At 43.7% G+C, this 144,179-nt stretch overlaps 3 protein-coding genes across 7 annotated transcripts; 2 read left to right on the forward strand and 1 right to left on the reverse strand.

Annotated features, from left to right (window-relative positions):
- Nucleotides 1-453: 453 nt before the first annotated feature.
- Nucleotides 454-19,508, reverse strand: GORASP1 (golgi reassembly stacking protein 1). Of its 2 annotated transcripts, none has more exons than XM_045003639.1 (9): nucleotides 19,353-19,508; nucleotides 10,980-11,060; nucleotides 8,530-8,733; nucleotides 5,578-5,664; nucleotides 5,087-5,217; nucleotides 4,085-4,232; nucleotides 3,246-3,390; nucleotides 2,642-2,797; nucleotides 454-1,561 (listed from the first exon to the last, which is right to left on the reverse strand). In XM_045003639.1, the coding sequence occupies exons 1-9, from the start codon at nucleotides 19,413-19,415 to the stop codon at nucleotides 1,299-1,301; spliced, it is 1,278 nt and encodes a 425-aa protein (XP_044859574.1). In that variant the 5' UTR covers nucleotides 19,416-19,508; the 3' UTR covers nucleotides 454-1,298. The 2 variants fall into 2 exon arrangements, with proteins under 2 accessions (XP_044859574.1, XP_044859575.1); XM_045003640.1 differs by lacking the exon at nucleotides 19,353-19,508 and adding an exon at nucleotides 9,230-9,362.
- A 124-nt stretch (nucleotides 19,509-19,632) lies between these two features.
- On the forward strand, nucleotides 19,633-83,425 carry TTC21A (tetratricopeptide repeat domain 21A). Of its 4 annotated transcripts, none has more exons than XM_045003635.1 (30): nucleotides 19,649-19,767; nucleotides 23,111-23,240; nucleotides 25,322-25,435; nucleotides 34,654-34,820; nucleotides 36,385-36,507; nucleotides 37,101-37,258; nucleotides 38,067-38,151; nucleotides 39,077-39,175; nucleotides 40,469-40,664; nucleotides 46,448-46,545; nucleotides 47,516-47,716; nucleotides 47,970-48,099; nucleotides 49,892-50,049; nucleotides 50,713-50,928; nucleotides 54,354-54,592; nucleotides 56,370-56,442; nucleotides 56,647-56,757; nucleotides 56,926-57,064; nucleotides 57,381-57,484; nucleotides 62,308-62,496; nucleotides 64,040-64,150; nucleotides 68,061-68,142; nucleotides 68,635-68,785; nucleotides 72,192-72,353; nucleotides 72,884-73,079; nucleotides 74,499-74,723; nucleotides 75,382-75,502; nucleotides 75,880-75,941; nucleotides 82,412-82,479; nucleotides 82,564-83,425. In XM_045003635.1, exons 1-29 carry the CDS (start codon nucleotides 19,741-19,743, stop codon nucleotides 82,436-82,438), a joined length of 3,894 nt encoding a protein of 1,297 aa, XP_044859570.1. In that variant the 5' UTR covers nucleotides 19,649-19,740; the 3' UTR covers nucleotides 82,439-82,479; nucleotides 82,564-83,425. The 4 variants fall into 4 exon arrangements, with proteins under 4 accessions (XP_044859571.1, XP_044859570.1, XP_044859572.1 ...); XM_045003637.1 differs by lacking the exon at nucleotides 75,880-75,941 and adding an exon at nucleotides 20,291-20,512 and having other exon boundaries at nucleotides 19,661-19,767; nucleotides 23,111-23,272; XM_045003636.1 differs by lacking the exon at nucleotides 75,880-75,941 and having other exon boundaries at nucleotides 19,633-19,767.
- Nucleotides 83,426-84,170: 745 nt separating this feature from the next.
- On the forward strand, nucleotides 84,171-117,974 carry LOC123364556 (chymotrypsin-like elastase family member 1). The gene is made up of 9 exons (XM_045006775.1): nucleotides 84,171-84,254; nucleotides 97,542-97,609; nucleotides 99,442-99,545; nucleotides 104,382-104,491; nucleotides 106,191-106,322; nucleotides 106,776-106,912; nucleotides 107,541-107,686; nucleotides 112,020-112,169; nucleotides 117,839-117,974. The coding sequence occupies exons 2-9, from the start codon at nucleotides 97,585-97,587 to the stop codon at nucleotides 117,863-117,865; spliced, it is 831 nt and encodes a 276-aa protein (XP_044862710.1). The 5' UTR covers nucleotides 84,171-84,254; nucleotides 97,542-97,584; the 3' UTR covers nucleotides 117,866-117,974.
- Nucleotides 117,975-144,179: the final 26,205 nt, after the last annotated feature.

Genomic DNA, 144,179 nt, shown 5'->3' on the forward strand with positions numbered 1-144,179 from the left:
AGTTATTCCCAATCAACACCTGTATGAGAAGAGGATTGGAACCACTCCATTGTACTTAAAAATGTCAAAGAAGTTGCCACCTAAGTAATGAGAAGGATCCCATGTTGGTAGCTTGACAATTGGCTGAACAGTAAAAGCAAAATAAGTGTTTAAAAGTATAGGAAATGTTTGAAAACAAAACATATAAAAGCAGTACAGATTATTACACATGTTCTATTCCAGTGTTTTACACCTATAGATTTATATTAAAAATAGCTAAGAAATGGGAAAATACACACTAGATTAATAAAAACCAGTACCAAGACTATTCACTGTCAACCCATTACCTCTAACAGAATATTCATGTCTATTTAAAATTTTAGTCATCCCAGAATCAAACCATGTGCTTCATCTTAAAACCATAGTCTGATTAAACAGAAATCAATTTAGTTAATTTTTAACGCCACAAAAACGTTTCCCTTACAACTTCTTCATTTAAAAAAGTTCTTTGTAAAAGACCACCATCCAGACCAACGAACAATCTATTGAATGCCAATCACAGCCACTTGCAGTTCTGTATCACCCAGTATATGATGCACTTTCTAATGTACACTATTTCCTGCAAAAATAACTTTACTGGAACCAATAAATTCACTCCCATTGACTCCCTAAATGAAAGGCAGTGGAACACTTAGTTCCAAAACAAGTTAAATGAAGTTTGCATTACTTTCATGTTAATTAAGAAGTCTGTATAAAACAAAGTTTCTTTTGGAACTATATGATCTAAAAAATGTGATGTGTTTGTTCAGGAAAATTGAGTCAAGATGTAAAAATTGTTTTCTGGAAAGTCAAAATTATGACTAGCATTTTTCATAAATGCTGTAAAAGATACCAGGGAAATATAGTCATTAAAATGTAGCTTATTCTTTACATAAAGGCAATTATGCCTTTGGATCAACAAATTAAAAACAATTGTAATAATGCTTGTTAATAGAGGAAAAATTAGTGTGTTTTTCTAATCTCCAGCAGATTATTCAATTTTTAAAAACTGATATTTTTGAAAGGACAAATAGATGCATGATCAATAGATTAATCTGAGTTTGCATAACATTTAAATAAAGTTCCATCTAGCAAACAATGCTGAGACGAGATAACAAGAGCTGCGTACGGGACCTGTACACTCTTACAGCATTGCCTATGTTAACAAAATAGAACAGTTGTAATTATCATTAGAGATCAAAAAGCCAACATTCGAGATGTAGCATGACAGCATATGGCAGACTGCAGATTGACGACTTAAGGAAGTGTCCTTTTTAGTGCTAGTCTTGTATAGCTTCTTTCAGTTCATGTGTCTTTTCATCGCTGTCAAGTTTCACTGGGTTAGTGGATGGTGAGGCCTCAAGGAGTTCAGTTTCTGGAGCATAAGAATCTGTTCTTACTGTTGCCTTTGAAGAAATATCATTAGGAAGAGCAAAGGATGGTAAAGGGGACAGTGAAGGCATTAAATGGTCCAACTGCGACTGTGTAACTGAGCCCTCCGCGTATGTGGTCAGATCTGCAGGGACGGAAGCCGGGGCATGCTCTGAGAACATAAGAGTAAGTTAAACAAACAAACCAAAACTTGTCGGACACCTACCAGAGACTAATTTTGTGGCTGTATTTCTATAGCATAAGCTTGGATGCACTGCAGCCAATGGACTACTCTAATACACCGCAATACAGTGGGTTTCTGATCTAGGACTAGATCTCCTTGGCACTAAGGTAATACACAAGGCTTGCTTAATGATTCTTCTAAAGCTTTATCATCAACCTTCAGAAATTAAGACCCTTTTGTGTTCAGATGCTGAGCACCCATAACTCCCATTGAAGACGAGTGAGCTGGGAATGCTCAGTACTTCTAAAATTCAGACCCTCAGAAGATACATCTCAATATTTTAAGATTAGAAGACATGCAAAATTAAAATATTTTAGTTTACTTTGTTGACATTTTAGCCTCACTACAAAGGGCCCAATTTTGTTTTTATAAGCTAAAGTCTTGTCTTTATTCTTGGAATGTCCCCCCAGACTTAAAAAAGGGAACAGTGTCTTTCTACAAAGAAATTTTCCTTTAAAATAAAAAGTGAAATACTCTTGAATATTTTTAGTTACATTTTTGTTCATTATAAATAGACAGCCTTGCTAAAACAACAGTTTTCCAGCTCTGTGAAAACTGGGCTGCTTTTTATGAAAATCTCCTTGCAGCAAAGATTTACAAGATCTGTATGTTAATTCTCGCATCAGGAGGACCTAAGTGCTTGAATGGGGATCCTCACATTTACCACACTCTGAAAATAAATGTCTCAAAGAGCAAACCATATTCCTGAGATTAAAAAAACTAAATAAATAAACCCTTATGACATTGCCTTATCAAATTTGGAATCCACTGGCTTTAGCTAACCCATTCATGCTTGGCTACCATTTTCCTTGCCTTTTGTATCCTAATTCTATCTCCCTCTCATTTTAGCTGTGCTTTCTGTATGATTTTTCAGCTAGAAGGTTTTCCTAAGAATAAGATATAACACATCCCCAAAAGCTTGACTCTGTAGTTGGGTCATGTACCGCACAGTCTCCTAAGTGGTCACCAATATCAAGCCAACAGGCTGACAATTTTAAACAAACTCACCAAAATAAGTAGTTGTTCCATTGTTAGGTATTAAACTTTCAGTCCCTGCCAAAGATTCTGCAGCTGACATGTTGAAGGGGGCAGAGGAAGGTAAGTTAAGGCTTTTCGTTAAGTCAACAATTTCAGGAAATGAAACACCAGACTCATCTAGAAAACCTGAAGGAAGAATCAACAATGTTCCTTTAAACACAGTATGAAACTCTAGACCATCAAGAAAAATGACACCCAGATTCCTGGAATCAGTGGATTTTTCTCCCTCCTGTATACACCCTTCTCCCTCCTCCCCCCTGAGTAAATGCAAGCAATAGAGCTATTAAAGCACCAAGAAAGAATTCACAGAAGGTACCATTCTGATATAGGGCTTGCTCCAAAGTCCACTGAAGTCAATGTAGAAACTCCCATTGATTTCAGTGGATTTTGGATCAGGCCCATAATCAACACCTGAGTGTTAAAGTTCTGCCAGATTTCTAGTAAGAACATCAAAGGCCACACTTATTCCATATTTAAATAAAAAATGGTGGACTGGAGGATAGGGGATGTGAGAATTAAACTGCAATCATGAATTTAACTGTATGTTCTGAAGAAGAATAACTGAAGTGCTTACCTGGATCCATAACTCTTTGGACAGGAGGAGGAGGGAGAAGTGCGTTTTCCATTGAATACATATTCATTTCTTGACCTGTGGATTCATCCAAGTTCATAACTTCTTCAGAGCTGTCCCTTTGGGAATTAGGTGCCAACAATGGAGCCTAAAATAACAGAGAAGGTTCCCGTTCATACCATTTCTGGTCAATCTGACAAAGGCCTGTCACTGTGAAGGCTCTGCCCCACTGTTCCCAAAAACACAAATTCAGGGGGTGCCAGCTTGAGTATCTCAGCAGCTCTAACTGCTAATAAGAGAGGAGAGAGATTGGTTCCAACATGCCCCAAAACCAAAAAGGGCATTAAATAATCATGATCAGCACCTTGGATTGGGTTTAGAAACCAACTGGAAGCTGGTGTATTCTCTGGAGAACAGGCATAATATGTAGCACACAAGATGCATTGCTAAGTGGGCTGAAACTTCTGACAGAATGGTCCTCAGGGGTAGACTCATGTGAAGCACATTAGCCTCAGTTAGATGGATAACTGGCTATGTTTATACACAAAGAAAGCTCGCAATTTCTTCACCAACTGCAGATGAAACATGAAGTATTCATAGTACAGTGAATCCAAGAGGATCTGAGCTTGCAATCTTGAGTGATAAAAGGCCCAGCTCGATGGAATCTCCTCTGTTGTCATATCCCCCATTCTAGCAGTATCACTTCTCATTTGGCTTGGTCTTCACCAAGCCCACTTTTACTCAAGCCCTTAGCTCATGGAACCTCACCTGTTAGACATTCATAAAAACCCCAAAATAACCTCAGAAGGTACCCTGCAGATATGAACAAATTTTTTATGTACCTCTATGTAGCCATTTATAGATGGCACAGGGGATCGGTCTTCCAATGGCAAAGGTGAAGGTGGTTTGATTTCTTCTTGCTTCTTCTTTGGCATAGCAGCATGTGTTGGAATTCTGTGCAAATAGCCATATCCAATACCACATCCTAAACTGCACGAGAAAAGCAAAGTAAAAGAAACCTGATCGACTACAGTGTGCTTTTCTACAGCTGACTTTGTAAGTGTTTTAAGTTAGGAATCTCTAAGCAGAAGCCTGGTAGAGATTTAGTTTTCTTAACTTATGGGAAAAAATATGGCATTGCAGGAATTGTAGTCATGATTAAGGCCAGATCCACGCTACAAATTTACATCGACGCAGCTGCACCGCTGTAGCACATCTGGTGAAGACAATAAGCAGACAGGAGAGAGCTCTCCTGTCAGCTTTATAACTCCACCTCTGCGAGAGGTGGTAGCTATGTCAGCAGCGGGTTAAGGTCAGTATAACTACATCTCTCGGGATGTGGATTTTTCACACAACTGAGGTGATACTTATTTGGGTATAACTGTATGTTGTGTAGACCAAACCTAACTGTAGCAATACTGAGGCCACGAAGTACTTTGCATCTCAGCTTTAGTCTTGTGTGACTCAAAAACCTCAAGTGCTTCATTTCCACCATCCTTACAAAATGCAGGAGCTGAGAGCAGGAAAACCCCCAAATTAATTCCAAATGAGACACTATTGCAGGGCATAAAGGGTCCACTCCTGTTACTATTGAAGTCAATAGGAATTTTATCATTGGCTTCAACGGGAGCAGGATTAGACCTACGTTATGCCAAATTCACACTCCACAGCTGTTCTCCATTATTTAAAACCTCAGAGCAGAGAAATTGTATGTGAGAATGTTGAGGAAAATAAGACTCAACTGAAAAGTGGAAAGCTATAACAACTGGTGATGTTATTTTACAGAGGAATTTATTTACAAAACGTACCCTATAATCAGGCAGAGACTAATCACAAATCAATACCTTCCTTCTCCACCCCAGGCTCCATTGGGAGTTACGAATAGCTCTCGGCAGGAATCAGTTTCCGTGTTATACACCATCAGCTTCAATGGCTTCCCCTCATGGGATTCAATCAGTGAGAAGAAATCCTCTGACTGATCAAAAAAAGATAGCGTGTTAGCTCTTAAAACAGGTTATTTTATCACCAGCTCCCCACTTTGCAGATATAAGCAGTTATCAATGAAGAGAAAGATCACACTCACTACTCCAAAGGATTAAAGAAGACGACTAAATTGCTGGTGACATTTGATCTTGAAAGGCAGCTAATTTCATTGTCTGGTATAAAGAGGTAATGACTAAGTTGGTCATAAAGAGGTGGCTGTCATTGCCTCCTCCCAGAGCTACATAAATTTGAGGGATGTATAACCAATTAAAGCAGTTGCAATTCACACTTCACAGCATTCGCACAAAGAACTGCAATAGTTAGATCCAAAAAAAGGAAAACTATGCTCTACCTCCTGAAGTATCTGATCTGATCCAACAATGTAGTCCGTGTGGGGCTGCAGACCAGCCAGAGCTGCAGGGGAAGCGGGTTCTACGTCCTGTAAAAGAACGATACAGGTCACCGGCATTCACAGCTGGATAAACAAACTGTCCAACAATTAGAGTAAAAAATTTAACTCAGGAAAAAACGCAAAGTAAAATGATTTGTGTTTAGATTAGAAAAATACCTGAGAACGCTGCATTTAAGTACAATTATCTGTACACTTGAGTACTCAAGATTCATAAAGACCAAACTTAAATTTCATCAGTTCACCACCCAATCCTTGTTTTAATCCAAGTGCAATCTCTCGCTAACCCTCAGACATCTCAACAGGAGAAGTCAAAGATTACGAGATGAAACTAGTTTTTGCTGGAGACCCTTCCCAGACTCTTTTGGCCCACTCCCTAAACCAATATTGACATTTACTTTAAAAATAAAGCTTTTCTGTGCTCTTCTAGCTCCATATTATTTTGATGAGGGTCAGTCAAGCTACAGAGACCAATCCAATTGGAATGCATTTACTTTGCCAGGAATTCTTTACCTGCCAATAAAGTGACAAACAAGAAAAAAAATGTTCAGCATCCAGAAAGAGGATCTTGGGCTAAGACATTAATAACTGCCTACATTCGTGTTCCCTAGCTCAAAAGAAGTCCCTCTCACTGAAAAATTGCTGAAAAATTATATTTGCTTAGGCAAATTTTTAGGACAGTTCCTCTTCTTCTCTTAGCTGACTTCAATGGTGTTAGTGCTTTTGCATGCAAAAATGAACGGAAAATTAAATGTTCCATGTATCGGGAGCACTAAGCGACTAAGTGGCATCTCCAGAGTCTTGAGGCTTCACTCTCCTAACGAGAGTCCTATGGTCGCGAGCATATTTTACCGCATCTTTCAGGTTGACAACGACACTCACATTCCCATCCAGAGAATGCTCGTGAAGACGCTCCTAGCATTTATCAGAACAAGCACCCACTAGGCCCCTAGAAATCAAAGTGGCACATTTTATCTGAAAGTAAATGAGAAATGATATCACTGCTTTAAAGCAATGCCAGGGATTTGCCTTCAGGAAATTTACTCCATCGATGATAACTCCATGAGAAGGGAAACTATGTCAGTGTCTTGCAGAAAGCTTTAAGGCAAAGGTTCTTTAAACTGTGGTACACGAACTTGTAGGAACTGATAGACTGCCTTCTTACAGTGTGTCTCCTTTAAGGGGTTGTGGGATCTAGAACTGACCAATCTGTGTTCTATGGCTTTTAAGGAAACAGGAATTCAATGGAGCAGTACGTTACCTGGTGTTAATCAGGTAGCTACCTCCTTCAAAGGATAAAACCCAGGAAAAAAGACATACTGGAGAGGGAATTACAGGGGAGTATCAAGTCAGGAGAGAGGTTTCCTTGGGTGTAAACTAGAACAGAGACAGGTGGGCTGGGGAACCTCCCTGAATTACAGCCCAGCCCCAGGAAGGAGGGCTGAGGAGCCCTGGAACCAAGGAGAAGAAGTGTGTGAGTCCAAGGATCAAGGGAGGCTCCATGGAATCAGAACATATGAATTGCTATACTGGGTCAGACCAATGGTCCATCTAGCCCAGTATCCTGCCTTCTGACAGTAGCCAGTACCAGAGTTTCAGAGAGAGTGTACAGAACAGGGCAGTTAGAGTGATCCACCCTGTCTTCTCCTCCTGTCTTCTAGCAGACAGATTTAGGGTCACCTGGAAGCATGGGATTGCATCCCTGACCATTAATGGACCTGTCCTCCATAAAATTACCTAGTATTTTTTTAAGCCAGTTATACTTTTGTCCATCACAACATCTTATGGCAATGAATTCCACAGGTTAATTGTGCATTGTGTGAAAGAGAATGGAGCAAGAACTTGGATTCTGGTGGTCTGGGCTGGCGAAACCTGCTTGAATCACAGCACAGACCCATGAAATGGCTGCAGAATCCCTTAATCAAGAGAAAAGTGAGTTGTGAGTCCAGGGGCTGAGGCAGGAAGAGTACTGTGGGAAAGACTCTCCAGAGGCCAGGGGATGCAGTGGGAATGGCAGAGCTCCCTGGCTCAGAAGAAATGAGACAGACACTGGCAACAAGGGTGAGTTGGTCCTGCTTTGAGCAGGAGGTTGGACTAGATGACCTCCTGAGGTCTCTTCCAATCCTAATCTTCTATGATTCTATGAACTGAAGCTGCCTGGTGCCCAAGTTACACAACCTCCCCCCACACCCACCCATGCAGGAAATGTTTTTTCTGTCTCATGAAACTTCCGCATCCGGACAAAGTGGAGACATACATTTTTCCACATGAGGAAAAGACGCGTGTGTGTGTTTTTGTTCTGAAGCAGGCACATCAAGGACTTGAATCTATGTCTCTTAAAGCTGGCATGTTCCAGTTTCAACAAATCAGCATTTTCTGATGAAAACCAGTTTAGTTGAAAAATTCCCACCCTGCTTTAAACATCATGTCCTCTAACCTTCCCACCTAGATTTTCCCCAACCAGACTCCCTTCTCTTCTAACTCCTCCAGGCAGAACTCCACCAGCCAAATTCAAAACTTATTTTACTCTGAGTCCATAAATATTTAAGTTAAGCCTATTAAAGCCTAAAATAAATATGCACAAAAAGAAGAAATATGCATGAGGTAATTTAAACATTAATAACATTTGGGAACTGCTGCATTAAGGCACCAAGTTTATATGCTGAATTGTTTTCATACAGTAAGTTGTTCTTCAAATGAGTGCACATATCCATTCCACTTCAAGCATAGGTATGCCCAATGCAGGCCTACACTGGTGCACTGGGTGTGCACACACCTGAAGTGGAATGGACATGCACAACACATCTCGAAGAACAAGTGACAGGACAGGCCAGTAACCATTTTTACTAAGCTTAAAGCACACAGCCTGAGTACACAGATGTTTCTCTTGCTCACCAGAACATGCCACACGTGTTCATTGGCTCCTTGGAAAGTGCAGAACCTCACACTGGCTCCGAGAAGCCCTTGCCCGCCCCACATGTTGCTAGGGATCACCTCCACCTCGCGCACTTTCATCGATTTGATGTTGTACACCTCCAGCTTCACTGCCTTCTCAGCATTTGCCTTCAACAGATCTTTCAACATGGTGTTTTCTTTATTCTGTGAAACACAGAAAAGGAAAGATTTGTTTCTGACAGTGTCTAGCTGGATCTGGAATGCAAAAACATCAATGAAGAGGCAGGATTTCAATATCTAGAACAAACTAAGCTGGAGACCTAACTTCTACCCTCCATAAAAACCCCACCAGCACTACTTCCTTTGGATACATGAACTAGTGTAACTGATTCTAATCCTGGGTAAGGTTATTCACTACTCGCATCTATTAGTGTCACTCCCGCCACCCCCTTCTTTTGTAATGCTGTTATAACAATTTTGGTCAGTTATACCAGTTCTAAACTGTGTCTACATTACAATAAATAGCTATACTTCATGTAGTGACCTTGATCTTTTTCCTTACCTCACTAATGAAACAATTTTGAAAGTCTTGAAGTAGAATTCTTAAAAGAAATTAGTAGTGACTAAGTTATAACTTAGCTAAACGTTTACTATAGAAGAACAGATGGGATTTTTAAGAACAGTTTTTAGAAATATCTACCAGAATTTCACTATTTCCACATGGTTAATGCAGTGCTTGGGCCGTCACTGGAAGGAGACATTGTACTGACTGTTTCCAATAGAAGATCCAGTCTGATGTAGGTAAGACAGACCTAAAAAGACTCAGCTTCTGTCTGAATACAAGAAAGCAAAGGATCTTCAAAATTGCGAGGGATTTATTTAAACTTATTTGTTGATTTTAATGGTAAAACTGATTTTAAAAATAGAATTCTCCCCACAACAGCTTTGAAAGTCTCCTCTTTCTTCAGGCATTCAAACAGGAACTGCATTCCCTGCATGAGACTGGCTACATGGCAGCTTCCCACTTGTTAATGATTCATTTTCATGTTCATATTTAACCAAGTGTTTACATTTGTTTAACCAAGTGTCGAGTTCTAACAACCTAAAAACTGGGTCTTTCATCTGGTGCCAGAAAACAGCTAGAGGAGATGCCAGAGGATACTCTACCAGTCCTTCAGGGAGTCAAGAGGCACAGAAGATGGGCGACACAGGATCCAAGGGGACAGCTAGAATGGCGCATGGGGAAGATTTTTAAATGTTATTTTAACTTTTATATAGGCTCAGGTTTACAATGCGGGGACTTTGTTAAACAGTTTACTACACAGGCAGATAGTAGTAGCAATTTATGGGGCTTATAGGACAATGAACTACAACTCCACCTCATAAAGACCCCTGAGTGGAAGGACTCAATAGATACCAAATAAGCACACCAAGGAGTCCGAGTCCTATAAAACAGGGAAGGGAAACAAGAGTAGGAGGCTCTCCTGAGAAGTTATTTTTCTTCATTGTTTTAGAAATATGTGACAGCCTGATCCAAGTCCCATTAAAGTCAAAGGAAAGGCTCCCCTGATTTCAGCAGGAGTTCGATCAGGCCTTGACTAAGGCCTGGGTTTGCCTCAGGTAGTTCTTCTGAGTCACTAGAAGAAACAGAGGTTTCTATAAAAAACAGCATGACAAAATAATTCAGGCAAAAACACCCAGTTCCTCTCCTGTTCGCAAATCTAGTGAAAATACACAAAATTTTTCACTGGTTTCTCTTCTGCTCTAGTGAGGATTGCTCAGTGGAGGAACAGTGATAACTCCCTCCACAATCAGCACATTCATTTACTTCCCAGGGCAAGAAAGATTTCACAACTGTCACTACACTGCACCTGGAAACAACTCTGTCAGAAAAAGCAACAGCGATCTGTTCTTTCGAAACAGGAGTATCTAGGTTCTATCCCTATTGCTGATATCAAGTTTCAAGCAGCCATAAAATATGTAGTCTGGCGGGAAGTCCAAGGTGATCATAGATTTCTTACAATATTTTTACCCTGCATTTCAGGCTGTGTGAGATGTTTACACCAGTGCTACAGTGTTAGATCAGATTTGCTAGTCAAGAAGAGACTAATGAATTCAGAAGAAATGGGGTTGATGGTCTCAATCTAGCTTCCCGTGGACATGTGTCCACATAGTGAAAAGCAGACACATTTGCATCAGTTGGCACTCTCAGCATGAAGGCCAAGGATGGAATGAGCCCTCAGACCAAACAATAACTTCACCCACAGCTGATCCCTCTGGGCCAGGTTTTCGACACATTGGCAAGAAAGTGTAGGGAAGCTTGCATGGCTGCCATTCTGACTAAAGACAGCATCAATCTCCCAGAGTCAAGTAGGCCAGCACCTTTTAAGACCACAAAATTAAAATAAAACAATTACTTCATTGAAAATGACTTGTCTTTAGCCACTTACTAGCCTGGTGTGTCCTATTGTGATGATAAAGTCAAAGAAAGGTTCCAACCCGGCCTGCTGAGCTGGAGAGTTTTCTTGAACCTGCAAAATTACACATTTTAAATTACAGTAAGAAAAATCTATACTAAATATCACCAAGTGACAGTGTTGTAAATACTGGATTCAAGAATAAAGTACATTCAGGATTGAACCAAAAGTCCCAATTAAGAGACCTTGAAAGGGTTCTCAGAAATTTGAATTCCCTTTCCTCAATTGTCCGAGCCATGAAATCCATATGTGCCACCTGTGCAACAGTCCTACTAGACAGCAGGTGTCAATTAAACCTCAGCAGGTGAAACTGAGACATTGTATTTTCTACAACTTTAATGGCATTGTAGCTGACAAAGTGCAGGTATATTCTGGCCAGCATTCTTCTATGGTACACTCTTTAAACCAAGGGAATGAGAAGATACACCAGGTACTTTCCAGCACTGGATAATGTTTCCTGAATGTACCTGGTACTATCTGCTGTTTGCAGCAAAAAGGTTAACAAAGTGCTGAATACAGTGCTGTATACACTACTAAATGAATCCAGTTCTTTGGCCTGTGTTGAGCTGGTCAGACAAGATGCTCTACATTCCTTTTGGCCTTAACATCTATGAATGAAACAACCTTTTTGTAGTATTGATATATCCACTCACTCAGTGCTTAGGACAACTACATGTTAAGAATTGCAGAACCGACATCCATGGTGCTTTACAATTGGGCAACATGCCATACAAAGGACAGAAACCCTGCCCTATGAAACTTACAAACTAAGGCCCTGATTCTGCAACTGGATCCCTGTATCCATGCAGCGACCCACTGAAGGCAAGGGAGCTCTCAGCAGGGGTTTATCTGCATGGAGCAGGTTGCAGGATCAGCACCTAAGGGCTGCTCCTCCAGCCACTAAAGATATAGTAACTCCTCACTTAAAGTCGTCCCGGTTAACGTTTCGTTGTTACATTGCTGATCAATGCTTGTTTAAAGTTGCGCAATGCTCCCTTCTAAAGTAGTTTGGCAGCCGCCTGCTTTGTCTACTGCTTGCAGGAAGAGCAGCCTGTTGCAGCTAGCTGGTGGGGCTTGGAACCAGGGTGGACCGGCAGCCCCCCCATCAGCTCCCTGCTCCTCTAAGTTCCCTGTGCAGCAGCTGCCCAGAAGGCTAGCAATTGCAGCTGTCCCTCCTCCCACTGCCATGTGCTGCTCCTGCCCTCTGCCTTGGAGCTGCTCCCCAAGACTCCTGCTTGCTGGGGGCGGAAGGGGAGGAAGAAGGGGGCTGTCAGGGTGTCCCCCTCCCCCCTGCTCCTGCACCCCGCTTGCTGCATCTTCCATAGAGCAGGGGGACACAGGACAGGGCTCAGGAGGGAGCTCAGCAAGCTGATCTAATTAACAAGGCAGTGTACTTAAAGAGGAAATGCGCATCTCTCTCTCTCTCTCACACACACACACACACACACACAGTGTCTGCGATGCTGTCTCCCCTCCTTCCATTCCTGCTGCCTTGTAGAGTGTGAGAGTTAACCCTTGAGTGCTCAGCCAATTGCTAGTTCATCATTTAGCAGTAAGGCATTCCCTGGGAAATATCCCACCCTCTTCCTTCCTCTGACTTCACCACCTCAACCAAGCTTCACAATCATCATTGCTGTGTACAGTATTAAATTGTTTGTTTAAAACTTATACTCTGTGTGTGTGTGTGTGTATATAAACTTTTGTCTGGTGAAAAAAAATTCCCTGGAACCTAACCCCCTCATTTACATTAATTTTTTATGGGGAAATTGGATTTGCTTAACATTGTTTTGCTTAAAGTCGCATTTTTCAGGAACATAACTACAACATTAAGTGAGGAGTTACTGTAGCAAGAGCAGGCCCTTAAGGGCTGACAGTACAGTATACAGAAGCGCCGCAAAGGGGAATGAGTGGTACATGGTCACTGAACACTTCACAGAATAGGTTGATGTTCAGTAGCTTTTTTGCAATTAATAGCTTGTGTGTATCAAAAAGTAAAAAAGCCATAGTCATGTTCATTCCGCTTTAGATTAGAAACATGGATAAAGAGATGATCATGGACACATAAGCGCTCCTAAGTTCTGACCCAAAGAAGTTAATGAATCGCTGTAAGCTATAGTAAAGAAAGCATGAAAGAAGTTACAGCATGTTGATTTTCAACATCTGTACATGCGAGAGAACAAAACAGATTTGTAATATAAAACAAAACCCCTATAGATTATTTATCAATTCAGACAAGGCTACAAAAGAGCAAAATTGACATTAAACGGAGCATCAAAACCTAGAATATATAGGTACATCGGATTGAAAAAATATTTCCACTTAGATGTATGATTAGTTTAAGGTAAAAATGCAGTGTCATATCAAGGTTGCCATGGCAACATTGCTTATATGTGAACAGAAAAGTAAACAGACAGATAAGTCACATGCCCCGTTGATTCTGAGGTCACAATTCCTCTGGAACAAAAATAACCGCCACCCTTCTTACTTTACATTACACCTAAGGCCTGTGAAACCATGGTAGCTCTATTTCCTCTCTAAAACAAACACTACCAGGCTGCTTACAGTAAAACTTAGCTCTAGTCCAGAGGTTCTCAAATTGCGGTCAGTGGACCACCCGTGGTCCGTAAGCTTAGGGTGACCAGATGTCCCGATTTTATAGGGACAGTCCCGATTTTTGGATCTTTTTCTTATATAGGCGCCTATTACCCCCTACCCCCATCCCGATTTTTCACACTTGCTGTCTGGTCATCCTACGCGAGCTCCATTCAGGTAATCCACGGATGGTTCCCTCTAAGGTGCACGCCTAGGCGGCCACACGCAAGAGAATGAAGGGCCACCAAACTAATTAGTGGAGCCTAGGTGCCTGGACCCTGGAGAAGACGCACATGTAAGGTGAGGTGGTGGCCTTGGGGGGGAAATAGGGGGTAGGTGGGAGGGAACAGTGGGGTGAGAGGAGGGGGGAATTTGGGATGTGCAGGGCTGCGGCGGCCAGAGAAAGAGGCGACTTTCCCCAGCTCCAGGGCTGCGGCTGCTGGAGAGAGACAGTCCTCCTTCCCAGCCTCAGCTCTGTGGCTGCTGTGGTGGGGGAGAGACCCCCCTCCTTCCCAGCCCCAGGTCGGGGGCTGCCGTGGGGGGGGACAGAGAGCACATCCATCGCATTAGAAAGGTAAGACAACTGATATTACAATATGAGTTGTGTGCTTTTATTTGTAGAACAAAAAAGTTTATTATTATTAAGGGTTTTTTTATATAGCGCTTTTACCCAAAGCACTTTACAATAGTTAGCTAACCGTACAAACAACATTTGGAAAGATCATTAAGTGGTCCACCGAGACCCTCAGCAATTTTCAAGTGGTCCACGAAAAAAAAGTTTGAGAACCACTGCTCTAGTCTACACTTAAAAGCTTTGCAGCTTTAATTATGCTAGCATAGTAGATGCAGTGATACCACTACAGAAGTGCTTATACAGGTAAAGCTTATTCTGGTTCAGTATAACGAAATAAGCTGTACTGATATAAAAGCACCTTATGTAACTGGGATAAGTGAGTCTACACCAGGGCTTTTACTGGCATAAATGTCACTAAAAAAAGCAAGCCACCAGAAACATATATTTTGAATTGATAGCACATTTGTTGACAGATAGACAACTCAGGGCTGCGTCCCCTAGTCTCCGTGGATCAGCTCTCTCATTTCTCTGAGAACACCCACATGAACCAAAAGATCCTTCAGTTACAACAGGATACGTTGTGGTCACAGGCAGTTTAACTTACATTTTTACGGTTGGGGCTTTTGGGGCTCCCAATTCTGCCTCTGAGGAGCTCAAGAGCAAACAGCATGCCATCTGGTAATGGATCGCCCTCTTTAACATCTTGATGGTGGATGGATACGCTTGATGTTTCCGGCTGATGCTGCCATGGTAGAGTGGCTACATCATTTACCGGACATCTAATTCATTGCTCGTGCTGTCAGTAGCCATATACCAGAAGATGCAGCAACACAATTATGCCAGTAAAACATTTTAAGTGTAGTTCCCGGCCTTACGAATATGCAATAATTAGCCAAGGTATGTCACTTTTAGCCACCATGACAGCAGAGGAACTAGCAGCCTTCAAAATGATGTCAGGGTTTGTGTACTGCTGAAGTGGGCAAGGCTGTTTACCATGAGGGGTTTAAGTTCTAAATACAGTATAAGGAGTCTCAATTAAGGCCCATTCAGCTGGTGTCATATGCTAGCTATTTAACAGTACAGTAAACGCTAAGAAGTGCACAGAAGTGAGTAAATGGAAATGTACACATTTCAAGATGCACTGTTCAGCCTGTCACTTAATGACAAAACTCTACAATATTTATGGGTCAAAAAGGTGCCACTGTAAAATACGTGCCCGTCTTTTTGCTAAAGTTCTGTATGTCCAGCTAGTAGCAGTCACATCAGCACACAGACCAGTGGCGGCTGGTGAACTTTGGGGCCAGTGGGGTGATTTATCAGATCAGCAGGGAGGAGCTGGTGGGATAACAGAAGGAGCTGAGAGGAAGATCTAGGCAGTGGAGGAGCTGGGGGAGGCCCAGAAGAGCAGGGGCCACCCCACAGAGCCCATCCTGTTCCGATCTGCTCCTCCCTGTGGGGGGCCCCACTACCTGGCTTCAGCTCCACACCAGGCTTCCAGCAGCTTCGACTCCCACATTCCCCTTCCTAGTCCATGCTCCCTCTGCACTGACCCTCCGCTGAGTGCCCCCTGCCCAGGCCCAGCACAAGGGATTGGGGGGAGTTCTCAGTCAGCCCGGGCCTCTCCAGTGGAAGAGGAGAGGCGGGGAGGGGAGGGTGAATTCCCATCTGGGTCCTTTCCCATCAGAAAGACCAGGATTGGATGAGATCTCCACCTCGCCTCCATGCCTGCTATGGTCAAGGAGGGGCCTGCCTCACTCCCTTTGTTGTGCCACTAGATCCACCTGGGCCATGAAGTCTGTGCTGGTGACTGGACTGTGTACATTTACTCCCGAGGGGATTCTGCACCAAAAAAATTAAAATTCTGCACACAATATTTTAAAATTCTGCAAATTTTATTTGTCAATAAATAAATGTGGAGGCTCTAGCATGGCAGGTAGCACAGGCCACTGGTTGTGCTGAGGTGGGAGATCACCCTGCACCCCTGGAACATGGACTTGGCTGTGAAGCTGTTGTACTCAGTCCTGACACAGCACAAGGGCCAGACCTGCCTCAGAAACTCCCCAGGGCCCTATCCCTCTGCTCCAGAAATACCAGGTGTGAGCTGGCAAGCTCAGCCCAGCAGGATCAAAGTGTAGAGGGGCTTAGTGTGGGCAGATCTACCTACGTGTGGGGCGAGAGGGTTCTGTGTGGGGCAATCTGGATGTGAGCAGCCCAGTGGGGGGTTCCAGGTGCACGTGCAATGGGACTCTGCGGCGGGGGGAGGTGTCAATGTAAAAGTGACTGGAGCTCAGCAGAAGAGGTTCTGGGTCTGGGGGGATTGGGCTCTGCAGGGGCTCTGGGTGCTGGGAAGTGGGGCTTGGTGGGTTGGGGGTCTGAGTGCAGCTGGTTGGAGCTCATCGGGGGGGGGGTTGGGTACAGGGGGGCCTGGTGCAGAGTGGTAGGGCTCAAAACGGGAGGCCTGGAGGTGAGGTGGGGCTTGGCGGGGGGGGGGTGTATTTAGGAATGGGGGGTCCGGATGCACAGGGGTTGGGCAGACAGGGGAGCAGCTTCCCATACAGTGACCCCTCCCCCCTGTGGCTGAGGAGTGATGGGGAAAGAAGGAGTGGGGGTGCAGAGCCAGGGAAGGTTTCTGGAGGGTGGTCTGACCCAAACCCAGCCCCTCCATGCAGAGGAAGTGCATTCCTTCACCACCCCCAGCCCAGCCAGGACTAGCAGCTGAGTCCGGTGCAGGATAGGATCCACTGGCCTAAACATCCCCAGCCCTGTGTGGGGACACTTTAGCATGTGCTACATTCACCACAGCCTGCAGCTTGGGGTGATGAATTCTGCCTGTGCTACAAGAACATCCTGCTGTTAAATATGAATCGCAGCATATTTAGTCTTGCACTCTCTCTCTCATACACATTTTATCTATAGAGCATGTGTATGTCACTAAATATGCTGTGATTCACATGTACACACACACATCCGTATATATACAAATTAAAAAATACAAAGTGTGCACTTGCCTACTTTGTTGGGGGCAGTGCTATAACACCCTCTATACACCAGTCACCACTGACACAGACTATTCACAATAAGGAGCCCTCCTATTTATCTGCTCTTGATGGTAAAACAACATTGAAAGTTCTGCTCTATTTGTTTCCTGGGTACAGACTGCTTTTGTCTCCTCTACAGGGGAGAGCACTTTGTTAATGATTAATAAATGATATTCGTGTTTGAGATTAGGAGGCTCAGAATCATGTTATTCCTGATATAAGGAGGAGTTGAATAAACATACATTTGTTTTTATTCCATCCAGAAATGTGCTCCAGGAGCCAAGGCCCCTCCAGATTCCATAAACACAGCAGAGGACAAAGGCAAAACAGATTATATACAGATAGTTAAGACAGGCACAGTGTTATGCAAATTAGCCTATCAACAACATCTTTGCCTGACATTTATGCTCCAAGACACACATTCAAAACAACACATGTGCTGGTATCATGCCATACAAAATAATTGTTAAGGACTGCCGGGAGGAAACTGATCTCCTCAAATGTATTATCTTATGGTCTGAGCAGAGATTAATTCCTGTCTAGAACGGTTCATCTTTGTAATGTTAAAAAGAATTAGTGCCACTTAATGACTGATTCTGAACACCATGACAGGAGGAATGAAGAGGATATTAAATGACTAGACAGAAGTCAAAGCTCATATCAAGGTAATTTTTAAGATTACCTGTAACTCAGGAACCATTTGAAGAAAATTCATCAAAATTTATGTAAACATTCTCCTTCGCTTTCAGTGTAAATCCAACAAATTTCAGGCCAAGCCTATTTTCCAATCCATAGTTATAGGGAAGCAAAACTAGACTTTTATAATTAAAGTTGATTGCAAGGATAATGGAGAGACATTACTGCCCCTCAGTATATATAGCAATAATAATATATATATAGTGCATCTCAAAACAATTCAGATGTCCTAACTTTGCCTGGAGAGTTAAATAGGAAGATCAGGCCAAACCCCTCCTTTAACTCCAATAAATTTAAGGTGTACAAACATCCAGCTGATGCCTTAAAATTGAGTTAAATGATTGGTCTTCCTCCTCCTCTGTGTCCTGGCACTTCCAGAGGAAGAAGGGAACAGGTGGAGGGTCGGAAGATGATGGGAGAGATGCCAGCACAAGCCAACATGGCAAATATTTAACATGTCTGCAAAGTCTGACAACGTTTAACGCTCAGTAGCATGTTGAGGTGGAACCTGCCTGGGTTATTTCCATTGCCGCCCTCCCGCCCAGTCCTGTATAACGTGGGCCACAGGGGCAGGCTTATTCCCCATGAACCCTTAACCTGGGGCTGAGCCTTCCTGATACAGAACGTATGTCCAAAAGGGAACGGCATGACCGGGCGGTCGGACCCTGAAGCCTCGGGGCGGTGATGCGCGGACATTTCCCAAAGATCCCTATCATCGAAGCCAGGGAGATGCCTCATCTCCTTCACCCCTGCCCCAGGCGCTGCACAATAGGAGGGACGTATCACAGCACGGATCTCCATCCCTTCCATGGGGCTGTTCCCCAGGACGGAACCCATGCTCCTCAGGGTCTTACCCCCACCCACCTCCTTGGGATGGGTCCAGTCCCAGTCCCCCCAGCCCCTCCCCGGGACCAGATCCGGGTCCCCGCCGAGCCCCTCCCCGGCGCCAGATCTCGGGTCCCCCCGGCCCCTCCCCGGCGCCAGATCCCGGCCCGGGTCCCCCCAGCCCCTCCCCGGCGCCAGATCCCGCCCCCCCCCAGAGCCTCCCCGGGGCCAGACTCCGGGTCCCCCCGGCCCCTCCCCGGGGCCAGATCCCGGCCCGGGTCCCCCCGGCCCCTCCCCGGGGCCAGATCCCGCCCCCCCCCCAGAGCCTCCCCGGGGCCAGACTCCGGGTCCCCCCGGCCCCTCCCCGGGGCCAGATCCCGGCCCGGGTCCCCCCGGCCCCTCCCCGGGGCCAGATCCCGCCCCCCCCGAGCCCCTCCCCGGGGCCAGATCCCGGGTTTCCCCCAGTCCCTCCCCGGGGCCAGACCCCGGGTCCCCCCGGCCCCTCCCCGGGTCCCCCCCGAGCCCCTCCCCGGCGCCAGACCCCGGGTCCCCCCCAGCCCCTCCCTGGGGCCAGATCCCGGGCCCCCCAGTCTCTCCCCGGGGCAGATCCCCGATCCTCACCCCGTGCACATGGAAGCCCTCAGCGCCCCCGTCGGGGATCTCCGAGCTAGAGCCCAGCCCCATCGCCGCACTCCGGGAGCGGGGGGCGCGCAAGGCTCCCGGGCCGCCAGCTCCGCACTGCCAGCACCGCAGACCCGATCAAGCGAGTGCCGAAGCGACCGAGCTGAGCGGCTGCTCAAGCCTGGGTGGAGGGTGGGGCTCTACTCTGGTCGCTGATAGGCTACGACCTTGTCGCGTGACAAGAGACGCGCTAAGTAACGGGGCGGGGCTAGTGGTAGCTCAGGACGCGGCTGGTGGCGGTTGGAGCCGTTCGGTTTCAGCGAGTCTCACCAGCCCCCCGCCCCCCTCGGCTGCCCCAGCCAGGAGCCCGCGCTGTCCCGCCGCCGCCATGACCGAGCGCGACCCCCAGCCCATGGTACAGGCCGCGCCCCGGGGCACTGGGCCGGGGGCGATGGGGAAGGGGCCGGCAGCTGGGAGGGGCGCGCGCGAGGCGCGGCTGAGAACCAGAGACAGGCAGGGGCGCGGGTGCTGCTGAGCCCGGGGACTGGGCGGCGGGTGTGGTACGCGGGGGATCGGGTGCGGGGGTCTCTCCCTCCCTCCCTCGCCCATCCGAGCTTCTTCCTCCCCCCGTCCCGCCTGACCCGAACAGCCCTGCTGGTGTGTGCCCCGCACCCGAGTCACGCCGCCCTTGGATCCCCTCCCTGGCAAAAATTCATGCTCCTCAACCCCACCTATAAACTTGCATAATCCTGCGTGCGTCCCGTCCCCCCTGGCCAGCCCCACTTCTCTACTCCGTCCTGCTTCCGCAGGGCTCTTCTCTTCCCTCCCCCTGCCGACCCGCCCGCCCGCAGCCGCCGGCTTTCTACCCTGCTGCCCCCAAGGCCGCAGAGACTGGCTCTGTGCCGGCCGGCCAGGTGCTGTCCTGTCTTCTCTTCCAGATCCCTTCCCAGGGAGCATTTCAGGCCTGATTCTTCTCCTCTGAGCCTGGTGTGCGCAATCATAGAATCATAAAAGTCTAGGACTGGAAGAGTCTTCAAGAGGTCATCTAGTCCAATCCCCTGCAGTCAAGGCAGGACGATGTAATAACAGACCATCCCTGGCAGGTGTCCAACCAGTTCATGGAAAAACTTCCAGTGATGGAGATTCCACAACCTTCTTAGGTAATTTGTTCCAGGGCTTTACTACCCTGACAGTTTTGAAGTTTTTCCTAATGTCCCACCTAAACTTCCCTTGTTTCAATTCAAACCCATTGCTTCTTGTCCTATCCTCAGAGGTTAGGGAGAATAATTTTGCACCCTTCTCTTTGTAATAACCTTTTACGTACTTGAAAACTGTTGTCATATTGCTGTCCTCCAGTCATTTGGTACAGAAGCTCATTTAAGTGGTAGGTTACAGATGACAGTAGTCCTGCAGTTTCACATTTGATTGAGTTCCTTCAGAACTCTTGGGTGAGTACCATTAGGTCCTGGAGACTTATTACTGTTTAGTTTATCAATTTGTTCCAAAACCTCCTCTAATGACACCTCAGTTTGGGACAGTTCCTCAGATCTGTCACCCAAAAAGAATGGCTCAGGTTTGGGAATCTCCTTCACATCCTCAACAGTGAAGACCGATGCAAAGAATTAATTTAGTTTTTCCCTTATCATCTTTGAGTGCTCCTTTAGCATCTCATTCAGTGGCCCCACTGGTTGTTTATTAGGCTTTCTGCTTCTGATGTATTTAAAAAAAATTGCTATTACTTTTGGAGTCTTTGGCTAGCTGTTCTTCAAATTCTTTTTTGGTCTTTCTAATTTTATTTTTATACTTCATTTGCCAGAGTTTATGCTCTTTTTTATTTTCCTCATTAAGATTTATCTTCCACTTTTTAAAGGATGCCTTTTTGCTTCTCTCTGCTTCTTTTACTTTGTTGTTTAACTATGGTGGCTCGTTTTTGGTTCTCTTACTATATTTTTTAATTCGGGTATACATTTAAGTTGAGCCTCTATTATGGTGTTTTTAAAAGTTTCTACACAGCTTGCAGGGACTTTACTTTTGGTACTGTACCTTTTAATTTCTGTTTCACTAACCTCCTCATTTTGGTGTAGTTCCCCTTTCTGAAATTAAATGCTACAGTGTTGGGCCACTGTGGAGTTTTCCCCACTACAGGGATGTTAAATTTAAGTATATTATGGTCACTATTACCAACCGGTCCAGCTATATTTGCCTCTTGGACCTGATCCTGTGCTCCACTTAGGACTAAATCAAGAATTGCCTCTCCTTGTGGGTTCCAGGACTAGCTGCCCCAAGAAGCAGTCATTTAAGATGTCAAGAAACTTTATCTCAGCATCCCTTCCTGAGGTGGTATGTACCCAGTCAATATGGGAATAGTTGAAATCCCCCATTATTATTATTATTATTGAGGTTTTTTTTTATTTTAATAGCATCTCTAATCTCCCTGAACATTTCAGAGTCACTAACACCATCCTGGTCAGGTGGTTTGTAATATAGCTCTACTGCTATATTCTTATTTTTCAAGCATGGAATTACTATCCATAGAGATTCTATAGTACAATTTAGTTCATTTAAGATTTTTACTTCATTTGATTCTACGCTTTCTTTCACATATAGTGCCATTCCCCCACCAGCATGACCTGTCCTTCCGATATATTTTGTACCCTGGTATTACTGTGTCCCATTGATTATCCTCATTCCACCAGGTTTCTGCATTCTCTTTTTACTCCCAAAGCCTGTTCCCTTGTTGGTGCTTTGTTTTTATCAAGTGGTGTTTTGACCTTTAAGTGCAAAGAATATTAGGTGTATCTAGCCCCTGCTCACACTCCCCCCCCCCCCGTGAACTCCCTCGCCAAACTTCCTTGTTAGCCGCTCCTGTTTGCTAGCTCCTCTGGTCGCTTAGGAGCAGCTTTTTAGTCTTCTTGTCTCCAGTCAGTCTTCTTGTCTCCAGACTAAACAAACCCATTTTTTTCAATCTCTCCTCATAGGTCATGTTTTCTAGACTTTCAATCCTTTTGTTGCTCTTCTCTGGACTTTCTCCAATTTGTCCACATTTTTCCTGAAACATGGTGCCCAGAACTGGACACACTACTCCAGTTGCGGATTTATCAGTGTGGAGTAGAGCGGAAAAATGAATGAATAATTCCATTTACACACTGAGAGCTGATTACTAGCCAACAGAGGAGACTGATATAAATTTAGTGATTTCTGTCTGGCTTCCAGTTGACAGGCGTCATGAAAACCAACACATTTACACTGTTAGGCTCCCTTTTTGCTAGACTAACCAGAAACATCAAGGATTAAATGGGCCTGAAACTCAAATATATCCTCATCCTGGAGAGGGTTTACAATCTGTGAACCTGATCTAGCATCCATTAAAGTAGATGGAAGGACTCATGTTGGCTTCAGCAGTGCTAGATCTGGCTTTAAGTCCACAAACTGGAAAAAAAAACAAAAAAACCCAACCCCTCCACCCCCGAGCAATAAGTGTCTTTGGGGTTAGCATTTAGCCTTTCTTGCATTAACGAATTATGTAAAGTATGACTTTTACAAATATTCTGTGCCCTTTGTAGCCATTTCTCTGCTGTCATAGTGATACCTTAATATCTGGTTTTCAGTTTATGAATTAAGGATCTTAATATGATGAATAATCAGCAGCAACTCCCTTTCTTTAGTGAAAGAATTTCCTCATTTCAGATATTTTTCAAATGAAAAAAATGCAATTACTTAAATAAAAAATAATTTTCCTGCTCTCTTCCTCCCTCCAGGCTTATATTCTATATTATGCTCAAGAAAAATATTTCAACCATGTAAGGCAATTTGCAAATTTAGAACTGGACAAATACATCAATGATCCAGTGTTTCAGTTTTTCAAGGCATATGGAACCTTACATTTAGGTAAATACAAAGAAGAGGTGATTGTTATATTGGTAAGGAAAAGCAACAATTGAACTTACTTTACTTTCCACCTGTGTTTTTTATTCTCTTGTTTAAAATGGATTATTTTACTTTTAGGTAACAGAAATGTTTAGGAAGAGATTATGGCCCACTAGGTTTAGCTTAAACCACTTCCAAAGTGATAAACTAAACTAGAAAAAGGTACTGTTTATACCGGAATAACTATGTCCACACAGGGAGTTATATAGGTATAACTATAGTGTCTTAAATTCACACATTGCCTTATATTGGAATATATGGTCTTCCTGTGTAGACAGTCCCTAATTCTCAAATTCTGTTTCCAGCACAGTCCCAAGCTGGTGTAACTGGGCAGGGCATGTTAGTGGGGTCAGGAGAGAGACCATCTTCTCCCAAGACAATCAGTCTGCAGTTGCTACTTCAGCCTCACAGCTGAACAAGGCTCTGTGGTTTCATATATAGGTGGTTTGAATACCAGCTCATCCATATGTCTCCTACTGTTTCATATTGGTACCTAAAAAAGAGCAGCTAGAAAAGAGAGATACTATCCCCAGTCAATATTAAATATGTATGTTACTGTATCAGACTCTAAGTTTCTTAACAGTTTATTAGCTGTTTACACTCTTAAATCATTTCTGTAACTAGCCTTACCCCAAACAGAGTTCCAGGTGTTATTAAAGGAGCCTTTTATAATACCCTTCCCAATATTATCTCTGGGACAAGCTTGCAGGCCTTCACATATATATCCAAGTTATTGCTCAGTGTAATATAAGGCACCAGAATACAACAAAACAGTTCTATGAGCCAGCAAAAGCCAATACTATACTAATATTCAATCATATCTATAGCGCACTCATACCAAGTTTCCTGCTACATGTACTGCATCATTTATCCAAGAATCAGTCAGATAATTATATTGTATCTTAATTTCCACCCTTGCAAAGAGAAAAAAATGAAGGTGTGTGAGTAGGAAGTAGGGAACTGCTCAACTTGGAGCATTTTTTTTCCAGAGCCTCTTGTATAACAGCTACTCCTGGGGGCATTCTGCTCCAAAAAATTAAAAATTCTGCACACAATATTTTAAAATTCTGCAAACTTTTGATTTGTCAAAATAACGCTACATAATCACTCCAGTTTCAATTATTTTGGTAATTTATTTCAACACACCTGTCAGCAAGTATGTCTCTATAACAAGACAGACACACACAAAATTTCCCCCAGGAGTAGAGAGTAAAGAAACCCCTATGACAAACCAGTTCCTATTTCTCAGTTCCCTTTCCCCTCCTCCCCTAGAGCCCAGCTGGGGGCCCAGACACCCACAACCCCTTCCCCCCAGTCAACACACCTGAACTCCCTCCTCCCTAGAGCCCACCCATGGAGGCCCCCCCAGGCTAGATACCCACACCTCACCCTCCCCAGAGCCTAGCCACGGGGTCTCCCCGGCCTAAATACTCGAACCTCCAGAGAGCCCAACTGTGGGCCCCCCACCCTTGTCCAGACACCCATCCCCCTTTCCGCCCAGAGAAACAGCTTGATGCTGGATCCCAGGCTTTCACAGGGTTGCCTGCACGCTGCTCTCGCCTTTCCTCAGGGCATGCTGGGAACTGTAGCTGCCAGGAACCATCTAGCTCCCTCTCCCTCCCCCCAACAGTGTCTTCTATAGTATGTGCAAGCTGGGCTCTTCCAAGTCCAGTGGCCCACAGTGGTAGCTAGCAGCACTGCAGCCCATTTCTGTGAGGGAAAGGAAAGTCGGTGTGTTCAATATTAATTTCTGCAAACTCTGCATTGCACAGTGGCGCAGAATTCCCTCAGGAGTAAACAGCAAATCAGGCCAGTAATGAGAGACCTGAACCTGGATCAGATAATGTACCCCATAGTACATTATTCCTCAATGTTCCAATGATCCCAAGCTAGCATGCAAACTAAATTTACAGAAATAAACAAGGTAGCTCCAGTGCCAAGGACATGTAGCCTGCGTCTCTGAGCTGGGTATACAGCGAATTCTTTGAGTGATCGTTTAAACATGAGAATTAGTGAATCTGCTATTTGCATTGTCTTTTCAGGTCAAATACAAGATGCTATCTTACAGCTAGAGAATGCCAGGAAATGCCACTCTGATGTTTCATTATGCTGCCTTTTAGCACTCATTTATGCACACAAAATATGTGAAAATGTTGGTGAGTTTTTCTTATCTGTTAAATGTCATTCATCACAAACTTACAAAAATCAGAAAGTTGACCAAATCAGTAATCTTGTGCTGCATTCACATATTTAGGTCAAATGAAGACCATAGGGGGAAAGTAGCCCGAAAGTATTTTTATGGAAATATATGTGCCCTAACTGATGTCTTTTAAAAGGATTCTAACTGATTGTTAAATGGAATAGCACCAAAAAAAAATGTTGCTGCATTCATTGTTAAACTGACTGACAAGGGCAACCTGCCCCCAGCCACTCATTTATCTGCCTGCCAGGCTGTTTTGAGAATTAATTAGTTAGTTTGTACAGCACTTTGAACTTGTAAAGTGTTATATATGTGCTAGGTATTAGAGAACTTGGGGATTTCATGAGGGAAGAAGGTGTGTCTTTTATGAGATAACTATCTCATTATAACATCCTCATGAAGACAAGGCAAACAGTAGTTTTACCATGATGTAGCTAGCTGACATATACCCTGGACAAACCGCCTATGATATGCCTTGACCGGTTACATTGAAGTGAAGCAGTTACTTGCCTTGAATTAGCTATCTTATTGTGAACAACACATCTTTTTTTACTATTGAAAACACAGCCTTCAGGACTGGTCTTCTGAGTTCAGAGTGGTCTGGTTGTTTAAGCATTAGGTTGGAAATAATTAGACTCTCCTAGAACCAGGAAACACCTAGAAGTCCCCTACATTAAATCCTGCCTGGTTTGACTATACCCTTCACCGTTGTAAATTAGGTGAGTGAGTTGCTTGCAGTTTGCGGTTTGTGGATGTTTTGGATGAGATCTTAAAACCTATATTCTGTCTGCTCTTGTGGACATTATCAGTCCCATAGTACTTTTGCAAGAGTGGATAGTTGCCTTTGGCCAGAATAATCCCTCCCTTCTCACCACACACACACATCCCAACTTCTGTGCAGCATATTATGTACTCATTATCTGACTCTTCATGTTCTCTGTATGTATAAATATCTTCTGTCTGTGTGTTCCATTCTGTGCATCCGAAGAAGTGAGCTGTAGCCCACGAAAGCTTATGCTGAAATAAATTTGTTAGTCTCTAAGGTGCCACAAGTACTCCTGTTCTTTTTGCGGATACAGACTAACACGGCTGCTACTCTGAAACCTAAAATTATCTGACTAGTAGCTCCTCTGACCTTAGAAAAAGGCTATATAATTGCCACATGAATGTAGTTATTAAAGCACTTTGGGATCCTTGGGGATAAAAAGTGCTATATCAGTTTTATAGTAGAATCTAACTAATTCTCAGTTTATTAATATGCAAAAATAATCAGGGTGGATTTGATTTAAATCACTAGTCAGGAAGACTCGATTTAATCATGGATTTCTACATAAAACTGCATTATTGTTGGTTGTTATAACCTTAATGCATATTCTTCAGAACTCAGAGATAGATGTACCTTCTAAAAACGAAACCTACACACTATACATTTTTAAGTGATTTATTTTGAAAACTTTTCAGTTTAGTTTTACAGCTATATCAGAAAATGAATGAGTGTTTGGTTATTTCATTTACCAAAGGTAAGTGAAGCAGATATTTATGAAGTCATCAGGAGGTGAACTATCTCCAATTCAACATGTTAATCATTAATATTTGGAGGATTTTCTTGCCATGCTGCATTAGGAGGAGAACATCACCGGACAGACATTTAAATAGTTTTATTTAACTAAAAACAACGTTATGTATTCTGGATTTTTTTTCTTCAACAGCAAACATATAATATTTTAACAAAACAAGCATATGACTTTTTGTATTTAGTTAAACATTCAAGTTTTTTAAAATCAGGTTTGTTTTTGTTAAAATTGTTTGTTTTTAACTAAAATAGTTGAATGAAATATTTAAAAAAAAAATTAAATTGACTATGTCATCCAGGTCAACATGAGAAACTTAAAATATTGGCTTCTGCAGCTAACTCAGTTGTCTTCACCTTCATTTTCCTGTTTGTTCATAATCTGGAAAAGAAAAAACAAGCTTTCCTGCTTTTTCAGGTCCCAAGCAATTTCTCAGTTTGGAATGAATTAGTCCAATGGAAGAAAATATTCTTTCTATACTGGCAGAAGCTACTGCTGTTAAAAGTGAGATTATCACTTCAACAGTCTCTGAATCCAAGTGCTTAAGTGACTTCTACCAGTTCACTGTTGTGACTTTCTTTAAAACATCAGCAAACATATATTTCTTGAATGATTCATCCTTAGCTTCTTCAGCAGTTAAGGTTTGACCCTGGTACCGAATATTGAGAATATTTGCAAGAAAATGAGCTGGAGATAGTGCTTGTCCCATTTGTTTTTTTAATGCTTGTAATTTAACTCTGTCATTGCATATTTCTCTTTTTAAGATCTCACTCAGTTCCTTCCAAATGTCAACAGTGTCAGCAATAAAACAGCTATTTCCGTGCATTTTGTTCAAAGCTACAGAAATAGGGTTCAGGGTACTCAGCATGTGTTCAACATTTCTCTTAAGCCCAATGTTGAGAACTTTGGCTGTGACGGTGGCATCTATTTTTTCATAATTTTGTTCACAAACTGTCATCAGATTAGGCCAGTTCTTGATACAGTGCTCAAAACAGTCCACGACTGAGTTCCATCGCACATCTTGTGGGAGAGTTAGCTTGGTTCCTCCCACTTTTTTCAGAGCAGTTCCTGCAAAGTGGTTGTTACAGAAGTATTTTGCAATTTCAACAACATTCGCCTTTATTTCTGGAACACTGAAATCTTTGGCTAGGAGGTGCACCAAATGAGCAATGCAACAAGATGTTATTAGTTTGGGACACTCTTCACTCTCTTCTAAATTTCTTCTCATCTTGGATACATTTGCAGCATTGTCTGTGACCAAGCTGTGTACTAGACATTTGAATTTTTTTTCCACAGTTTGTTATAGCTTTTACTGCTAGTTCTTGTAAGTATTCTGCTGTGTGTGCATTTCCTGATGTATCAATTGTTTCTGTAAGGAAGACATTCCCTTCTTTTGTTGTCACACAAGCATGTACAAAAGGATTGTTGTGGACATTGCTCCACCCATCAAGACTCAGGTTAACAATTTTACCTTCTAGACCTTTGGCCTACTGCTCAATATCTCTTTCATACACTTTATCCAGCAATTTGCCTGCAACATCTGCTCTATTGGGTGGACTGTATCCTGGTCTTAATGATTGAACCATGTTAATGAAGTGTGGGTTCTCAATCATATGGAAAAGAAAGTTTGTTGCATAAACAAACCGGGCCATTTTTTCATCCATTACCTCTTTTTGTAATCGGCTAATTGCTTCTGGATGATGGAGATTTTTTTTTCTTTTTGCTACAGGTGATATACTGTGGCTATGTGACATACATGATGTGACTGAAACACTATCATTGGCAGATAACTCTGAAACTATAGAAAATGATGGTGAACTTGAAGGTGGATAGTCTTCAGAATCCTGTATGTTAAGGATGGATTCTCCTAAACAAAATAAGTCAATGCAGTTATTTAATTATTATTACCATACTGCTCATTTAGTATTACTCATGGCATTCACTGACACTCAGTACTACTTTAAAGGTGAATTTGTAAAAGAAAAGTCTGCCTATTTCAGCTATTTATTTTTTTATCACAACTGCTTCTAAAATGATAGTACTATCGAGTAACAATTATAGTTTTTGCTCAAACATGAGAATTCAAGAATAGTCCAGAAGGAAGACAGGCAGTCCTTAAGAAAGAAGTATAAAATAAAAAAGTTTACCAACCTGAAGATCCTGCATGCTCAGACATGTTCCTTTCATCAACTTCCACACAGCTTCCTCCTGAGAAAGAACACTTCTCATGATGTTGTTTCATTTGGGCAACCAGGCCTTGCATTTCTTCGTTGCACTGTTTGCATTTTGCACGCATGCCTGTCTTACCCACAGGTAGAGGAACTTCATTAAAATATTCCCAAAGCGGGTCTCTTTTACGGTATTCTGCTATATAGGTTTTCCCTTCTAGTGAGAGGATGGTATGGTAGACCTCAAATCAGTGAAGGCTACACTCAGAAAGACCTCAAGACTTCTGGAATATGCTGCTCAAACAGTTTCACTTTTGTTTCTACTGCCTGTCCCTCCCTTCTCACATTTATCTCCAGACTTCTTCTCCTTGTCCAGATCTATTCTGCCCCCAACAATCTTCTTCTATTCATTGAACTTTTTGAAACTTTGCACTTTTAGAGAGAGGTAAGGGATTGACTCTGTGTACACAAATTTGCAAAGGGACAATAGGGTTGAGGTCTGTTATTTCTCACATCTATACATTATTTAAAAACATTTTTACTGTTAACAAGCATGTTATCTCTGGAGACACAAATCCACAGTTTTGAGAACTGCAAAACTAAGCATCTCTGATGGTATCTTCTAGACTGAGCACTGAGTCCCATTGGGTAGATAGAAAGATTAACCTAAATAATCTGTACAGAAGACCCTGGAACCCCATAAGATTGGGTCCCTAATCCATGAACTATTGGAACTCATTTACTCATGTTTCTTAAACATTACATGAATATATTGTCTCATACTATAGAATTAGAATTTATAATCCCTATTCCATGATATCTTTGAGCTATAATGTATCTTAATTAAAACTATCTTTAGATAAAATGCTTTTTGAGGAAAAAACCTATCAAAAAATCTGATTTTAAATTTAAAAATCAGATTTAAAAAAAAATAATTGATTTGTATCCATCCTGAAAATAATAATTATCACCCAAATCATCATTTTCACCTGACATCTCAGCAGAGATTTCATAGCAGAATGCAGTACAGTGACCTCATATTACTATCGCTATTATTACTACAGTTATATTACTTTACAAAGCACATTGCTGAATGTTTTAATATTTTATTATTCTTATTGATTATTTGTATTATTGCAATGCCTGGGAGTCTCAGTCATGGACCAAGACCCCATTGTGCTAGGTGTTGTACAAACACAGAACAAAATACAGTCACTATCCCTGAGAGCTTACTTTCTAAATATAAGATAAGAAACACACCAGCAACCCAACCATTGTCAAGTTTTTATAGGTCTCAAAGAAAAGGAGAGGAGGGGTTTGAATGAGTTAGCTTTATAGATGTTTATGAGGAGCTTCCCCCAAGCATGAGCAACAGTATGGGAGAAAACACAAAGGCGTTTGTTTGAAAGTGTAGCAAGTGAGTGATGGAGGCTGACATTAGGGGCTGATTGGAGGCGGGAGTCACCCTTTTGATACTGAGTGAGAGATGATAGGTAGGGTGGAGAATAGGTCCTGAAGGGCCTTGAAGATGAAGACAGATTAGCTTATGTTTGATACGATCGAGAAGAGGGGGCCAGTGATGGGATACAAAGAGAGGGGTGACATGGTCAAATCAACAGGATAAGAAAAAGATCTTTGCATCAACATTCTGAATTTATATCTGTGGGCAAGATTGCATTTATCAAGGCCAGAGAAAAAGGTGTAGTAATTGAGACATGAGATGATGGGAGCCTGAGTAAGAGTTGTAGCTCTGTGGATGGATAGGAAGGGCCATGTCTTAGAAATGCTATGCAAAAAGAATCATCAATATTTTGACATAGCTTAGATGTGAGGACCTAGAGAGAGGTCCAAGTGGAACATGACATCCAGGTTATGGGCTTCAGTGGCAAGTAGAATGGTGGTATTGTCCACAGAGATCAAGGTAGGAGGTAATGAGGAGGGCTTTGAAGGGGAAGATTAAGAGCTCTGTTTTAGCTATGTTGAGCTAGACATCCACAAGGAGATGTCAGAGAGACAGGCTGAGATTTTTATTTGGATGGAAGCAGACAGATCTGGAGTAGAGAGGTAGATCTGTAAATAGCCTGCATAGAGATGGTAGTTGAATGTGTGTTTGCCGATGAGATTACCCAGAGAAAAGATGTAAAGAGAGAGAAGGATCTGACAAAGAACGGAATGTGTGGAACACCCCCGGGAAAACTGAAAGGTGGGGGGTGAGGAGGGTCCTCCAAAGGGCAAGCTGTGAAGTAGGAGACAACCAGGAGAGGATGGAGTCATGAAAGCTGAGGGAGGACAAGATTTCATGAAGAAGAACAGGGTCAACTGCATCGAAGGCAGCTGACAGGTCAAGGAACATGAGGCTAGAGTACTGGTTCTGAGATTTGGTTAAGAGAAAAACAGCGATTTTGGCAAGAATGGTTTCAGTTGAGTGCAAGGGATGGAAGCTCTATTGGAGACGGTCTAAGATGCAACTCTGGACAGTTGTTGTAAAGAGTGTGTTCAGTTAACTTAGAGGTGAAAAGGAGAAAGGAGATGGGACAGTAATGGAGAGGCAAGTAGGATCAAGAGTGACTTTTTTAAGATGAGATAGTCTAAGCATGTTTGTATTGTGAGGGGAAAGAGCCAGAGAAGAGTGAGGGAGATTAAGTAGAAGAGTAATGTAGGGCAGGGGTTCTTAATCTTTTTCTCTCGGAGGCCCCCCGCAACATGCTATAAAAACTCCAGGGCCCAGTGGTGGCAGGGAGGACTTGGGGCTCCGGGCCAGTGATGTGGGCCTTCCTAGGGGTAGTTTGACTTTTATTTTGAGGGGGCAAGGGCCGACTGGGCAAGGGCCAGCTCTGCACAACATGGTCCAGGGAGAGAGTGCCATCTCCACTCCATGACTCACCTCAGCAGGCCACCCAGGGGGGGACACAACCAAAAAATATAACTCAGAGTGGGGACTCAGTTCAAAAAGTTTGGAAACCACTCAGGGTGCAGGGAGGGGTAGCTCAGAGTGCAGAGAGTGGGTAGCTAGGAGCTGTGTCTGGGCGGAGGGGGGAGGGGGTAGCTCCGGTTGCAGGGAGGGGATAGCTAGAGGCTGTGTGCTGGGAGGGCTCCCTCTGCAGTGGCTGCTCCCCAAGGGCTCTGCTACCCTGGAGCTGGGTCCCCCAGCCCAAGCAACTCTTACTGGCTGCATAAGCAGTCAAAGGGGACTGGGAGCTGAGGAGCAGCCACAACCCTGGGCACCAGCAGCAAACGTGGAATGCCAGAGCTGTCCGCTCCATGGCACCACCAGCCAGAGGAGTAGCTGCCCCACACTGCCTGGCTCTGGCTTGCCACCTACAACCTGGCCAGAGGGCAGGGCCTGAGGTGAACTGGGGGGAGATGAGGAGGTGCTGGAGCTGTCCCCGGGACTACCCCACTTTGGGTAAGGCACTGCAGTTTGGGGGGAGGCAACACCCTTGTGTCCCCCAACTCTGCCCATGGGGTCAGCGCTTCTGTCCACGGGGAGTGCCAAGGCTTGGGGCTTCAGCCCTTTGCTGCTCCTGGCTTCAGTGCAGGAGGCGCCCTGAGGGGGGGTGCTGGGGCTCCCCGCACTGTTCCCAGCTTCAGCAGCAGGGGGTGGATGCCAGAGCTCCTGACTTTTGTCCACGCCACTGCCAGCTTCAGGTGGAGAGGGGCACCGAGGCTCCCGGCTTCAGCCCCGTGCCACTCCAAGTTTCAGTTCCAGGGGATTCAAGGGCTCCCAGCTTCTGCCCCGCACTGTTGCTGGCTTCAGCTCTGCACTGCGCCACTGCAGGCTTTGGAGGTGTGGGGGGGGTGCCAGGGCTCGGGGCACTGGGTTTCAGTCAGGGGACTGTGACCCCCCCTGAAAGTTCTTGAAGACCCCTGGTTGAGAACCGCTGAGGAAGGGTATGAGAATGTGTGCAAGGGAAGTCAGGAGTTGGGGCCATTGAGGCAAGTGGAGGGGTTATAGGAGGAGAGCAGATGAGAAACTTCTGAATCTGTAACCAGGAAGGAGGAGAGAGTTGTAGGCGGAATATAGGAAAGAAAGACGAGCCTAGGGGAGAGGCATATTTTGTCAGTTTTCTCTTGAAAGAAATCAGCCCGTGCAGAGAGAGAAGTGGAAGCAGGAAGAGGGGAAGGTTTGAGGAGTGAGTTAAAGGTCCTGAAATGGCAGCTGGGATTGCAGGTGAAGTAGAGTTGATTAGCCTGAAAGACGGTATAACTGAAAGAGGAGAGAACAAATCTGTAATGCAGGAAATGAGCCTGGTCACAGCCTTTTTTCCAGAGACTCTCCACAGCAGGGAAGCAGGAGTGTAGGAAGTGGTTGTTGGGGGTGAGCTAGGGCTGGGGGCTGGCAAGGTGGATCTTTCAATGGGAGAGGGGGGCAAAGGAGTCAAGGGTGGAGGAGAGTGAGGAATGGAGTGAATCAGCAGTGATATCGATGGGAAAAAATACTGCACTATGAAGATTAAACTACACAAATTAAAATAAATGGGTAAATTTTATTTTATTATGCTGTAGCCTTGGTGTTATTAAAATTGATTGCTCTCTTATTTGCTCATTTGTAAAATTCTGTAATCCACGTCGTTAGTACACATTAGCAAGGTTCTATTCTGTTACTGTTAACATCAAACACAAAAATGCGTCAGAGCATTCCACAATGTTAGTGCATCATTCAGAGCACTATTTGTTGTTAATTGTTAACATATTTACATAAGTGTTAATGAACAAGAACACAAATAGATAGAACAAATAGAAGGAGAGGAGTAGGAAAAGAAAGAAAATATGGAGAGGGAAGAGGTGTGTTTATAGAAAGATAAGAGGAGAAAATAGAGTGGCATGAGAAAACGGAGAGAAGGCAAATAGGCTTAGATTATAAAATGATTTCACTAATTGTTTGAACAGTTCCAGGAGTCCTTAATCTGTTTTATTGTATTTGGTATCTCCCAAGCAATGTGCAAGATTATTTCATAATGCCAGGGAGAGAAAGGCAGGGAGCTAATATTAAAACTAATTGGAGTTATGTACAGAAAGATATTGCAAGATATTGAGCACCTTTTATTCATGTTAAAGTGAATGGGAGTGTAGGATGCTCAGTACCTCCTAGGAGTGAGCCCAAGACCCACACATGTTGAGGGGAGAATAGATCCTACAGTAATAGGGAATGGTATGCTACTTTTATCAGTTTGTGTGTATGCAAAAAATAACTCCAGTTAAAATATACCAGTTCTAAAAGAAGAGCCTGCTATTTTATGCCGTGATTCTGCAAACCCTTATTTGCATGAGTAGCTTTGAGTTCAATGGAACTACCCACGTGAAAAGTTATCCACGTGTGTAAGTGTTTGCAGGATTGGGGCCTTTGGTTCATTTGGCTACCAAATACCATATTTTGGTATTATATAAGTTCTATATATGTTTTAAACATTTTTGGTTGGGATATTTGCTTTCAGATCGTGATGCTGTTTTGGAGCTGGAAAACAAATTAAAGGAAACCCGGAAGACCGCAGGAATTAATGCATTATATTATGCAGGAATGTTTCTGTGGCTGATGGGTAAAAATGATAAAGCAAATGAATACATTGACAGAATGCTGAAACTGTCCAATGGATCTAGAGAGGTAATATATATAAAGGTTTTTCAACATAAGACAAATGTCTGGCTGAAGTTCTCAATGTTTAAAATTAAATGTGATCACAAGTTTAATTAGATGGTAAAAAATAAACTAGCAAAACATAGCACACTACACCTAAACTTAGATTTACCTAGATGTAAATGTCTTGTTTCATACACAAGCTGAGATGAGAGCTGTTTGATACTGTTTTTAAAAGTTTGAAATGGATGTCTCCACCTCAACCCAAATCCATATTTTTTTGCAAAGAAAAATAACTACATGTTGAGTTTCTATGTTGAAAAAGGGCACTGGCTTTAGTCACTGTGTACAAATACATTTGTGTACAAAAGCATTACTACAGTGTACAAATATAGTATTTGTTGTAAAAACGGATGAAGCAATTTTCACAGTACACTGATGATCAAAACACTAGTGTGTGTGATGTTACGGACTTGAAATGAATGAAGCAAATTGTTTCATCACTGTGAAGTAGGAGAACTATCACACAAGCATGCCATGATGGGCCAGCTTCCACTGTAAATTTGAGATAACTCCACCGACATCAGTGGAACTACTCAATGTAACTGGGCACAGATCCAGTCTATAATTACACAGCCTTCATGCAGATTACCTTGGATTGTGTGCAATTTCTGGGAAGGCCCAACAGCCTGTGCTATAGAGAGGCAAACCCCACACTCTGGTGAAATTTTTTTGGAGGAATTCAGCCAGGGAAGACTCAAGATTTTTCCTTCTCTTGAATTCTCTCACATGGATTTAATTACAGAAGAAAGCAGTCTGGCCACAGAAGCAATATTGATATATTGAAGTTTTGACTGATACACAACAGGTGGATGACAAATCTAGCCAAATTTCTCAATAAATATACTCCTTGAGATTTTTTCTGAAAATTCTTATCCATCGGTTGATGTGTTGCACATTGAGAATTTGATATTTTTGACTCCTAATTAAATGGATAAGACAACAATTTCATTTTTTTTCCTGGTTTCATCCATATACATTGCCAATGGAGGATGACCCTTTTAACAAAGATTGTGTGCAATGGCTAATTCAAATATTTGCCAGAATACTGACTTTGAAAATATTTGAGAATGTTTGAGTCTTGGTCTGTCATTTTTCTTCTGTCAATAATAACAAAAATCCATTTTATAAGCAAGGTAAGGCACTGAAGGGTGTGCTTCATTGTGCTTAAATGGCACCTCTTGGTTGGCTATACGCTTGGCCATAATGTTCATTGAATTTTAGCGAGGAGGATGCTTTTATGCTTACGGTGTAATTTTAAAGACAGGTACATTGTTATTAGGCTGCATCCGTTATTGCTGTGTATGGCTGAAGGTGACGCTGCTTTCTGATGTTCTACTTTTTGTGGCTTTAAATAATTTTCAAAGGTGCTTAGAGATTGTGAGAGGCACCTTTTTATTATTTTTATGCATTTAAATATTTAAACAAAAATAAATGTACTTGAGACAAGAAATTAAGACTTTTCACAGCATATTATGATTTGCCTATTGTGTAACTTAAAATATATGGATTTTTTTTTTTACCTTTACAGGGTCTTATGCTTAAAGGATGGGTATGCTGTATGTCTGACAAACAGCATGCTATTAAGAAATCTATCAAATACCTAGACGAAGGGATCCAAGACACCACCGATATATTTGGGATGATGGGAAAGGTATGATTGTTAATTCTTGGGGTTTTTTTTAACTCTGTTTTATACTTTCCTTCTTACTTCACTCATTGTCATTGGACTTCATTTTTGACAGAGGACACAGGTCAGCTTCCTTTTCCTGTGCCCACTCATTGCATTGTCGACCCCTAGGTTGCTTTCCAGAAATATATAGCCTGTTTTCAAAGGGATTTAGGCACCTAAAGATGCAGATAGGTGCCTTGTAAGATTTTCAAAAGTGCCTAAGCAGGTTCGGTGCCTAACTCCCATTAACTTCCAGCTCCTCCCTTGCTACTTCTGACCATAAAAGTGGGTAGGGAATGGGAGTTGCTGGGATCCAGTTCTCTAAATGGTTACTGGTGAAACTTGTGATGACTACCTGGGAAGGGCTGGAGGCCCTGAATTTAATCCCCCTTCTTGTTGGCTCCAGTTTCTGCAACAATAAGTGATCTGGATCTTTTGCTGGTTCAAATAATGAAGCAGATGATAATTAGCTACCAATTTAATAATATCCCATTAGCATATCAGTACAATATGCCACTTTTCTGAATCAATGAGATTGTTTGTTTGTTTTTCTTTTTTTTTTTTTTCCTCCATAGGCAAGATATTTCATGATGCAACAGAACTATTCAGGTGCTCTGGAAGTAGTTAACCAAATAATAGTCAATTTTTCTGGTTTCATACCAGCATTTATCCTCAAGATGAGGCTATTTTTAGCTCAGCAAGACTGGGAGCAAACTTTAGAAACTGCACTAAGGTAGGGGATGATAAAAACCAAACAAACCCAGGACAGACTAAGATATGCAATTTCCTTTCTAAATTCTGTTACATGCCTCTATAAAATTGTTACACATATATTTGTAACGTTAAGAGTATATGTCTTCTTCAAATTCATTTTCTCAAAATACCTTTAACAACTTAAAATATTTTAAGCAATTTTCTTCCATGAGGTCCCAGAATAATTTTTCCTGATATTAAGCACAGTTTCATGGTAACTGAAATGTGTGTCCCTGGGACAGTATTTGTTACTTATATCAGAGTGTAAATTCTCAGATTATGTCTACATAGCAAAAAAGCCTACCTAGCAGTGTCTCAGCGCTCAGATCAGCTGTCTTAGGCTTGTAGGACTTGTGATATGGGGCTGAAAATAGCCATGTAGACATTCAAGCTCAGGCTGCAGCCGTGGGCTCTGAGATCCTCCCCTCTTGACAGATCTCAGAGCCTGGGTTCCAGCCTGAGCCCGAATGTCTACTCAGCTATTTTTAGCCCTGTGAGCCCAAGTCAATTTGATCTGGGCTCTGAAACTCACTGTCATGGGGTTTTCTTTGCTGTTTAGATGTACCCTTGGATACTTTAGAGCCACAGTTTTTCCTACCCCTACTTTCCCTTTTTACCACAATTAGAAATGTAGAAATGTATCATTTATGAAGCTTTCATTCAATGACTAGATTATCTTTCAACATCAGAGAACAAGCTGAATCTATTAAAAAATAACTGTATTTATTGTATTCTGTTTTGCTTTGTAAAACTTGTATGCAACTTACATATAATAATTATTGTTTAAGAATCCTGAGCAAGGATGGGACCAATATAGATGGACTTCAAGCTAGTATTGTAAATGAGCTTTCAAGAACTGGAAACTTGAATGCAGTGAGTATTCTATATTTACTAGTATTTGAAGTATAAAGTTGAGGCCTTGATTTTTTGTGATCCTTAAAGACCTCATGGTACTTTTTCAAGAGAAGTGGTATGAAGAGGTTCTAATCCTAGAAGACAATCCCAACACTCCATGACTCCCAAACCATCCTCTCTCACTGTCAGAGCATAGCCCTATATCTCCAATATCAATGTTATACTTTCATTCACACTTGATGCTGGAATGTAGTCTTCAAAGCTCACCTGCATCAATCCTATCTCTAGACTCCTTCCAGGTTTCTGAAGTGCAAGGGATGGACACAATGGCCTTCTAGAGGTGCATTTTAGCTCAAGTGGTTCTGTGATTCTAAGAGCAATAAGAGGAAATGTAGTTGGTGGAAAGGCACTTGAGCCAGTTTATTGTTAGTATCCTAAACTGTTATAAATGTACTCTGTAAACCACAATGCTAATTTACTTGGCCAAGTAATTTCTGCAGTTAGAATAGAAATCATCCAGCAGCACAATAGTGATGGAAGGCTGCAACAGAACATTTGTAATTCTGCTGTAGAACAGAAGTACAGGGAGAGTTCACATCATTTTCATGTGACATAGATGGTGTAGGCTGTGGAGTAGGGGTTGGAGTAGGCTGATGAAGAGGCAGAGGAGAGATCAATGGGTTCATGATTATGAAGCCCATGGGCTTGAGTAGCAGCCACTGAGCCCTGTATCTTGCCTGCTGTCTTGATAAAGGATTCTATACTCCATCCCCACACAGTCCCCTACGCAAAGCCAGTCTACTCAGACTTTGTTTGGTGGTCATGAATTTTGCCCTGTGTAACATTCAAAGGACTCTTATGTAAAGAATGGTAGTATTATCTGAATTATTCCCTCTAATTTTGAAATAAATTAATTAGTTCATTAAATATTTTTTTTCTGCAGGCATTGTTTCAACTTAGAGATTTTATTCATTCTTTGGAGACTAAAGAACCTCAAAATGCAGACTTACATCTTCGAAAAATCCTTGTGGTCAGTAGATTGGTAAGCATGTTTGTTTGTTTAAAAAATGATAGTAATTATGCATCTGTGGAAGCAACTATATAGTTGCGGGTGTGACTAGTTTTCCATTATAGGTCTATTCTGGACCTCTCTGATTCAGTCTCCAAAAAAGAAAAAAAAAATCCTTTTCATCTTAAATGTCCTTTGTGGCATCTGATGAAAGTACTTTTTTTTTCTGTAAAATTTTGGTGCAATTGCTCAAAGCATCTGCGAGAGATAAGAGTTTCGAAAATGTAGGTTTTCATTTTGGCAAAAGTCTTAGCTTTTTAAAAAAAAATCAACTCTAGATGTTTTTGTCTATTTAGTTGTTTTATTCATCTGTACTCAATAAGAGCTACTTTCTTTGAGTGCTTTGGGGAACATTACATGGTTAATATTAGAACTATTTGCTGTGGGCCTTATCATGCCACTCTAACTCACATTGAGTAGAACCTTACTCCACAAATAGTCCTTTTTGCCTCAATGGAACATATAGACAAAGGTAATACTCAACAGCGCAACAGGAGTAATAGTGACAGTATCTGGCCAATGGATTTTAGAACCTGTCCATTACTATGTTTGTTAAACAGTTATATTGCTGTAGTGTCTGGAGACCTCAGCCAGGTTGTAGCCACATTGTGCTGGGCACTATTAAAACATATAGAAAATGACAGTCCTTTCTCCAGAGAACTTACAAACTTAAGGGTACCATCTGACTTTTTTCTGCAGAGTTCATAAAATTTACAATGCTAAGTAGTTTGCAGGCATAAATTTGAAGAAATGTCGCAAGCGGAAAACCGAGATTCATTAGTTAGCACAGTGTTATAGGCATAGCTGTTATCTAGACTATGTCATTCACATACTCAGAGAATTTCACAAGAAATAGTTACACATAACAGAGGAACCAGCATTTTTCCTTGATAACTTCTACCCATGCCTAGAACTCAATTAGTCTGGCTTTGTTATAGGTGATGTGGATTCACCCTTAATATTGGAGACAAGCTCTATGAATGATACATAATATATTTGGCCACTGATTGGATATTCCTCAGAAATGAAATCCCAGCCCCATTGACTTTAGTGGACCCATGATTTCATTCCAAATATTCTATTTACCGCTTGGTATTCCAAGACAGTGGGCCTATTTTATTTTTAACTATTTTGTAGATTTGCTATATTTAAGTACTTATTTTCCCCCTGTTTTATCTTGACTGAATTGGATTTTTTTTGTAAAATTTCTGTTTCTTTATATTCTGTACATTGTTCAGTAGTCCATGTGAATTTTGTTACTTTCAGTGTGGGAAGAATCAGCAAATCTTGCAGCTAATATATGGATTTATTGAACGCTCGTATACAAAATTTAAGTCTTCAGATGCATGTTTTGCTAATGAGCTGGGTTATCAACTAATTCTTCAGGGGAAGTGGAAAGATGCTTCTGTGTGGTATAGAAGAGCAATGGAGCTGGATGAAAGCAGTGTAGATGCTCTAACAGGTAGGGTTAGTTTGGTTACTTTAAGAGAACTGTGATAATTTTAAGATCTTTGGGGCAGAGAATCGGCCTTCCTTTGTATTTGGAAACTGTTAGCATGTTGTGGATACTATTGGAAACAAATAACAATAATATTTCAACACACCAGCTACTTCAGTTTCTTTTTTTATTAACAGATGTAATATCTGAATGCAACTGGGTTTGATCCATGTTCTTGGGTTTCCTTTTTTGCATTAATATTTGTAATTTTACATACACTCATATATATGGAGTATGTGGGCCAGAGCCTTGGGCTAGGCTAAGTCCCTTTTGCACCACTTCAGTGGCACAAAAAGGGATTTATAACTGCCCGAAAAGGGCAGGTGGGGGATTCTTCTACCAAACGGGAAAATTTGATATTACAAGCCCATAAGGTCTTTTGTATGTTTGCATGGATACAAATGTCATCCACACCACAAAAATCTGAAAACAAGTCATCCCTATCTACTGAGTGCAATAACGTTTTCAAATGTGCAGGAGTTTTATGAACTTACAGTCTGTGAAGGCCTTTACTCATCACTTCAATCACAGCTTATGTTCACATCCACTGAATCTCCTCATGAAGTCTCTGTTTATTATGCTTCTCACAGTGTTTCTTCTTCTCCTGGTAGCTCTACAGTATCTGCAACTTTTGCATTTCTAAGTGCAACCTTTTCAGTTCCAACTGTTGGTGCCATTGTCACTCATGCATTCCTGCATCTGGGCACTACCTTCCATACTCCTAACAGCTTTACCTGGACCTGAGAGCTTTTCTGGTTTTGGCCTTGTGGTATCTTCCTCAAGGCACGCAGACCTGTGAGCCACTGTGTTCCCTAGGGCCTCAGCAAGTAAGAGCTTTGCTGCTGCTAAGCTGTGTGTCAGCCTTCTGACTCACCAGCTTGTCTGCCTTGCAAGCAAATTCTTCAAGACTATGCTAGTCTAAAATCTTGCCTTGCACTTTCCTGTCCCCGAGTTCCCCAGCAATGTTCCCCTGTAGTATCCAGTACCTCTCAAAGGGGGGACTGAAACTATAAAAGCTGGGGCATACACCCCAAGACATTCCTCTCTCTCTCCCTGCCCATTGCATTCACTGTACCTGAAGAGACAAAGGAAGCAGCCTTTGGACTCTGGGGAAGAGGTGCTGACCTAAAGAGTTTGGTCAGTAAGACTGCTGTTAAAACATGTGGTGAGAAAACTGCTTTAAATCTAATATAGTTTAAGTTAGGCACCAGTAAGTGTTTTATCTTTATTTTTCTTATAACCACTTCTAACTTTTATGCCTCATTACATGTACTCACTTAAAATCTATCTCTTTGTAGTTAATAAACTTGTAGATATAATCTAGTGTGTTGAAAGTTGAAGAGTCTGGGTAACTCCTTTTGGGGTAACAATGGATGTGACATATTTGTACTGTCTAGCAGAGGACTGAGCAGTATAGGATGTACGTTTCTGGGGGAAGATCTGGGACTGGGAGTGTGTTGGGTCACTCTGCATCATAACCAAGGCTGGTAAAAGCCAAGGGGTGGCTGGGTGGCTGGCTGGCTGCAGCACTCACACAGACATAGCTGGGAGTGACTTATATGCTGGAGGCTGTTTGTGAGCAGTCCAGGTTGGAAGCTACAGCAGCAAGGCCATTGTAAAGGGCACCCCAGGTTACAAGGCAGAGGTGGCACAGATACTCATTAGTCTGGATTGTACCCTGGTATGTCACACATGCCCAGTGCAGATGGAATCTTTGGGAATTTAGCTGCAAAGTTCTAGTAAGTCACCACTGTGCAGGTGCGAACTACTATTTTTCAGAGGCTTATCACTTAACCAAAATTGGGCAGATTTTAACAGGAACAGCAAAAGTCACATCCCTGATACAAAGACCTGCCCCTTGCCAGATTTCAAGTCCCTGTTCCAAAGCACAAGCAAGAGCTTCTCAAAGAAAAGGTTGCTAGGATTTTTAACATTGAGAAAACAACATATTTTTCTTAGTTTTCATCTTAGAAATTGTTGAAATTTAAATTTTGAAAAAAATTAAACTTGAGGCAAACACCCAGAGTGGAAAATTTCAGCCCAAGTAGTTAAATTTAGCAAAGTTCTAAGCAACTGAAAACAAGAGTCTTAAATTGGGAAGTGTTGGACAGCCTTAATAATGGGCGGAGCTAGTAGTCCCACTTATAATGCTCTTTTGTTAGAGTTGCAGTCTTGTAAGTGCTGCAAATCTTAAAAAGAAAACCAGGCCTATGGCCCAATCTTGCAATGTACTAATATTTCCTTTATGACTGAAATCAACGTCAGTTGAGGGCTCATAACACTTAGTACCTTGCAAGATTGGGCACTTCATAGACCTCAGTTCAGCAAAGCACTTAAACAGTTATTTAACTTTAAACACATTTAAAAATTCCACTGAAGCTAAGACTCAAGCAAATGCCTAAAGTTAAGGACATGCTAAAGTGTTTTGATGATTAGTGACAGATTGTTCAGTTTGGATAATAATGTGGAGTATAGACCAATTTAACATCTTTTTTTATCAATTTAGAAGGCACTTCTTTGGGTATTTGCCCACATGGACCGTGCTACAGGTGTGCCCCATGCACACAAGATCAGATTCATTCAGCAGTGGCCTCTAGGTCTACACTTGTGCCCTGCATGTCTTCAAGCTCCTCACCCAAGGGTATAAAGGACAGAAAGGGCCCATCTGCCACTCAGTTCCTTCTTACGACCTGTGACAGCGAGATGGAACTTCCTTAGTGTCCTGTGCTACCCCATAGCTGTATCTTTCTCATTCTTTTGACCGTTAGTGTTAGTTCTTATAGTTATTAGTACCTAGTTAGGCCATTGGCTCTTTTAACAAAGGTGGGGGAAATTTTAGTTTCCTCAAGTTATCTTGGTATTATACTTAGCTTCCACCACAGGGATGGTGCCTATGTCTCCAGATTTTAAAATCTTTCTCGCCTGTGTGGCACCCATCCCCTTAAATGAGGGTATGTTAAGTGTGTTTCTGACCTTGGTGAGGGATGCGTCCCTGAAAAATATTTGATCTGTAGATTTTTTTCAAATGTCACCTAATAGGCTGGAGACATCTGACTGAAATTATTTTTGTTAAAATGCTAAATAAAAGATGTGTCTGGTTCTGAGACCCCTTTGTAAAAAGAAGCTCTTGTTCCTTCAAAACTATTTAGCAAGTGGTCCTGGGTCCTGAGTCTCCTTGGACTCGAAGAGACCTGGCACCTCAACAGAGTCTACTGACGTCATCACACAGATCTCCTTGGGTCAGTCAATTGCTCCTCCTGCCCATGGTAGGAAAGAGTACTGCTCTAAGACTGTGTCCTGGCACCAATCACCATCGCCAGTTTATAGATATGCTTCTTGATTGAAAGTCAGCAAGGGTTTGTCTCCCTCAAGTATTGTTTGACACCATGAGTCATCTTATATCAGATCTTAAGATTCAGCCAAGGACATCAGTGAAAGTCTGTCTCAGACTTCTGGGTCATATGACCTCTTGCACATACATGATACCGCCGTGTTGTGTCTGTCCACTCCAACAATTACTAAAGTTAGTCTATCAGCCAAACAGATGGCATGAATCTGCAAGTAGTCATTACTGAGAATATCCTGTCATCACTCCTCTGGTGGAAGGATCCACTAAATGTCTGCTAGGGTGTGATGCCTGTGTCTCCAACTCCCAAAATGCTCCTGTGATGGACACCTCCAAATAGGGCCAGAGGGCACATCGGGCTCATCTACAGACCCAGTGACTGTGGTCCTTGGCCTAATCTCAACTACATATAATCATACTACAATTTAGGGCAATTTGTCTAGCTCGCAAGGCATATCTACCACTTATGCAGATATGGCATGTAAATTGACAAGGAGGGGCAGCATCACTCAACCCCTCTATTTTAAGAGACCGTTCTCCTCTGGGAATGGTGTGCACTTCATCGCATCAGCGCTGCACTTGCCCAGGGTTCAAAACAACTTAGCTGGTCAACTCACCAGAAAATGCTCTTCCCTCATGAATGGATCCTCACAGATTCAGTTCTTGGTGGAACACAAATAAGCCCTATGCATTTCCACCAATTAATCTAATCTTCATGGTCCTCACAAAAATAAAACAAGGCCTGGGTCATTTCAATAGTACCAGCACAGGCAGACCAATTTTGGTATTCACAGCTGATGCACCGATTGATTCAAGAACCATTCAAGCTTCCAGTCATTCCAGACATATCACAGAACCAACATGTGATTCTACACCTGAAAGCATAATCTCTGTATTTGACAGCTTGAACATTAGCTAGCTAATATTAGAAGATGAATACCGCTCTACAGCAATTATGACTTTCTCATTCAGAGCAGAAAGCCTTCAACAGGGATTATTACTGTGGCCAAGTGGAAGAGGTTTTCAGTATCAGCTATGTGCCATAACCTTCTCCCCGTAGAGGTCTCTGTACCAATCATCTTGATAATTTATCTTTGAAACATTCAGGTCTCTCTGTTAAAATTCACTTAGCAGCCATATCTGCCTACCATCCTCCCATAAAGGGACACAGAGTTTTTCCCCATTCTATGGTGACGACATTTTTGAAAAGGTTAACACGTTCCTACCTGTTGAAGGTTTTTCCCTGAGACTTAAATGTAGTTTGACTATCTTTGCTGAAGCCTCCATTTGAATCTGTCTTCTTGTTCTTTGTATCTTTTGTCTATTGACATGGAATTCTTGGTAATCATTACCTCTGCTCTCAGGACGAGGCAGATCTCAGCACTGATCGCAGGACCACTGTATAGCACCTTCTATTATAAGGATAGCTAGTCTTTCTCCACACCCCAGATTTCTACCTGAAGCATCTTGTACTTCCATTAAATCAATTTATTCACCTACCAGTGTTCTTTCCAAGACATCACTTGTCTTCTGCAAAAACTAAACTTCACATTCTGTATGTTTTAAGAACTCTCTCCTTACTGTCTGAATAAGAAAAAAACAACCCACAAATGATCAAGACACTTTATTTCTTTTGGTGACAGATCCAGAAGCCAACACAGTGACTCTCAAAATAGGTGTCAGACTATATTAGGATTTCCTATTAACTGAAAAAGTTAACTTCACCATCTCACATCCAAGCACATTCTTCTAGAGCTCAGGCAGCCTCCTTGGCCAGTAGGGATCTCTATACTTGAAGTCTGTATAGCTTCTACTTGAAGTTCAGTACATATCTTTACAAGATATTATTTTCTTGTGTCAGCCTTTAGATCTGATGCCCAATTTGGCAAGGCAGTTTTACAGTCCTTGTTTAGATAGGACTCTAGGACTTTAGAGTGTTCACTGCATGCCAATCAGAGTCAGATCTGTACGAAAAAATACCTGAAGAAGAAAAAACGGTTACTTACCTTAGAGTAACTGTAGTTCTTCAAGATGTTTTATCCACATGGATCCCGTAACCCGCCCTCCTTCTTGCTAATGCAGAGCCCTTTAACCTTGGGATTCTGTATTGGTGAAGGAACTGAGTGGAAGTTGGGGCTACACTGCCCTTTGTGCCCTTGAATGAAGGGCTCATGGATATGCAGGGTGCATGAACAGCCCAACGAACATTGCTAGTCCAACTAATCCAATCTCATGCATACAGGGTGCTTGTGTAGCTAGAGTGGGATCCATGTGGACAGAACATCTCAAAGAACCAAAGTACTGTAAGGTAAGTAACTTTTTAATTGTTGTGGTTAAAAGTCCTTTTTATTGTATTTCTAAGCACATGACATGTTATTGTATTAATGTTGTTGCATTACAGGTATTATTTGGTGCCAGGTGCTGGAAGGGAAGCTGGATGAAGCAGAGCACCAGCTGGAATTCTTAAAGGAAGTTCAGCAGTCCATTGGAAAATCTGCGGTTAGATATAGAAATACAATTGTTTACTTTATTTTTGTTCTTCATTTCTATACATGTTCCAGGCACATTGCACCCCTTAAAAATTCTGCACAGTTATGCTGGTGTATATTCAGAGTAACTTCATTGACTGACAGAATCTGTCCCTCAAACATTAACAAAATATATTAAATCAATCTTCAGAACTAGACTGCCTAAAAACGTTCCCAATTCCATTTCCCCACACAATTCATCCTCGGGAAAAGCAGGAAGGGACTGCTAAGTCTTGAAGGATGTTCTGAAGACTACCAAATCTGTGCTTTGGAAGATCAAGGTGAGAAAAGTGTTCCAGAATCAAGGATACCTCACAGAAAACACTACTGCCAGCCTCCTTTCATTTAATCAGGGTTGTTCGCTCTAGCACAATGATTGCAATTGCTTTTGTATCACATGGGGAAAGAGAGTCTTTTAAGCAGATAGTCCGTGCCATTTAGGAGTTTATAGGTCAAAATCAATATCAATCTTCATCTGGAAATCGATTAGCAGCCAATGCAGACCCTGGAACACAAGTGTAATGTGCACCCAGTGGGGGATGCTTCTTAACAAGTGGATCACATTCTGCTCTAGCTGTAGTTTCTGAACGCTTCTAAGGTGCAACACCATCTGTGCTTCAGTTGTGCAAGATGCTGAGTACTCCAGCCCCAGTCTAGCAAACACTTAAAGCACATGCTTATCTTATGATTTAGTAGTGTTTTACACTCATTTGGTACTAATGTGCGTGGATGTAAATGTCTATACAAAGCCCTAAAGGTCCAACATTTAGACAAGGGATGGGATAGTTCCCAAAACAATTTGATGTAAACAGATGTAAGTAGCCTAATACTACCTTCAGATGATCAAAGTCTTTGCACTGAAATCCACTGGAGCTATGTGCACTTATCCAAAGACAGCATTTGTCCTAATATAGTAAAATACGGAATTTTCCTTTTTACAGGTTCTAGTTTATCTTCAGGCAGTTATTGCTTCAAAGAAAAACAAGAACGAACCAGTTGCAACTGCCCTTCTGAATGAAGCTGCAGAACTTCATTTTTCTGCTTTGCACGGCCTTCCTCTGAGCATGGAATACTATGAAAAACTAAACCCCATGTTCCTGATTGAAATTGTGAAGGAATATTTAGTCTTCTGTCCCAAACAAGTGAGAAATATTTTAGATAAAATATTTAGCATTCATTTATTATCAGTTTATATTTAACTTTGATATTGTAATTTAGAAATCTAGATGTTTCATTTCTCCAGAATACATGCCCATAACCTTCGTTATGAGGTGATATATGTAGAAATGGAGGAGAGACTAGACACCAATATGTTTTCCTTTTGAAATGGCACTCTGTATACTATGCTTCTGGAAAATATGTAGTAAGGCCAATCTAATTCTTAATTTTTCATAGCCTAGGTCACCTGGTCAAATTGTATCTCCTTTTCTTAAACAAGCAGCTATCATTTTGAATCCAGTGATTAAAGCTGCTCCTGGTATGCTGGCGCCTCTTTATTTAATGGCACAAGTCAAATATTTATCAGGTAAGACTAGACCATGTTGTTAAATCCAAAGAAAAAAAATGTACATGCTAAGAAATCATTAGGCTTAAGACTCATTGACAGCTAGAACACATTCTGAAAATTTGGATTAAACTGAGTTAGTACCTTTTGATTTGTGCAGTGTTGTTGTAGCCATGTTGGTTCCAGGATATTAGAGAGAAAAAATGGGTGAGGCTATATTTTTTATTGTCCCAACTTCTGTTGGTGAGAGAGACAAGCTTTTGAACTTACATAGCAGTCTTCTTCAGGTCTGGGACAATCCCACCAACAGAAGTTGGTTCAATAAAAGATATTACCTCACCCACCTTGTCTCTTAGTACATTTTGACATATTACGTTTCTTTGTGTCCCTCAGTTTGTCCAATAAAATTACATTACACCGCAAAATTTGAAACATAGGTGGATTTTGACACTGGCTCATGCAAGTGGCAGTTTTCAAGGGTAGGAGTAGTAAAATGTTTAGGAAATTGTCATTATTTGGTCTATGATAATGAAACTGTGAGAGAAGAAAATATGATCATTAGGAATATGTTCATTATTGGGATTAAACCACTATTTCTCAAAAGTGGAAAAAAGTGGGGGGAAAATGGTAGAATCTGATGAAAATACTACTCCTGTTGCATTTCCAGCTAAATATTCCCTTGGCCTTATGGGCACAGATCCAGTCTCCAGAGGTTGTAATGAAAGAGCAGAAAATGTAAATGACTGCCAATGGCTATATAAGACATTTGTGGCATTGATGTCTGCATTGAATGAGGTGGGTCTCTGTGGGAGCCCTTACTAGCCTGACTGGAAATAGACCATCCTTTAATTAAATTATCTGGTAAAATTCCCCTTTATTTAAAGTTATTCCAAAGCAGTACTGGAGAACAGAAGAACTGGAGAGCTACTTCATTGTTGAAATCGAAGTTGTGACACCACCATATAATCACGGTGGGATATCTTTATTTCACACTGTAAAGCTGAAATGAGATTTTTGCACCTATATGTTGTCACTGAGACTCAACATACTTGTATAGTCCTCCAAAGTATGGGGCTTATATTAGTATAGGCAATAGTTAGAGAGTTTCCCTCTCAAGGGATTTATTATCATTTCTAAATTGATTTAATTGATGCCAAGACACTACAGTGATGAATGTTTTAAAGTAAAAATAATAATAATATAAAAGCATGAGGCAAACATCATAACAATGTCAAGACATCAAACCAGAACTATTTTGTGGTTCTCCCCTGCTCATTAAACATCGTATTTCCAATCTTCTCATCTGGGAAAAAAACAGAAGGTTGTTTCTTCTCTCCTTTGTCATCTCTCCCGTTCTGGTTGCTGGGAGAGAAGTACAGTAATATTCTGGTGATTCTTACTCCAGGAGTCAGAATGCTATTTCCCTGCATCACACAGCAAGACTTCTCTGATTGATGCTCCTTTAACTGCCAGAGACCCAAACAGAGCAAGTGAGTTTTCATCAGATCTGCAAAGTCAGTAAGAACTACATGTAAGACCATGAAGGACACCACAAAGCTATAGAATATATTTGACAAACTGGCACTTTGGACGTGCTCTGTACATCATGTTTTATTTATTTTATGCTCTCATTCTTAAGGAGGAATTATATGCTTCATAGGTTAAAGGCTCTGGTTCTTTTTTCATATGAGATACTGACAGCATCATGACACATATCAGACATTTACATTTACAGAATATTCATGTTGCTCATTTAAGACAGTTCATAAGAAAAGCAGGTCAGAACAAAAGAAAATGGTCAGTTGTTTTTCAGGTGAGTTGGAAAATGCACAGGGTACTCTGCAACGTTGTCTAGATTTGGACCCTACATCAGCAGATGTCCATCTTCTCATGGCCCAGATCTATCTGTCTCAAGGAAATTTCAGAGAGTGTTCTCATTCATTGGAGTTAGGGGTCAGTCATAATTTTCAGGTAAGAGCTAGTACTGCTACAAAAAAATCTTTTTATTGGAAGTATTTGTTCACAATATACAATACACTGTGTGAGTTAATCCCTTATGTGTTGTACTAAACATTTTCCTCTTAGGAAATACCCTTAAGTAACTTACATAGAAGTGAGAAATGCAGATATACTGATACCAGCTTCAGCAGTGGCATACAACACCCTATTTGTTCACTTTTGTATGCTAGTGCTTTCAGAAGAGTTGGTACTCCCCATCCAGTGATCTTTCGTGGCTGTCTCCTTATCACCATATCAAACGTATGGGAGGAGCTACAGTAATTGGTTTGGTCTAATGTCCTGAGAGTGGTCACTTTTCTTCTCTCTATCTGTAGTAACAGATGCCTTCCTAACAAAAAGGGTTAAAGCATTTATGATCTTGAGATATTTTCTTAGTTTTATTTTTGAGTGAACATTCTTGAGTTGAGAGCAATTTATCTATATCAGAAGGACATCTAGTTAGTGTTCCAAGTCAAAGTGGTTTCAGTGCACTTGACAATTCCACAGTATTGGTTTCATGACATGAGAATAGACTTCGAGTACTTGCATAAGTAATCGTTGCAGTATCTGGCTCTGGTTGCAAAGTAACTGAATTTTTATCATGCTCATACAGCATATACTTACTACTTTTGTCAGGTTCGTGATTATCCACTGTATCACTTCATCAAGGCCAGAGCACTGAATAAAGTAGGAGATTATCCAGAAGCCATAAAAATTTTAAAAATGATTATCAGTTTACCTTATATGAAGAAAGGTGAAAGTAAAAAAATCCTTGGTACCAGTATAACAACCAGTGAACGGGTGTCCATATATCTGGAACTTGCAGAAGCACTTCGACTCAATGGGGAACTGGTAAGAAGTTGAATATAAACTACATTTTCAGTAAGGAGAATGTTATAAATAATTTTTTAATTAAAAAGTCAAGAGCCATTCTGATTAGGCAAATCTAGAGTAATGAAACTCGGTAAGGAAAACTAAACTGGCCATACATTAATAGAGCACAACAAGAATGATTTGTAATTTAGATTAAAATATCTCTTGAAAGATGTTGTGAAATTCATTAGGCAGATATGATATTTTATGATTGTAAATTGACCCATAGGAGGCCTTTCTGGGTCTAGTCTGTGTCTGACTTTGTCGGAAAATGAGACATCTAGAAGAAGGTATAGAATCAGTCTTGGGCCTCCCTAAGCAGTTTTGAGGGTGAACTATACTTTTCTTACGCAGTGAAAGAGTCTTAATTTTTCAAACTATAGGGATTTTGAACCCAACAGCACAGTTGTAAATACTCTTCAAAGAAGAAGTCCTTTTGGTATACAGTCCATTTGTTATAGCAAGTTCCTCATATATTTTATATGATGTGACTATACTCTGTACATTTTAGGAACTGTAAAGTTAGTCCAAGTGTCTCATTAGGCTCATAACTTCATTAGGCTATGAAAATTGCCCCGTTCCTTAGCAATACAATGAAGATGATTCCAAATGTCACTGAGGGGATAGTTGATATTTACTTTATCAGTTATCCACTATATATTATGTTATTATTGTATGTAATAATATTGTCCTCTAGACTACTTGCGAGCTACTTGATGGCAATTAATCTGAAAACATGTGTTTATACAGAATATGCCAACATTGTAGTGGTTTCCCCTAACATACTGGGTGAAATTAATTGGAGTTTTGCCATTGACTGCAATGGAGCCAGGATTTCACCCATATTGAGTGTAGTATACCATACATACTAAGTACTTCACTACATAGAACAGACAGTATAAAATAACAAGGGGTTTTATATATATGCAAACAAGTTTTATATATGGATCCTACAACTAATAGCTGAGAAGTTGTGTGACTAAAACTTTCCATCTCACCCTCATAAGGCTATTTAAATATTCCCACAATAAGTAGTCATTCAAAAAAGGCCATTTGTAGTTCTAACTAGAAACAAAAATTGCATGGTACATTTTAATTCATAATTTCAAATTTAAAATACCTATACTAACTGGAAACAGTAGTATATCTGTCATCTTGTGTATTATGTGTGTATACATTGTCCTCAACTTAGTCTAGAGCCTGATCCTGAGACATGCCTTTCACTTTAGTGTGAACTGTAGGCACTCAGAATTTCTTGGAATCAGGGACGGCTCCAGGCACCAGCACGCCAAGCGCGTGCTTGGAATGGCAAGCTGCGGGGGGCGCTCTGCTGGTCGCCATGAGGGCGGCAGGCAGGTTGCCTTTGGTGGCGTGCCTGCGGAGGGTCCGCTGGTCCCGCCGCTTCGGCCGACCTCCCGCAGGCATGCCACCGAATCCGCGGGACCGGGGACCTCCCTCAGGCAAGCCGCCGAGGGCAGCCTGCCTGCAGTGCTTGGGGCGGCAAAATACCTAGAGCCGCCCCTGCTTGGAATCAAGTGATTAGAATGTGCACTCCTTTGGGCATAGTCCATAGTGTGTCCTCATAGACTCATAGACTTTAAGGTCAGAAGGAACCGTTATGATCATCTAGTCTGACCTCCTGCACAATGCAGGCCACAGAATCTCACCCACCCACTCTTGTAACAAACGCCTAACCTATGTTCGAGTTATTGAAGTCTTCAAATTGTGGTTTGAAGACCTCAAGCTGCAGTGAATCCTCCAGCAAGTGACCCGTGCCCCATGCTGCAGAGGAAGGCTAAAAACCTCCAGGGCCTCTGCCAATCTGCCCTGGAGGAAAATTCCTTCCCGACCCCAAATATGGTGATCAGTTAAACCCTGAGCATGTGGGCAAGACTCACCAGCCAGCACCCAGGAAAGAATTCTCTGTAGTAACTCAGATCCCCTGTAGTGCTCATTAAATTATGTGTATTAAAACTTGTCATCAGTTATTTAACTGAGATATGTGGCAACTGCAATAAATCCAAAATGAACTGCATTCTGACACTCTTAACAAAATCAGGAGAATAGACAACGAAGAAAGTCTCATGATTTGTTGGTGCCTTTTTTCCTTGGGTAATAATAGCACCAACAGCTTCCAGTGTCATTCTTGACTCCTCATGGAGAATTAGTCTATGCAGTTGTGAAGTGCTGAAGATTCCCTCTCTTGCCAATTAAAATATATATTGCTCATGAGAAAGTTTGCCATTAGAGTTGGGACAAATTGGTTAATTGAAATAAAGCATCTCCAAATAAAAGGGAATTAGGTTGAATATTTCCACTAAATAACCTACTTTCAAGTTGGTGTCTGCTATTCAAAGGTAGCTAGCACATATTGTCTGAAATAGTTACATAATTTACAAAGGAGATAACTATTGCTTATATATAGTAAATTTAAAAAATAGAATATATCACAAACATTCAAGTTACTCAGTTATAAATTAGCTGAATAAATCCTAAACTTTATCAATAGTTCTCTTTTTTGCTTAAGGAAACACTTTTATTCAATGCCAGGTATACCATTGCATGCTGTCAGACTTTAAAGCATCACACTGTTCTTTATTTGTATTGCAGTAGTGCCTAGAGACACCAGTCATAGACCAGAATCCCACTGTAGTAAGCACTGTACAAACACACAACCAAAAGATAGTACATGCCCCGAGGAGCTTGCAACAGGGCCACCCAGAGTGGGGGGCAAGTGGGGCAATTTGCCCCGGGCCCCGCAGGGGCCCCCATGAGAGTTTTTCAGGGCCCCTGGAGCGGGGTCCTTCACTTGCTCCAGGGGCCCCAGAAAACTCTCGCAGGGCCCAGGCCCCCAGAGCTGCTTCTGCTCTGGGTCTTCAGTGGCGGGGAACCCCCCGCTGCCGAATTACCGCCAAAGCGGGACCCGCCGTCGAAGTGCCGGGTCCCGCTTCGGTGGTAATTCGGCGGCGGGGGTCCCCGCTGCGGGTCTTCAGGGCACTTTGGCGGCGGATCCCGGAGCAGAAGGACCCCCCGCCGCCGAATTACTGCCGAAGTGGGGGCCCCCCGCCGCCGAAGACCCCAGGCCCCCGGAATCCTCTGGGCGGCCCTGGCTTGCAATCTAAGTACAAGACTGAATATATGGATACAACAAACAGACAGGGGAAACAAAAGGGAACTGTGAAGCATGATTAGCATGAAAACTGATTAGCATGAAAAGAAAAGTAATGGTCACACTGTTTGCAATATTAGGGTTTTGGATTCAATTGAACCTCCAGTTGAATCTGAAATGAAAATGGGTTTGGCAAGCCCAACTGCTTTAAAATGAAATACATTTTGCACCAGCTAACCCTTTGACAGTAATAGAGTAATTTAGTTACAAGTTTACTTATTTTTTAATATTCCAGCATGAAGCTACTAAAATTATGCAGGATGCCATTCATGAAGTTAGTGGAACTCCAGAGGAAATCCGCATCACTGTTGCTAATGTAGATTTGGCTCTCAGTAAAGGGGAAGTGGAAATAGCGCTAAGCATGCTGAGAAATATCACCCCAAGCCAGCCATATTATACTGAGGTTAAAGAAAAGATGGCTCAGATATACCTTCAGATACGGAAGGATAAGAGACTATACATTGGATGTTATTGGTAATATTGTTTAAGATTAATTCTGTTAAAAATGTTTACATTTTCAAATATTTTTATTTTAAAAAGATGGTGGCTTTATATACAGAAAAAATGATGACAATATAGAGCAAAACCAATTTCAGAGCCTTTTGGAAGCATAGTCTAGGAGTTAAAGTACAGAACTGTGAATCCAGAAAACGCGGTCCATTTCCACAAGTCACTTTTTTATTTCAGTGTTGTTTGTCATAATCATTCATATTTTTGTTAAGATAACAAGACCTCTGTGTATCTTGGAGGAAAGAGAAAAAATTAGAAATAGCTGAGAATCTTAAGGAAATACATTAATATTTAAAAATACCAAACAAACGTTATGACAAAATATTATGCTAAATAGTTGGGGTCAGATTGTGCCACCTTTTTTCATCCTGAGTACTGCCTTACTCCACAGGTGGTACTACTGAAAACAAAAATCAATTTTTGGAGTAAGTTAGTACTCAGTGTGAGTACGGATGGCAGAATTTGCCACTTAATCACTAGCCAACAGTAAATATTTCCCTCAAAATTTGCATTAAGGGTCAGATATTTCTATTTCAGAACTAGCATTTTCTTTATTGAAAGAGGCTTTCATCTTCAGCTAAAGAAGACAAAAAAAATTTTCTGTCATCAGAAACATAAAATACTTACTGATTTTGACTATTGGATAACATCCGTTTTATGGAGAAAAGAACTGAAGTGGGGAAGACTAAATGCCAGTTTCCGTCACTCTCATACAGAGTATGGCCTTCCTCCAAAATTAGACCGCTCAGTCAATAGGACTGCTCGCAGAGAGGTCAATGATGTCTTTGCCATTAGCCCTGTGTTATGGGCAGTGCTTTGCTGTGTTGCCCCAGGAGCAGCTTGAGCAGGCAACAGTGATTTGCAGAGAGAGCATTCTGTATGGAGGCTGTACCCAATGCAGCATATGCTCCCTGAAGCATCAAGCACACCCACAGTGTTTGTCATGTTGGGAGAGCAGAGCTAAGGCTCTGACCGCTCTCTGCTCCCTCTGGCTCACCTGCATGGTTAGCCTGCATCACCTCCCATGCTAATAATGATGATTAAGGTAAATAGCAACAGGAGCACGAGGGAGCATCATGCACTCCCTCATACCATCCCATTGCCTGGGTCACAGTTTGGCTCAGAGTAAGATACTATTCAAAATGAGAAAAGGGGGCAGAATCTGAACCTACAAAAATAAAAGTAGACATCAGGATTCTATGATTAAATGATTATATATCCCAAGTGATAAATCATTCATTTAACAGCTTTCTGCTGTCACACAAATGGCAAAATCCTCAGTCCAGCACCTCTTATAACTGAAAGAGATTTTACATAATCATTGTAATGAATTTCCATACACATTAAAAGCATTAGAGAAATGCACTAAATGATGTTCAGAATATTATTTTTTTTCTATATTGAGAACTGAACCTTGGCATGTGGTTTCTCATTGATAATGTGAGTAATCCATGTAAACAGGCCACATACTATGTTTGCCCAGATGCACTAGCTTGCATCAGTATATTGCATCTTGTCTTCATTCAGATTGTGCAAACATTTTGGGACAGTGGCTGTTGAAGTCATTGGAGCTACTCTGACTTACACCAGCTCAAGTTCTTGCTCTGTTTTTTTAAATGACAGAACTGACTTTATTTTCTGGAGGGTTCATATATTTTTCTTACATTTCATGCATTAGATTTCAAAATTTGTCTCTTATTGTTTCTTGATTCTAAATGTTGTTCTTACTTTTTTTTTATAGCGAACTGTGTGAACAATTGCCAAGTCCTCATACTAGCCTTCTCTTGGGAGATGCCTACATGAATATTCAAGAGGTTAGTATAAATGTGTTTAATAAATCTGTAGTAATTCAAACAAAAATACATTTAACTGAAAAAGCTGGATTTAAATAATAATAATCAGTTAATAACTAGTACTTATATAACATACAATAAATGTTGCTGAATCATTGGCAAAAATATTCCTAATTGCTAATATTACACATAAAAATAACTCCCACTTCTGTCACTTACTTTTAGCCAGACAAAGCTGTGGAAGTATACGAAGCAGCTCAAAGAAAGAATCCTTTAGATGCAACACTGGCCAGAAAAATTGGACAAGCATATGTGAAAACTCATCAATATAGCAAGGTCTTGAAAACAAAGGATTTCTTTTATTCATTGAACACTTAAATCATAAGAACAAAGAGAAATAATTAAATTGAATAGACGACAGACGTTATAAATGAATGTTTCATTTTGACCTACTGTAATTCTGTATTTGGCGTACTATATTGACATTTTAAAATTTCCTTGTAGGCTATTAATTATTATGAAGTAGCTCTAAAGATGAGTAAGCAGGACTTCTTGTGCCATGATCTTGCTGAACTCCTCCTCAAACTCAAGAAGTTTAACAAGGCAGAAAGAGTTCTGAATCAAGCTATGGAGCATGACTCTGGTAGCATTATTCATCCTTTCTATTAATTTTGCTCTGTATAGGATCAAAGCCTGTGAATCATTTACAGTATATAACATTAATTTCTTCATAAATAAGTATTCTTGTTAATTATATTTCTAGACTGAGTACACTTACACAAGCTTCCAATAAATATTTAAATTGCCTTGCATGAGGGCACTCTCCCAGGCTTTGGTTTACACATTTGTGGGTGGCACAAAAATACTTCATTATATACTCCAAATATCAGTTCTTGTTTCTGATATCCAGAAAAATGTCAGACTAGAGAGATAACTTATTACCATTTTTAATCTTTCAGTTAATGACTTGCCTTCCATGATGAAGGATGTCAAGAGCTTGCTTTTACTAGCAAAGGTTTACAAAAACAATAAAAAAGAAGAAGCGATGGGAACTTTGAACAAGGTAATTCATGAGGTTATACAAGCCATATACAACGCTAGAGATCTTCCCTAATCATTTATCAGTAGAAATAGCTTAAGTTCTTCTTTGAGTAGATGCAGCTGTGTATCCCGCTTAGGGTGCTGAAGCCACAGAATTTTGCCTAGCAGTACCTGTAGGAGCGCAGTGCTCACTCCTTGTGGCTTTAGCCCCTCCCCTGGCTATATGAAGTGACGGCACCACCCTGACCCCACCTCAGTTCCTTCTCACTGTCTGTGGCTGGAGCTGGAGCTCTGGGTGATTTTCACCTCACAATCCCTTCTCAGTTTCTGAGAGTCTTCTCTGTACATAGTTGTATAGTCAGTTAGTACCCTACTTAGTGTTAGTATAGTTATTTGGCCTGTGTGATGCGCTTATCATGGTTGAAGTGCGACCTGTCTTATGAGCAGTCGATCCCGATCAGTGGTCCCCACACAAGGTTCTTGCTCTGTTTGGGTGAGGTTCTTGTCAAGGAGCAGTGTTTGGTTTGTAAATCGTTCACAAAAAGGACTCAGGTGGCTAGAGACCATTTGCCTAAGAAGCACCTCCCGAACAGGCCAGGAGGCCTGTTTTGGCACTGAGGCTTGCGTCAGATCGGCGGTTGCCTTTGGGCTTGGTGAGTGATGCCACTCCATGTTCTGGGGCTGGCATCTCTCCCAAGAGATGGAGAATCCATTTGCCCTCCTCAGGTGCTCCAAGGAAAAGGTCTGATAAAGCCAATTGGGACCACTCCAAGTCTTATGAAGACTCTTCCTCTTTATCTAAGAAGTGTATGGACCAGTACCGTACTATTGCCAGCACACAGGATGGAACAGATCCTTTGGACTGCTGCATGGTACCACATTAGAGACATGCGAGAGTCCATACCGTAGATTCCACTTCCAGTCATGGGGCTTCCGTTCAGTCCAGTATTGACAATACTAATGCCAGCATTGTCTGTTTCCATGCTGGTGGCATACCAGGTGGCAGCAGATCTACTCTGCCTATTGGTTCCGTACTTCCCACTCATCCAGGACTTTGCTGGGGTTACAGCATCCGCAACCTTGTTGGAAACATCTGGGCATGTCACAGAGCCTCAGGGTCCATCAGCAATGCAGCCTGGTCTCCCTCACCACAGACTGCAGAGTTGAGGCCAGTGTCGGGCCCAGTACCAAGGACCTGCTTGGTACTGGTGCACTCTTCAGCACTGATGTTGTCTTAAGAACATAAGAACGGCCATACTGGGTCAGACCAAAGGTCTGTCTAGCCCAGTATCCTGTCTTCCAGCAGTGGCCGATGCCAGGTGCCCCAGAGGGAATGAACAGAACAGGTAATCACCAAGTGATCCATCCCCTGACACCCATTCCCAGCTTCTGGCAAACAAAGGCTAGGGACACCATCTCTGCCAATCCTGGCTGATAACCATTGATGGACCTATCCTCCATGAATGTATCTAGTTGTTTTTTTAAACCCTGTTATAGTCTTGGCCTTCACAACATCCTCTGGCAAGGAGTTCCACAGGTTGACTGTGCGTTGTGTGAAAAAATACTTCCTTTTGTTTGTTCCTGCTGCCTATTAATTTGATTTGGTGGCCCTTAGTTCTTGTGTTGTGAGAGGGAGTAAATAACACTTCCTTATTTACTTTCTCCACACCAGTCATGATTTTATAAATCTCTACCATATCCCCACTTAGTCATCTCTTTTCCATGCTGAAAAGTCCCAGTCTTATTAATCTCTCCTCGTATGGCAGCCATTCCATACCCCAATAATTTTTGTTCCCCTTTTCTGAACCTTTTCCAATTCCAATATATCTCTTTTGAGATGGGGTGACCACATCTGCACGTAGTATAAGATGTGGGCGTACCATGGATTTATATAGAGGCAATATGATATTTTCTTGTCTTATTATCTGTCCCTTTCTTAATGATTCCCACTATGTTGGGATTTAATCTATCCCTTTCTTAATGATTCTCCAACCTTCTGGTATTATCAATTCGGCCTCCTATATCTCTTCCTCTTCATCCAGATCTCCCTACTCAGTGTTATGGTCAGATCTTGCATTCTGCCTTCGGTTCTCTCACTTTGTGGATGATCCATGGTTAAATGTGTTGGAAGAACAATATTTTGGAGGCTGTTCGATGGGTTTTACTTTACAACAGGAAACCCACTACCACATTACCCATTTGGCTAAATGGGAATGTTTTCAGTGTGCTCATTGTCTGGCAGGGTTCAACTAATGTTAACTGGCATTCAGGACATTTTGGGGTACTTGTTGCACCTTCAGGCTTCAGGTCTTGCACTCAGTTTGAAGGTCCACCTGGCTAAGATTTTGGCATTTCATCTGCTCATCCAGGGGAGGTTGGTATTTTTGAATGCCATGGTAGCAAAGTTCTTGAAAGGAGCCTTTGTCTCCACACACCAGTGAGAAAACTGGTTCCTTTGTGAGATCTCAGTATGATTTTAGTAGCTCTGATGGGACCTGCGTTCGAGTTTTAGACATTTTTTCTTTTCTATGTAAAAAGACTCTTCCTGCTGGCTTTGACATACAGTTGCAGGCTTTGATGGCAGAGCCTCCTTATATGCAATTCTCTAAAGACAAAATGACCTTGTAACCACACCCTAAGTTTTTATCTAAAGTGATGTCTTAATTTCACCTCAACCAGGCAGTGTATCTACCTGAGTTCTGTCCTAAGTCGCCTTCAGCCCTGAAGGAGGAGCATCTTCATTTGCTGGATGTCTGGCGCTGCCTCGCCTTTTACCTGGACAGGACTAAACCATTTCGTACTTCACCTGGTCTGTCTGTGTTGTATGCAGACTGGATGAAGGGACAGGCAATCTCTTCGCAGATGGTCTGCAGGTGGATAACTTCCTGCATCAAGACTGCATATGAAATAGCATGAGCAATGCCCCTCAAAGGGTGCAAGCTCACTCTACAAGGACACAGGCTACACTGATGGTATTTTTAAGTGATGTGTCAGTATTGGACATTTGAAGAGCCACCACTTAGTCATCTGTGCATACGTTTACCAAGGATTATGCCATTACTGCAGCATCCAGAGCAGATGTGAACTTTGGTAGAGCAGTTCTGCAGTCCATGTTTAAGTAGACTCTGGGCCCCATCTCCTGCAGGTACTGCTTGTGAGTCACCTAAGTGGAATACACGACAAATCTACTCAAAGAAAAAGAAACAGTTACTGTAACTGTGGTTCTTCAACATGTGATGCAGAAGTGTCTTTAGGGTGACCAGATGTCCCGATTTTTATAGGGACAGTCCCGATTTTGGGGTCTTTTTCTTATATAGGCTCCTATTACCTGTCCCGATTTTTCACACTTGCTGTCTGGTCACCCTACGTGTATTCCACAATCCAATCCATCTGAATCAGGGTCTATACTCTTGAAATTCAGTGCAAAGGAATTGAGGGGGCTGGGACTTGCCACCTCATATAGCCAGGGGAAGTGCTATGGCCACAAGGCACAAGCACTGCCTTCCTACAGGTACTGCTAGGCAAAATTCTCTGGCTCCAGTGTGCTAGGCACACCCACACCTAAGTGGAATACATGTCTGCATCACATCTCAAAGGACCACAGTTACAGCAACTAACCATTTCTTCCAAGGTTGTTGTTCTTTTTTCAGAGATGTTGAACATTTGCAACTTCCATTGACTTTACCCAGAGTTGTAGTGCTCAGTTCTTCTGAAAACCAGACCGTCATTGTGTAGCTCAAATTATTCACTTTACACTTCAGTAAATATGGAATTTTGCTATGGGCCTTGGATAGATTCATTACCTCCTTTTTTGAGCCTTGTCCTAACTAGTATTTATGCTCTAATACCTCCCAGTTCTTAAGGATTCTACTATTACGACTTAGGTTGGCAGGCAATTGTAATTTTATTGTCACAGGCTATAAGGGATTAAATATATTCCCATTTGCCTACTCTGCCATCTCTTAAACAACATAGGATAATGGGGAAAATTCTTTGGTGGTATAACACAAACAGAGAATTTGGCCCAATATTTTTCCCCATTATCAGCCCCATATTGAAAATCTTTTCCCATAACCTTATTTCTATATACGATTCCTTCTATTTGTCTGTTTTCTTTAGGTGGTTTTATTATATTGTTGTGTGCTTATAATATTTTAAAAAGTTATTGTGAATTATTAGGCAGTGCCCTGAGCACCTTGGCATGATCAGTGGGTCTAAAATTAATGGGGAATCTCCACTTAGTCAGTGAATCCACCATAAAGAATCATCTCAGTTATCATAAAATTATATGTTCTTATGATATATTATGTTGAAGAAAAATGTGTCCATCAAACTTACAGCTAGAATCATTTGGTACTATAAGTATAGGCCTTTGGTAAAATTCACCCCTGTGCTAGGGACAGCACAGGCCTATCCACCACTTAGATCCCACTGATTTTGTGCTGCCTTTCTAAACATGGATGAATTTCATCCCTTAAGAATATTCACCTGTTACATGGTAAAAGAGAAGATGCACCAAGCCATTGCCTACAGTAGTTAACTGTATGCACCAGAAAATGAAAAGTCTATAAGAAACAAGAGTAATTTAACCAACTAACATAAAATCCAACATTGCAAAATATTAAGAGAACCTAATTACCTTAAAAAAGGAAAGTAGCTTCAGAGAATGAAATGAAAATTGGATTTACAATATAACAAAAACCTTTTTGAAACATCTTAAGTAATTTAGCAAGTATAATTTTTAGACCTCCTGCTGCCCAACAAAATTATGAAAAACTTTTAAAATAGTTACTCCATTACTGTTTGAGTTATAATTTCTCTTCGAATATTTGTTTATTCCATAAGGCCTGTGACATACAGTTGAGAATACTGAAGCGTATTCCTCTGGAACAACCTGAATTGATCCCTTCTCAGAAGCAGCTGACATCATTGATCTGCGTACAGTTTGCTGAGCAATACCTAATCGAGAAAGACTATGTACAAGCTGTTAAATGGTATAAAGATGCACTATGTTATACTCAGACAGATAGTAAAGTAAGTATTGTATTAAATCCAAGTCAGTATCTGTTCAAGAATACTTTCAGTGCACATTAAGTTGAAAAAATAGTTATGTTAGCCACTTTGTTGTTTAAGGGGTATGATGAAAATATGTTTCAATATTTAGAATATAAAAAGTACTGTGAGTGAATTCTTAAACATGCATTTCAGCAGAACAGCAACCAGAAAAAAACAAATACATGCAAGGAGGAAATATTGGTCCAGGCTCTTATTAGTACTTTTTCATTTATTTATTTTATAAAATTCATCCAGTTACAAAAAGACATGGAGCATGTACAATAAAAACAAACAAACAAACAAAACAAACCAGTTGTTTTTTAAAGAGAAATTAAATGACAACTGCTACCTCCAGGAAAAAAAAAGCCCTTTCCTATTATACATTTTTCTTAAACTTCTGAAGCACATATTTCTATTAGCAACAAAGAGAGGGCCCAGCCCCATAAGATTTACATGTGCAAAACTCCCATTACAATTTTGAGGGTTAGATTCTCAGGTTCACTAAGCAGTACAACATGGCCTTGAATATGATGATGAATTCCCTCTGTGCACGCAGAACCTCAATTGAAGTCCATGGGAATTTTGCCAAGTTAGATGCCAATGTTCCCTTTCTGCAAGAAGGGTGCAGTGATGAGCACAACTTTGGGATGCTGTACACACTCAATTTCATAGTTTCATAGATTCCAGGGCCAGAAAGGGCCACTGTTGTCATCTAGTCTGATCTCCTCTATAACACAGACCATAGAACTTCCCCACAATAATTCCTATAGCAGATCTCTTAGGAAAAACATCCAATCTTGTTTAAAAATTGCCAGTGATAGAGAATCTACCATGACCCTTGGTAAACTATTCCAATGATTAATTACTCTCATTGTTAAAAATGTGTGCCTTATTTCCAGTCTGAATTTGCCTCGCTTCAGCTTCCAGCCATTGGATCATGTTAGACCTTTCTCTGCTACATTAAAAAAACAATTATCAAATATTTGTACCCCATTTAGGTTCTTATAGACTGTAATCAAGTCACCTCTTAGCCTTCTTCCCTTTGTCACCCCTTCAACTGACTTCACTTGGAGCGGATGGCACTCAGGCATGTCACAGGATCAAGCATCTGCAACTTCCATTTAAATGAGAACAACATGCATGTTTTCCTGGAGTAAATCACACTCATTTTCAAAGGTTGCATGACATGTACTGTGACTTTTCTGTCACTGTTTTGCCCCACATCAACTGGAGCTGTTTATTTCTAAGAGAAATAATGTTATTGCCATCATTTGGGACAGTTAAAACTAGACAAGACAAAGCACTGAAGAGCATACTAGTGTGTGGAGCATTCCGCTTTGTCAGGAGGATGGTGTAAATGTTATTATGGGACAAATTTATCTCTGAGGTCACTTCACTGAAATCTTTTCCATCTCTGAAATAGGATTCTGAATCAAGAAAGAAAAGAAAATGACTCTCGATATCAATTACACTGATCACTGAAATATTTCCCTTCTTTAATTACTTGTCCTTATTCTCCCAGGTACTATTGCAGTTGGCTCGTCTTTATTTGGCGCAAGGAGATATCGAGTCATGTGAACATCATTGTGCTCTGCTTCTTCAAGATGACAATTGCAATGAAATTGCAACAATGGTATAAATGGGTAAAATTTAATCATCTATAGACCAGACTAAAGAATTTGTTTTCAATGTTTAGGCTATTCTAAAGACATTCCTCTGTGTATTGGCCTAATATGTCTTATGTCCAAGAAGCTACACTGCAATTGATAGCAAAATAGGTTGAATCTACTAAGAAACGTTTTCCATGAAGAATCAGAGGAAAGGAAGGTAAGGGGAAAGTGAAAGGCAAATGCATACCTCCCAAAAAGCATTCTGCATAAGAGCAGAAAAAATATTTAGCATATACTTACCTATGAGTAATGGTGAAGTGTTTTGTTTTCTTTTTTTGAGGGTAATCTTATACTTCTATCAATTTAGCCCAGAGCAAAGTTTCTCTGATTTGCAGTTCAGTCCATGTTTCACATGGCACTAAGTGTCATGTCAGTGTTGTATTGCATATAAATAGGATACATGGCTTGTTTACATTGTGGATGAATGTGCTATAGCAGAGGTGATTTCTAAAGTGCACTAATGTGTTGCACATTAAGTGGTCTGTGTATACCCTGCTGGTGCACACTAAAAGGTTCCCTAGTGTGCTTTAATGTAGTGCTGTTTCAAACAGCACTATGTTCCTGTGCACCAGCAGGGTCTAAACAGATCAATTAATGTGAGCACATTAGTGTGGCTGAGATACCACACCCTTGTAGAGCCCATTTCCCCTCCAGATAGACAAGCCCTGAGTCAGTAGATGAAATGGGACACCTGAAAATGAGTTTGGATCCCCTCCAAAAGTGCAGTTTACTACATGATAATTCTGTATGGTTATTATTACTTGTTTCATTATGTCTTTTAATTCGTAATGTTGAAAGATACCCTTCGATATTATTCAAAATAACAGTTCAAGAAAAAACAAAGCCAGCAGCAAACACTCAGATAAACATTCACCCTTCTTCTACCCTTTTTCTTTCTACCTTTCCCCATCCCCTTCATTTTCAGCCTTCTTCAACTCTGCCAGCTTTATAGGTTTTCTCTGAATCTCAAAACTCTTGAATGTGGGATTCAGTCTAGAATAGCAGGGTATACCTTATTACTGAAGTGTATGTTTTAGCCATGTGATGGATCAATCAGTGCAGTAACTACTTGTACCAGGAACAACTCGCTTGAAGAATTCAGTCCCAACACAGGCACTGATCCCCTAAACACATACACATGTGAGTTACCTTAATGGAAGTTTTCTTTGAATTAAGTATAACAGTAGTAAAGTAGTAGTAAAGTAGCCATTGTGTTATTTATTTCAATATTAAATTCAGGTTTTTTTGTATTGGCTCCCATTACATTTATTACACTTCATTTAGTATGCTGAAGATTTTCATTGTGACAATACCAAACTGCATGGTGGAAGCTGTCTCTGGTGAAGCTGGAGATTTTGGCAGCTTGGGATGGGACAGTCGGGCATTTGGGCTCCTGGAGAGGCAGCTTGGGGCAGGGGGATAAGAACGGCCATACTGAGTCAGACCCATGGCCCATCTAGCCCGGTATCCTGTCTTCTAACAATGGCCAGTGCTAGGAGCTTCGGAGAGAATAAACAGAACAGGGCAATTTCAAGTGATCCATCCCCAGTCAGCCAATCCCAGCTCATGGAAGTCAGATGTTTAGGGACACCCGGAGCATGGGGTTATGTCCCTGACCTTCTTGGCTAATAGCCATTGATGGACCTATCCTCAATTAATTTATCTAATTATTTTTGGTATCCAGTTATATTTTTGGTATCCAGTTATATTTTTGGCCTTCACAACATCTCATTGCACAAGTTCCACAGGATGAATGTGTGTTGTTGTGTGAAGAAGTACTTCCTTTTATTTGTTTTAAACCTGCTACGTATTAATTTCATTGGGTGACCCCTGGTTCTTGTGTTCTATGAAGTGGTAAATAACACTTCTCCATTCACTTTCTGTGCACCATTCATGATTTTATAGACCTCTGTCATATCTCCGCTTAGTTGTCTCTCTTCTAAACTGAACAGTTCCAGTCTTTTTAATCTCTCCTCATATGGAAGTTGTTCCATACCCCTAATAATTTCTGTTGCCTCTCTCTGTACCTTTTCCAATTCTAATATATCTTTTTAGAGATGGGGCAACCAGAACTGCATTCAGAATTCAAGGTTTGGGCATGCCATGTATTTATATAATGGCATTATGCTATTTTCTGTTTTATTATCTATTCCTTTCCTAATGGTTCCTAACATTGTGTTATTTGTTGTTGTTTTTTTGACTGCCACTGCATATTGAACAGATGTTTTCAGAGAACTGTCCATGATGACTCCAAGATCTGTTTCTTGAGTGGTAACAGCTAATTTAGACCCCATCATTTTGTGTGTTTAGTAGGATTTTTTTCCCCCATGTGCATTACTTTGCACTTATCAACATTGAATTTCATCTGCCATTTTATTGCCCAGCCACCCAGTTTAATGAGCTCCCTCTGTAGCTCTTCACATTTAGCTTTGGACTTAACTATCTTGAGTAATTTTGTAACATCTGCAAATTTTGCCACCTCACTGTTCACCCCCTTTTCCAGATAATTTATGAATATGTTGAACAGTACAGGTCCCAGTAGAGATCCTTGGGAGACCCTGCTCTAATGATCTTTGCGTTCATTAAATAACAAACCGGTCAATGAGAAAGGAATAAAACTTTAATAAACTGGAGAGCATCTTTGGTGAACTGCTGCACACATCCATGCGATGTTCCCACCCCCTGCCTTCAGGGCACATCTCTAAATTCCGGAGCATTTCTAAATTATTATCTTCTACAAACATATCTCTATACCTGCTATTTACCTCTCTCCACTGTGAAAACTGACCATTTATTCCTACCCTTTGTTTTCTATCTTTTAACCAGCTGCTGATCCATGAGAGGATCTTTCCTCTTAACTATGACTGCTTAGTTTTCTTAAGCGCCATTGGTGAGGGACCTTGTCAAAGGCTTTCTGAATGTCCAGGTAGACTATCTCAACTGTATCACCCTTGTTCACATGCTTGTAATAGTTCGGTGATGCATGGTTTGCATTACAAAAGCTGCGTTGACTCTTCTCCAATATATGGTGTTCAACCATGTGTCTGATCATTTTGTTCTTTATTGTAGTTTCAACCAGTTTCCCTGGTACTTAAGTTAGGCTCAACGACCTGTAATTGCCAGGATCGCCTCTCGAGCCTTTTTTTAAAAATCAGCATTATATTAGCTCTCTTTCAATCATCTGGTACTAAGTCTGATTTAAGCAGTAGGTTACACACCACAGTTAGCAGATCTGAAATTTCATATTTGATAAGCATGTCAGTACATATTTCTGCTAAAATGAACAGGAGCAAAATAGCTAACAGCCTTGACAATGAAATTATCTTATTTATATTTCAGCGTTAACACAACCTATTTAAATGAAGGGAGCTGTTCACATCTCTCAAAACTAATGTTTCATGCTTGTCTGCAGCTCAGAAAAGCAACATTATATCAGTTTACACTTGGTTTGTTTTCTAAATTATTTCAGCAACCATAATTATTAGAAATTTTTTTTAACGGAAAGCTTTGATTCTGGAGCATAATTCTTTAGCAAGGGGTGAATTCTATGGCAAATTGCACAGCTGCAGAATCACAGAATACACAGGGCTCTCGAAGTACAAATGAGAGAATTGGGCCCAAATCCAACAAGAGGCAACATCTGGTCTTTACATTCGAGTGTCCATCTGAATAGTGCATAGTTATTTTATTGCATATTTCATATTTTCATTTGGAACATTGTTTAATGTTAGTTCATGCTCAGCTATTTTTAAACATATCCTTTTTTGGTTGTCAGGAATATTCTCAGAAGGGTAAAATAACTTTTACATTTCTGGTTCTTTTCAAGGAATTCAACTCAGGCACTTTTAATGTAGTTTTTTTCTGCTCTCTTAGATGATGGCAGACCTCATGTTTAGAAAACAGAAGTATGAACAAGCTATAAATCTTTACCAAAATGTTCTGGATAAAGCACCAGGTATCTACTATTAAATAAGCTGGAGTTTTTTCAGATTCACCCTATTTTTAAAAGACTAATTAATGAAAATATGTGACAACTCTGTTGTCTTAATTTCATCTATAAGACTTCCAAGTAGCATGTTCTATTTATTACAAGGAGCTTCTATAGTCCCAAACACTTAAAGGAACAAGATGAATGGGTCTGAAGCTTTGGGATGGAGACTTTGCCTTGGCATTTCAAAAGAACAGAAAAAGTTGGTGGGGACTGCGTTCTCTTGGTGTCTTTGGAGCTCTGCCATTTTCCCTTTTGAAAGCCTTAGTCTCTTCCCAGCTTTGAATCCTCCAGGCATCATTGCAGTACCCTACTGATAGCTGCCTTCAGCGAAACATGGCCTTTTTTTCACATTTTAAATGAAAATGTAAGCTTAACGTGAATTCAGATAGCCTGAGTTTTTTCAATACAAAGGTAAAGTTTACTTTCTTACTTTGTTACATTGTTATGTCATTTTAGATAACTTCTCAGTCATGGAAAGGTTAATAGATTTGCTAAGAAGAAGTGGTAAGCTTGATAAAGCTACATATTTCTTTGAAATGGCTAAGAAAAAGTCAACTCGAGCACTCTTGGAGCCTGGTTATAACTACTGCAAAGGACTTTACTGCTGGTAATTTATACTGAGCAGTCTTTAGCAATGTTATAGATACCCTGACGAGTAAGGCTATGCAACCCCTGAACAGCTTACATGTGCTGTTTCAGGTTCATTTTGGGAACTGAGCCTTGCAATTTGGTTTGCAAGACCTTGAAGTGAACCAGCATCTCAGGTTTGCTGGGAAGTTAAAGTTCTAATACAAATTCAATTTTCTACTGGGCTCAAGGCTTTTTGTGGGAGAGGGCAATGTTGGAATAGAAAAAAGAAACTCAGGTGAATATAGGAAAGGGTGGTGTGTAAGAACCTGAATAGAATAGAACAAACTCAGTTGACTTGAATATATGAAACTCAGTACAAGAGAGTTGAAGTTTGATTGTAAATATTTCACATGGCTCTAAAATCAAGGAGTGAAATCTGGCCTCTTTGAAGTGAATGGCAGAAGTCCCGTAGACTTCAGTGAGGCCAGGATTTAATCCAAGATATTTGGATATAATATGTTAAACTTCATGTTATGAGGGTCAAATAATGAAGAATCGTTTCTGCTTTATATAACATCTTTTTATTTGGGGATCTCAAAGCACTTTCCGAACATATGAGCCCCACAAAGCACCTCAGGTAGATATTTTACCTGTTTCACAGATTGATAAATCAAAGCTGCAGTTAGCCTACCTTAATGAAGCCTTGAAGTCTGTCTCTACTTGAAAATGTGACTCTAAAAATGGCATTGTGGGGTTCCATATATACTATGTTTCAGTGATTCAAGTATCAAACTAGGAGAAGTCAAAAGATGTTTTCTACTAACTGTTAGCCCTGCAGACTTAATCTGGGATCTGACTGATCAAGCTGGGTTCTTTCCTTCTCATGAATAATAAAGGTTTCATAGGCCGAAATGTTCCTTGTTCATATCTGTGAAAATGTACTGTATTCAAATTATACCCTTAGTAATATGTGTGCATCCTGATTCTCAGAAGAGGGTTCCACAGGTGTAATTGATTGGAACTTAACAAATGAGTTTGATGATGATGCACAAGTTGGAATACAATGCACAACTCACTTACTCTTAGCTGTGATGGCTTTGCGGTGCTAAAAGGAAAAAAGGGAGAAAAATATTTATTCTGTAGATATCATCTGTGCAGGATTTTCAGTTCCTGGGTCTTGGCTTCTTAACATGATTGTGGTGGAACTTACCTACCTCTCAAGATTTTTTGACCGTCATGGACAGCAGTAACAGAATAGGGCATGAGCCAGGCCCCCTACTAACTGTTGTGCACTACTCCCTCCCAAGTATAAACGCTGCCCACCAGTTATTCCAGTCAGCAGTCAGCAAAAGAGGTTCTGTTCTTTATTCTGTATAGATTCATACTGCACACTCATCATGGTAGTATCTGACCACCTTCCAGTAGTGCATAAATAAGGCTAAAATTTTGTCACAGATATTTTTAGAAATGTCATGGACAGGTCAATAAAGAAAAATTCACGGAAGCCTGTGACCTGTCTGTGACTTTTACTAAAAATATCCATGACAAAATGGGGAGCTCAGCTGTGGGGTCCTCATCCCACCCCACAGTGGGTAGGCAGCTGCAGGGGCCCGCATGGATCTTCAGGGCCCCCACCACCTCTGAGGGCTTGGAGCTTCAGGGTCCCACGCCGCCTGTGGCAGCCAGGGTAACCCTGCAGCGGCCGGGAGCTCTGGGGTCCTCCCACTGTGGATGGTAGGGGGACCCTGTAGCTCCCATCTGCCGGGGTCTGAGGTCACGCAGCTCACTGGAAGTCACAGATTCTGTGACCTCCCTGAAAAAATCATGAAAAAGTTGACCAACATCTGTAATGTATGCTTCATTCTCTCCCTAGGGGGAGAATTGTGTGCTCAGTGGAGTTTTCTTTTGTTAGGTTTTTGCTTCTGGTATTTTTGTTTGTTCATTTTTAAGTGTACGTAGTCTATGCTCCTTTCCCACCTCTAGCTTTCCAAGATTCCAGCAATGCTCACTGAGGCCCCAATTCAAGTATGCACCTCTATTCAGGAAAGCTTAAATCCCACTGAAGTCAATGAGATATATGCTTAAAGTTAAGCATATACTTAAGTGGTTTCCTGAAATTGAATGCATTTCAGCACATTCTTAAGTGCTTTCTTGAACTGGAGCTTGAGTATCTTTTAACTACCCTTTCCTTTTCCTTCATGTTAGGTCTGGTACAGTTGCTATATAATTGAGGCCTTTGCCAGACTCTGATAATATTAGCAAAGAACAAAACCACAACCACATTTAAATAATGTATTCAGATAACACAGGGGTCTCAAACTCAATTTACGTTAGGGCCAGTGCCAGTTCTTAAATCCTCCCAGCGGACCAATAATGTCGCTCATGCTGCCCAGAACCTGCCCCCCAAAACTCCATCCTGCCCAAAACTCTGCCCCACACCTGCCTAAGGCTCTGGGAGCGAGTTTGGGTGGGGGAAGAGGTCTGGGGTAGGGGATTGGGGTGCAGGCTCTGGGAGGGAGTTTGGGTGGGGTTGGGGGAGGGGGTCTGGGGTGCAGACTCTGGGATGGAGTTTGGGTGCTGGGTGCAGGCTCTGGGCTGGGGCAGGGGGTGGGGGTGCAAGAGGAGGGGGCGGGGTTTCAGGCTCTGGGAGGGAGGAGGGGTGCAGGCTCTGGGAGGGGGTTGGAGGGTGCAGCGCTTACCTGGGGCTCCTAGGTGGGGTGGGCAGGGGGACCTCCGCGCGCTGCTGCCCCCAGGCACAGCTCCTGCAGCTTCCCATTGGCCACAGGGGCACTCGGGACGGGAGCAGCGCGCAGAGGTACATCCCTGCTGTGGGGCCACAGGGAGGGGCCGGCAAACACATGGAGCGAGCAGGCAGACGCCATTGTAAATCGCCTTGGGGGAGGTAGTGCCCAGGGGCAGCAGGTGGGGCCAAGGGAGAGACCCGGCCCCAAAACTGCTGGAGCCCCAGAGGCCACATTGGGGAGGTTTGTGGGCCGCAGATGGCCCACAGGCCGGGAGTTTGAGACCCCTGATATAACATTTTCTATTTAGGTGGCTTTCTGTACAGTTAGTTTGATTTTACATTAATATATAAAAAAAAGACAAACAGATACAGGAAAACAGAAATATCATCCATAGAACAATAAGTAATAAGAATTAGTATACAGTACAGTAAAAGAATCAATACACACAAGAATATCAGTACAATATAAAGTAAATTAAACAAGTATCTGGTATAGATTATGCACTTTTTTATTCCTATTTTTCATAGAATCCATATGTACAAATGTTCTATACTTATAACAAATATTACAAGATTTTTCCACGCTGACAAAGGCCTTTTCCATTAGTGCTTTATGTATATCAATCTGGAAATGTTATTGTTAAGATTGATGATCATCCTACACTCCTGCAACTGCATATTACATATTCTCTCCAAACAGGCACATGGGACAGCCCAATCAGGCACTGAAGTATTTCAACAAAGCTCGAAAGGATAGTGACTGGGGCCAGAGAGCCATCAACAATATGATTCAGATCTGCCTAAATCCTGATAATGAGATAATAGGAGGAGAAGTGTTTGAAAGCCTCAATGCAGAGGACAGGTAAAAGAGAAATCCAACACTTAATGGAAACAATTCGAAATAGAGAAACATAATGGAATATCAAATTCATTTTCCATTATATGTCTCAGACTAACATAAAGCTCTGGTCATTTTTCCCCCCCTACATGTGTAAAGAGAGGCTAAACACAGCATTTCAGTTCAGCTGTGCCCTCTACGTATATTCACTAACAGAAAATAGAAACGTTTGCCATATTTGTGAGTTTAAAAGAAAGGAGGCGAATTTAATGCTTGTGGAAAGTACTAGACTGAGAGACCTGGAGGCTGAAGGCCTGTATTTAGACACAGAACAGATACATGGGGATGGCAGTTTAAGGTGCTTCAGCTCTGGTCTGGAAGGGACAATGGTCTGTAATCTAATATGTGTGAGTTATGGTGTATTTAGAAGAAGAAATGCAAATCTGCTCTGTTAAATATGGTGCTATTAGAATTAAAAGATATTGCTTTATCATTAGACAGGATTTGACACACTAGGAATCATCATATATGATGTTTAATGATAATTTTAACAGTAACTTAAAAGAGAAGAGAGAATCTGAGCAACATGGGATACGCACAGCTGAGAAACTCCTTAAAGAGTTTTATCCTCACTCACAAGAGGGACAAAATCAGATGAAGATGTTACAGAACTGCTGTCTGTTGGTCACAAAAGACAAAATTCATGTAGAGAAAGCCCTCAGTGTATTTGTAGAAATGGCCCAATATGAGGTAAGAAAATTCTTCAATTCCTCTTAGGTTCCCTTCTGTTGTAAAATGCTAATAGATAACATTTTGTTTTTTACTAGGAGTATTTTCAGTTAAGTGGCCACCCATTTTCTCCTTAATTTTAAGATAAGCCTGTGAAATTAATTTAAGAGGCATAATAAGGTGTTACTGTTTCAATGTGTGTGTACTTTCAACATAGTCTGGAGATAAGTCAGATCAAGTTAGTCTTAATATTAAGAAAAGAAAATAGCTAAGATTTTTTCATTTTCATTGATGAATGCTTTAATTATATGAAGTGCATGGTTAAGTTTGGATTATTGAGGTTTTGGTTAATTAAGGGAATTTTCATTGTAGTCAACTAAATGTTGGGAAACAGGAGTTTGATCCTACAAGTTGCTGAGCACTTTGGTCCTAATCAAGTGGAGTATTTATGACATGCTTAATTGTAAACAAATTAGTACTCTTACTGACTTCAGGAGGACTACATGAACACTTAAAGTTAAGCACAGGCATAAATGATTTGCTAAATAGGAGGTAAAATGCTCAGCACTTGGCAGAATTGAGCCCCAGACCCTGGTTTGGTTAACAGAGCACTTTGGATAGTCGAGGATTGCATAGTCCAAGTTGTGCTGTACTACACTGCACAACTGTGCTAGCACACTCCGACAACACCCAGCTCCAAGGGACTGCATCACTGCAGTTGTGTGTTTGCTGCCGTGGCCTCCTAGGATATAGAATGTTTTCCCCCTTGGTATTTTCTATACTTTTCCTTTTACCTTCCTAGCTTTCTGTTTTAGTGTTTACCATTTTGTTTGTTTTTCATTATATTAGTCGGGGGGATGTGGGGGTTCTGTTTTATACAGTGCTTTATGATTGTACACACCCATCCTAGGTGCTTTCATGGGGACAGAGAGAGGACATTCTTTATAAACGTATTAGAATGTCATAGTTAAATTTGAGGTTGATTGTTTTTAACAATTACCTTGTCACCCCAAATACCAATACACTTAGGACCCCAGTTTTACAATAGAATCCACACGTGGATCTTGGGTGTGCTTGGAGTACCCTTGGCTTCTCATTCTTAATCATCATCATAATAAAATGTATAACTCTCATATAATGCTTTCATCTGTAGATCCATCTACACTGTGTGATCATAATGGTCTGTCTGAATGGATTCAGTTGCAAGATTGGGGCATTAGATTGTCATCTCTAATTGTTTATGACAGACTAGATAAGGAAAATACTAACGTTTATTTAACAATCTGTTGGCAGCCATGTTGTTTTTAATAATCCAAATGAAATTTGCTTTAATAGTGAAAGTTGTTAACTTTTAAAGTAAGAGAATAAAACCAGTAATGTTTCTAGACCAGGGAAAGAGCTTAATGTTTAAACAATAGTATTTCTGCTTTTATTTCTTAGAGGGAAAGTGTTCCAGCTATTTTGGCAATGGCCCAAGCCTATATGATTCTGAAACAGACTCCCAAGGCCAGAACCCAGCTAAAACGGTTAGCCAAAGCTAACTGGACTTTATCTGATGCTGAAGAGTTAGAAAAAAGTTGGATGTTATTGTCTGACATATACTGCAAAAGCGGAAAGTATGATCTTGCAACTGAACAACTGAAACGCTGCTTACAATACAATAAGGTGAGAGGAAAAGGAGGTGTTTACAAGGAGATCTTGAAAAGTCAGAAAACATTGTGACCAGTTTGGAACACAAATAGAGTTTTTCATTGATAGCCATTTACAATAACCCCCAAAGTAACAGCTATAAGGAGCAGCTATAATTTAGAACCTGATTTACAATAAAATTAGGTAGTGGATAATAATAATTCATTTAATGGTAGTTAATGGCAAAATCTTCACACTGAAATCGGTGAGACTTTCATTATTGATTTTACTATTGTGACCCTAAACACACACACACACACACACACACACACACACTTAATGCAACATTAAGGTTGCACATTTTAAATCACAAAAAGCCAGGAAATGCAAACATTAAGCTCACAACGGTAATGTTAACTTGGTCATGTTGCGCATTCTGTGTTTTAGTACACATCTTATTATTATCTTAAGAATAAAACTTCAAGCTATACATTTAATAAGAAAAACGGACAGAGGAAACAGTGCAATATTACATTTATATTTAATTGGAAAATATAATTTGAGCCCCTGTATTTACAATCTTGATCACAATTTAAATTCACTAAGATATGAAAGGTCGTAACAGCATTGATATTTGGGTATGCTAAGTATTCTCAATAATGATGTAACATTTTGTGGTTTTGTTTTTTTTTAGTCTTGTTCAAAAGCTTATGAATATATGGGTTTTATCATGGAGAAAGAACAGGCCTATAAGGATGCTGCAATTAATTATGAATTAGCTTGGAAATATAGTAATCAAGCAAATCCTGCTGTTGGTGAGTTGAGAAGTACTGTTCTAGCTCAAGTACCACCTGAATATCATCCAGCACATTTATTCCTGAAAGTGTAACAAATTGTGATGATGTAATAGATGCTTCTGCCCCCATTTACACCCATGCAACCAAACTGAAGATAGTGGTGTTACAGAGGTGTAACTAAGGGCAGTATTTGATCCAGAATGCTGCTAAGAGTTTATTGACAGCTAATTTTAATAGTGTAAGAAAAGTGAAAATCTGCAGAAGGGCCAAGTACAAAATAGTTGCATGCAGAGGCGTGCAGAAGAGATCTCTGTAGAGATGGAGGTATTAGCATATTTGGAAAAGATTTCTTATAAGCTGAAAGACTGAAAGGAAGAATCTGTCTTGGTTTCCAGACCTACTGCATATGACTAATGAATGTTATACACTTTGGGCCAGATCCTGGACTGCTCCTGAGGTGAGTGAAAAGGTGGCTTTAAGACATCTTTTCTCTCTCTCATTCCACAAGCCACCATATACTGGTTCAGTCCCCCAAAATAATGTACATTATACCAGTAGCTCGCAGCCCCAGTGAGTTGTTCCAGCTGCTGAAATCACCAAAGCATAGGGACATATCAGCCATGGGTAAGGAATGGTGTCCATAGTCGCTGACTCCGTCAGGACCCCCCAGCAGCTCCCTGTGGCCCCGCCCCACCCCCCTGCTCCAGCTCACTTCTGCCTCTGCCGCCTCCGTGAGCGCACCACCGCGTCCTGCTTCTCCCCCCTCCCTCCCAGCGCTTGTGCCACGAAACAGCTGATTCGTGGGGCAGGGAGGGAGGGGGAAGGAGCTGGAACACAACACGCTGGGGGAAGAGGCGGGGCCAGGGTGGCATTTGGGGAAGGGATCCAATAGGGGCAGAGAGGGGGTGGAGTTAGGGCGGAGACTTTGGGGATGCAGTTGGAATGGGGGTGGGGCCAGGGGCGGGGATGCGGCGGGGGGCGCAGGCACCCACCAGCGTTGGAGAAAGTTGGCACCTATGATAGTATCCCTAGCCTCTGTTTGTCAGAGGGTGGAGCTGGATGGCAGGAGAGAGATCACTTGATCATTACCTGTTAGGTTCACTCCCTCTGGGGCACCTGGCGTTGGCCACTGTTGGCAGACAGGATACTGGGTTGGATGGACCTTTGGTCTGACCCAGTATGGCCGGGCATTCTTATGTTCTTATGCCCCTTTTCCCTGGCCACACATGCTATTCCAGGAGCTGAGAAGCTGGTTATGTTGGGGCCACTATGCTGGCCTCTCACCGCTAGAGGATTCTCTACTAGCTCTTTAAGATGAATTTAAGGCTGTTTTGCACACCATAGGGCATGGCTTGAGACTGCAAAGTTCTCAGAATCTTGCAGGATCCAGCCCGTCTTCTTTGAGTGCTTGCTCATGTTCATTCCATGTTAAGTGTGTGTGCTCACCACATGCACCGGTGCCGGAAGTTTTTCACTCAGTGGTATCCATAGAGGACCAGCTCTGGCGCCCTCTGGAGTGGCACGCATATGCCATGGTATAAGGGGTGCTGACAGCACCCCCCGCCCTCAGTTCCTTCTTACCACCAGTGACAGTGCTGGAACGTTCCTTTGCTTCTGCAAACCTTTCCATCTGTAGAAACTGCTCTTTGCGAACTTTCTGTTGTAAATAGTTATATCGTTTAGTATTAGTTCCCTTAGTGTGTTTTTAGTTAGAGTGTCCCAGACGGGACTTAGCCTTGGGATGGGGCATGACCCAGTTCCCGGGTTTTAAGAACTGCGACCGCTGTAGAAAACCTATACCGGTCAGTGATCCCAACACTAGTTATTTAAGGTGTTTAGGGGAGTCTCATATCAGCGACAGGTGTCACATCTGCAGGAGCTTTAAGTCTTGCGCTAAGAACGAGTGGGACATCTGACTTAAAGCGCTCCTTTTGGAGTCGGCGCTGACACCGGCACTGGATCAGCCGAGATCGGACTCCACGCACAGCACCACGGCTGCAGGAAGAGCACCCCCATCATCAGACAGGAGAAAATCCACCTTCCTAGCACCGGCCAGTAAGAAGAGAAAGACCGGGAGAGGTTGGTCTTCTGCTCGCAAGGGCAAGGAGAGGGCAGGAGGCAAGCCTAGACCCACAAAGGGTGGCTTATCGAAGTGGGAGTTGGACCCCAGCTTTGGTTGAGAGGGTTAGCCCATCCCAGGACGTGCCCACCATCCCGGACAGCGGCATGGGAGTCTGGCACCTGGCGATACCGTTGACCCTAGAGGCCCTGCAGGCGGTGCAGGATATCTTGTCCCTCCCAGTGCCGCCAACACCGGCGATGGCAGCTCCCAAATAAAGGGATAAGCCTGCCTTTGGACCACCCCCTCAGTCCTATCAGTGCGGCACCTCTCACCACCCCAGGGAGTGTCCCGCCAGCGCTTGCCCGCTCAGACCTACGAAGGCACACACAACCCTGCAACCCCGGTACCGTCATAGCAGCTCCCCTTTAGATCGACGCCACTCCTGCGAAAGCCTCCGTTGGGACTCTCGGTACCGGTCACTGGCCTACTAATGTAGGCCACCATGCCTGCGTCAGCACTCATCATCACGGCATCAGTCACCCTCTCGCTCCCGCTCTATGATTTAGCACTGGTCAGGAAGCATTTGGCATAGATAGCCGTGGTACTGTCGTGGATCCGCTGAACGCTGATGCTGGTCACCGGGATCTCGACGCAGAGGGTCGTTGCCCACATACAGATCCCACTCGGAGCATGGCGGTGGGCACAGCTGGGACGGAGACACCTGGTCTGCCTTGGTACAGTTCCGGTCTCTGGAACATGGCCCTCCATCCTCTGGCTCGGAGTCAGACTAGGAACCCCTGCAAGTGAGTCAAGGTCCTCCACTGGTGGCACTGGTCATCCCTGCAGCACCACCGGGACACTCCTGCCCCCAGGGCCAATGGCCCATGCCATGGCACTCTTGGAACCCCTGGGGGTTCCCACAGCCATTCCAAGGGCATAAATTGGTGTCAGGAGGTTCCAACAAGCCCTCTGCCACGGTCTCCTGCCCGCCTGAGACAGAGGTCACCGTGCCTGGGACCCCCCATATGCAACAGACAGAGGATGAAGGCCCGGCCAAGCAGGTCACAGAGGTGGTAACTCCTGCTGCACCTGCATCCTCCTCCTCATCCCCTGATGAGGTCATCATGGGGCCCCCACCAACAGTCATGCAGACGATGCAAAAGCTCATCTGACATCAGGAATTATAACATTCAAAAACCAGTAGGAGAACACTTCAATCTCCCTGGTCACTAAATAACAGACCTAAAAATGGCAATTCTGCAACAAAAAAAACATGAAAAACAGACTCCAACGTGAAACCGCAGAATTGAAATTAATTTGCAAACTGGACACCATCAAATTAGGCCTAAATAAAGACTGGGAGTGGTTGGGTCATTACAAAACCTAAACTTATTTTCCCCCATACTAATTTCCCCCTACTGTTACTCACCTTCTTGTCAACTGTTTGAAATGGGCCACTCTCATTACCACTACAAAAGTTATTTTTCCACCCTTGGTATCCTACTGGTAATTGAATTGTCTCTTTAGACTGACCTCACACTTGGTAAGGCAACTCCCATCTTTTCATGTATTTATACCTACTCCTGTATTTTCCACTCCATGCATCTGATGAAGTGGGTTCTATCCCATGAAAGCTTATGTCCAAATAAATGTGTTAGTCTCTAAGGTGCCACAAGGACTCCTCGTTGTTTTTACTGATACAGACTAACACGGCTACCACTCTGAAACTTTCATATAGCAGTCTTTCAAGGACACAGACTCTTCCTACACTTCATGGTGGGATCCGCGCACTTCCCGTTCACGGTTCTTCCCTTTGGCCTGGCAACGGCACCCAAGGTGTTTACAAAATGCATGTCAGTGGTGGTTGCTTACCTCAGGCTACTTGGGGTATCCTGATCTACCCGTACCTCGACAACTGGCTGGTCAAGGGTCACTCCAGGTCTCAGGTCCAGGTCCAGAACACCGTCGCGATGTGCTGACCACATGCAGGAGGCTAGGCCTGTTGAAAAATGAAGAAAAATCAACATTAGTCCCTGTAAAAAGAATAGAGTTTATCGGAGCGGTCCTTGACTCCACCAGGGCGAAGGCGTTTCTACCACGACAGGTTCCAGATGATGAGGGACCTCATTGTCGGAGTCTCCACGTTTCCTCTCATGATGGCCCGGATATGCCTACAGCTGCTAGGCCACATGGTGGTATGCACATACATTGTCAGCCATGCAAGGCTCTGAATGCGACCCCTCCAGCAGTGGCTGGCTACAGTCTATGCCCTGTCCAGGGATCCCCTGGACAAGGTCGTCACCATCCCACCGGAGGTACTCACGGTGTTGCAGTGGTGGACTGACCCCAGAGCAGTTCTCAATGGAGTCCCATTCGACAGTCTGTGACCTTCGGTGTCACTGATATCCAACGCCTTGGATCTCGGTTGGGGAGCACACCTTGGTGCGATGCAGACACAAAGCATGTGGTCCACAGAGGAGATGATGTTGCATATAAATGTCAAAGAGCTCAAGGCAGTTCGCCTTACCTGCGCGGTTTTCCTCCTGCAGTTATCCAGCCGAGTGGTTCAAGTGCTGACAGACAACACGGCCTCAATGGTTTACATCAACAGGCAAGGAGGAGCATGCTTGTCGGCCCTCTGTCAAGAGGCACTCCACCTATGGGATTTCTGCATTCGGCATGCAATCCACCTGGAGGCCTGTCACCTTCCTAGCATCAGGAACATGCTGGCAGATCGCCTCAGCAGGTTCTTCTTTTCTCACTACGAGTGGTTGCTCCACTCAGAAGTGGTCCAGATGCACTTCCAGAGGTGGAGAACTCCCCAAGTAGACCTGTTCACCACCAGGCAGAACAAGTTTTGCTCCGTGCAGGGCCTTGGCAAGGGCACCCTCTTGGACGCCTTTCTCCCATCCTGGTCGGGAGTCCTGATGTACGCGTTCCTGCCTATCCCGCTCATCAGCAGAGTCCTGTCAAAAATCAAAAGGGACAAGGCTTGATCGCCCCAGCATAGGTGAAACAGCATTGGTTCAGCACACTGTTGGATCTGGCAGTAGCCCCCCCGTGGCTGCTGTCTGACCGCCCGGACTTTCTCTCGCAAGATCACAGTCGCCTCTTGCACCCCAGCCTCGCCTCCCTCCACCTCACGGTGTGGATGCTGCATGGTTGAACCCAGAAGAAGAAGCTTGCTTCAGGGAGGTGCGGCAGTAGAAAGTAGAAAACCCTCCACTAGAGCGACTTACCTGGCAAAGTAGACAAGGTTCTCCCACTAGGCGTCTGAGCATAGTGTCTCTCCAACGTGCTCTTCTCTGCAGTCTATTTTGGAATATCTGCTCCTTCTGAAGAATCAGGGCTTGGCCCTCTCTTCTATCAAGGTTCATCTAGCTGCCATCTCAGCTTTTCAGCTGCCAATCCAGGGTAAATCAGTGTTCTCGCACGAGATGTCAGTCAGGTTCCTGAAGGGCCTTGAAAGGCTCTTCCCTCCCGTTAGGGTTCCTGTCCCACAATGGGACCGCAATCTGGTTCTCTCCAGACTCACGGGTCCGCCCTTTGAACCCTTGGGCTCTTGTTCCCTTTCCCACCTCTCGTGGAAAGTTGCCTTCCTTGTGGCAGTGACATCGGCTAAATGAGTGTCAGAGATTAAAGTCCTGACCTCGGAACCGCCATATATTGTCTTCTGCAAGGACAAGGTACAGTTGAGACCCCATCCGGCCTTCCTGCTGCTGTGGTGTCTTCCTTCCATATCAACCAGGACATCTTCCTCCCAATGTTCTGTCCTAAGCCGCACAAGATCAGAGAGGAGAGGTGGTTGCATGCCTTGGACAGCCGACATGCCTTGGTGTTTTACCTGGAGCACACTAAACCCTTTCATAGGTTGATGCAGTTCTTCATCGCGACAGGAGACAGGATAAAGGGCCTTCGGATGTCTTCTCAGAGGATCGCCAACTGGATCACCTCCTGCATCTGGATCTGTTATGAGTTGGCACAGGTCCAACTGCCGCCTCTGGTGAAGGCCCACTCAAAGAGAGCACAAGCGTCCTCGGCAGCCTTCCTGGCACATGTCCCCATCCAGGACATTTGCAGAGCCACAATGTGGTCTTTGGTTTACACATTCATGGCGCACTACACCATCACCCAGCAAGCCAGATCTGATGCTGAGTTCGGCAGAACTGTGTTGCAAGCTATACGTCCATGAACTCCTACCCGCCTCGATTGGTACTGCTTGGGAGTCACCTAACATGGAATGTACGTGAGCAAGCACTCGAAGAAGAAAAGCCAGTTACCTTTTCCCTAATGGTGTTCTTCGAGATGTGTTGCTCATGTCCATTCTATAACCCGCACTCCTTCCCCACTGTCGGAGTTCCCACAAGAAGGAGCTGAGGTGTGGGGAGCCAGCGGTGCCCTTATACCGCAGCATGTGCATGCCACTCCAGAGGCCTCCAGAGCTGGTCCCCTACGGATACCACTGAGGAAAAAGCTTCTGGCCCCAGTGCATGTGGCGAGCACACATACCTAACATGGAATGGACATGAGCACCAGTTACGGAAAAGGTAACTGTCTTTTACTGCAAGCTAAGTTAGGTCTAAAGGGTGCGTAAACCCTGTCTACTTATCAGGGATTTTTCTTTTAAGGACTTCTGACTTTTCATTTTGCTAATATCATGCATGAATTAATCCAATTAAAATGCCCTTGTAGAAAATATTTGCACCACAAGTAAATTCTTTTGATGCAATTCTATTATATAATTTTAACATGAGTTCATCAGAATTATTTGCCTGAAGTGCTATTTAATAAATGTTAATTCTAAGACTATAGGTAGTTTTTTGTTCAAATCCAATGAAATCACATCTTTTCCATCCCTTCTGCAGGTTTCAAACTTGCTTTCAATTATCTGAAAGATAAGAAATATGTGGAAGCAATAGAAGTTTGTCATGATGTAAGTTCTACAGAAAACTTTTAATTAGATCATGAAATAGATTGTGCCTAATTTATTGACTATCCGTCTTTTCTTTTTCACTAGGTTTTGAAGATATGCCCAAGTTACCCAAAAATTAGAGAAGAGATTTTGGAAAAGGCTCAAGCAGCTCTCAAACCCTAAAAATAAAAGTCTGGATAATATGAAATGCTTTGATATCAGAAATATGTCAATGAGCACTAGAAATAAAAACATATTTAAAGTAAGGATTATTAGGCATTTTAGATGTTCTAATTAGTACAAAACTCAGCCTTGCCTCTTTGCAGAGAGTACGCTACTGAAAACTCCTGGAAATAAACAGCTATTATGACTCAGGCATGGCCATTAAATTGTGTATATGGACTGACAAAGGGGAATTGTAAAATCAGCAGAAGAGTGTATCCTCTTTATCTTATCTACATTATTTACAGGATTCAGTTTAAAAGAAAACAGAGTGGGCCTGATTATCATTTTTAATAAGGCCCCTTTCTATCATTCTGTCAGAGTGAAGGAGTCTTAAAGTGAGAGTTAAACTACGTTTACATACACTTTAAATCCCCTTTAGCCTACCAGAGTGGTGTAAGGAGGATTTACTGTAAATAGCACTCAGGCTCAATATATTTAATTTACAGTATATCAAAGTACTTCAAAACTTTCCTAAACTCTGTACTTAAAATATTTTTAAAGGTTCCCTTTATGGCATGCCTGTGGGACTCACTTGCCTAGTGAATGTCATATTTAAAGTTCTTTTCAAAGAAGTATGTATTTCTGTATGTATTAACTCTATAGTGTTTAAGCAATGACTGGTTATTCAGATCAGACACCACTTTAGTGTCTTATCAACAAATATGGTTTAGACATTTATATTTAATAAAACTAAGTCATCCTTTTGAAAAAAAATCTACTAATCTATGCTTTAAAAAAATAAATGAACTATTACTGTTCCAAGGTGCTGTATGGTTTTTGGTTTTGAACTTTATTTTTAAAGCTTCTTCATTCATTGATTTTACTTTTTTTTAAGACACTTGCTGAGAATTCATTTTGAAATATTTAGATATAACAGAATTTTTCTCCACAACTTAGTTTAATTCAGCAGGAGCATTGGCTGACAGAGAGAGAAATGTCATTTTTATTCACAGCTTCTTCAAATAATCAAACAATTCAGAGCAGTTATATTGAAATAAATAATTTATCCTCCAATAACAAAAGCAGAAGGCAGGGCAAGGAAAAGTAATTTGTCCCTTTTCCTTTGTTTATTGATGATTGAGACCAATATATAAAGTAAATTATTATGTATCAACAAACTCTTTTTGCTTATGTAGTTATGAGGTTCTGTTAGAGATGGACATACTCATCTTGCCTAATTTTGAGCCAACTTTAATATGGACTTTGAAAGTTCAAATCAAGCTTGAGTGATTGTGAGTTTGCATTCCACTTAGATGAGACTGTGAGAAGAGAGTGCAGAGAAAGAAACTTGAATGAAAAATGAAATGCCAAATGTAGGTTACTTACATAAGTCTAGCTTTTGGCAGGGATCTTCTCTCACTAATACATAATTCTGGATCTGATTTAGGAAAGCACTTAAACATGTGTTTAAGTTCATCCCTATCAGGACAACATTTAAGCACATGGTTAAAGTTAAGTATGTTTTAAGTGCTATCTTGAATAGAGATGCTTTACTGAGTTGGGGCCATAAAGGAGAGGAAACAAAGCTTTTACTGCAACATAGAGAAGAGTCTGAACTGCAAAGTTCAAAGGTAGACTTTGTGTTCTGTTTATTTTATATTGAGAGGTTTGCTGTGATTACTGGAGTTGGATGTGAGGTTTCCCAAGGTCTGGGAGTATTTGGATTCAAGGTTTTGGTTTGAACTTATCTCTAATTATAGATTAAGTACCAATACATCATATCTACTAAGAAATGCATGTAATTGACAAAAAATGGTTCATAATGTTGGTAAACTTCAACTAACAATTATGTGTTGAATTATACACAGTAACTACAATGAAGTTTCAGAGTAGCAGCCATGTTAGTCTGTATCCGCAAAAAGAACAGGAGTACTTGTGGCACCTTAGAGACTAAAAAATTTATTTCAGCATGAGCTTTTGTGAGCTACAGCTCACGAAAGCTCATGCTGAAATAAATTTGTTAGTCTCTAAGGTGCAACAAGTACTCCTGTTCTTTTTACAGTGAAGTTGTTTTTCATGCACATTGTAACTGTACTGTAAATATAGTTTAGTAAATGTATAGGACTTTGTGGCACATCAGGGCTGCCCAGAGGGGGGGGCAAGTGGGGCAATTTGCCCCAGGCCCCGGGCTCCACCGGGGCCCCCACGAGAATGGCTGAGGCCCCGGCCCGACCCCGCCTCCACGCCTCTCCCGGAGCCTCAACGCATCCAGCAGCGTCCCTGAACAGCACTGCAGCATGGCTCCGGCGGGGCCCCTGAGCTCCGCTCCGAGCCGTGTGGTCAGAGGGCGGGGCTGCAAGCTCCAGTGGGGCCTGAGTTCCCTCCGCTTGGCGTGGAGCTCACAGCCCTGCCCCCTGACCACGTGGCTCTGAGCGGGGCGGAGCTCAGGGGCCCCGCCGAAGCCACGCTGCCGCTGTCGAGGGACGCTGCTGGATGCGCTGAGGCTCCGGGTGAGGGGGGGAGCTGGGGGTAAGGGGCCGGGGCCAGGGGGGTTGGCTAAGGGGCAGGGAGTCCCAGGGGACAGGGAGGGGGCAGAGGTTGTGGGGCGGTCAGGGGACAGGGAATGGGGGGTTGGATTGTGGGCATTCCAGGGGTCTGTCAGGACTCAGCGGGGGGTGGATAGAGGTCGGGGCAGTCAGGGGACAGAGAGCAGGGGTAGGGTCCAGAGGTGGTTGGGGGTGGGGTCTCTGGGGGACGGTGAGGGGACAAGGAGCAGGATGGGTCGGCGATTCTGAGGGGGGGCGGGCAGTCGGGGGGGCAGGAAGTGGGTGGGGGTAGGATGGGGGCAGGGCCAGGCTGTTTGGGAGGCACAGCCTTCCCTACCCTAAAGCTCATTCAGCAGTTTGAGGCTTGCAGAAGAGCCAAGCTGTTAGCTTTTCCATTAGGGCTACCATCCCTTTCACTTCTCAAATGCCAAATTATAGTCTATATTTAATTTCAGTGCCATAGGGAGATTCATGTCAGGGGAGGGTAGCTTCATTTAAAATTAGCCATTGGGGAAGGGATCACATGAGAAGAGCAAGTATCAGAGGAGTAGCCGTGTTAGTCTGGATCTGTAAAAGCAGCAAAGAATCCTTTGGCACCTTATAGACTAACAGACGTTTTGCAGCATGAGCTTTTGTGGGTGAACACCCACTTCGTCGGACCCACTTGCATCCGACGAAGTGGGTATTCACCCACGAAAGCTCATGCTGCAAAACGTCTGTTAGTCTATAAGGTGCCAAAGGATTCTTTGCTGCTTTTATGAGAAGAGCAATATCCTTCCCAACCCTACCAAGGGAGACACCCCCCTCTGCATTCCGTGAGGCTCCAGAGGAGTTAATTCAGTGGTTCTCAAACTTTTATACTGGTGACCCCTTTCACTTAGCAAACCTTCGCGACACCCCCTCCCCCTTATAAATTAAAAACACGTTTTTATATATTTAACACTATTATAAATGCTGGAGGCAAAGCGGGGTTTGAGGTGGAGGCTGACAGCTCGTGACTTCCACTAATAACCTCATGACCCCCTGAGGGGTCCTGACCCCCAGTTTGAGAACCCCTGGGTTAATTTAATTTTAGCACCCTGTGTCCATTCACATGCATGTGCTATTTTGAGCATTTCAGTTTTCACAACATAGGCTCATCCCAGATTCTGGAACAAGCTCAAATGCTCAGTTCATGGAGTATGTACATAAGCTATACTAAAGACAAACCCACAGGAACCATCTCCAGTTTGTGAGGGACCCCATGGAGCCAGTCTCTAGGAAACAGATACATTCATGGAGGTTAAGTCCATTAATGGCAATTAGCCAGGATGGGTAAGGAATGGTGTCCCTAGTCTCTGTTTGTCAGAAGGTGGAGATGGATGGCAGGAGAGAGATCACTTGATCATTACCTGTTAGGTTCACTCCCTCTGGGGCACTTGGCATTGGCCATTGTCGGTAGACAGGATACTGGGCTGGATGGACCTTTGGTTTGACCCAGTATGGCTGTTCTTATGTTCTAAGCTAAATGAACCCAAAGTTATGGAGACAGATATGAGTCAAGGAAGCCAGCAGAGTATCAGAAACCTGGAAAAATCTCTGACTGGATGGGCTCAGGCGTTTGGTCACAAATTTTGGATTTTTTTTTAAGCAGAATTTTTTATTGTTTCTTTAAACAATCAAACACAGCAAGCAGCAAATATTTGGCCACACACTTCTGAAACCCCAAACCATATTCAGGTTTTGGCAGACTAATTTCAGCTTTTCAATTAAAAATAAAACCGCAACAAATTTTGAAGGAAAGCAGACATTGTCCATGATTTTTTTCTGCTTTTTAAAAACCCCTAGTTTTCAATCCAGAAAAAGTTTTGACAGAAAATATTTGTCCAACCCTTTTAATGAGCTTTAGTGCCTTTTAGCACTAGCTGATGCTGAGAACCAGTGATACCTTGTAAAGAAGTTTTCTCAAAACTGGGTTTGTGCCGAAATGCGGAAGGTTTATTTTTCCCAGGGCTGCCCGTGGGGGCGGGGAGCAAGTGGGGCAATTTGCACCAGGCCCCGCAGGGACCCCCACGAGAATATAGTATTGTATAGTATTGCAATTTTTTTATGGAAGGGGCCCCCAAAATTCAGGCCCCCTAAATCCTCTGGGCGGCCCTGTGGCACATACTAATATCAAAACTACAGTATAGTTATGAAATTAATACATCTACACTATATAAGATGAATGAACTTCAACTTTGGTTTTCTGAATCTTTGTAAACAAATTGTTTAAGACTTACAAAATCTCAAACTCTATTGTGTTCACCCAAGGCTAGTATTTACAGTATTGCATAAGTTATGGTCTATATCTTGATGAGTAGAATTTGACAGCATGGAACTTGTGATGCCCTGGAAATATCCTTTCAATATTCCTAGCCATGAATTTGGCACTAGTGAAGTAGAGACATTCCCCAGAAAATCAATTCCAGGTTTTATTGGAGCCTTAGGGTATGTCTACACTACAAAATTAGGTTGAATGTATAGAAGTCGGTTTTTCAGAAATTGTTTTTATACAGTGGATTGTGTGTGTCCCCACACAAAATGCTCTAAGTGCATTAACTCAGCAGACTGGGTCCACAGTACCGCAGCTAGCGTTGACTTCTGGAGCGTTGCACTGTGGGTAGCTATCCCACAGTTCCTGCAGTCTCTGCCACCCATTGGAATTCTGGGTTGAGATCCCAATGCCTGCTGGGGCAAAAACAGTGTCGTGGGTGATTCTGGGTACATGTCATCAGGCCCCCCTTCCCTGCCTCCCTCTGTAAAAGCAACGGCAGACAATCGTTTCACACCTTTTTTCCTGGGTTACCTGTGCAGACGCCATACCATGGCAAGCATGGAGCCCACACAGCTGACCGTCACTGTAAGTCTCCTGGGTGCTGGCAGACGTGGAACTGCATTGTTACACAGCAGCAGCTCATTGCCTTTTGGCAGCAGACGGTGCATTATGACTGATAGCCATCGTCATCATACTCCTGGGTTCTCTTTTAACAGACCTCTGTGAGGTCAGTCAGGGGGGCGTTGGTAGATATGGCAGTAACTCAGCCAAGTCGTTCCCATCTTCTGCTGAGCACCCAGGAGATGATGATGGCTAGCAGTCCTACTGTACCGTCTTCTGGCGAGCAGCCAGGAAATGATGATGGTTAGCAGTTGTAATGCAGCATCTTCTGCCGAGCACCCAGGAGATGATGATGGGTAGCAGTTGTGATGCAGCATCTTCTGCCGAGCACCAGGAGATGATGATGGCTAGCAGACGAACTGCACCGTCTGCTGCCAGCCTAAAGATGTACAATATAGATGGAGTGGATCAAAACAAGAAATAGACCAAATTTGTTTTGTATTCATCTGCTTCCTCCGGCCCTCCATGAAATCAACAGCCTGCTAAACCCAGGGTTTTGAGTTCAATCCTTGAGGGGGCCATTCTCTGTGACAGTTGTTTGTGTTTCTCCTTGACGCAAAGCCACACCCTTTGTGGATTTTAATTCCCTGTAAGCCATGTCCATCAGTCACCCCTCCCTCCTTCAGAGCAGACAATCGTTTTGCATCTTTTTTCAGCCCAGATGTCATAGCACAGGGATCATGGAGCCCACTCAGATCACCACGGCAATTATGAGCACTGTAAACACCACACACATTATCCTGGAGTATATGCAGAACCAGAACCTGCCAAAGCAAAACCAGGCGAGGCGACGGCAGCACAGTGACAAAAGTGATGAGGACATAGACATGGACACAGACTTCTCACAAAATAGGGGCCCCGGCAACGTGCACATCATGATGTTAATGGGGCAGGTTCATGCTATGGAACGCCGATTCTGGGCCCGGGAAACAAGCACAGACTGGTGGGACCACATAGTGTTGCAGGTCTGGGACGATTCCCAGTGGCTGCAAAACTTTTGCATGCATAAGGGCACTTTCATGGAACTCTGTGACTTGCTTTCCCCTACCCTGAAGTGCCAGAATACCAAGATAAGAGCAGCCCTCACAGTTGAGAAGCGAGTGGCGATAGCCATGTGGAAGCTTGCAACACCAGACAGCTACCGGTCAGTAGGGAATCAATTTGGAGCTGGCAAATCTACTGTGGGGGCTACTGTGATCCAAGTAGCCAATGCAGTCAAAGAGCTGCTGATATCAAGGGTAGTGACTCTGGGAAATATGCAGGTCATAGTGGATGGCTTTGCTGCAATGGGATTCTGTAACTGTGGTGGGGCGATAGATGGAACCCATATACCTATCTTGGCACCGGAGCACCAAGCCAGCAAGTACATAAACCGAAAGGGGTACTCTTCAATGGTGCTGCAAGCACTGGTGGATCACAAGGGACGTTTCACCAACATCAGTGTGAGATGGCCGGGAAAGGTACATGACACTCGCGTCTTCAGGAACTCTGGTCCGTTTCAAAAGCTGCAGGAAGGTACTTTCTTCCCAGACCAGAAAATAATCGTTGGGGATGTTGAAATGCCTATAGTTATCCTTGAGGACCCAGCCTACCCCTTAATGCCATGGCTCATGAAGCCATACACAGGCTGCCTGGACAGTAGTCAGGAGCTGTTCAACTATGGGCTGAGCAAGTGCAGAATGGTGGTAGAATGTGCATTTGGACATTTAAAAGCGCGCTGGCGCAGTTTACTGACTCGGATAGACCTCACAAAACCAATATTCCCATTGTTATTACTGCTTGCTGTGCGCTCCACAATATCTGTGAGAGTAAGGGGGAGACGTTTATGGCGGGTTGGGAGGTTGAGGCAAATCACCTGGCCACTGATTACGTGCAGCCAGACACCAGGGTGGTTAGAAGAGTACAGGAGGGTGCGCTGCACATCAGAGAAGCTTTGAAAACCATTTTCATGACTGGCCAGGCTACGCTGTGAAAGTTCTGTTTGTTTCTCCTTGATGAAGCCCCCCGCCTCCCTTGGTTCACTCTACTTCCCTGTAAGCCAGCCACCCTCCTCTCCCCTCTTCGATCACCGCTTGCAGAGGCAATAAAGTCATTGTTGCTTCACATTCATGCATTCTTTATTCATTCATCACACAAATAGAGGGATAACTGCCAAGGTAGCCCGAAAGGGGTGGGGGAGGAGGGAAGGACAAGGCTACAGTGCACTTTAAAACTTAAAAACTTTAAAACTTATTGAAGGCCAGCTTCTGTTGCTTGGGCAATCCTCTGGGGTGGAGTGGCTGGGTGGCGGGAGGCCCCCCCCACCGCGTTCTTGCGCGTCTGGGTGAGAAGGCTATGGAACTTAGGGAGGAGGGCTGTTGGTTATACAGGGGCTGTAGCGGCAGTCTGTGCTTCTGCTGCCTTTCCTGCAGCTCAACCATACGCTGGAGCATGAGAGTTTGATCTTCCAGCAGCCTGAGCATCGACTCTTGCCTTCTGTCAGCAAGCTGACACCACCTATCATCTTCAGCCCGCCACTTACTCTCTTCAGCCCGCCACTTCTCCTCGTGTTCATATTGTGCTTTCCTGCTCTCTGACATTGTCTGCCTCCACGCAGTCTGCTGTGCTCTGTCAGTGTGGGAGGACAGCAGGAGCTCAGAGAACATTTCATCCCTAGTACGTTTTTTTTCATTTTCTAATCTTCGCTAGCTTCTGCGAAGGAGAAACATTTGCAGCTGGTAGAGGAAAAGGGAGAGTGGTAGTTAAAAAGACACATTTTAGAGAACAATGGGTACACTCTTTCATGGTAAACCTTGCTGTTCACATTACACAGCACATGTGCTTTCGTTACAAGGTCTCATTTTGCCTCTTGTATTGAGGGCCTGCTGGTTTGGTGTGAGAGATCACTCACGCTTCACCCCTCTCCCCACGGCGTGGCTAACAGCGGGGAACATTTCTGTTCAGCCACAGCCAAACAGCCGAGCAGGAATGGGCACCTCTGAATGTCCCCTTAATAAAAGCACCCTATTTCAACCAGGTGACCATGAATGATATCACTCTCCTGAAGGTAACACAGCGAGATAAAGAACGGCTGTTGTTTGAATGCCAGCAAACACCAGGACCATACGCTGCCATGCTTTGTTATGCAATGATTCCTGACTACGTGCTACTGGCCTGGCGTGGTAGTGTCCTACAGTGGTGGATGGAATAAGGCCACCCTCCCCAGAAACCTTTTGCAAAGGCTTTGGGAGTACATCCAGGAGAGCTTTATGGAAATGTCCTTGGAGGATTTCCACTCCATCCCCAGACACGTTAACAGACTTTTCCAGTAGCTGTACTGGCCGCGAATGGCAGGGCAAATTAATCATTAAACATGCTTGCTTTTAAACCAAGTGTAATATTTACAAAGGTACACTCACCAGAGGTCCCTTCTCTGCCTTCAGGGTCCAGGAGCATGCCTTGGGTGGGTTTGGGGATTACTGGCTCCAGGTCCCAGGAGAGAAACATATCTTGGCTGTTGGGGAAACCGGTTTCTCCGCTTCCTTGCTGTGAGCGATCTTCAGTCTCTTCATCATCATCTTCCTCATCCCCAAAACCTGCTTCTGTGTTGCGTGATTCTCTATTGGCGGAGTCAAAGCACAGGGTTGGGGTAGTGGTGGCTGCACCCCCTAGCATGGCATGCAGCTCATAGAAGCAGTATGTTCGGGGCTCTGATCCGGAGCGGCCGTTTGCCTCTGGTTTTTTGGTAGGCTTGTCTTAGCTTCTTAATTTTCATGCGGCATTGCTTTGCGTCCCTGTTATGGCCTCTGTCCTTCATGCTCTTTGAGACTTTTTCTAATGTTTTGGCATTTTGTTTACTGGAACGGAGTTCAGCTAGCACGGATTTGTCTCCCCATACAGCGATCAGATCCTGTGCCTCCCGTTCGGTCCATGCTGGAGCTCTTTTGCGATCCTAGGACTCCATCATGGTCACCTCTGCTGATGAGATCTGCACTCACCTGCACCTTGCCACGCTGGCCAAACAGGAAATGAGATTCAAAAGTTTGCAGGCCTTTTCCTGCCTACATGGCCAGTGCATCTGAGTTGAGAGCACTGTCCAGAGCGGTCACAATGGTGCACTCTGGGATAGCTCCTGGAGGCCAATACCATTGAATTGCGTCCACACTACCCCAAATTCGACCCAGCAAGGCCGATTTCAGCGCTAATCCCGTCATCGGAGGTGGAGTAAAGAAATTGATTTGAAGAGCCCTTTAAGTCAAAAAATAAATAAATAAATAAATAAAAATAGGGCTTCATCGTGTGGATGGATCCAGGCTTAAATTGAGGTAACACTGCTAAATTCGACCTAAAATCGTAGTGTAGACCAGGCCTTAGTGTGTGATGGAAGAGAAGACTGTGAGATTGCTTAGCTCTCTGTAGATGTCTGGAAAAGCTACTAGTTCTTCAACTTAATTCTTCAAAGAAAAATCCTCTTCCTTAGCCTACATCTTATAGCTCATAATGGCTAGGCAGGTGGCGAGCTAAGGCTACTGCTTCCTATGCAAAATGTTCTTGTTTTACTTCTCTTTCCCAGCCACATGCATCCTGTTTTGAGTTTCACCCACTTGCTGCATCTAGATTGTGAACTTTTGGGGGGCCAGGATTGGGTTCTTACTACTTGTTTTTATAGCAATTAGTCCTGTGGGGCTCTGCTCTCTGTTTGGAGCCCACAGGCTTGACTACAATACAATACAAATAAACAATCTTCCACATTCCCCTTCATTCTGCCAGTGACACCAGTCTCCAGGGGTTTTTTCCTTCTCCCATTATTGACTTTATAACTTCTTCCTTGCAACCCTGTGTCCGGGGTCCTAGTGGGGAGCCAGCTGTGGTCATTCAATTAGGGTGAACTGCAAAGAATGGGGCAGCCAAACCAAAAACCTGGTGGCTATTCCAATGCTTAGATTTACCAAGCCAGCATAAAGCAGCTTCTTTATTATCTCACTGGTTACTCAGAAGTCCAAACAACACAGTTCCCTTAAAGTGATCCAGCCTCAGGCCTCCATCCAGGTACCCACGTCAAATATGATGAAAAGTTCTGTAAATCTTATTTCATCATATATAAAAAAAAAAGGTTCTATCAATCCCAAAGGATCGGACACATTACCTCCCAGGTTAATGATCTTACCCAAATACACACTACAGCCAATTCTTATTAACTAAACTAAAATGTATTAAAAAACAGAAGAGAGAGAGAGAGAGTATGGTTAAAAGATCAATATACACACAGACATGAGTTCAATTCATTGAGGTTCAGATTCACAGCAAAGATGGAGAGCTTTGTAGTTGCGAAGAGTTCCTTTAGAATTCAGTTCATAGGTCCTAGTCCAATGTCCAAATCTCTTATTCAGGGCATACCAGCTTAACTGGGACCTCAGTGTTGCGACTCAGACTTCCCCTGATGAAGTCTAAGCAGATCTGAGATGACAGGATCAGAACCCAAGGATCTTTTATATAATTTCATGTCTTTTGACAAGTTGGAATTCCTCAGGGAACAAAAGGTAATTAGGATGACTTTGAAGGAGGTCCATCACCAGTACTTAGCAATACGAATTAACATAAGGCCATTTGCTTGTTCCTCCACCATTCCCAGTACATTTCAAAGAGAGATGAATACTGAGATATCCCATGTTTACAATTCATTTACATGATAGGATGTTCTTTTGACCTCTGAATTATCAGAATACAGCATAGCCAGGGACTGTTGATTACATTGTCCACCCTACTCATACATATGTAAATACACAAAAACACAAACATAATCTTCCCACATGTCTTTTGAGGGTTATTTATTTTGCAGGATGTTTAACCCTTTCTAGCCATGCATCACAAACCCCCTTTGCATGGAGCAAATTTCCTAGTGCATTAGCTCCACCTCCTCTCTTTATTCAGATACCTCCTCAAGATTCATTTTTTTCACAAGGCCAGTAAGTATAGCACGGAACAGAAATCAGACAGTCCTTCAAGAGCTCTACCCTAAAACAGCTAAAGCAGAGGAATGCTGCAAACAGCTGTAGTTCATCATCGGTGTAATTTATTTCTCCTTTGGTATTACAACATGACATTACATCAAAGCAATTCAGCTGCAAAATGAATATGATACCCTGTGTATTATTGTAGAGTACAGATTATGGACAAACAAGCTAAATGGCATGATGTTCAAAAGCAAAATATACAAACAACAGAACTTTTCAACCCTGGGAATAAGCAATAGCCTTTGGCATAGCAAATTAGCAACAGAAACTAAGTGAGCATGCCAGGCCTAACAAAAATGATGAATTCTTTCATAGGCGCTGACTCTGTGGGTGCTCCAGGGCTCAAGCACCCATTGGGGAGGGGGGGAGGAATAGTGGGTGCTCAACACCCAGGAGCCAGAGCTTGAGTGTGGTATGTGATGAGTTCTGTGCTGCTAACAACTTCTGCTCTTGGGGCAGGGAGTTTCTTTATAAACAGAGGCAGGGGGATTAAGATAACAAAAGGCTTGTCATTAAACTAAATTGAGAATCGTTAGATGAGCCTGAAAGCATTCCCTGGCACTCCAGTTAAAAGATAGGAATAAATGGTCCATTTTCAGAATATAGAGAAGTAAATAGTGGTGTCCCCTGAGGGGCTTGTACTGGTCCGGGACCAGAGCTTGTTCAACATATTCGTAAATGATCTGCAAAAAGGGGTAAACAGTGAGGTGGCAAAGGTTGCAGATGACACAAAATTACAACACAGAATACGAAGTGTACAGTGCTCACTTTATTTGCACTGTAAAAAAAACAAAAGAAATAGTATTTTTCAATTCACCTAATACAAGTACGGTAGTGCAATCTCTTTAGCATGAAAGTTGAATTTACAAATGTAGAATTATGTACAAAATAAACCTGCATTCAGAAATAAAATAATGCACATTATTTTGTTTTTAAGTGCAGTTATGTAACAAAAAATATACATTTGTAAATACATTTGTAAGTTGCACTTTCACAACAATGAGACTGCACTAGAGTACTTGTATGAGGTGAATTGAAAAATACTATTTCTTTTGTTTATCATTTTACAGTGCAAATATTTGTAATAAAAATAATATACACTTTGATTTCAGTTACAACACAGAATACAATATATATGAAAATGTAGAAAGACATCCAAAATATTGAATAAGTTTCAATTGGTATTCTATTGTTTAACAGTGCGATTAAAACCACAATTAATCGCAATTATTTTTTTAATCATGATTAATTTTTTTAATTAATTGCGTGAGTTAACTGTGATTAATTGACAACCCTGGTAATTATGTAGTTCATAACAATTAAATCATTATTGAAATAGTAAAGATACCAATGATAGACACAGTCAATAACTAGAATATGAAAGACGTGTATAAATATGCTGAAAATAGTCTCTCCACAAAACTGCAGAGTGACACCCCACCCCACCCCAAAAACACACACACACATCACATCTCTTCAAAAGCACCCACCGGCAACAACAACAAAAAAGTCAGTTCCTATGAATTCAGTGGAAGTTTGTGAAGAGACTATTTTGGCCAGAAGGTCTCTTTCTGACTGAGAAAGAGAGAGAAGCTAAAAATGAACTATTCTATAGGGGGAGAAAACAAACATATTTTTCAACAATTTAAAGAAGTTCCCACTGCTGAAGTGTAAAGTGAAATCTTCAAAGGGTTCTTCTAAAGCAGCTGGTGTATGCCAGTGCTGGTGACAGGATATGGACAAGACGAATCAATGGATTCTACTTATACGGCAATAGGTATGTTCCAGCATTTGTTTCATTAACACTTCCTTATGGGCTAGATTGTGCCTTTAGGGCCTGATCCAGAGATCAGTGGAGTCAATGGAAAGACTCCTGTTTACTGCAGTGGGTTCTGGAACTGGCTTTTAAGGGACAGACCTCAATAGAGAGGGGTGTGGAGTTGCAGCGCCCAAGAGGTAACACTCCAAGTTCTTCTGTGTGCCTAGGGAATGTGTTGGCTGCTACTCAGTGTCTGAGGCTTTCTCTACACTATGCACCTTTTAGCAACATGGCTGTGCCGCTACAGCTGTGCCACTAAAAGGCGCGCAGTGTAGCTGCTGTTTATCGGCAAGAGAGAGCTCTCCCACCGACAAAAGACAGCCACCCCCAATGAGCAGTGGTAGCTTTGTCGGCAGGAGAGTGCTCTGGCCAACAAAGCTCTGTTCACACCGGCACTTTTTGTCGACAAAACTTTTGTCTTTCGGGGATGTGTAGACAAAGCCTGAGTCTCTCTCTCTCTCTGTGGGCCAGTGCAGTACGATAAAGGCTGCCCTTGCCTCGTTCCCTTTGAGGCTAGGTGTACCCTAAGGGGTACATCATCAGATGAGTCCCAGCATTTCCCCCACCCCCCCGCAAGTACAGGGACGGCCATTTTCCCTTCCATGAACATGCAATGTGGGAGGCAGGTTCCTTGCTCTGTCCCCCACTACACACACTTCTGCAAGGGCTAGGCCCTAGTTCACATTTAACTAATGTCTTATACTATTACTCTGACTAGACTCTGAAATACTGTCAAGGTGGATCCTTTATAAATGCCAGAAAATTAGATGGATTCATCTTTACTGTTAGGAGAATATGTGGCAAGGTGTAATCAAGGAGATGTTTAGAATGGCATTCAAACGCACGGCTGTGTCAGGACCAGGGTTCAAATGTGCTGCCACCAAAACCTAACAAACTGGTCCAAAAATGGCAGACTTATCATGAGGCCAAATGGTCTTGCAAGATTGCTACCGTCCCGGTTGGTGGAAATCCTATGAGAAGCTAACTTGCATTAAAATCCTGTGAGAATGGCTGCTCACAAGAGATTTCAGCTACATTTGAAATGGAACTAGAAAAATAGGCTCATAGATCTATTAATTCAAATCTGAGTGACCTTGAGAGACCTTGAGAGACTGTTTGGATACACTTTGCTTTTGAACCCTCTGTATTTACAACACAGGCCAGGTGATTTCATTCTACCTGTTTAACTCCCCACTGCAGTTTCTAATGGAAATAGCATTCTTCTATGATAACATCTACAGCTACATTACATGGGGCAAAATCATTTATAAGAGATATAAACCCTCATGCTTCAAGGCCCCAAACAACCACTAACTGATTGGGATTAGAAAGAAACTTTCCTGTGAGCAGGTTATTCCATTATGGGGTTTCTTGCTCCTTCCTTTGAAACATCTCTGACAGTGGCCAGCACCGGGTAAGTTATGAGACTATACAGACCTCTGGTGTGATCCTGGATGGCGATTCCTATGTTCTTCACTTCCTGTACTAAACTGTTGTATGTATGCATGCTGTTATACAATTGTTAAGATTCACCCTGTTGGTGACTGCATCTCAATAGTGGGTGAAGTGCCATTAACAGTGAAAGAGCCAAGTTCTCTCATTTACATGAACACAAACCCATTGGTTTAATTTATGTTGCACAGGTGTGGCTGGGAGAAGAATTTGGCTGCTAATTTCCAAAGAATTATGGAATTAAATGCAATATATACAGGTAAGATATTAATATTTATAATAATTGGAGCTAAACCTATCTTGAGCTCAGTGGTTTGAGCATTGGCCTGCTAAACCCAGTGTTGTGAGTTCAATCCTTGAGGGGGCCACTTAGGGATCTGGGGCAAAAATCAGTACTTGGTCCTGCTAGTGAAGGCAGGGGGCTGGACTCGATGACCTTTTGGGGTCCCTTCCAGCTCTACAAGATAGGTATATCTCCATATATAATATAATAATATAAAATATTTAATATTATGCTGTGCTGGAATGTTTAGCACAAGTTGGCATAATTTTTCCCTGGGCTCATAACTTGAGTATCCACTAAATAAATCATTGTTTTTTCAAGTCCCTGGGAATTTTGCAGGTGTGGAAGTGTTTATGTAACCTTGTGCTGGGTCATTAATTGGTTATCATTCCCCCCCGCCTATACATAGACCATTTCTGGTCAGTCTAGTGAGTTATCATGAGACAGTGCAGATAAACAATATTAATTACTAGTTCAAACAGAACCGCTTATCAGAGGGTTCAGTATAAAATGTATTTCACTGGGAAAGTGTTGTCAGTGCATTTTAAAAAATGATTCACTATTTGGTCCTTCTTAGTTGCCTGGGTAAGTTATAATTAGAGGATTTGAGCTGGGAGAGGGAGAGTGGTTGGATTTGCTGCTGGAGCCTTAGAGCATCTAGTTTTTTCTTCATAATTTACAACTATCCTATCAGTGTCACATTTTAACTGGGCTGGGCTAGACAGGGATCCCCTCAGAATCTGTCCGGCTGGTTACCCACCAGAAAATCTATCTTTAGGCAAAGGGAGTCTTGCATCCCAAGGGCTGAGCATGTTGCTACTGCAGGACTATGCTGCAGAGTTGAGTGGGAGAGAGAGACTGGGAATCAAACCAGGTCTCTTGTACAGGATGTTGATATGATAGAATTGAATTCAAGTGGGATGTGCTACACTAAGACACTTTCAGTGTGTGAGAAATCTCATTATATTTGTTCACATTCATACTCCAGCATATCTCATTGATAATGGTCGAGTTCATTTGGAAGAATGTAGAATTTGCTTTTACGCTGTGCCTTATGGATGCAAGTTATTCCACTAAGTGTTTTTTTAAAATACTGAGGGAAGCCTCAGCACTGTAAAGATTATGCAGCTGAACAGCTCAAGAGCTTACATGCAGATATTCAGGATCTGTTTGTTATTGAAGGAAGGATTATTCAGGACACCAAAAACATGTCCTGCTCATTCCAGAAAGTGCAATGGGATATCCAGCAGCCATTGGTAAAAAAGAGATTGTTTAACATTGCATGAGGAGGTTGGGCCTCTAAGGCTGTTTAAACTAGGATTGTTTTCCTAAAATTTTCCATCATGCAAAGTTCAAGAGAGACGCTAGACAGGGCTCCACCATTTTAATGAAGGTAATCCCAAATTCAGGGAATAGGCCTTGAACCTACCACCAGCTAGCCCAGACGTTTCCTTTAAAAGGATACAAAAATAAAACCGTTTACTAGTGTTAATTCCTGCATGTGTTTATGTGTTTTGAGGAGCTGGTATGGAAAGCTCTGCATGATGCAGTAATATAGCTTCCTTTTTTAAAGTCACCATTTTAAAATCAATATGAACCTGAAAGAGAAACAAAGAACAGAACCTTCTGCTATCACAGTCCACTGTGTTTTAACCAGTTTATTTCATAACTGAAAAAGTTACCTGAGCTTTCAGTCTTGCTTACTTGATTGCAGCATGCAGCACAGGTTTGTAGCTGACATTAAACCAAACTGACTGATCCTGGTTAAGGATCCACATGATGAACTGCATTCATTTCTTTGTGGTTAGGGGCAATTTCTGGAAGCCCTCTGAGCCATGTGGTTCACAATGATATGCTAATAGAGCGAGTAATTGGAGGACAGGAGGCCCTGCGAAACAGCTGGAAGTGGCAGGTAAAAATTTTATTTGAAATCTTTTGCTTAGTTAAAAAAAAAAGGTTTGAGAACATGACAGCAAAGCAGAAATATGGGATATTAGATATGGATGAATTTTCTCTAGTGTTAGTCAAAGCAAGCATACAACTTTCTTTAAATCTGTCAGTCCAGCACATTAATAAGAAACAGAAGCTATGGTTCACAAACTATCCCTTGATCACATCATCAGGGAGCTTCTTTGCTTGTGGTAGTTTGGGACCAGGAATTTGGAAAAACAGTATCTCCAAAATCCATAATATAAAACTAAAATAATGGAGCTTTGCTTTGACTAGGGTGCATTTTCCTAGGCGGGGATTTTTTTCCTGTTGGTTTTAAAAAACCAACTCTGATTAGAAGAGTGAGTAGATTAAAAATGGCATCTCCCTACTGACATGTCTGCTTCTTGTATATCTCCAAAATAATTTTTGCTTGCTTCACTGTCAAAAATACTTTTTGCTAAGTCTTTTTTATTCCAGTTAGCACCAGAGAATTAATAAAGAGATGGTAAAGTGGATTAATAAAGATTCTGGATTTATGTGCCATCAGAATTGTTAGCTAAGTTCTAATATCTTTTCTTACTCTCAGGCTTTGTCTCCACCTGGGAAAAGGTGTATTTTTACTCATGTTAGTTAACGTGTTAAAATCCGAGGATAGAAAAGGCAAGTTGTAGTTGGTGTTAGCTGGTGGAGCCTAAACCCTAGGCTCCACTAATTTACCTCAGTCAACTAACACATATTAAACTATTACTGGCTTGTCTATATTAGGATTCTAACACATGTTAAAAGGCACCTTTTTCCTCTAGTGTGGACATGGCTGCAATTCAAGAAATTGCTAAATTTGGTGAGGATTCAGAGAGGAGCTACAAGAATGATTAAAGGATTAGAAAAAATGCTTTCCTGTGATAGACTCAAAGAGCTCTATATATTTATCTTAACAAAGAGACGGTTATGGGGTGGCTTGATTACGGTCTATAAGTATCTACATGTGGAATAAATTTTTAATGATGGACTCGAGGCAACTCGTGGAATGGGACATGAAAGGTCCAGTGCCCCTCCTCCAGCAGAGTCAGGTGCTTCTCCAGCAGCCAGCCCGGGTGAGGAGAGAAAGGGGTGGGGCCAGAACTGGAAGGGAAGAGGCGGGGCCAGAGCCTCCTCCAGCCACTGCGCCTGGGACACTGTCTGGTGCAACGCAGCGGCTGACTGGGAGAGCGCCTGGCTGCGGCAACAGCAGGCTGCCCCCTGCCCAGGCTCAGCTTCTGGGGACAGTGGCCAAGCGAGCTGGAGCCCCCACACCCGGCATGCTCAGAATCGGCTCCTGTCCCCAGAAGTTGAGCCTAGTAATGTGGGTTGGGGAGGGGACAGGGAGAATGTGGGCTAGGGGCAGGGCGGGGAGGAGTCACACGGGGAGGTTACATGGGGAGGCACCAGTATGGGGGGGGCACCAGTCATCTGTTGAAGCTGGACGAATTCAGAGTGGAAATAAGGTTTACATTTTTGACAAGGAGGGTAATTAACCATTGGAACAATTCACAAGGGTTGTGGTGGATTCTCCATCACTGACCATTTTTAAATCAAAATTGGATGTTTTCCTGAAAGATCTGCTCTAGGAACTGTTTTCCAGAAAGTTCTCTGGCCTGCATTACACAGGAGGTCAGACTAGATAATCACAATGAACCTTTCTAGCCTTGGAATCTATTAATCAATGGAAACCAACATGACTTTAAGATCCCACTTGAATTCACAGGCCCAGCATTTAGAAGAAAATCTTGTTCTTTGTAAACTAAGTTATTTAATACGAAAACCACTGAGAGACAATAAGCCTGGAATCTTTTGATGTCATTTTCACAGTCACTTTTTCAGAATGTAGCTGCATTTTAATAAACTTAATTTCTCTTTAACAAACATTTATGTTCAGTAGAAGGCTGTGACTCCCAACCTTTGTCTACATCAAGGGTCAGCAACTTTTCAGAAGTTATGTGCCAAGTCTTCATTTATTCACTTTAATTTAAGCTTTCGCGTGCCAGTAATACATTTTAGTGTTTTTAGAAGGTCTCTTTCTGTAAGTCTATAATATATAACTAAACTATTGTTGTATGTAAAGTAAATAAGGATTCTAAAATGTTAAAGAAGCTTCATTTAAAATTAAATTTAAAATGCAGAGCCCCCCCAGACCGGTGGCCAGGACCCGGGCAGTGTGAGTGCCACTGAAAATCAGCTCGTGTGCCAACTTTGGCACGTGTGCTATAGGTTGCTTACCCCTGGTCTACATGCATCAGTTGCATTACTACAATCTGTTTTTAAATCAGTTTAGTTAAACTAGTACAAACCCCTGTGTGGGCATACTGAAATCTGTTTAAAACTACCTTATGTCTATTATCTTAATTCAGTAACTAACATAACTAGCCAATTTAGAATATCATCACAGAAATACAGCTGAAACAGAACTTCTGGTGTCGTGATGCTCAGTCTTGAAGAAGATAAGCAATGTAAATTTGGAGTAAAAATAATAGGCATTGTGTACAAATGTGTCTAGTACTTTAAGTGATTAGGTTGCTACCACTGATATCTCATACCCGAATGTCATTGAAAATATTTAGTCAGACCATAAAACCACAACGGGAAATGTTGTAATGCATTATTGAGGCCACACACATTTTATCACACACTTCCACGGTAAAAATAATACAATTAGGAACAAAAAGTGTCAGCTAGCAATGATTTTCATTCTCCTTTTAAATAAAAATACAATCTGGGAATGTTAAATGGTTAAAGAGTGTTCTGACTTAGGCATTTATACAGCATGGATTAGTCTACATTTGAGAAATATATGTACAGAAAAATTATCCCCATTGTTAGAGTAAATTCGGGCAAATAGCTTCCCTTAAAAATACGAGGAAAATACCAAGCAAGGTGTAAGCACTTACTAAATGATGTTACGGCTTATGATTTCACTCAAGACACTATTCTAATATTAATATTAAATAAACCGATGAATTTTAAATGGAAACTGCACTCTCAAGTTATTGATGATTCACTTTATCGGGCTATTTTGTACAAGTTCTACATAATATCGTTTGATATTTTTGTACTCTGGACCTTAGTTATTTCACCTGTAGTATAACAAAAACAGCTTGCAAGTTTGATATTAGTTAATATAAAGCCTAATCTGACTGAAATTATTTAAAGGGTTACTGTTAATGTTTAATTTTTTTATTTTAACCCCACTCCCCCCGTGGAAAACCACAGTTGTTGGTAATCCATCTTTGTGAATGACTAGCCCAATTGACCATCTTTGGTTTAAAGGTTATTGTGATGGGATGTTCAGGCCTTCTGTAGTGACTCTGAAAACTCTGCCCTGCCCAGTGGCATCCCTTGTAAGAGACCCGGCTGAGCTAGCCAACAATCTGGAGTTTCACGGGCTAACTTGCAGCCAGGTTTCAGCGCAAGCTCAGGGAGATGCTGCTACCTACGAGCTAATTAAGTAGAGCTAAGCCTATTTAGACACAACATCTTTACATTAAGGGTGTCTCTATCTAGGTGATATCTTTATTTTATTGCTGGACAAAATGAGACACTGGTCTACACTGGGGGGGGAGTCAACTTAAGATACGCAACTTCAGCTATGAGAATAGTGTAGCTGAAGTCAACGTATCTTAGGTCAACTTACCTCGCGTCCTCACGGCACGGGGTCCACTTCTGCCGCTCCCCCATTGACTCCACTTCTGCCTCTTGCCGAGGTGGAGTACAGGAGTCGACAGCAGAGCGATCGGGGATTGATCACTACCCGCCAATCTGATGGGTAGTGTAGACGTACCCACACAAAGAGGTTAAAGTCATGGATGGTTCTCTGCCAACCCATGTGAGGGATTCCCATTCCAATCCCCACATGGAAGCTGTTGTCCTCCCATATGTCATTTTTCTTTGAACTTTCATCCTAAATAATGTTTTTTCCAATCCCATAAAGTTGATTCACACCTGTTAAATTATACTCAAGCATATGGATTCTGCATACATTAATGATAAAGATGTTCCACATCCCGACATTTCACCTGCACACTAATCCTGAAGGAGTGGCTTTCTGTAGCATACTAGTGTCCAGTGTTTAGATGCTAAAGAGTTAAGTGTTGTATTGCTCTGGTAATCTGAACCTTCAATCAGGCCTTGATTCCAAGTAATGTGTAAAGTGTAGGAAAAGTGTTTCTTTCAATCAAGTTAGCTCCTAAAGGTGTTAAACTTGGTCTACATTTGTGGTAAGTAAACAATTGAGTTAAGCCATCTTGATTGATCTAACTCAATTTAAAAAAGTACCCTTTCTTCCTAGTTTAGACAAGGCCTTGGAGAAGACTTACTTTCTATCACTGGACGAAGGGCAGCAGACAATTAAGCAGACACAGAAAGCAAGCTCCAGTAAGGGCATGGGTGGGTTGTGGGGTATGTAACTGATCAAAATAGCACTTGTAAACTGCTGCAGAGTCCGGAATGGAATGCAAAAGCCTGGTCTACACTAGGGGGGGTGTCGATGTAAGATACGCAACTTCAGCTACGGGAATACCGTAGCTGAAGTTGAAGTATCTTATTCCGACTTACTTCCCATCCTCACGGCGCGGGATCGACGTCTGCGGCTCCTCCTGTCGACTCCGCTACCGCTGCTCGCTCTGGTGGAGTTCCGGAGTCGACGGGGAGCGTGTTCGGGGATCGATATATCACGTCTAGATGAGACGCGATATATCGATCCCCGATAAATCGATTGCTACCCGCAGATACGGCAGGTAGTCTGGATGTACCCTGAGGTTAAATATTTTGCCATTTGATACAGGTGTCCCTCCAAATAGCCGAAGCATATTATCCTGAATATTTTTCTCATATCTGTGGTGGCACCCTTATTAGTCCCAACTGGGTCATGACTGCTGCCCACTGCATCCAAATGTAAGTAAAATAATATGAGACTTCTAACTCTTGCTACACATCCCCGTTCTGCTTCTCACTCTGGACTGCTACCCAGGGCCAGTGCAACCACTAGGCGAACTAGGTGGCCGCCTAGGGCACCTAGTGGTTGAGGGTGCCTAAAAGCCCCCTCAGGCGAGGAGGTGGAGTGGAGGTGAGCTGGGGCGGGGGAGGGGGTGCACAGAGGAACCGCTCCCTGCCCCAGCTCACCTCCACTCTGCCTCCTCCGCTGAGCACACAGCCCCCGCTCTAATTCTCCTCCCATCTGTGCCGCAAGCCTGGGAGAGGAAGAGAATTAGAGCGGCACTGGCGTGCTCAGCAGAGGAGGCACAGTGGAGGCGAGCTGGGGCGGGCTTCCCGGGTGGGGTTAGCTGCCGCAGGGGGGCGGTTAGCTGCCACGGGGGTGGCTTCCCGGGGGGGGGGGGGGGTTAGCTGCTGTGGGGGAGGTGGCAGCCGGGGTTAGCTGCCATGGGGGGGATCCCAGGGCGGGGTTAGCTGCCGTGGGGGTGGGGGGACGGCAGGCGGGGTTAGCTGCCACGGAGGCAGCTCCCTGGGAGGGGTTAGCTGCCATGGAGGGGGTCTCCCCGGGCGGGGTTAGCTGCAGGGGGAGGGATAGCTGCTGTGGGGGGGCTCCCAGGGTGGGGGGAGCGGTGGGATCCCTGGGCGGGGGGGGTGGCGGATGGGGTTAGCTGGGTTGGGGGGTGGTGCAAGGTGGAAGTTTCACCTAGAGCGCGAAACTTCCTTGCACCGGCCCTGCTGCTATCGGGCCATTCAAATACTCACAGTCTTCAACATAAGCAGCAAAGAATCCTGTAGCACCTTATAGACTAACAGACGTTTTGCAGCATGAGCTTTCGTGGGTGAACACCCACTTCTTCGGATGCAAGCGTTTACAGATCCAGACTAACACGGCTACCCCTCTGATACTAGTCTTCAACATGTTCATTCTCTGAGACAAGCAAGTGTGACAAACCCACAGTTAGTTTGTGACCTGTGGTAAATATTATAAGACTGATCCATATTTACCCATTTCTGCCAACTTCCTGGAAGCAAAAAACAGGCGATTGCAAATTTACATAAATGCATACAAATGCATACAAATTTGCATACATGTAACTATTGAAAATAAATTTAAATATGCATAAACCTGCACAAAGACAGAGTGAGGAAGGAAACCCTGCCTACCCCCTCTGCATGCCATGTCTGCTTATATGATCCACAAAGCTCCTCACGCATTTTTGACACCCTGTAAACAATACATTATAATAGTAAGAAGAAACACAGCTTTAGCTACAGATGCCCTTAGCAAAGGTATCCTTAAATAAAGTATCCATAATAAACACATCCTTAGCATTCCATATATATATTCCATAATTTTATATATAAAACTTTAAGTATAGATGGAATGTGAACAATTCCAGATTCTGGTTTGGAAAGGTTATGAGCAGTTGAACAAGGAGGTCAGATACAGGAGCTGCAGTTTCCCAAATAGTAAAATGCAGATGGTACTTCCCTAGCTCACGGGTCTGTCTGTTAAAGCTCTGTGACGGTCCTCAGATGAAAGGTGCTGTAAAAATGACTATAACAGGAGAAAGATCCTACTGCAGAAGCTATCATACAGAGGCACCAATGTGGAGCAAAGGAGATGCTTTATGGTAATTATTTTTCAATTCATTTTCAGGCCAATACAAGCAAATTACCAAGTGGTTCTGGGCGAGCACAATCTCTTTGAATTGGATGGGACTGAATATTCTGTTGGTGTGGACAAAATATTTATTCATGAAGACTGGAATCCCGCTGATATTGGGAATGGGTAATTTGTTTTTGAATATGACTTTGGCATGGGAATGAATACTGATGTCCTTACTTAGGGGCCAATCCTGCAAATGTTTATGTACATAGTCTATCCATCACCCACTGAGGTTAAGGATGGCCTTGTAGAAAATACTGGACTGGGACTCAGGACATATGGGTTCAGTTTCTGGTCTGTAGAGGTCCTGTATGACTTGAGCAAATCACTTAATCCCTCTGTGCCTTCAATTCCCCATCTGTAAAATGGGGTTAATAACACTTCCCTACTTCACAGAGGCATTTTAAGGGTACATTATTAATATTTGTGAGGTCTCAGATACTATGGCAGTGGAGTCTATGTAAGTTCCTAAATAGGTAAGTAAAAAGTGAGCAAGAGTGTTCGGGATCTGGTCATGACTAACTCAAGATTTTGCCTTGTGGCATCCGAAGGGCTAATATCTGTGTCCTATTTCAGAAATGACATTGCCCTGCTGCATCTCTCCATACCTGCCTATGATAATGGCTTTGTTGATATAGGAATGCTTCCATCTGAAGGAGACATTTTGCCTAATAATTATCCATGTTATATTACTGGATGGGGACTGACTAGTGGTAAGTGGAAAAAAGTTGCTTCTCATTCCAGAAAGACTGACCCAGGTCAGAGACTCAGTACAACTCTTTTTGTAAATAAAACCGGTTGCTATGCAACTTCTTTGACAGTTTAAGTAGGATGTAAGTGGTGCATGGGTCTTCTAATGGCTTTCAGCATGGAGGTGAATGCCGTGATAAGCTCTTCTCATCACATGATGCATTTTCCCAGAATAAACATTAAATAGCATGATGTTTGGCACCATTTAGCACTCAGTGTGGACAAGCACTGTCGTGTTTAACATGTCAGTGATAGTGGTTCATCCTGGGATCCATCCTAGGGTTGACCATGACCAGCTATCATGATTTAAGTGGTAAAAACTTATTTTAATCACTAAACTCAGCAGATATGACTGACTAGACACAGGGAGGCGATCCCATGAGTCAGCAGGGACATATTACCCTCGTCCTGGGCCCAATCCCACTACAGTTTCATTGAGTTGTACTTTACTCAGTGAGTAGTACTGCTGATCCCGATGTAACTAGTCATGCATAGTACGGTACTACTCAATGTGAATAAGGGTGGCAGAGGTGGGCCTTTATTTTTAATTATAGTGTCTGTTTGAGCAGAATATTGTCCTTTCTCCTTTAGTTGGTGGCAGCATTCCTGCTAGACTTCAAGAAGCGATGCTCCCAGTGGTTGACCATGCCATCTGCTCTCAGAATAATTGGTGGGGCTCTCATGCAAAGGAGAACATGGTGTGTGCTGGTGGAGATGGTGTGAAGTCCGGGTGCAGTGTAAGTGCTATATTTTCTCTTTTCCCCCCCTTAACTCTTTCTTTCCTATACAACCCTGTTCCTACAGGAATTGTGAATTACTTACAACACACTCCCCCAGTGCTTGCAACATCTTAGGAGTTCAGGCCTTTCTGACAAGTGAACTACTTCTTCTTGAGCATCATCCTCTTAACTGTTATTGTTCCTACTTGCCCCCTCCCACAAGAAAACCCATGGGAAGGGGGTAAAGGAGAGGAAATCTCCAAAGTTCTTCTTCAAGTGCTGTCCCTGTGGGTGGCTCCACTTCAGGCATCAGTGTGTCCTGGTGCCGTCGATCGGCGTCTCTGCCTACAGCACTGCACGGTCCAGGGTGCTTGTTGCCCTCTGCCAGCAAGGCAGCCAGTCCTCCTCCCTTCTCAAGATCCAGGGAGTGACTCTCACTGTTCTGTTCTGCAGCCCTTCTTATGTGGGCCAGCCTGGCCCTGATTAGCTGTTCCTATAAGCCCTTCTGTGATTGGCTGCCTCCTGCACAGTCTCCCGAGGGCTGCTTGTAACCCCTTTTTTGCCAGTGTGGGGCAGATGCCCCATCACACTTCACCTGAAGGCATGGCTCCTCCATGGCTTCACCATGATGAGTTAACCTGCTCGGAACAAGTAAAACAGGTGTCAGTAAGCAGCAGAAAACCAACCACATGTACCACTTACTTCCAAAAATGGAAAAGATTCTCCTCATGGTGCCAGAACTAGCATGTATCTGTGATCAAGGCACCACTACCATTGATCTTGGAATACATATTAGAACTAAAGAACTCAGGACTTTCCACAAGCTTGTCTAGAGTACACTTAACAGCCATTATTGCCTTTCACCATAAGGTCAATGGCGTATCGATATTTGTGCACCTGATGACAAAACCTTTTCTCATGGGCATACAAAATATGTACCCAGAAATACATGAACCCACCCCACCCTGGGCCTTAAACCTAGTGCTCAAAAGCTTTACCAGAGCCCCATTCGAGCCACTAGCCCCCTGCTCCCTACTTCAATGTAGGTGGCATTCCTGATCGCAATTACATCCGCATGATGATTAAACGAAATAGGTACTCTCATGGCTCATCCCCCATACACCATATTCTTCCAAGACCAAAGTCACATTGAGACTATATCCAACATTTATACCAAAAATATCATCCTCTTTCCACCTGAATCAGTTGATTCACCTACCTACATTTTACCCCAAACCTCATGTGAATACACAAGAGACTGCCCTACATATGTGAGACATCTGAGGTGCATTAGCATTCTACCTGGACAGAACAACACCTTTCCAAAAATCCCCAAGGCTTTTTATTTCAATGATGGAGCATTCCAAGGGGTCTGTAATATCCACACAGAGACTATCAAAATGGATCTCCAACTGTATCCAGATGTGTTATGAACAACTCAAAGCAGAATCCCCATCAGGGATCAGGGCCCATTCAACAACATCAGTATCTACCTCAATAGCCTTCTTAAATAATGTGCCAATAATACACATGCAGAGCAGCCACCCGGGCCTCTGAACACATATTTACGAACCATTATGGAATTACTCAAGGTTTGAGCTCAGACACAATGCTAGGGCTAATAGTGCTAACCTCCACTGTGAACGCAACTCTGAAGCCCCTTCCATCCGCACAAGGGCATTGCTATACAATCATCTGAAGTGGAGCACCCACAGAGATAGCACTCGAAGAAGAGAAGGTTACTCACCTTGTGCAGTAACTGAGGTTCTTTGAGATGTGTGTCCCTGGATGTGCTCCACTACCCATCCTCCTCCCTTCTACTCCAGTTTGCAGTAAGGATGCTGTGGTAGAGAAGGAACTGAGGGGGTTGGGTTCTGTGCATGCTAGTCAAGGCAGCAGTTGTGCACACATGACCTGTGCAGACATTGCTACCAAAAAATCTCAGCTCAACAGCACCAGGACACACCGCACCTGAAGTACAGCACCCACAGGGACACACATCTTGAAGAACATCAGTTACTGCACATCATTGCACATATTTCTCCCCAGCTGTTCTCGGGGGAAGGAGGGTAAGCTTTGCCATCCCACCAGCACACCCCATTGATCAGATCCTGGGAATTAGTGCTAGACCAGGGACCCCGGCCTCCATTGCAGTTGTGCAGTCAAATCAAGGAAATGGTGCAAAACCCTAAAAACAAGGGGTAATACATTTGGTTTTGACTATATTTCCAGTATTAATTCATTATGAAAAAACCCAGGGCTTTAAGACCCAGCAGGAGCCAATAGTCTGTTTGTCTTTCTCTTCTGTTGTTTTAGTTATAGCCTCTCTTGTGCTGCTATCTCTTTAAATCCATAGGCTGTCGCTTCCAGTGATCCTTTGACTTTGTCTCTGCTTGGGAAGAATTAGAACATTCCTGGTTGAATAGGGGAGCTGCTAGAGGCTGAAGCTTCCTGCAGGGTCCAAATACCTGAAAAGTGTTCCGATTCATTTAGAGCCTAATCTTTGAATTGAACTCAGTAGGAGTCTTTTGATGGACTTCAATAGGCAGTGGATAAGTGCCATCAATTATATTGAATGGGAGGGGGAAGAAAGAGATATCTTGCTCTGTGTGTGTGTGTGTGTGTGTGTGTGGTACTCCTGACAGAATTCTGGCCCACATATAGCCCACATATTTCTGTGGCCCCTGCATAGAAAAACGCAAAAGAAATCTGCGGGGAGATGCATCTCTTCCCCAGCAGCCCAGGCAGCGCGTCTGTTCCAGCATGCTTGGAGCAGCCTCAGAGACGCAAATCACTGCAGGGGGAGAGAGGCTGGGCGTGCGTGCCTGTGGGGGAGACGTTGCTCATCGTCAGGGGGTGGGGCTGGCCAACAAGCGAGAGAGACTCTGTCCCTCTTGCTTGATATTGTGGCTTGAGGGGCGTGGAGGAGGGTAGGTCTTTTTGTTATGCAGGAGGAAGGCTCTGTCCCCGAGGCAGAAATGTAGCAGCCTGCCTGCCTAGTAAAATGTCTGTAACTTCTTGAGAATTGTAAAAAACCACGTAATTAAATATTAGTATCATGTTACTGAAAATTGTTTGTTTTTAAGTTACAGAAAATGCTTTTGTAAAAAAACAACAACACATTTTGTTAATGTTGCTGTTGATGGTTAATTGATCTCATTCTCTGAGGCCGAAATGTAGCAGCCTGTCTGCATAGTAACATTATTGATGATTTTATTGTTAGTTAACTGTTCCCATTCTCAGTCAGTTTTAATTTTTTGGCACATAATTTTTATTTTTTTGGTGCAGAATCCCCCCAAGAACAGTTCAGAGAACAAATAGTTATGGGCCTGTGTCATGAATAGTTAGTAAAGGGTTAAAGCATAGTACCTGGTGGGCATCTGACCTGAGGACCAATCAGGGAAGAGAATTTGAAACTCCTAGGAGGGAACTTTTCCCTCTGTTTGGGGGGGTCTTTGTCTTTGGCCGTTTTGGAGTTCAAGAGACCAGACGAGTTAATCAAGTCCCTACAAGTTCCACCTTTCTGAACTAATTTCTTCTAGTCAAGATAGTGAGTATTAGAAAGATACTTTGTGTCCTTATCTAATAATCCTATGTTTGCAATTCTGTGTGTTTGTTATTGATTATTCTTAATTCTGCTTGTACTGGTTGTACTGAGAAAGAGAGAGGATTCTCTCCAGAACTTAGCAAGGTTATACCCTATGAGTGCCCAGCTTGGATTCATAGAGATTCTGTATTTTCTTTTGTTCTCTTAATAAATTCTTTCTTTTCTTTGGACTTGGTTAATTCCTTCCCTTGGGGAAATTCAGGGGAAGGGGAGGGGGAAGTGGGCTGCTTCCCTGTGTGTAGAGATTCAAGGCGTTTGAATCCAGGCACCTCTGTCTCCAGAGCAGGCTGGAGAGAGGGAAGAGGGGGGGGAGGTTCCTCCTCTGTGAATTGATCTGTGTTCCCAAGGGGGGAAACAGGGGTGTCCCGGCCCACGGAATTGACCGGGTGGTGGCAGCCGAAGGGGAGACCTACCCTAGGATTTTGGGGTGGGGGGAAGACATGCGGGTCCTCACTTTGAAACCGCCCAGTTTCAAGTGAGGGTAGACTCTGACAGCCTGATTCTGCAATATGTCACGTACCTTCTGGGAGGTGCTGAGCACTCTTTGCTCCCCTTGATTTCAATAGGCATTGGGAGTACTCAGCATCTCTCAAAAGGTCCTCAGCACATCACAGTACTGGGCCCATTGATTGGAATGTTCATGAATTAATCAGCTGTCACCACCTTTTCCAGTCCATTTTCTAAACTGCTAAGAAAATTTGGGTGCAACTAACTGTGTGTCACTTCTCCCCGCTCTGATTGCAGGGTGATTCAGGGGGCCCTTTGCAGTGTTACAGGGATGGTCACTGGCAAATTCATGGGATTGTTAGTTTTGGGATTGTCCCCTACTGCAACGCCTATCAGAAGCCTACAGTCTTCACACGGGTATCTGCATACATCAACTGGATCTACAACGTAAGTTCCTCCAAAGTTAATGGTTTAAATTCATCTTGGATGTACTCCCATGCAATTAATGGAGTAATATCAGAGATAAGTTTGACCCAGTCCATTCATTTATTACATTAAGAACAGAATTAAGAAACTTTGAAAGTTTAAAATCCAAAATGCATTGGCCTTATTTTTGGCACATTCAAATAAATCTAATGAAGGAGAATGAATGCAGTCACTGTTTGGAAATACTAGGATTGAAATACAGTAACTCCTCACTTAAAGTTGTCACAGTTAATGTTGTGTAGCGGGGTGGACCCCCGCTCCTGCCCTGAAGGGTTAAAAACAGCCCTGGGAGGAGGCTGTGGCTGGAGAAAGCAGCTTTTAGGCTGGGCTGATTGGGGGAAGTGGCTGCAGCTGGGGCCACACCCCAAACAGACTCAGCTGGCCCTATAAAGGCAGAGAAGCCAAGGACAGACAGAAGTCTCCCTCTGGCTGTAGAGGGAGAAGGGCCTGGCTGCAGGGAGCTAGAGACAAAGTACTTGAGTGGAGCAGGGCTGGGGAAAGGCAGAGGAGCTGGGGAGCTCCAGCCTGGAAAGCCCCAGGCTGCGGCCTAGCATAAGACCAACAGGTACTGAGGGTTGCAGAGGGCAGCCCAGGGGTAGGCAAAGGCAGCAGGTCCAAACCCTCCTTGCCAGTGATGAGTAGGCTGATACTGCCGTCTGCCCCAGGGCACAGGGGGCTAGACGATGACTGGCAGTAGCTTTATACTGAGGTGAGGTGGGAATAGTGGGTGGGGGTTCCCCGGGGAGGGGAAACCCTAAGACTGAGGGGTTACTGCCAGGGGGCAGAACCCCAGGTAAAAGGGCACCGGGTCCAGGGAGGGACACGGGGGCCAGAGGACAGGCCAATCACCAGCCTGCAGAGGGCGCTCCAGAGCTGGAAAGAGCTAATTCCCTGAGAGTCCAGCAGGAGGTGCCGCAGGGGTGAGTCCGCTCCTCTACATGTTGTTACGTTGCTGATCAATTAGAGAACATGCTCGTTTAAAGTTGCGCAATGCTCCCGTATAACATTGTTTGGCAGCTGCCTGTTTTGTCCACTGCTTGCAGAAAGAGCAGCTCATTGGAGCTAGCTGGTGGGGGCTTGGAACAAGTTCAGCTGTCCCTCCCCTCCCCTCCCCTGCCATGTGCTGGTCCTGCCCTCTGCCTTAAAGCTGCTCCAGGGAGCCTCCTGCTTGCTGTGCAAGGGGTGGGGAAGAGGTGTGCTAATGTCAGGGTGCCCCCCTCTCCTTGCTCCTGCCTCTGGCTCCTGTACTGCATTTCCACAGCGTGGGGTGGGGACACAACAGGGCTCAGGATGGAGGGAGCTTGCTGGCAGCAGTTACTGTTTCAACTGCTGATCTATTTAAAAAGGCAATGTACTTAGAGTGGGGTTGGCATATTAAAGGGGCAATGTGCATCTCTCTCTCACACGCACTGTGTGTGTCTCTCCCTCTGCCATGCTGTCTCCCCTCCTTCCATTCCTGCTGCCTTGTAGAGTGTGAGGCTACATTAACAGCAATGTGTTAACCCTTGAGGGCTCAGCCGAGTGCTAGTTCATCATTTAGCAGTAAGGCATTCCCTGGGAAATATCCCTCCCTCTTCCATCCTCTGACTTCACCACCTCAACCAAGCTTCACAATCATCATTGCTGTGTACAGTATTAAATTGTTTGTTTAAAACTTATACTGTGTATGTTTGTTACAGGAGTGAGTGGGTGAGATTCTGTGGCCTGCATTGTGCAGGAGGTCAGACTAGATGATCATAATGGTTCCTTCTGACCTTAAAGTCTATGAGTCTGTCTGGTGAAAAAAAATTCCCTGGAACCTAACCCCCCTATTTACATTAATTCTTATGGGGAAATTGGATTCGCTTAACATCGTTTCGCTTAAAGTAGCATTTTTCATAAATATAACTACAACGTTAAGTGAGGAGTTACTTTACAACACTTAAGGCTGGCAAATCCTGCTTGGTATGAAATCTGATCAATTAGGCTTTACCCAGACAAGGCAAAAAGACACTGCAACAAACCATTGGTGTAATTCTATGGCCTGTGTCATGTAGGAGATTAGATTAGCTGATCATACTGGTCTTTTTATTATTATTTTTTTTTTTGCTTTAAGATCTATGAATTACCTGATATATTTTGAGACTGACACCTGTACAATGCTTTGTGTGCACACATACAGCAGCCATCCCAGGCGTTTATGACAAGCATGGTTGTACCAGCTGGTTATAATATCTGGGGATGGGGTCTTTAACTCGTGTTCCTCAGGATTCCATGCAGTCTCCTATAGAGTTGTAGACTGTATCTACAAATGCACAAGCGTTGCAGCTGCCCTAGTTCAGCGGATTCCCACAATGCAGTCAATGCCTGGGGTTTGCAAATGTCCAAAGATCCCTTGCTCCCAGCAACATTGTGGTGGGCATCTGCTTCAGGGGTCCCAGGAAAATGCTGTAGTACAATCATGTTTGTAAGATGTGCTGTGTACCAGACTTCCATAGAAACAAGATGGATGTTCTAAACCATTATGAATAAAAACAGGACAACCATTTATTCCACGAGATGGCTGTCTCTGCAATGCATCCCTCACCTAGTAGAAATAGGCCCTGGGGAAACCCAACTTTCAAAGGGTTTAATGGAGTCTTTTCTGCACTATACCAATTACAGTCAACAGGAGATAGGACAAAACCCAATGGATTCATCTGAAGTAACTTACCCTTTAGTTGGAAAGTGGCCGTGACTAACCTGAACTCTGTATATTTGGAAAGTTGTTGTCGTCTTATCAGATTTTTAGCCCCGCTTCAGCGGCAGTTGGAAGCCTGGTGGATCCAGCCAGCTGGGAATTTCTCGAATAGGGGCGAACCCCTTGCTGGTATAACGCTAGCATTGCTAGCCATCTTCTGGCCTCCCTCAACCTTCTGGCACAGGCAGGGCCGGTGGAAGCACTAGGCAAGTTAGGCAGCCGCCTAGGACGCCGAGATCTGGGGGGCGCTAGTAAGCCGGGGCCTAAAAATAGACGCAGGCTGCAGATCGCAGACTGTAGGGAGGACGTAGATAAGAACTAGGCTCCCAATGAGTTGCTCTCCTGCCATTTACAAAGCCAGCGATTAGGGAAGTCCTTTGATTAGATCGCAGACTATAGGGAGGTGATAAGAACCACGCTCCCAGTGAATTGCTCTCCGACTCCTGTCCTGCCATTTACAAAACCAGGAAAGTCCCAATTGCTCTCTGACTCCTGCCATGTGAAGTCCTTTGGTTGTGAATCACCCATTGTACAGATTGCTGTGTTGGTAGGTACATTATTACAATACTAGCTCCTCTGTCTTGTAGTAGCTTGCACAGCAGCAGCCAGAAGGAGAGTGGAGCAGCTTGGGGGGGGGGGTGTAAGACCCCCGCTAGGGGTGAGCTGTGCTGTCAGTGTGGTGCAAGCAGGGCCGGCTTGCATGGCATGCTTCTCGGAGAGCAGGCTGCAGGTTTTCCAGGGCAGAGGCTCTGCTCCCTGGGGAGAGAAGGGAGAGAGGCCGCGGCTGATAGCTCTGCGGGATCTCTCGTGTGGAGGGGCTACTAAGCTGCTTTAACCCACCTCCCTGCACCCCAGCTTTCTACCCTCCTGACCCTGCTTTGGTGTGAGGGCCACGCACTCTCTGCCTCATAGTCCTGCCTGCCCCACCCCCCCTGCCAGAGCGAGAGCCCAGCATTCATCTCCCCAGCCCGGGCGCAGGACAGACTCCTGAAGGCAAAGCAGGTGACGGCTCCCATTGCCCTGTTGCAACTGCACTTGGCCCGCTGCTGCATGCCAGGGACTGGAGAGGAGAGCGCCCATTTCACCGTGTGGCTCTGAATCCTACCCCGCCCTCCACCCCCTGGCCAAACCCAGATTGCGCCCTCTCCCCCCTCCACACTCAAACCTGGTCTGCTTCCCTTCCCCTCCCCAGCCAAACCCGATCCTCCCAGTGACCGAACCCAGCCTGCTTCCCTTCCCTATCAAACACAATTCTCGGCCAAACTGGAACCATCACTGTCACTGACCGAACCCAATCTGCTCTCCTTGCACTCCCCTGCCAAACTTGAACCTCCACTGACTGAACCCGGTCTGCTTCCCTTCCCCACCAAACCCAATCCCCCAGTATGACAGAGTATCTGCCATTCTAATTTTATAAAAACAAGGAGTCCGGTGGCACCTTAAAGACTAACAGGTTTATTTAGGCATAACCTTTTGTGGGTAAAAACCCCACTTCTTCAGATACATGGAGTGAAAGTTACAGATGCAGGCATTATATAATGACACATGAAGAGAAGGGAGTTACTGCAAGTGGAGAACCAGTGTTGACAGGACCAATTCAGTCAGGGCGGATGTGGTCTGCTACCAATGACAGATGAGGCGGTGTCAATTCCAGGAGAGGCAAAGCTGTTTCTGTAATGAGCCAGCCACTCCCAGTTCCTATTCAAGCCGAAATTAATGGTGTTAAATTTGCAAATGAATTTTAGTTCTGCTGTTTCTCTTTGAAGTCTGTTTCTGAAGTTTTTTTGTTCAAGAATAGTGACTTTTAAATCTGTTATAGAATGCCCAGGGAGATTGAAGTGTTCACCTACTGGCTTTTGTATGTTACCATTCCTGATGTCTGATTTGTGTCCATTTATTCTTTTACCTAGGGACTGTCCGGTTTGGCCAATGTACCTGGCAGAGGGGCATTGCTGGCACATGATGGCATAGATCACATTAGTAGATGTGCAGATGAATGAGCCCTTGATGGTGTGGCTGATATGGTTGGGTCCTCTGATGGTGTTGCCAGAGTAGATCTGGGGACAGAGTAGGCAATGAGGTTTGCTACAGGGATTAGTTCCTGGGTTAGTGTTTCTGTGGTGTGGTGTGTAGTTGCTGGCGGACTCCTTGTTGTTTTTGTGGATACAGACTAACATGGCTACCCCCGATACTTGACACCATGCAAGGCTCTAATTTTATAAATTTTATTAATAACAATAATTGGATATTATAAAGGCAGAACAAAATGTAGACTTTGATATGAAAGAATGAAGGAAGGAAGTGACAGTGTATTGTGTATAATGTATGTGGTTTATTTTAAGATCCAGGCTATGTTGTGCAAAGTGAAAACATCCACAATGTCAACACTGTCAGGTTATTCATTTATTTTTATTAAATATGTAGACTAAATAATTAAATAAATAAATTTTCAAGCCGAACGTGTATTAGTTCTAATGAACAATGCCATATTATGCGGGATTCGTTTTTTAAAGTTTATAATAAGTGATGCGCCGGGGAAGGGGGCACAAGATGGAAGTTTCGCCTAGGGCGCAAAATATCCTTGCACTGGCCCTGGGCACAGGGGACATGCCAAAGACATGACTGTGGTGAAGAGGGCATGGCTGAAGTGATGCTCTACAAGGGCAATTCCTGGCAGGTGGAACAGCCCTAAAACTGCTCTAATTTGCACCAGGAATTGAATCAGCCCCACCAGCTCCATATGGAGAGAGCCCAGGGATGGAATATAGTCTCATTTGCCCTCCACTCTCCTGAGCTGTGCGGAATGGAGGTCTGGCACAGCTGAGGAGTGGCCTATTCAGTCATTTAAAAATAACATAAGAAGAAAACTGAATATATTCTGTACTGAATCCATTTCTCTGTTGTTTTTCAGACTATGAAGAATAATGGTGAATATTAAGGAAGGATCTGTTTGTACATGAATGTGAACTACTGTTTGAATGAAAAGATATGCCTGTTAATTAAATTTCTCTCTCTGTTATGGTCACGCTAATAGACTGGGTTGGCTGCAATAATAATAAAGCAACAATGAATTAAAAACCTGCAGTAGTGTGCATTCCATATTCAAGGTTGATAAATGCAAAGTAATGTACATTGGAAAACATAATCTCAACTATACATATAAAATTAGCTGTTACCCCTCAAGAAAGGGATCGTGGAGTTATTGTGGATAGTTCTCTGAAAACATCCACTTAATGTGCAGCTGTAGTCAACAAAGCAAACAGAATGTTGGGAATTATTAAGAAAGGGATAGATAATAAGACAGAAAATATCATATTGCCTCTATATAAATCCATGGTACACCCACATCTTGAATACTGCGTGCAGATGTGGTCGCCCCATCTCAAAAAAGATATATTGGAATTGGAAAAGGTTCAGAAAAAGACAACAAAAATGATTAGGGGTATGGAATGGCTGCCAAATGAGAGATTAATGAGACTGGGGCTTTTCATCTTGGAAAAGAGACGATTAAGGGGGGATAGGATAGAGGTCTATAAAATCATGACTGGTGTGGATAAAGTAAATAAGGAAGTGTTGTTGTTTACTCCTTCTCATAACAAGAACTAGGAGCTAACAAATGAAATTAATAAGGAACAGGTTTAAAACAAAAGGAAATATTTTTTTACACAATGCACAGTCAACTTGTGGAACTCCTTGCCAGAGGATGTTGTGAAGACCAAGACTATAACAGGGTTCAAAAAAGAACTAGATAAATTCATAGAGGACAGGTCCATCAATGGCTATTAGCCAGGATGGGCAGGGATGGTGTCCCTGTTTGCCAGAAGCTGGATATGGGTGACAGGGGATGGATCACCTGATGATTACCTGTTCTGTTAATTCCTTCTGGGACACCTGACATTGGCCACTTTTGGAAGACAGGATACTGGGATAGATGGACCTTTGCTCTGACCCAGTATGGCTGTTCTTATGTTGTTATGCTCTTATGTTCTTATATATAGTGAAACCCAATGTAGTGCATATGGGATGGGGTATGGTAGCTGTTGCACCTGTCACGTGAATGTCACATAACTACAGCATACATACCAGTGCTTTATTAGAGACAGCTTAGAGACAATAGATGGTTCCTGGGACAGTCGGAGAAAGGAGGATACAGAGTGTTCCATCACTAGTTCAAATCCAGGCCAGGTAAGTAGTAAATGAGAGCTTGCTGGTTTCTTTGTAGGTCTATGAGAACTGAGTTTGGCCTCAGCCCAGTTCCTAGTGAATGTGTCCACTACCACGTTTGGCCTCAAATGAGCACCCTTATTGGCAGTCTTAGTAGAGTGACCACAGACTGAATGAGCTGTGGAGACTGAACTGTCCTCTCAGCCCTGAGCTGGAGACTCAACATATAGGCCCTGTCTACACTAAGAAAACTAACTCCCCAGCCGGGGAGCTAGGGTTGCCAGGCATTCAGTTTTTGACTGGAACATCTGGTCAAAAAGAGACCCTGGCAGCTCTGGTCAGCACCACCGATTGGTCTGTTAAAAATCCGCCCAGCAGCACAGTGAGGGCCCCGGGCTAAGGCAGGCTCCCTGCCTGATCTAGCTCCCTGCGGCGCTCAGAAGCGGCCACCAGATCCTTGCGGCCCCTAAGCGCATGGGCAGCCAGGGTTGCTCCGCACACTGCCCCTGCCCTGAGTGCCGGCTCCGCCACTCCCATTGGCTGGGAACTGTGACCAATGAGAGATACGCGGGCTGCGGCTGTGGGTGTAAGGGCAGTGCACGGAGCCTCCCTGGCTGCCCCTGTGCCATGGGGCTGCAAGCACCTGGTGGCCATTTGCGGGTGCTGCGGTAAGCACTGCTGGGACCCAGCACTCCTCACCCCCTCCTGCACCCCAAACCCCTCATCCGTGGCCCCACTCCAGAGCCCACACCCCCAGCCAGAGACCTCACCCCCTCCTGCACCCTAACCCACTGCCCCAGCCCAGTGAAAGTCAGTGAGGGTGGGGGAGAGCGAGTGACAGAGGGAGGGGAGTTGCAGCGAGTGGCGGTGGGCCTTGGAGAAGCGGTGGGGCAGGGGTGTTTGATTTTGTGCGATTAGAAAGTTGGCAACCCTACAAAGAGCCCGGGCAGCTGTGGGGTGCTGCGCTGCGGACCCTTCACCTGCCTGGGTGGGGGCACGGGCTGGGGACTGCTCTCAACCCCCCTCGCCCCAGGCAGGTGGAGGGTGCACCATGGCTCCCCATAGCTGCTCATGAGGCTCTTGCTATGCCAGTGCCGGGTTCAGGTAAGAGTTGTGCATGTCCTGCCCTGGGTGGGGGGGCCCGTGGGGTGGGGACACAGGCGAGGGCTGCTCTCAACCCCCACACCCTGGGCAGCTGGAGGGCCTGCAGCTCCTGGTCCGCTCCAGCTTCTTCCTGGGCCGGGGTGGGGTGGCTCTCAGGTGGAAGAGGAGGAGTGGGGGCAGAGGTCCCTGGGCCCTCAGTTTTGGGCAGGCTCTGCTGCCCATGTGTAGAGAGGGTCTCAGGGTATGTCTACGCTGCAATTGGAGGTGTGATTGCAGCACATGTAAATATACTCAAGCTAGCTAGGTACCAATAGCATTGAAGCCACGGCAGCATGGACTTTGGCCCAGGTTAGCCACCCAAGTAGGGTTACCACCTGGCTGATATTTGCTTGGCCTGGCTGGTGTTTTTATGGCTTTTCCAGGTGCCAGAAAAATAATTTAATCTGCTGAGTTTTTTTTATGTGGGTGTAAAGATTTGCGTGATTATCACAATACACTGGGATAGCCAATGTTAAAAGTTTCTGTGTCCAGCTAAAGATGCTGCAGTGTTCCCACTTCTGCAATTTAAGCGATAACAGATCAAAACCATTGAAAATACAGCAGCTGTCTGGCCACCAGCGGGCAAGCGCACCGTGCGCGTGTGTGAGAGAGGGTTTGAGTCACACGAGAGTGAGGAGACATGCCATATTATGGATCTGTTCTATCTGTGTTATCTCTACTATATGAGTGGCTGTTGAAAGGGGGTGGGTTGCAGTGCCTTGTGCTGGGGGTTGTGGTGGGCTTGCCTTGTGTGTGTGTGGGGGGCTCTTTTTGCATTTCAAAGGTGGTAACCCTACAGCCAAGTAGCCAGGATCCTGGGCAGACTTAGAGTCAGTCCATGCTGAAGCCCACGCTACTGTGGCTTGGCTGCTATTGGTGCTTGAGCTCATTAGATTAAATCTAGCTCCGTAAGTGTATATGTGCTGCAGTCACACACGCACACCTGACTGACCTGCAGACATACCTTAAGAGTGAGTCACGTTGCCAAAACAGTGTTGGGAAGGTAAGATGCTGCTGAATGAACTGTGAATAGAGGACTTTAGGGCTGTCAACTTGGCACCTTTTACAACACAAAATACCTTATGGATATTGAAAGGATGGAATATGATGAGTTGGGGGCTCTGTCTGTACATCTTATGAATTCTGGATGATATTATGAGCTTGTATCATGAAATTACTGTCACCGGAGGCCTATATGCATGAGAATCCAGCAGTGCTGACAGCACATGCAGCAATTACATTCCAGACTGGGGACAATGGGAAGGTACTTAACTTTTAACAATCATACTTTGACCACAATGGTTATGCTAAGTGGTTTGCTCAGTGGCAAGAAGTCACTTATTCCTCTGGCTGGGGAAGATAGGGATTATGGAAACAAGTAGCACCACACAGGCACAGGAAGCACTGGGAAGGAGAAAGGAAGATCACAGAAACTGGGAGGAAAGTATTCCTCATGGAGAAGTATTCCACCAAGTAGGGTGACCAGGTGTCTGGTTTTCACCCGATTGAAAAGGGATCCTGGTGGCTCTTGTCAGCCCTGCTGATCGGGCCGTTGACTGACCGCTTGGTGGTGGTGCGCAGCGGGGCTGGCAGGCTTCCTGCTAGCCTCTGTGCTGCACAGCTCCTGGGAAGCAGCCCGCATGTCTCCCCTCTGGCTCCTACATGTAGGAGCAGCCAGGGGGCTCCGCATGCTGCCCCCACTCCAAGCGCCGCCCTCACAGCTCTCATTGGCCAGGAACCACGGCCAATGGGAGGCGCGGGGGCAGCGCCTGCGGACTGAGCAGCGTGCAGAACTGCCTGGCCGTGCCTCCACATAGGAGCCGGAGGGGGAACATGCCACTGCTTCTGGGAGCTGCTTGAGGTAAACATTGTCCAGAGCCTGCACCCTTGAGCCCCATACTCCAACGCCTTGCCTCAGCCCTGATCCCCCTCCTGCCCTCTGAACCCCTTGATCTCAGCCCCGAGCACCCTCCTGCATCTCAAACCCCTCATCCCCACCCTCACCCCAGAGCCCTCACCCCCCCTCAACATCCCAACCTCCTGCCCCGGCCCAGAGCCCTCTGCTGCACTCTGAACCCCAGAGCCCCCTCCTGCAGCCTGAACCCCTCATCCCCAGCCTCACCCCAGAGCTTGCACCCCCAGCCCAGAGCCCACACCTCCTCCCACACCCTGCCTCAGCCTAGAGTCCCCTCCCATACTCCGAACCCTTTGGCTCCACCCTCCAGCCCAGAGCCCCCTCCTGCACTCCAAACCCCTCATCCCTGTCCCCACCCCAGAGCCTGCACCCCCAGCTGGAGTCCTCACCCCCTTTTGCATCTCAACCCACTGCCTCAGCCTGGAGCCCCCTCCCACACCCTGGACTCCTCATTTCTGGCCCCACCCTGGAGCCTACAGCCCCAGCTGGAGCTCTCACCCCCTCCCATGCCCCAGCCCCCTGAGCCAGCCCAGTGAAAATGAATGAATGAGTGAGGGTGGGGAGAGTGAGTGACAGAGGGAGGGGGGATGGAGTGAGCGGCGGCAGGGCCTTGAAGAAGGGGCAGGGCGTGGATGGGGCCTCAGAGGAGGGTCAGGGCAGGGGGCGTGGCAAAGGTGTTCGGTTTTGTGCAAGTAGAAAGTTGGCAACCCTACCACCATGTAACAGCCTCATGAGGCAGAGGAATCCGCCTGCTTTCCTGAATGCACATGGACCCAAGGGGAGGGTGAGCTAGTGAGGGGCATTGCAGTTAGAATGCTTGTTGTTTGTTAAATCATCTGTACTCTCTTGTGCTTTATATGATTAAGCAAAGGAGAAAATGTGTTAGACTTCCGTGCAAAGAATCTGTTCTAGTCTATGTAGGCTTTTCTTACCATGCTCATCACCGTAGTATCCGAGCGTCTTCCAGTACTGCATTAAGCAATGTGGCTATACATCTGTCACTCGTTGTTTCTTCTTTCTCTCCCCAGAGGGAGAAGCATGTGGAGTGGAGTGTCCCACTTTGGTAGGGTTTTGAGGGGTGGTTTTTTGTGTGTGTTAAATATACCAGTTAGAGAAGGTACGGTCAAAGAAACGAGCCTTGCACTTGGGGCAGAAAATGGTGAAGTTTGTGATGATTCTTAGTTCCCAGCCGAGTTCATTCCATGGTCTCAGATTGCCCCCCAAAGGAAGGTTCTGTCGCCCATACGTACAAGCTTTACTCTTGTTATTGAGTTCTAGTGTGCCAGCGGAGTGAAGTTGTTGACCACAGTCTTCGTCCCAGAGCTTGAGGTGATCTTCTAGATACCCTGAGCTGAAGCCACTGAGTGCGTTGGAGATAAGGGCCGAGACCGTAAACTTGATTTGACATTCTGTGGGAAGCCAGAGCATGGTGGACAGATTTGATGTGTTCATAGTAGCCCATGTTGCTGAGGCGACGCACTGCAGTGTTTTGAACTAAGTGGAGTTTCCTAAGTGCTGAAGGCTTCATTCCCAGGTATATCACACTGCTGTAATCCAGCCGAGAGATGGTGAAGGTGTAGCCAAGTCATCACCTGCCAGGATGGTATGGAGTCCCCTAGCCAACCAGAGATAGTAGAAGGCATTACTCGTGACGATCATGATGTGAGAGCTCAGTGTCAGACTGCTGACTGAACTGACCAATCGTGGACGTCAAGCTTCAATCAAAGGAGATTGCATTGGGGTTGCACCGTGGCTATATGTGTGTTATATACCTCACATCTACTAAGTGCCTCCTGAGAAAGCTAAACTCTAACACAGAAGGCTTGCACCTTTCGGTGGCATTCTGGAAGAGGGTGTGTTTAGCAACTGGGGTATCTTGGGGGTCAGCACTGGTCCTAGGGGCCTAAGGCAAGTGAGCTGTAGGGCTTCATTTCTGTGAAGGAGTAGACTGAGAGTTGGTGCCTAGGAAATGTACCAGTGACCAAGGGAGAGAACAGTGCTGCAACTTGCTGAGACCAAAGGAGGCTTAAACTACCCAGAGATCCAGGGGCTTGGATTCCCCTCACAGCAGTTTAGAGAGTGACCACAAGGGGGCACTCAACTAGGATCTGTCACAGAAACAAATTACCATTTTGGAGTATTTTCCCTGAGCTTCCAGTTGATCCTTTCTTAGTGATCATTGGGATTCAGTAAAACTTGTGCATGTAGGTAGGAATAAACTTCACGTGACACTTTACTCTCGGAAGCTGCATAAAACTGCCACTGGTGTTAGAGAACATTCTGCTCGCCGAATTGGGGAAGAAAATGGTTCCCTTTATGTATTCCCATAGACAGAAATCTTCATTAAGGTGAAGTTAAAACTGACATGACATGAAGATAAAAATCCTTACAAGAACACTGTAGCTAGTAAAACAAACAAACACCATTAAAAAGCCAGGACATTCAGAGTTAAAGCTCTCCGTCTTGGGTACTTCTATAATCCCCACACTGGAGTATCTGAGCACCTGAAAATCTTGAGTTCATTTATTCTCACAAGACCACGGTGAGGTAGGGCAGTGCTATTAGCCTGAGGCTCAAAATAACAAAGTGATTTGCACAAGATCACACTGGGGTGAAGCAGGGCATTGAATCTGGCTACGGCCCTGACCACTTGCAACTACTGTACACTTAGCTAAATGTATAAGCAGTGATGAGCTGCCAACATCTTAACAACCGGTTCCCTACTGGGTCTTAGGTGGCAGGTCCTTCATTCGCTCTGGGTCTTCAGCAGCACTTCGGCGGCGGATCCTTCAGTGCCACCGAAGACTCAGAGCGAGTGAATGACCCGCTGCCAAAGTGCCGCCGAAGACTTGGAGCGCTGCCCGGTGAGTAAGCCCCACGTGTTTTTTTACATGCTTTTTTTTTAAGTTCATCCCTGCCAGGGCCCTGTCAAAACTGTTCAAATCGGGCCCCACACTTCCTAAAGCTGGCCCTGCACTTTGGGGTTGCAAAATTGTATCAGGGGCCAGGTAGGGAAGGCTGTGCCTCCCAAAACAGCTGTCCTCCCCATCCAACACACCCCCACGTCCTGCCGCCAACTGCCCCCCTCAGAACCTGCAATCCATCAACCCCCCCTGCTCCTTGTCCCCTGACCACCAACTCCCAAGACCCCCACCACCCTAACTACCCCCCTGGTCCCCACTCCCTACCCAACTCGCCCAGCTCCCTGTCCCCTGACCAGGGGCGGCTCTACCTTTTTGGCCGCCCCAAGCAGTCATGCGCGGGAGGCGCCCCGGAGCCGCGGGAGCAGCGGACCTCCCGTGGGCATGACTGCGGAGGGTCCGCTGGTCGCGCGGCTCGGCTGGACCTCCTGCAGCTGCGGACGGTTCGCAGGTCCGGCGGCTCCGCTTGAGCTGCAGCAGGTGTGCCTGCGGGAGGTCGAGCCGAGCCGCGGGACCAGCGAACCGTCCGCAGTCATGCCTGCGGCAGGTCCGGTTGTCCCAGCCTGCCGCCCCACCGGGAAAGGGCCGCCCCACGCGCGTGCTTGCCGCGCTGGGGTCTGGAGCCGGCCCTGCCCCTGACTGCCCCGACTCCCTCCACACCCCTGCCCCCTGACAGCCGCCCCCCGAAACTCACTGTGGATTAATAGCTGACTGCATCTCAAAATATAATACGTATGTAGCCAATAAGTCAGATTTAATAGTCTTTATTGGATTCTGATATTTATTGCAAAATTGAACTAAGTGCATTGATGAAGCAGTTTTTACAAGCACTAGTATGAATTGAAGCTAGCAGTTACATTCATTTAATCTCTGTGCTGTGGATATGATGAAAAGCTTGGCAAGAATTGAGACAGTAGCCATGGCAAATGTTACAGAACACCATCGTGGGGCAGGGGATTGTATAGCTACTGCCAGTGGCTGTAAACAAAAGAAATTATGTTTTAACAGTTAGCCAGTGAGAAACTAGAGTATTTCTATTATTATACAAACAGGTCTTAAAGTCATTGCCTTTCTTCCTGATATGTTAAAAGCAATTACATTGATTAATAAAATTCAAAGACAAGTTTTGTTTTTCCTAGTCACAAAGTGTAAAGGACAGATCTTCGAATGCTGGGTGATAGTCTTACCATTATCTCTCTAGCTATTTTTTCTATGTAAAACAAGTTACATATTTAACCCTGTCTGAAACAAAGAGACAGATTAACATGAATAGATAATATAGGCTTTAAAAACAGAACTATAAACTGGAGAAAATGAGGCAAAAATAGAAAGGAAATGTAGAGGAGAGGATTTTGCTAGGGGAACAGCTGCAATTATTTAGAACATACAGACAGGCAACTCACTGCACCCCGGGATCCCATCCCTCTCCCCCCCAGCCTCGTCACCCCACAATTCCTCCCCTCACGAGCCTCGTCATCCCCTGATTCCTCTCCCCCAAGCCCCGTCACTCTCTGATTCCTCCCCTCCCCTTCTTACCTTGGGCTCCCCAGGCTGCGAGATGCAGTCTGATTGCAGCAGCGGTAGCTGCTGCTGGGAGACAGGACACCTCGGCTCTGTGCAGCTGAAGAGCCGAGAGTCCTTTGCTCCAGCGCTACCTTCCTCCGATTTGCCCCGCAGCCCCCCGATTCCTCCCCCCCGAGCCTCGTCACCCCCAATTCCTCTCCCCCCCCAGCCTCGTTACCTCCGGATTCCTCCCTTCCAAGTCTCGTTTTACCTTGGGCTCCCGCAGAGTGATTGAATCAGCTTGGCAGGAGAGCTGCAGTTCGATTCAATCGGCCTGCCCGAGCCCAAGGTAAGACGAGACTCGGAGGGGAGGAATCCGGGGGTGACGAGGCTCAGGGGGGAGAGGAATTGGGGGTGACGAGGTTCGGGGGCTGCGGGGCAAACGGGGGAAGGTAGCGATCGGGCAAAGGACGCTCTAGCTGCACAGAGCCAGGCGTCTTGTCTCCCGGCGGCTGCTGGCTGTATGCTAACCCTAACAACCGGTTCTAAACCGGCTTCTAAATTTAGCAACCGGTTCCTGCGAACCGGTGCGAACAGTCTCCAGCTCACCACTGTGTATAAGAAACCCAAACACTTGAGAGAAGCTCTGTCCTTGGAGAAAATCTGAAATTCAGACCATTTTACCCAGCTCCTCGACCGTTGCAACACTTTTCAGTGTCATCGCTGAGGTTCCATCCATCAAAGAGACACCTTGAGAACAGCATGGTGTCAATGCCAGCTGCCATCCTAATGGAACCAGTAGCAGCAGCTGCAGGCAAGCTACCAGAAAGCACACCTGTGCTGGCTATGCACAGCTGTTCACATGCTGCTGCTGATGCTGATGCACTGGCACAACACAACCCATGCCAGTCCGGTATGTTAACTTAAATCAAGACTTCATGTCTTTCTAAAAATATAGTCTATAGCTCAAATGGTAGTTATGGACTTGATGCAGAAATCACTGAGTGAAGTCCAATGGCCTGAGTTAGGCAGGAGGTCAGACTAGATTATCATGATGGTCCTTCTGGCCTTCAACTCTCTGAAAGTTAGGCCTTGTCTACACTATAGGGGGAAATCAATCTAAATTATGCAACTTCAGCTATGTGAATAACGTAGCTGAAGTCAATATACTTAGATCTATTTACCGAGGGGTCCACACTATGCTATGTTGGTGGGAGATGCTCTCCGATCGACTCCCCTTGCACTTCTCGTTCACGTAGAGTCCAGGAGTCGATGAGGGAGCGATCTGCGGTCGATTTAGCAGGTCTTCACTAGACCCGCTAAATCGACCGCTGATGCATCTGTGACAGATTTATGTTACCAATCTGCCTGGGGCTTCAGGTGATCAGGCTGAGGTCGCAGGATCTTTAGGGGAGGAGATGAAGGAGAACACCAAGTGACTAAGTGTAAAGCTTTATTAACCAAATAACAGCAGTGAGTGCTGGGTGCACCCCATGTCACTCAGAGGGAGGAAGAAAGCATTAGTGCCCGAGCCATAACCCACTTTCATAATTCCACATGCACAACCCAAGGCTGGCCAAGCCTGGGTATAACATAAGAAGAAGATGGGGAAGGGTAGACTAGAGTTCTGCCCTTTGCACAGGTTGTCTAGGGTCCGCTGTAAATCTCTGATTTGCTTCAACTCTCGGGAGGCTTTTAAGCCCTGGGTTCTTCTGGGGGCATTTTTGTCCAGGGACCCTCATCCCCCGTGCTCCAGTCCGCTCCCTTAGTTTCCCCAAAACACACCGGTTTCAGGGTTATGAGACTGTTGTTTTTCAACTCACTGACCTTCACAATTTTACTAGTTTTGCAACCCCTTCAGTTCTGTCTGGCTCAGTTCTCCTTTTGCACAGCTGGCCGGGGTTGAGATACAGGCTTTTGGCTGTTTGGCTGCAGAGAGCTTGTTTGTGTGCGCTGGCCTTAGGCTGCAGTTTCGTTCCTTATCTTCGGGCCTAGCTGGATCGTCAAGTTAACCTGTTCCTTTCTCCCTTCTTCCCCCTTCAGCCTCTTGTAACCTGCAGAGGAATCTTCTACTCCACACTCACACCTTCAACCCTTCCCAAGATACTTTCCAATGAATATAATGGCATGAGCAATATACAACGCTGGTGCTTACCCAGGGGACCCCATGGGGATGGGAGGCATTTTATTGTGACACATCGATCACTGCACGTCAATCCCCCGGTAAGTGTAGACAAGCCCTTAGTTGGGATAGAGCTCCATTAGAGGGGAGAAAGTGACCCCTTTCTCTCCCTTTATCTCGTGCACTCATGTTTCTCTGTGGATAGGAAGTGATTCCCTTTGTACTCAAACTTCTGAAACAATAAAAAATGCAGATAAGAAAAACTTTGAAAAGCCTCGGCCAGCTGTTTGTGCCTGATTTCATGCAATTTATAGACGAGATGTTTTCATCACCAATTTCTATTGCCTTGCCAGTGCAGAATGGCTCCCTAATGCAGTCCGTGGGATCATGCTACTATAACTGAGAACAGAATGTGCCCCCCGTTTATTCCCAGTCAACTGTGTAGGAGAATGATACGAGGAGGCATGTCATGCTCACTTACAAATTCAAATGTTTAATTTTCTCAAGTATCAGAGGGGTAGCCGTGTTTGCTACTTTTACAGATCCAGACTGAGTCCTATGGCACCTTATAGACTAACAGATGTATTAGAGCATGAGCTTTTGTGGGTTTTCACCCATGAAAGCTCATGCTCCAATAAATCTGTTAGTCTATAAGGTGCCACAGGACGCTTTGCTAATTTTTTCAGTGGTTCTAGGTATTAGGGAGAAATCTTCTTCTAGAGAAGCAGGGTCAAATGGCTAGCAGAGTAGTCTGGGGCTCTGGAGACATTTCCTTTGTGACCTTGGACAAGCCATTACTTCTCTCTGTGCCTTAGTTCCCCATCCCCATTTGTGAGGTGCTCATGTGCTACAGTAATGGGAACCGTATAAGTGCATTAGATGGACGGCTCTTGATGACAGACACATCAGAGATAAATCCAACTAATTAATCAGTAGAAGAGACACCATTTTATTTAAAACTAGTGAGTTAGCATCATGTAGTTCATTCCTGAGCATTGAGAATGCAACTTCAGTTACACACTCTAATGCAGAATAAATCAAGTTGCCCTTGGTACGGTTTTCAGCCAAATTAAGCTTCATTATAGTATTTATTAAGTTCTGACAGTGTGCTTAGGGCTGCACAAGACACAAAATGACAATGGTCTCTGCCCCAAAGAGCTTACAATCCAAGCCCCTAGTCCTGCAAAGATTTACACACATGCTTAACTTTAAACACCTGGAACAATTGCACCATTGAATTCAATGAGAGCCTTGTCATCGATGTCAGCAGGATCAGGCCCTTGCTGAACTGGAATGGAGAGGGAGTTCCATGCGTGAGGGGCACTGTGAAAAAAGGCTTCTAGGCTGGAATCACTGGTGGAGTGGCGAGAGCAGGCCTGGAGCAATGCTGCAAGAGAAGCTCTTGTTTCAGTCCTGTGATGATGATGATAATACGCGCCGAGGTGTTGGGATGTCTGAATTCACCATCCCAGATAATCGGAGCTTAGTAACAATATGTATTCTTACCAGAGAACAATACTTCTGTGAACTGCTCTAAGCAGCTTAAAGGACGATTCAGAACCATTCAGGGGTGATATTGAGTTTATGAAACTAGCAGGAAAAAGCACTCACCTCCAACTCCAATAACAGGGTTTAACAGATTCATTTTCTGGTTGATTACAAGATGAGCAGTGGAGCTTGTAGGAGTATGTGGGGAAGCTACACGCCTACCCGTAGCCAAATCCCTTTCTGCTGTATAGGAGGAGAACATTTTAAAACTGCAGAATTGCTGTTTAATTTACCAATACTTCCATTCCAGCTCATTAACTTCTTTGTGCACTCCCCTGTTCTGTCCTCAATCTCATAGCCGCTTGCTTAGCCCAAGGGCATGATAGGGACCTTTGTGCATTCCACCCAATATCTGCATTAATCATCTGGAACTGTATAGCAGCGTTTATACTTGTAATTAACCAAAATTGCCACTGAAGGGCACCATTACATCAAAGAAATATATATATATTTTTTGCTCAACTATACAAAGGCCAAATCTTGAAGAAAATACTTTGGGTCTAAATGATGAAAGAGTGCATACATATCCTGGCACACTATCATTTAATTTACTCACAGATATACAAGGGAGCTGATTTTTAGATACAGTTATTAATGAGATATAATTTCTGATCTGCAAATAGATAAATCTTGTATATTATGGCAAGTACAAATGAAGGTAAAGCAGTGAAGAATTTTTGCAAGATCTGTAAGAGCAGTGGAGAGCATCTGTACTGATAGATTTTAATTTTAAAATCACTATGTTATTTGATTGCACGTGACAATATTTTCTAGGTTCTCCCATATATTAACTAAAAGTCCTTTCCTGAGAGTGGACAAAAATATTCTGTTTTACTTTTATGACCTTTAATATTACATAACGGTTCTTGTCCCTTTTAACATAAAGTGTATGCTCTTTTCTGTAGCATCGAATACAAAATATTTAGCATATGACAAAAGGAACTAGATTTTTTTAAAAGTCATCCAAGTGGGGGAGTGATAGCTTTAAAAAGTTAAGTTGATCAACATTTGATCAAGGTGGAGTTATAGTTAACTGGCCCACTGTTTGCTTATTTTGATTTAAATAATAACTAAAAAAAACCACCTATCAGGCTCTCAGGATCAGATCTTAAAGAGAGTTAGGTGTCTGGGCACCATTGTAAATTCCACTAAGTAATTATTTGCATTTTCAGTTACCTAAATACCTTTAAAAATCTGGGCAGAAAAAGAGCTCTGTGTAAGCTCAAAAACTTGTCTCTCTCACCAACAAAAGTTGGTCCAAGAAAAGATATTATCTCGTCCACGTTATCTTTCTAATATTGTGGGACCAACACAGCTACAACACCACTGCATCTCTCGCTCTCTCTTCAATAATGCCATGGTTTAAACAACATAATGTGGTTCAGATTCTCAGCAGGCATAACTCCGTGTAACTCCACTGATTTCAGTGGAGCTACACTGATCCATGCCAGATGAGTATTTCGCCCAGTATGTGCACGTACAGGCAAATTAGAGCAGTGTGAGCAGGTGGGCTGACTCAGCAGAAATGGAATATGGATGCAGTTGGCAAGGGCTTTCCACAAGGGAACCTTTCCCTCAGCCTCCACTGAAACTGCCAAATCCTGTCCAAAGGAACTAATCAGGATGGTGAACTGTTCCATCAATGCTGAGTGCCTACAGCATACAACAGAACCTAGCACCAAGTGAACTGAACAATTACATTGGCACAATTACATCTGTCTGGGGGAGGGGGTGTGAAAAATCCACATCCCTGAGAGACGTAGCTATGCTGACCTAACCACCAATGTAGACAGTATTAGGCTGATGGAAGAATTCTTCTGTCGATCTATGTGCTGCCTCTTGGGGAGGTGGATTAACTACAGCGATGGGAGAACCCATTCTGGTCGCTGTAGTTAAGGTGACCAGACAGCAAGTGTGTAAAATCAGGATAGTGGGTGGGGGGTGATAGGCTTCTATATAAGAAAAAGCTTCAAATATCGGGACTGTCCCTATAAAATTGGGACATCTGGTCACCCTACTGTAGTTAGTGTCTATGCTGAAGTGCTACAGTGGTGTAGCTGCAGCTGTGTCACCACAGCGTTTTATATGTAGACATAGCCTAAAAAGTTCACAGATATTCAGCCAGGCTTCCCAAACAACCTGGATCCACCCTGCCTACTCCCACCAACCAATAGTCTGCCTGCATTCCCAGAATTCAGTACATTCACTTATCAAGAAGTTCTGAACATCCAAAATGAGTCTCAGGCCAAGATTTATGAACCCAAGTTGGCCCCTTCCTGGCTTGTGAAAGAGAATCATGAGTAACTGGTGAAAACTCCTGACCAAAATAGCCAACGCATCATTCAGGGAAAGAATCTTCCATTCCTCCTTCAAACACACAATTGGCCAATTGACACTGAAGAAAATTACCTAAGATGCATCGGTTCTAGCTAGCTACTGCCCAATGTCAAACCTCCCATCCCCAAGCACACTCATAGAGAAGCCAGCAAAAGGGTGACTACAAGCTCATCTAATTGAAGCCAACACCAGCACAGTCTGGATTCAAGACACAATATGGAACTGCAACCACTTTACAGGCACTGATGGATGATCTCCTCCTGTCAATGGACAGAGGGCAGACATCCAGGCTCATCCTCCTGACGATGCTGCAGAAAGCAACAGTGCTTCCTCACTTAAAAAAGGTGGCAAGAGGGCAGGGTAATGATCTAAAATGGTTTGAGTCCTTCCAGGAAGGATGCACCCAGTGAGTGGTGATGGGAAACAGCACTTTCATCACTTAGCCTCCTCACTTGAGTCCCACAAAGATCAAGTCTCTCTTCCATCCTTTTCAACAGCTACATGCAGCTATTAGGTGTACTGGCCAGATGACATGGACTCAGATGCCAGCAATACGCAGAGAATACACAGCTCTAACTATCCTTCACCACATTCTACCCCATTACTACCACCAAGATGGCCCAGTGCTTGGACGAGATGAAGCTGAACCTGAGCAAGACTGAGGTGATGCTGGTGGGCAGAGGAACTTGCAGCCATGTTGGTTCACACCCATGACTAGCCAATTCAGTCTGTAGTTAGGAGCGCTCCTCGATTCCTTGCTGACACAGACTCATGTAACAGCAGCTGCGAGCAATGCGCTCTGGGAAACTTTGTCCCATCCTAACAGGTGATGACCTGGCCTCAGTTACTGACACCTACATGACCTCTCAGCTGGACTACAGCGATGAGATGTACTTGGCCATGAAACCTTCAGCACTTAGGAAACTCCAACTAGTTCAGAACACTGCAGTGAATCTCCTCAGCAATACGGGCTAGTGTGAGCACATCAGAACTCATCCTTGTTTTCACAGTGCTCAGTGACCCAGGCTCAGGGTATCTAAAAGATCCCCTAAAGCTCCAGGATTCAGGCTCTGGTCGACAACTAGATGCCTCTGGCCCAATGGAACTTGCTCCAATAAGGGTAAAGCTCATCTATGCCAAGACCGAACTTTGCTGGGGAGCTGGTCTGAGATTATGGCATCAACTCCCTCAGGAGCTAAGGACCATCCCAAACCTCTTGACCTTCCATTCAAAGTGCAAGGTGCATTTCTGGACCTGCCTGCTCTGATATAAACATATAACTTACATGTGTGTGTGTGTGTGTGTGTGTATGTAATAACAAAACAAGACACTCCCCTGCACACATTTCTCCCCAGCGGAGAGGATGACAGAACAAACACATGATAGATGTTAGTCATGTCACTTGATGTACTACTGAAAGGCTCTCGGGTACTACAGTAAGTCTTGTGTTCACAGAATCAGCCTGAGCCTTGTCAAACACTTTGTGTCCTCCCCTAACAGTCTATGTTTCTATCGGCTCTTGTTACTAATTAGAGTGGAGCAAATGGCCTTAAGACCCTTAACACTTAACCAGGTAACTTTAAACGGTTCAAGTGCCCATGTTGATGTGACCAATGGGATTATAGGAGTCTGACCTCTCCCTGCTCAGTTCCCCTGGAGGCTCTGGAGGTATCTCACAAGCCCTGCAAAATCATCCAATAGCCATTGGTGTTGAGAGCTGCTCCAGGAGCTTTGGGGGGCTACCTGAAGGGCAGTGCAACTGATTCACTCTAGTTCAGTGCCGGTGAGGATGTGAAGCAGAAGTGCCAACCTTCTAAAAATGAAAGAACCTCGCTAGGCTGGATTAAGGCATAAACTCTCTATGCCTAGGGCCCTGGCTCCTGAGCCATGTGACTCTCAGCATTCATTTGAACAAAATTAAATGGTTGTGAACAAATGTGACTCCAGTGTAACCAATGCAGAGACATCTGCCTGGGTGCAGAAAGCCTGAAACATTAGTTCTGAGAAGTGTGACCTACGCTGTGCAGCACAATGGGGGATTATCTCCAAGACTCACATCTCTGGGGGCGGGGGCTAGGGGGCTGAGAACATCACCCCAGTAGAGGACTCTGTCTGGCTGAAAGAGCAGATAGGCGGTAACCTTGGTGTACCCACCCAAGCAATGGTTCCTGAGGTAAATACTGGTCCCACCTCTGCTGCCAGTTCTGCTGCTCCTGGCAGATGAGGGGTCCCCCCACTGCCACTGTAGGTAATGGCATGGAGATGGGATTGTGTGGGTGGAGCCCTGGGGCATCCTGTGTTTTGGTGTGCCTGAGGCACCAGGTTTCCTTAATCCAGCTCTCAGCCTGGCTACTGTGAATGTATCCGTTCAGTTAGATTGTGAACGGTTCAGGTTGTTTGGTGTAGACATTCCTTGGTTCTCACATTTTTTTCAGTTCCCCTGTTCTAAGGTGTCAGTGGTTCTGCGCAGTCTAACCTGGTCAGTCTGTTTGCCTATCACTGTGTTATCTAGGTGCTGGCCAAAACTACGATGCACAAAAGCCCAGAACAAAACGATCCTTCCCTGTCCCCTCTGGGGCTGAGGAGCACAGATCTGCGAGTGTGGAATATTTAGCACCTTGCTGACTCTGGAGGAAGGCTTTCCTGAGACGGTATTTTAGGCCTTTCATGGACTTTAGAGCCAGGCGGGACCATTGTAACATCCTGCATCGCACAGGCCATAGAATTTCACCCAGTGAAAGCATCTAGCCTTCACCTGAACTGTGTGACACCCCACAAGGTCAGGCTGTCTCTTCTGATGGAGGCTCCTATGTGCAGGGCCCAGGACCAAGAATGCTATGTTCTGAGTGCCTGACAGACTGCACCTATCCTGGCCTAAATAAATTAACGGAAGCTTGAACCAAAACCTTGGATTGGAACCCAGTGAACTCTGGACCTTTCAGATTTTGGGATCTGAATGGTGCACTGTGAGCCTGTCTCTGATATTAGCCTCTCATGACTCCTAACAACCTCTGTCATCAGCTAGAAATAAGGGTGCTCAGGGCCAGCTCTCCCCTAGACATAGTGAGTGTGATCAGTTTGCTTAGGGCAACAGCCCTGACTGTGCCATTTTAAACCTGTTATCACAAGTTGCTTTGGATGTTGAGCAAGATGTTGCTTCTTTAACCCCAAAGGTCAGATTCTAATCTCAGTCATGCCGGTGTCAGTGATTGAAGCGAGTGGAGTTATTCCAGACTGACTGAGATCAGAATCAGTCTCTGGAACAGCCAGGAGCAAGTATCACAGTGCACGTTTCATGGCAGAAGAACCAAATGTTGTGAGAAGGTAAACCCTAATTCAGGGTCATTATCTTGTCATCATTACAAAGAGGATCGTTGCTTCTCAGGCTCCTGTGGCAGGAACATCTTGTGCTACTTTGCCATAGTTTATTACATAGGATAAGAAGAACCATTAGATAAAATTACAGCCTTGCAACACCTTTGTAAGATGCGCATTATTCTTCATGTTATACTCTTCAAATGTCTCTCAACACTGAATAGTCTTGTTGGAGCTACAAACCTCTCACCTTTCTACAAGCCCCAATCACAAACCTGTAATCATGTCACTCCCATGATCACAGTTAAGAAATTCTGTCAAAAAAGCTCATCTAAAGTGACCTTTCTAATCATACTGTGTGATGATACTATGATGTTGGTAATATCAGGCACCTTTTCCAAAGGTGGCAAGCAGTGGGTTGAGATAAAACAGGGGATCCCACTAGATTTTGGAAAGTCTGCACTCCCAGCTAGGAGAGGTGTCACAAGACAATGGCTGGCTTTAAAGAGATGGATCTCCAAGGGTTTGATCTGGCCAGATACTGGACATGCCTGCGAGGAGCTGAACACCCTCAACTCCTGTTGATGTTATTTGGAGCTGATGGCATTCTGCACTTCAAAGGGGTGCTCAGCACATTCCAGCATGAACCCCCTAACTAGGCAACACTGTAGATAGAACAATGCCCAGCTGCACTGGCTGAAATGCAGCGCCTTAAAGTGTGCGAGGAATATCCTATACTGCCCTGGCTCCGGTCACTTCTGTCCCTGCAGTGTTGTGTCTGATTGAATAGCCTTCTGGGTAGGGAGTGGTCTCCAAAGTCTCTAACAAAGTTTGCCTCTTCCTCTTCACCATCAACCACTGATCACCAGGCAAAAATGATGGGCATTAGGAGGAATGAAAATAATGAACTCTGTTGTCCCATGACAGCAATTCAGTCTTCATTACTGGAAAGCACTTTGGGATACTTTCAGTATGAAAAGCACATAAGGCCCATTAAGTTCTATTCTCTATTAGTCCAAGATGGTAAAATAGTTAATAGTTTGCAATGCATTGCAGCCTATTGGACCATACCTATCTCTTATCTAGGCCTGTGTACATTATTCATCATCATTATGTTCAGGGCATACACACAGGGAAATTAGATAAAAACACAAGTACTCTTGCTGGAATCTTGGAATGCAACATTACTTTATTTCTTTGAATCCAGAATGATAACTTACACAAGGAGCAAAAAACAGAGAGAGACAAAACAGGCTGCTTCCTAAAAACATTGAGGCACAACTCACTGAACCTTACTGCATGGTGGTTGACTGCAGACTGCCTGCTGCTAGGCCCAGATTTTATGGAATCCCCTACCCAGCAAACAGCACCAGAAAAAGTTTTGAAACTTAAAGTGATAGCTTACAATTTTAAGTTTTCAGTACACCACAATCACTGTTTTACTTTGTAATGCTTTAGGTCCTGCTCCTGCTTTCGTTGACGTTATTGGCATATGCTTATTGACTTGTGATGCAGGATCAGGTGCTTAGGCCAGGTCTATACTAAACGGTTCAATGAGCCCTCTCTAGCCCAGCTGAATCAGTTTCAGGTCCTCCCTGCATCCAGACTAGTTGCAATGCCCTGTGAGTACCTACTCCACAATTCCTGGCTCAGCTCCTATTCTAGGAGGTTTTTTCATTGGCCCACTGGTAAGCTGTGGGATGGTAACAGGGAGGATGAGTTGAACTATTTCAGCTAGTCTGTGTCCATCCTGGCATTGAACTGGTTGAGCCTTTACCCATTATTAAATCTGCTGACAGGTGGGCTGTCCTAGACCACTAGACCATTATGTATGTAGACAGAATGTTCTTACAAACATTGCACAGGCTGGAATCTCTGTAGCGTAAAGCAGGCACCAAGGCTTGTGAAAGGTGACATATCAACTCCTATTGCCAGGTAGCCCACAGAACCACTGCAGCAATAGAATGCTTTCCACCCGTCTCCCCCAGCAGGACACACTCCTCATCTAGGGACACCTTCTACCTCAGAAGAATGCAGTTAAGTCTCTATGTCTCTTCAGTCCCTTGCCTGTTGTTTGAGACTGCCAACAAGGATGCCAATTAATGCTGTTACAGGGTGGGTCCTGCGCGCTGACTAATTGCCCACCAAGAACTGGACTCAGACCACTTACCTCATGTCATACAGTTCCCCAAACAGCCATTGGCTTCTGACAGCTGCTGACTACCAATAGCCACAGTTGGATTTGAACTGTGACCTCAAAGGCAACAGCTCTGTACCCCAATTACCAATGCCCTGAGCCTTCATGAGATGATCATGATGGTCCCTTCTGATCTTAAAGGCTCTGAGTCTAATTACCAATGCCCTGTCCCTCCAGTACACCCAGCACCAGTGCATGTCCTACCACAGGGTGTGGTAGAACCCTTCACAGACATCAGGCTTAGGCAACAAAGGGAAATCGCTCACTCAGGAGAGGACAGGATCAGCACAGAGGAATGTTGTCTGGGTTGTTTGGTAGGGGGTGATGTTGCTCTCCATTTAGCTGCAGTCTTCATATCTGTACTCGAGATATAAAATAGATCCGTTCAAAAATGTTTTAACATATATAGAGGCATCCATGTTAAAAAGGTCATCTGAAGAGTTGCTCTCTATGAAGGAAACAAGTTAACCCTTCCTATTACGCATTTAAATTGTGGTTTCTTCCTTTATCCTACACTTTGGTAGGTGTGTGATTTTTATCATCCGTTGCAGGGAAAACTCTAAGGCCAAAATGCTCCATCTTGGAGCCTGAATTTCTTCACCCAAATATATATTTAGGGTCCTAAATTTTCTGAAGTGCTCAGCACCCACAGCTTCAGTTGACACGCATGGGAGCAGTGGGTGCTACGCACAATTGAAAACCCGGCTGATTTTATTTAGGTGCCTAATTTTAGACACTCAAATTAGGGAAAAAATGTCTTCAGGGTTTGATCCGGTCTCTCATTGAAATTAATGGAAAAATCTCAAGGATTTCAGTGGGAGGAGAATAAGGCCCAGAATCCTGAATGTAGGTCTCCAGAAGTAAGAAAAAAATGTTTGCTTTTAAAATTACACCTGGGTCTAAAGTCCCCTTTGTGCCTCTAATCCTTAGTGCTTCTCTGGCACTACCTTGAAGTAAAGCTGTGCTCTTCCCTGGAGCGCTTTCCTTCTGCTTGTTCTCATTTTGTTTCTTTCTTACCAGAAGATAAAGTCCACTGCCCCTGGCAGGGGATGGCAGATCCCAGCCAGAAGAGTTCTGAGATATTTGTGCTGTTCGCTTCACTGTGCCATTCCAGGCCTGTAATCCATGAAAGTGGAATGCTCATTACTCACATTTAACTTAATTGATAAAATATACCTTGAAATTGATACCGAATAAATTACCAGCATCGCGTTCAGGCTGATGGGCCATCAGGAGCGGCAAAGACAGACCTGGAGATTCAGCTGTGTGGTCATAATTTAGGCCCCAATCCTGCAGTAAGTTTTGTGTGTCTGCAGTATCAAGCCCTTAGGTCATTAGCTCTTTGGGGCAGGGACAATGTCTTTACATATTTATATGGGGCCTTGCCCTTGATTGTGGCCCATAGGTCCAACTGTAATACTAATAACAATGCAGAATGAGAGGAACTAAAATAGCACATTTTTCATCCCTGCTTTAAGTGCAGACATGAACTAATTCCTGCTGTAGCTTCTGTTTCCACACAGAGTAAATCTCTGTTCATCTGGAAGTTATGCTGAACTATGGCCTGGTCAGAGCAGAATGAACTGGAGTGGAACATTTAACTACTGCCTTCCAGGTGAACCAGCGGATTTTTCAGGTGCCTTTCTGGGACCATGAAAGGTGCCAGCGTGTTGGCGAGAGGTGGTCGGTGGGGAGAACTATAATGGCTAGGAGTCTACTTAAATGGCAGAGAAATCACACAATTTTTGCAGGTTGGTCATGGCATAAATAGCAAATTTTGTGGATGTGTAACACATCTGTGAAATTTGCTATTTATGCCATGACCAACCCATGAAAAATGTGCGATTTCTCGGCAGCATTTCTCAACTAGGGGCCTGGACCCAAAATGGGGTCACAAGTCTCTTAGGGGGTCATGGTATTGCCACCCTTACTTCTGCGCTGTTGCTGATGGCGGCGCTGCCTGAAGTTGGGTGGCAGGAGAGCAGCAGCTGCTGCCTGGGTGCCCAGCTTTGAAGGCAGTGCCACTGCCAGCAGCAGCCGAGAAGGGTGACAATACCGTACCCTGCCGCTCTTATTTCTCTGCAGCTGCAGGCTGTGGTGCTGATTTCAGAGCTGGGCACCTGGCCAGCAGCCACCGCTCTCCACTTTGCCTTTAGACCTGGGCAGCTGGAAAGTGGTGGCTGCTGCCCGGGCACCCAGCTCTGAAGGCAGCACCGGTATAGCACAGAAGTAAGGGTGGTTATACCCTGCTACCCTTACTTCTGTGTTGCTGCTAGCGGCAGTGCTGCCTTCCGAGCTGAGCATCCAGAGGCCATATTTCACAGGGGAGACCATATTTTATGGGGTAGACCAGATTTCATGGTGATTCGATTTCATGGCTGCGGATTTGGTAGACCCCTAATAATAGTTGCCTCTGTGTGTGGAGGGGGGGGCAGAGAAGAAAGAAAACAAAGGTGTAGGGGATGGAGGTGATGTCAGTTATGTAATAAACATCTGGCAGTGGCTAGTGGCTGATGTTTCAGGGGCAAATATCAATAGCCACTTGCCTGGCTAACCAGTACAGTCCATGACGATGGTGGTAGTGAAATTTCTTCCTGAGCGGATCCGTTGGATCATGCCAGCTGGTCAGCACTCGATATGCCGGTTTACATACTAGTATGGGGCCACACTGGGTACGTCTACACAGCAAAGAAATACCCGTGGTGCTGGCCCATGCCAGCCGACCCAGGCTCACGAGGCTCAGGCTGCGGGGCTGTTTCATTGCTGTGTAGACTTCTGGGCTCGGCTTGGAGCCCAAGCTTGGGGACCCTCATACCCCAGTGGGTACTAGAGCCCGGAAGTCCATACAGCATTAAAATGGCCCCACAGCCCGAGCCCCATGAGCCCGAGTTGGCTGGCACAGGGCAGCTGCAGGCTTCTTTTTGCTGTGTAGATAGACCCCTTCTCATCTGGTGCAAACTGGCACTGCTCCATTGAGAGTCAGTGGTGCTACTATGATTTATGGCATTGAGGATCTAGCCTATTTATTAGCAGAGATGTGTCCAAACCAGAGGCACCGATCCAAACCTCCTTGGATCTGAACTTGGCATCTCTGGCCCATGTTTAGTTATTAATGGGCATAAAATGACACGGCCCCTTTTGAAATCCTGCTCTGTGACCTAGAGGAGAAAAGCTCTATAGCCTGGTTGCTAAATGTGCTGTTTAACTCTTTCTTTATAGGTCAGCACAAACTGCATATGAAGAAAGGAGGTGAGCAATCCCATACCTCTGAGTCTTACAAGAAAAACTCACATGATGGCCATGCATAGAAAAAGGAAAGCGCTAAAAGCCCTGAGCAAGAAATAGCTAGACAAGGGAGCTTGCAAAATAGAATGGAGCAGAACAAGAAAGGAGCAAATGCCAGTGATCAAAGCACAGCTTTCTCCCCAGATGTGACAGCGAAGGCAGAAATGCAGTAATTGTACACCCCATCACAAATTCCAACCAACGTGAGGATGAACCTCCTGTTGTGAAGTGATGCATAAATTGTCTCTGTAGTGGGCTTAGGTGATGTGTGAGTTGGTAGGTGTAAGCTGTCATTTGTTCCAATTCTGTTCTCCCTTACACCAGATTAAATCAGGAAGAGCACCAGTGATTTCCATGGCACTTCTTTCCATTTACACCAGAGTAACTGAACTCAGAATTTGGTCTGATGTGTAATCTAGCATTAATGGCATGGCCGAGTTTGCAGTGGCTCTAATTGACAGTGAGAGACAAGCACCACAGGATATTTCCACTAGGATAAAAGACAGAAGTTTGATTCTTTTATTTCAAAGCAGGCGAAATAAAAAAATTAAAATAAAACAGGCAGATTTGTGGCCTTTTAAAAGCCAGTCTTATAAAAATTAAGGGTCTGTCACTTTAAAGTTACAGCCTTGCAGAGACATGATACTGAATCCCTGAAGGAAATTCCTCCAGGGCCTTCTCTTGCATGCTGTTCAAATCAAACATAAACTTCTCTTGGCACAAAGCGGCTATTGTGAAGTCTGCTGTTATTCTATATGCTGCCAACTTCTGCTGCCACAGCCTTGGAAGAGTCAGAGAAAGAAGGGATGGGAGGGATGAAGTCCTGAGAGCATATTTATCATATTGCATGCCCAAGCCACCCAGTGGCTGACCTTAGGTGGAGCCTGAAGGCCTACAACCACTGAACAAAATGGCAGTTCTCCCATTAAGTGCAAAGGGAGCAAGATTAGGCCCAGTGAACTCTTCCACACTGTAAATGAAACTGTAGCTTTGGTCACCTGAAAAGACAAGCAGCAGAAGCTGAAATTAGAATACTGCCTGTGCACCATACTTCTGTGTGATGCCTTTTCACTAGGAGCCAGCTGCAAAGCCCACTGAAGTCAACAAGAGCCTTTCCACAGACTGCAATGGGCTTTGGAGCCAGCCTTGGGGCTCAGATACCATGGTGATGGGCATGGCATAAGAACAGAAATATAACAGAATTCTCTCTCAGCTTCAATGTACACACTGCACTGCACAAACCCATCATTACAGTTCTCCCATCCTTTTGGGATTTAAACCCATTACTCACAGTTCATATGGCTGATGGAGCAACACAATGGGGTCTATTCTTCTCGCAGTGGGAGCACAATTAACCTAACGGGAAATTATATGTAAAGACTCAATCAATTAAAATTATGACTAAATAGATCCTTATGCACAGAAGAAATACATGCCATCCGCCCAGCTAACTGTACATTATATAATCGCTACCGGGGTGGGAGTGGGAGGGTTAATTATTATTGCTTAAACAGCTGAGGAAATAATTCATAACAAATAGTTTATTCAATTAATTTAGCCTCTTCCTCTGTTCTGGAAACTGATCGTGTTTGAAATTACGCTATGGAATTTTTTGTGAATTTCATTTAGTCTCTGGCTTGTTGTTGGATGGTCAATTTATTATTGTTTATTTGTATTGCTAAAGTCCTTAGAGGCACCAAATGAGGACCAAGGCCCATTGTGCTAGGTACTGTATAGACACACAATAAAGCTAGAGTGAGATCTTTACTCCTGCTCCAGACCGGCTAGATAAAAGGACCGAATCAGTGGATAGGGAGCCTAAAATGTGGATTTTTTTTCATATTTAAAGCCAAATCAGCCTTTATTTAATCTAAAAGATTAAGTGGTGAGGGTGAGGGTGGTGGCGGGGGGGAATGGAATAGATTTTGCAATGGCTCTGATTTCTTGCTGGAATGAGCTGATGAGCATTGTCAGTTACATCTCCAGTATATATTCCATCCTGCTGTTTTGTTCAGGGATTTGGACAAAATAGAAGCCAGGACATGCTACATTGTACTACCTGCTGTAATGGCTGGAAGTTAAAGGGTTAAGGGAGTGCTGTGCGTGAAGGAGATCTGCTGTGTGTGGCGGTGGGGGGTGGGGACGTGCAAAATTGGGGCCATTGATTTCAGTGGAATCCCTCATGATTTACATTAGTTGGACACCTTGTACTGGAAATTGCACATCCATTAATACGGGAATGGGTTACTAGATTTAGGTTTCTGCTTGAAGGAACAAATGAAAACATTTATGAAAGAAAATGATTTACTGGTTCAGAGTTCAAATCTGTGCTTTGCAGCCTGGGTCTAGCTGCATGCTGGTTGTTGGCCTGGTGGGTGTAAACTCTTGATTTCCTTGTCTTTGTCAAGTTAGAACCTAATGTTACTTCAGTGTAGTCAGACAGGGACATCTCTGTATCCAACCCCACCTCCAAAACAAGGACACTTTTCTTCAGCCTGAGTGAAATTTACTGCAGTGCGGAGACCTGGCACAAGGCCTATGTGCCACTAAAGTCCTACTCAGGGCCTCAGATGGGGAAAAAGACAGAACTGAGGCCTTTGATGTTTTCTGAGCTAATCAGCTTGGTAGGCTTGCTACCGGCCACCTATTCCCCAAGAGTGCTACTTCTCACTTTGTGGCGTCAAGTCATGCCTCTCCGTAGCAGAAGTTTTTTGTAACACCTGCTCTGCACCACGCCATCTCATACTTCGGCACATCTGTCTGTCTCTTTGCTCAAGAGCGAGCCAGGTTTGGTTGTTGGAG

This window comes from Mauremys mutica, chromosome 2 (assembly GCF_020497125.1).
Source record: "Mauremys mutica isolate MM-2020 ecotype Southern chromosome 2, ASM2049712v1, whole genome shotgun sequence".
In the NCBI taxonomy this organism is placed as follows: Eukaryota; Metazoa; Chordata; order Testudines; family Geoemydidae; genus Mauremys; species Mauremys mutica.

Excerpts from the sequence above, each read along its gene's own strand:
- TTC21A (XM_045003636.1), top strand. The coding sequence starts at position 19,741 with ATGACCGAGCGCGACCCCCAGCCCATG. Across the intron at positions 34,821-36,384 it reads TGTCCAATGGATCTAGAGAG|GGTCTTATGCTTAAAGGATG; the intron begins GTAATATATATA and ends TTACCTTTACAG. Across the intron at positions 36,508-37,100 it reads TATTTGGGATGATGGGAAAG|GCAAGATATTTCATGATGCA; the intron begins GTATGATTGTTA and ends TTTCCTCCATAG.
- GORASP1 (XM_045003639.1), bottom strand. The coding sequence starts at position 19,415 with ATGGGGCTGGGCTCTAGCTCGGAGATCCCCGACGGGGGCGCTGAGGGC. Across the intron at positions 11,061-19,352 it reads AGGGCTTCCATGTGCACGGG|GTTCAAGAAAACTCTCCAGC; the intron begins GTGAGGATCGGG and ends GTAATTTTGCAG. Across the intron at positions 5,665-8,529 it reads AACACGTGTGGCATGTTCTG|GACGTAGAACCCGCTTCCCC; the intron begins GTGAGCAAGAGA and ends GTTCTTTTACAG.
- LOC123364556 (XM_045006775.1), top strand. The coding sequence starts at position 97,585 with ATGGAATTAAATGCAATATATACAG. Across the intron at positions 97,610-99,441 it reads ATTAAATGCAATATATACAG|GGGCAATTTCTGGAAGCCCT; the intron begins GTAAGATATTAA and ends CTTTGTGGTTAG. Across the intron at positions 106,913-107,540 it reads TGGATGGGGACTGACTAGTG|TTGGTGGCAGCATTCCTGCT; the intron begins GTAAGTGGAAAA and ends TTTCTCCTTTAG.